General features: G+C 37.3%; 4 protein-coding genes and 1 non-coding gene across 12 annotated transcripts; 1 reads left to right on the forward strand and 4 right to left on the reverse strand.

Moving 5' to 3' along the window:
- Positions 1-10,614: 10,614 nt before the first annotated feature.
- LOC132610127 (F-box/kelch-repeat protein At3g23880-like) lies at positions 10,615-12,567 on the reverse strand. Its single transcript, XM_060324403.1, has one exon. It carries the CDS (start codon positions 12,484-12,486, stop codon positions 11,263-11,265), a length of 1,224 nt encoding a protein of 407 aa, XP_060180386.1. The 5' UTR covers positions 12,487-12,567; the 3' UTR covers positions 10,615-11,262.
- A 6,119-nt stretch (positions 12,568-18,686) lies between these two features.
- Positions 18,687-23,281, reverse strand: LOC132610629 (F-box/kelch-repeat protein At3g23880-like). Of its 4 annotated transcripts, none has more exons than XM_060324948.1 (2): positions 21,886-23,281; positions 18,687-18,916 (listed from the first exon to the last, which is right to left on the reverse strand). In XM_060324948.1, exons 1-2 carry the CDS (start codon positions 22,931-22,933, stop codon positions 18,759-18,761), a joined length of 1,206 nt encoding a protein of 401 aa, XP_060180931.1. In that variant the 5' UTR covers positions 22,934-23,281; the 3' UTR covers positions 18,687-18,758. The 4 variants fall into 4 exon arrangements, with proteins under 4 accessions (XP_060180931.1, XP_060180932.1, XP_060180929.1 ...); XM_060324949.1 differs by having other exon boundaries at positions 21,891-23,279; XM_060324946.1 differs by having other exon boundaries at positions 21,629-23,278.
- Positions 23,282-62,373: 39,092 nt separating this feature from the next.
- LOC132609708 (uncharacterized) lies at positions 62,374-81,875 on the reverse strand. The gene is made up of 5 exons (XM_060323819.1): positions 81,476-81,875; positions 78,608-78,768; positions 78,372-78,402; positions 69,187-69,292; positions 62,374-62,691 (listed from the first exon to the last, which is right to left on the reverse strand). The coding sequence occupies exons 1-5, from the start codon at positions 81,779-81,781 to the stop codon at positions 62,657-62,659; spliced, it is 639 nt and encodes a 212-aa protein (XP_060179802.1). The 5' UTR covers positions 81,782-81,875; the 3' UTR covers positions 62,374-62,656.
- A 2,819-nt stretch (positions 81,876-84,694) lies between these two features.
- Positions 84,695-93,051, forward strand: LOC132610101 (uncharacterized). 5 transcript variants are annotated; one of them, XM_060324361.1, is made up of 8 exons: positions 84,695-85,020; positions 86,813-86,969; positions 88,971-89,056; positions 89,337-89,500; positions 89,870-89,935; positions 91,051-91,160; positions 91,248-91,313; positions 92,212-93,051. In XM_060324361.1, the coding sequence occupies exons 1-8, from the start codon at positions 84,926-84,928 to the stop codon at positions 92,752-92,754; spliced, it is 1,287 nt and encodes a 428-aa protein (XP_060180344.1). In that variant the 5' UTR covers positions 84,695-84,925; the 3' UTR covers positions 92,755-93,051. The 5 variants fall into 5 exon arrangements, with proteins under 5 accessions (XP_060180344.1, XP_060180346.1, XP_060180343.1 ...); XM_060324360.1 differs by having other exon boundaries at positions 84,698-85,020; positions 92,206-93,051; XM_060324362.1 differs by having other exon boundaries at positions 84,701-85,020; positions 89,388-89,500; positions 92,206-93,051.
- Positions 93,052-118,301: 25,250 nt separating this feature from the next.
- On the reverse strand, positions 118,302-118,407 carry LOC132612425 (small nucleolar RNA R71). The gene has a single exon (XR_009571786.1). It is a non-coding gene; the product is annotated as a small nucleolar RNA R71 (small nucleolar RNA).
- Between the last annotated feature and the right edge of the window lie 25,772 nt (positions 118,408-144,179).

The following is a 144,179-nucleotide window of genomic DNA, read 5'->3' on the forward strand; positions in this document are numbered from 1 at the left end:
CATTTACACGGCTAACTTCAAACCCACCATATCTCACAAATTTCACCCATATTAACATACTACAACAAGCATATAACATTCACAACTAATAAAACAAGAGAAATTCTTACCTTTTTTCTTCAATCCCACAAATAGTTAGGGTTTGCGATTCTACCAAACGGATGATTTGATCGCCCCAACAACACTTCCACACTACTTAGGGACCTCAAAATTGTGGGTTTACACCAAAGAAATAATTTTGGGATGGCTTGAATTGGATTTGGTTTTTTTTTTCTTGTTCTTGGCCGTGTGGTTGAAGTTGTTCTTCAACTTCTTGCTCTTTTTTTTTTAAAATGTTGGAATGGTAGAAAAGATGACTACTTGGTCATCTTTTGTGCTTATATGAATATTGTCCAAGTGTCCATGGCCCACACATGGGGTGGACCAATTAAAATTGGCCACCAAATGTGTGGGTCCATTCCAAAGCCACATGGCCAAATGGCCTTTTTTTTAGCAAGATTTTTTATTCCAATTATATGAATTTTGGTCCCGATTTTTCCTAAGTGTTCCATGCCAACAATTTCATATATAACTTATGTCTCAAAATAAAATCACAAGTCAAAAGTCCCGTCTTCAAATCCCGGAATAGTCTTGGCCCTAACTTATCATAGTTAATCCGGGTTGTCCCAATGTATAAAAATATGGGACGTAACAGATTTCCTACATCATACGACCAATATGGGATCAATTCCAAGTTCATAGCTTATGAAAATACTCAATGAGACATTTCGTCGAACAACTTGCGGGCGTAAGTTCGTACGGTCATTTGTAGTTCAATTTCTTCATTCAAGACTACCATTTTTCTTTTCCTTTACTCCTAATCTTCCTTATAAATCCATCCATATCACCATAACTCCAAACAACACAACAAAACCATATAAAACAGCCCAACAAATAAGCTAAGTTCATGAAAGTTTCATAAGAATATAGAAGAGCTTGTCCTATGGGGGTTTTCACCAATTTCTATGATCAATTACTTGTAGAAGTTCAAAGGGATCAAAAGGAAGTTAAAATATACCTTAGTTCATGAAAATCACTTCAAACTCCAAGTTACTTCAAAGCAAGATTTTCCTCGGAAAGGTGAAATAGTGAAGAAATCACAATTTCAAAGTTGTCATGTTGTTCTTCATGTTAAAGTTGATATATTTGCTCTTGGTTTGGATTGAGATTGATGGAGGATTAATTGGAGAGGGTTTGAGGGTTTTCTAGGTCATGTATGGTGAGGAAAATGGAGAAAAAATCGTGAAGAAGGGTCTTTTATATAACTTAAAGTGAGCAGCCACCGACTTAGAGCACTGTTCCCGCGACAGTTTATGTCCCTGGACGGAAATGAGAATATCTCTCTACTCCGATGTTGTATCGATGAACGGTAAAATGATCTGGAAACTGGAAACTAGACTCGTAGACCTTCGATTTGGTAGGTGGATCACCCCGTAACTCCAAGTATATTGAGAGAAAAGCTCCGAGACATCTGACCCAAATTTCAGTGAAATTTACAATCTTAACTTACGACGCCCTTTGTCGACTTTCGTATTACAACTCGTTTGACTTCCAAACTTAACAAGAGACCATTATACAATTCAAATACTTCATATCATTACTTTCTTAGCATTTGGAGCACTCCTAATCTCACCCAAAAGTACAAGTTATCGTATTCCCTACTTGCCGACTTTTGACGAAACTCATGCTTCTTTGATTCATTCACCCTCCAAATCTTCCACCACTTACTAATATTATTTATAGACTCTTGTAACCATTTTTATTAATAAAATCAATCCCTTTTATCCTCAACATAATTTCTTTTGAACTTACGTCGACTAACTCATGATGCGACTTTAACGTGCAAAAAAAAACCGGGGTGTAACACTTTTAGATCTAAACAATTTCTGGATTTTGCAAGAATCAAATCTTGACTTTAGCATGCTGTTTGAATATGTAGAGAAAGAGTGAAGATGACAGCCCATAAAGCAACTCTGCTGCTGTATGTTGTTCTGTTGTACTGCTACAGTGACAGCAGCTTTACAGCTGTAGAGTTGACTGTAGACACTTTAGGAGATCTGGTCTTTCTATCATCGTAACTGGTTCCTCGAGTAGGTTTGTCAAGTTATCAAAACACCAAAACACAATGTAGCATGGCTTATCAGAACTCTTATTTCCTCTTTTGAGATGCTCATCGTAATCGCTTCACATGGAATAGTTTTGTGTCTGTAAATTACTGGGCTTGATCATTCCCTTGTTTTGGCAATTAAAGAAGACTTTTATTAATTACCAAGTGTATCTGTACAAAACAAGGGTAACTAACCAGTGTACCCTTCTCAAAGCAAAAAACAAACAGAAGTAATTAGCCAAAAGCTATACTAGAAACCACAATTACTGCCAGCTTGCTCCCATAATTCCTATGAGAAAGAGCTTACAAATGCAAAATACCTTCCTATTTTGTCGAACTCTAATGCAAATATACTTCGGTTGTGTATCATAGTGTCCATGCTTGTAGCTCTACTCTGGTTCCTCTCAATCCAAATGTTTTGGCAGATGTTCGTAGATGAAATCGGACAAGTAGTTTTTAAGCAGTGCCCCTCTTCCTTGAGGGTGTTTTGGTTCTCCATTTTCATTTTTCAACAATCCCACCCACAACAGAATATGAGCGAGACCTGACCTTCAGAATTTTATTTGTTATGAAAAGGGATCATTTGTTTGGTATGAAACCTTTCTTCTGCATGTTTACTGAAGAAGGGAAAATAATTGAAGGTTTGCACTGGACATTTTTACTGCATGTAAAGCTACATGAGCAGCCCCGTGCACAAAGCATCCCACGTTAGCAGAGTCCAAGGAAGGGCCGCACCCCAAGGGGCGTGATGAAACTTTGGCTCCTCTGTCTTCAACGATCTTCAAAAGACTTCTTGTTTTAGTTTGTATTGCGTCGGATCAGTCTACGAGTCTTTGCTTCAGGGTTCATAGCATAAAATTTGACAGATAAAGTAGTTGCAGGTCCTTCTCGGGACTTCGCATTGTTTAAAGCTAATCCAAAATTTAGGCTTACGTGATACCCCCTTCATTCTGAGCATTTCAAATGATCAATTATTTTCATCTGCATGTAGTAAAGGGTGATGGTTACACAAGGATTCAATGTTGACAAACAATACTAGAACAACTTTTATGGCCCCATATATTTTGTTTTGAAAAATGGCTAAGATTTGGTGGAATTTGAGTTTACAAAATCCAGAGGAGATACTTCCGGCAAATGTGATTGGATCTTACACTTCTTTAAGACAACATTTCCTCCGCATTGTGACTGGATCTTAACTTGCTGCAATTACCACGTTGTTCTCTGAATGTGAAAACATTGATTCCTCGCAAATTGCAATGATTCAATTGTAAAGAGAAAATACCCCCAAAAGGTTTTTGTTTCCCAAAAAATGGGGTTCTAAGCCAAGAAATTTTCCAAGCTCCTCGGGAAAATTTCCATATAGCAAGTTTTCTGAGAAGTCAAGCTATATTAAGGACATCAGTGTAGTTGCACGAGGAAGCTGGCTGGAGATCTCCTGATTCAAATGTGCCAGATGTTGAATCTGTTATGTGAGGAAGAAGAAGAAAGGGAAAAGGTGGGATATTTACAATGTATTCCTAACATCACTTGCTAAAGAACCACTATACTAAGATGGTTCGGGGCTAAATTGTTGTAACTGCTACTAGTTGAGATGAGTTGATTACTGATTTTTGTCTTCTCTGCATTAGAGTCCAGCTACGATGCAAAATCTCAAGTTTCGGGAAGAACCTAATGCTTTTGGTTACTGTCCAACTTAACTAATCATCGTTAAGAAAGATTTCAATCAGTGATGGGAATGCGAGATCAGGAAGTGGACCAGGTAGATTGTTACGGGACATATTCACAAAAGCGAGAATATTATGTTTTTTGTGATTCTTGAAGGATGACATATCTGGTAAAAACCTCGAATCCATTCTCCTAAATCCATGTGCTTCAATATTTTAATTTGCAGACAAGCTTTTCATTACCTCTTGAAGATACCATTAACTGATGAGGGCCTAAAGCATGATCCAACACACATTCATTCTTCACAAGTACTAAAGTAAGACTTCTTTGAAGGCCTTCATTGTCCTCATTGTTCCTTTACTGAGGCGGAATGCAAAATGGACATGGATAAGATGACACGATTTGACGCGGCACTTCATGTAGACATCACCTTGGAACAATGCTTTAGATCCTCATCTAATATGTGTCAATGTCGAGGTTTGACAAATATGCAACAATTTTTCAATCCGCCGTTTACTATTTTTGAATTTTATTTTTCACGTGTGTCATATTCATTAATGGCGATGGTTTTCTAACTGCCATATTATGTTTGCTTTTTCCGTTTTATATTTTTTATTCCTTGTAAATTTTGTAGCTAAAAACGACGGTATGGTTTTGAATAAAAACTTGATTAATAGTCGATTTCTTAAAATGCTATACCAAAATCAAACCTAATAACATTCGATACAGTCCAATTTTCCTCTTTTGGGTTTTTGTTTGTCAAAAAATAATCCGACTCTGTATACTTCGTCCACATTTTTGGCCCTGTTCATTTGTTGCTAGTTGTATGTGTAACGAACCATATTTTACATTGTCAATAGACAAACTCTAAACTATTTAATTGTTGTGCCAACCAGTTGATGTGCCAAAAAAGAATAAGGTGCAATCTGTCAAAGACACGTGGCAAGGATCTATTTATGGCCTTGGATAGCTGTCAGAAGAATTTAAATCACTATTGAGTACATATGGAAGCATATGAATATTCACAATAGCAACTCAAAAAGGACCAGATTCACCAAGGCAAGTAGTAAACAGTAGTGAGGTCCCAAATTTACCACAAGAGAATTTTAGAAAAGAATCAATCAAAGGAAATGAAACTGCCATTAACATGGAGTGATTTGTTCAAGATTAGGAGTGAATCAATACACTTAATTCGAAAAAAAAAAAAAAAATTGCATCTTCAGTGATTGAAAGATTGGAGGCAACACTATAAATAGAATATCAACCATACAGAGTTTTTATCCCTAATTCTTACAAACATTCTGTAAGAAGATTGAAACAAATTACAAAAGAAATGGGAGAAGCAGCAAGCATGAAGTTGGGACTGGGAATTGCAATCATGTTAATGATGGTATTTGCTGCAGAGGGGCTAACTGATGTACAATGATGTCTTCGTACTTGTAAGGGGAAGTGTGGCAACGATCAAGAATGTTACAACAACTGTGTGGATCACTGTATTGTGCCTGTAAATTTGCAGCATCAAGTTCATTATTGTAAGATTGGTTGTGTTTCGGAGAAGTGTTCTAAATACGATGTAAATGACAAGCGAAGGGAGACTTGCTTGGAGGATTGTTCCAACAAGGATTGTTATTTCAAAAATTAGTGATCAGTCTTCCGTTTAACATATGTATGCGCTGCAAAAATACCATTTAGTTCTTCTCAAGAGATTTTCCTTTTAATTACACTATCAATTAATTTTAACGTCATTGATCATCTTTAAAGAATATACGTATCATCTTTAACGAATATACCATTTAGTTCTTCTCAAGAGATTATCCATTTAATTACATAATAATTGAACTGATTCTATAAATATCTTTTACCCTATTAGTGCATGAAAATTAAATTTGTTGGATTATAATGAGTGACCTGATTGTCTTTTTATATTTCCTATTTACAGGAGTTGGTCATGTTATTCAACTTGTGGTTAGGTTTAAAAGTGGAACCGGAACGGATTGCACCTTTGTATAACATGTTTACAGGGTAAGATTCCTTGTTCAACAATATATAATGATGTCGACCTTTGACTTCTCAGCTTGACTTCCTATCTGGAAAAGTTCCACGGTGTTTTGCAAAATTCACTGGCTCAGAGCAACTTTATTTTGGGGAAACAAAACGACCTTTCTGTAAATGTTACACTTACCGTTGGCTCATTGCTAGGAATCAGTGTTTCACATTCATAGAGCAATACATGTCTAATTGCATCTACGAGCACAGTGGTTAAAGTATCCAATTAACATACTAGCTTAACTGATCTTCGTTGGGTGGTACAAGAGAAATAACTTCATCTAATCATCATTTACCTGTTTCTAATGGTAACTGATAACATTCCCCTTACCTGATATGAAGGGCAATAGTCGCTACAAATTGGAAATCGATCAATTACTAGCCCTATTAGACAAGCTGGGACATACATCTAACTTCCAATTGATGGATGGAATAAGATGGAAGCACATGCAGTACTAGGGGAGAACTTACGGTTAAAGAATTCTACCATGTTCTCGTGAGGAACGACAACACTTAGAAAATTGACCCTAGAAAACTCAATGTGAAGTTCTTAAGTATCTAGAGTCGATCCTGAAAAATACAGATTAATAAACCTTCACAAATGAAAGTGCATTCAATTCGCAATGGAGATAAACTGACTGCATCACCAATCTACTTAAAAAACAAAATGTCTCCATATGTCTAAGGGCTGGCTTTCCGCTTTCGAGTTCTACAGGATGCCAACTCTGCTTTTTCTGACCAAATTTGTACGCTTTTACTTCTTTAATGGACCATGCAAAGCCTTGCTAGAATGAATCGAACCCTTCATATACATTAATGATTAATCGATCCATAAAATATACAATCATTTTACTGGTTTAGACAAGTATGACTCTTCTAGCTAGGATGACAACTCCATTGCAAATTAGCATCAACAAAAGTCTCAGGAATTTGATCTCCTATATACTCTACTATTGAAGTCTCAGGAATTTGATCTCCTATATACTCTACTATTGAAGTGGCCAAATGAAAAAGTCGACCCATCGAGTTGGAAATAAATAAAACTTTGGAGGTGATGAAGGTGATAACAACAGCTATTCTTTCTGGACTCAAGTGTTTTCTTGTGCAAACACACCAGCATTTTCGCAAATAAGTAGAGTGTATCCCTACAATCACGCTTAGATCTACAAACTCTGCCCATTATCTTTGACAATGTTGTCTGACTACACCTAATACATTGAAACTTCCGAGGAACTTCCCTGCTGAATTTAAGATTCTAAAAGCCAATTCTGTCGGCGTCACCTATCTTTGTAAAGGAAAAAATTTCCAGACATTAGTGCCATACAAACATCCAAGGGACTTTATTCCCTTTCATGATCCAGTTGTCATGCTACATATTTGTTCTCCTCTTGGCTAAATCTCCAGAATCATTGAGTAAATACTTTGTTAGTTTATCATTAAGCAAAAGACCACATAAGGAGGACCAGTTACAAATTTCCATCCTTCACTCATTGATCCATCCACTTTATTACCAAAAAAAGTTAACTGCTTCAAGGATTGGAACATTGACATATCTGGTCATCAAACCTTCATATCCATGTCTACCCAAATCCATTCCGAATCTTGAGACGTTCAGTTAATTTTTACCATTGAAATGGTAGTTAAGAAAATATAGTCAAATTAACTGACAACTGAGAAATAACAAAGCACATGCAAGAGGTGAGAATTTCCCTTTCTGTAAATGGAGTTCAGTTTTCTTTTGGTAGTTACCTCTTTCTTCACAATATCTTTCAACTTTAATCTTAGGCAGTACATATTCTAGCTGAGGAAAATCGAACCTGATCCTCATGATAGAAGACTAAAAGAAATAAAGCTCTCTACATTTATTTGATGAAAAAACAATTTGCTGCTTGATTCTAAGAAGGCCAAGAGAAGCTATTTCCACATCTCATTTGCCGCTACCATTTAATATTTGCTATAAATTGCTTTTCTAGGATTAAATTTTTGAAGTGTCATTGTAATGCTTTGGCCAGCATTGAATGTTACTTCAGTTATTGTAATTGTTGGTTAATCAATAGAAAGAATACAGATTTTGTCACCGAATCATTCCATCTCCTAAACTGAAAACTTTTGGTTTACTTTCGTTACTAAATTAACTAAAAAAATGAATTGTCCTACTCGTTATCTTAAATTTTGCTCACTAATCAATTTATATGAATGGACTTATCATTTATCAATCAAGAGTATGTATAATCTTCTCTGTCAGAAAAAGCAGTAGGCAAGTTGCAGATTTAGGGCCCATTTGGAGTGGCTTATATTATAAGTTGCTAAAACAACTTATAAGCTCTTTTCAGCTTTTTTGAGTGTTTGACTGGTCAGCTTAAAGCCATTTTGTACGTAAATAAGCCAAAAAAATAATTGGCCCGTTTGGTTTAGTTTATCATAAGCCAAAAAAAAAAAAAAAAAAAAATTGAACTACCCCAACTTATTTTTTAAGCCCATCCAAACAGGCTCTTATACCAGGTATGTTTAGATTTATTTTTTGTTACTTCTTGTATTGATGAAAATTTTGTACTCATGTTCATGCAGTTTTTTTAAGTCGAATACTACTTATAATTCATGATATATACATCTGTATATGCACTTTAAATTATTTTCAATAGATTCTAATTTATATAGTGGTAAAAAATAAAAAGCCAGTACCAAAGAATGCACTACAATGTAATATTCCAAATCAATATATTTTTTGCTGAAGATTCCAAATCAATATATTCTCCGTGCTTACAGCCAGTGTGAAGCTAAGTTCAATGCAAAGGTTTATTTGATTTTCCTTCGAAAGGAAAATTATACTTTGGTAAGTAGAGTAAGAATATTTAATGTAGTGGTAATCCTAGGTGTTGATATTCTTGCATCTTTTGAATAGTCAATTTTGAAAGAACTTATTGTCAACCTCTATCGGATATTCTTGCATCTTTTGAATAGTCCATTTTAAAAGAACTTATTGTCAACCTCTAGCTCGTGGTCTCCATTAGTGATTGCCTTCTCTATCTCCAAAGTATTTCCCAACTCACCCCAAACAGAGAAGTAGCAAGATTGAACATGTGAAAAGTATTGTAGAAGTCATTTATAAGTATTATTCATCACGCCAATCATAAGCTAATAAAAATGAAAATTTAAATAATCAATCAGAAAAGCTACAATTACACTTAAAGAAGTTTGGATGAAAAACAAGAATTTAGAATAAATACTTTGGAAAGACCAGACTCAAGCAACAGCTTCAGAGGGTGCAATCTTATCAACTCATTCATTAATTGATTAAGAACCTGAAACCACAGTATAGATTAAATACATTGACAACACCCCTTTCTGGCATAGAACCGTCCATTCTTCAACTGGGGCAGCCAAGTTGCCAACCTGAGATATAACAAGATAAGAAGAACTGAGAAAACTTTATTTTAAAAAAAAAAAAAAAGAGAGAGAGAGAGAGAGAGAGAGAGAGAAACTAAGATAAAGTTTACAGGTACTCAAGTAAATATTTTAAACCAGGAGTTTAATTTACATATAGCGACTACAATATCAGGTTATCCAAAAGATATCTAACACGTAATCCTAATGTTGAAAGTAAGACGAGTTTTACCTATTATAATAGATAAATGTGACCTTATAGCGTAAATAATACTACATTACCAGTGGATATTAGTTAAACTCTTTAAACCACATATGTGATGCATACGACCTAAATCGCATAGGTCCATATACTCAATCTGAAACCAGCATGGAACAAGGGGTCTTTCTAACCAGGAATTCTAATAAAGGTAAAGTGTTTTACACCTGGAATTTGATCCTACAACCTAAAACAATTTTTGAGCCACCTTTACCACGATACTAGAGGCTTTTCTTGTATTTAGGGGATTCAACAATTTACATATATGCACATAAGAAAATTATCTTAATGCACAGTGTAATTAACTTGTAAAAGGGGATTCGGTTAAACCCTTTACTGACCATGTAGTTACACCCCTGCTAACTGATGACTGATGTAACTAAACAGTATTTACAGCACAAGAAGCACACACAAAACAACTATCTTTCCACTTTGAGCAGTGCTCAAGCAAACATATCCCAAAGCATAATTGTTTGTGGCATCAAATTTGATGGCAAGCCACAATTACCTTCATAACTAAGGTGCAAGCAAATGGTTATCCTAACGCTAACAGAACACTTTCTACATGACCTTCATGTTGTAACAAATACCAAATAAACATATAAACAATATGGCACACAGAAGAAACAATAAAGTGAGATTGCCCTTCAAAATTGACCTTTATATGCACAGCTTTGCTTCCTCTGCTCCAATTCAGTTTCAACCATTTGAATAAGCCTTTGCTCTGTTTCAATTTTGGTAACCTGCAGGACTAGTGCTTATGTGTAATCAAGCAAAGTATGTAACCGTTACTTTTGCATACTGTTTCTCTTTTTGTTTTGATATTTCTATGTAATAACTTATATAATCTATATAATGACTCATTTTGTTAAATTCCAAACTTGACTGTAACTGTAAACAGGCAAATATTGAATAGGTCTTTAATGTTCGTTCAAGCCTTAAAAGGGAATTTGTTTGACAGAAATTTTTCAACCAAGATCAGAAAGTTAACAACAAATGTATTACCATAGAGGCCCTTTTACTTTTCCTTTAGATAAGCTTTTACACTCCGTTTCTCCATTTTGTCAAGATATCATTACAAATGGAGCAAATCAAGACTAACAGATGACAAGTATAAGTAGAAGAGGGCGGTCAATTTCTATTTCAGATAAATCTCAACCTGATATTACATATAACAGACATTCAAGTGAAGGAGAAGCCTGTTCAACCTTTTGTCACAAGTCACAACGAACTAGACTTGAACCTACCAACAAAATGTGATATGCAATTAGTGAACGTAGGTAAGTCTTGCTATATGCACATCGAAATAATATTAGTACATAGAAAATGAGCAGTAAAACAGGGAAACCCATGATTCATCATTGCCATACATGAAGTCAGCGGGGAGTAGATTAATTGTCCCTAACGTCTGCATGTGGACTATAATGATGTCTTGATCATACCTATCAGGGCGTAACAGTGGAATCGGATACACTTTTGATCAAATACATGATCAAGAAGGAAATTAAAACTTCATGACAGATCAAGAAGACATCAGGCCCCAAATGATTATTACATGGAGGCTAACAAGAAGTTGAATTCATTCTTCACTGAGAATGATGAAAATGGATTGCAGAATTTCAAAATTCGCGTGAAGAAAGGGAAATTTTCTTTTGAACTTGGACGAATACTACTTTTGTCAATAGGTAGGTTCTAAAATTTAGTTAGATCATTTTTTGAAAGCTCAAATGCATACATCTTGTATCTGAACCTTTTCCAGTCTTCATTGCTGTTGAATTATTGGTTCCTTATCCAGTAAAGGCCAAACTAGGCTTTCAATATAGATGATTGCCTGCCTAATGAAATCACAGTTGGTAATCTCTGGATTTCTGATCGAGTTATCATTTAGATTGTAAACCACGAAAGATGATCCAAACTCAAACAAAATTTCTCCTTTATTTGACATACAAAAGGTATGAAGAAAGAGATACGCCGTAGGATCATTGGGATAATTGATTGTAAGCATCTTTGTCCAAGATTCTTTAACCCCATACTCCTTCATAACCCACACATCTGCGTGAGTTCTCAGATAATCATAAAACAAAGAAAGATCACCTCCCAAGACTCCCAAGGACAACGTACAATTAAAATCTCCTTCTCCATAGCAAGGTTGCTCCACCTTTCCCCATTTCTTATCAGCCAAATCAATACAAATGATGTCCTTAGGATTATTCACACCAACACGAGTAGTAGTAGTTGTTGTAGTCCAATGAAGCTTTCCATTCACAAGAGTACCCCACCTAGTGGATAGCACCCCACCACTCCAACACTCGTAGGTACTTGTCCAAGAATCACTTTTTAGACTATATATTTTGACCTCAACATGATGTGAACCGTTATATCTCAAATTATTGCAAATAGCCACTACCTTATAATCATCATGAAACTCATCATATCCAAAACCATACATGATATAGAAACCATCTGTAGGGTCAGGCAATTTCTTGAACTTCCTAATAGATGGATTCCACAGAAAGAAGTCATTTACCCCGATGACAAGACAAATCAACCCATTGACAGAACCAACAATCCTAATAGATCTACGGGCTTTTCGGGGATTTTTCATAGGATAACCCAAGTCAAATGCCTCGGTAACAGGGTCATAAAGCAAAGAGTTAAGGGAACAGTCCTTAAGATTGAACTCAGGTGAATTTACTTTCAAAACAACCCTATGGTTGGTGCATTCCTTGTTGTTAACAGATACACTAAGATGGGTCTTGACAAATTGAGGGCTAGAGATTAAAGCAAGCCAAGATTTTGAAACACACCTGAATTTCAAGAGGGGTTTCACTGGTAGCTTTAAGAGTATGTCAGTGATGAGTTCTTGGGGCAGAATAGAAATTGTTAAGCTAGATTCTTGGATTGAAGTTGATGGAAATGGAGAATCGTTTGTGGGTTTGCTTTGTTTTGGGTGTTGATGGGAGGCTTCTTCTCCCTTGGATTCCATTAGGGCTAAGAATATTTTGAGTTTTGCTAATTTTTTTCCTTCGTTTTTCTCTGTGCTCTCAATTTTTTCCCCAAGTAACACACTAATGCTAAATTATCACTTTCTTCCACCAAATTATTTAACTATGTTTTCTAATACAAAAATCATATAACTATCATTTTTTTCTATCAAAGTCATTTAACTATCTTTTCAAACAGAAGTCACATAACTATCATTTTTTTCTATCAAAGTCATTTAACTATGTTTTCTAATACAAAAGTCACGTAACTATCACTTTTTTCCACCAAAGTCATTTAACTATATTTTCTAATACAAAAGTCATAAAACTTTTAGCTTATTAACACAAAAATCATACCTACTGAAAAATTCAACTTCCGATGGGTAATATTTATATTCTTTTTATTTTTAATCTAATAGATACAAACTAAATTGAAAAGAACTGACCGATCAAAAACAAAATCACAAGATTATTACTTCCGATGAAAATAGTAATAACTATTGCTCCATATAATTCAATTTCCTACTATCCAATAACATATAACACTTTTCAATATATATTGAAAAAAAGGGTCAATATGCTCTTATATTGGAAAAAAAAAATCGTTTCAAGTAAATTAATCAAGTTAACTAATATTTACATCAAGCAATATAATATTTATGAAGATAAGTTTTATTCCAAGAACAACTCTCCAGAAATTTTAGTCGTTAGTATATAATTAAATAATTAAAGACGGACATATCTACGGTCATGTCTTCCTTCGATACATTTTTTTTTTTTTTGGTACTACAATCATGAAAATTATACCATCCAATAGTTAGCATCACAAGCCACAACATTTTATTTCGATCATGAACATGAATCATATAAAAAAGATTTTGAATTGCATTACAATTATGAAGAAAAAAAATTATCAAACTGAAAAAAGTTAATCCTAGAATGAACATTTTATTTCCACACATTTTTTTCTTGAGAGTCCCTAGAGAGAAGGATCGTATATTTGGTGAAGGATTGGTTCTGTTTCTTTAATATTTTAATATCTGCATGAGTTTTGGAGAGTTGGTTCTTTTTAATTGAGTTTGTATCTATTAGATTAAAAATAAAAAAATAAAAAAAATATTATCCATCGGCAGTTGAATTTTTCAACATGTGTGACTTTTGTGTTAGTACGCTAAAAGTTTTGTAACTTTTGCGTTAGAAATCATAGTTAAGTGATTTTGGTGAAAAACAAGTGATAGTTATGTGACTTTTGTGTTAGAGAATATAGTTAAGTGACTTTAGTGGGAAAAAAGTGACAGTTAAGTGACCATTCATGAAATTTAACCCCCCCCCCCCCCCCTATGCATATGCTTACGACAAAGAGAAGGTACATAAAGAGACCTTCGAATTTGGTCTCGGCTAGTAAGTACACCCTAACTTTAGGTGTGCATAAGCTCCCGTTTGGCTATAAATTTTGGGAGCATATTTTGAAGATTTGTTTTCAAATTTTTGTTTGGTCGTACAATTTTGACAGATTTTGAAAACAAATCTTCAAATTCTCAAATTCTGGCTCAAACCTGTTTTTGGGCCAAGATCTATGTTTTGGTCTTTTCAAAACTTTTAAAAACTACCCCAAACTTTTATATTTTACAAAAACAATTATGGGTGAAGTACGTATATATACATATTAAGGAGAAATATTTATGAAAAATGTCGATAGTTTTCTATTTACAAAACATAACATTACAAATCCTATACAAAACATATTTTTTTTAAAAAAAAATATTTTTATTTTCTTAAAAAAAATATTTTTTCGCTCAAAAATTTATGTATGAAATGTGTATATCTCACTCAAGACTTAAAAAGTTCGCTCTAAATTTAGTGTATGAAAACAGTATGAAAAATGTATATCTCGTTCAAGGCTTAAAACATCCGCTCAAAATTGTGTGTATGAAAACGGTATGAAATTTGTATCTCGCTCAAGGCTTAGAATTTCGCTTACATTTTCGTGTATAAAGTTCATGATAGATTTCTGTAACATTAATACAACTATAATAACATTGTATACAACTTTGATACAACATTCAAAACTTAAAATAATCGCTCAAATTTTTGGGTATGAAATGTGTATATCTTGCTTAAGGCTTAAAAAGTTCGCTCAAATTTTGTGTATGAAAAACGTATGAAATATTTATATCTTGATCAAGGCTTAAACATTACGCTCAAAATTTTATGTATGAGAATGGTATGGAGTGTGTATATCTCGCTCAAGACTTAGAATTTCATTCACATTTTTCGTATATAAAATTCATATTAGGTTTATAGAAAATTAATACAACTACAACAATAGTGTAACAACTTTCATACAATATTCAAGGCTTAAAGTTTTCGCTCACAATTTTGTGTATGAAAACTATATTAAAAATTCGGAAAAGGGTCAAATATACCCCTGTACTATCGGAAAAGGACCAAATATACCCTTCGTTATACTTTGAGTCCAAATTTACCCCTATCGTTACATTTTGAGCACAAATATACCCCTCTATCGTTAAAGTTGATCAAAGTGGACACGTGGCATTGTCATTTTGGTGAGGTGGCATTCCACCTCACACCCCCAACCCATTTCACTTCCTCCCCTCACATTTTCACTACCACTATCACTACGCCCCTCAAAATATCTTCACCATCTCCGTTGGCGGCTTGGCGCTACCACCCATCTCCACCATACAATGACAACTGCTGCTGCCGCCGCCGTTAATCCATCCACTACTCGTCTGGGATGGATCGGATGGAAATATTAAGTAGTAGATATCGAAAACTATTGTGGTGGGGCATCTGTTTCTTCATGGCGTGAAGGAGAAAAGGGATTAAACCTTCCATGAACTTGCTGGTTGGTGATTAATGTAGCTCTTTTCTTCTGAGTGGTATGGATATTTTGAGTTTTGTCTGTTTAGCTGTTTAAGTTTTGATGTTAGAATTTAGAAATGGCTATGACTGACAATTATTTATATTGGAGAAAGACTTGCGTAATGAAATTTCATAGTAGGAGGATATGGATGCGAACAGTCAACGAAGTTGAATATTGCAAAATTGTCAAAGGGGTGTACCAATTTGATTCAGAATATCCAAAAAGAATGATATTATTAGTTGCACTTTTGAAACTTAAATTTCAAATGTGCGATGATATTTGTGTACTGAAAGTCTGAAACTTATAATCTTAAAATTTCAAGAGTGAATTGTGACCTCAGCCAAACATTGGGGGACAATAAATTAGGCATCATAAGGTTACTTGAGAAAATACAATGGACTCGCCTCTATATGATCTGTCTCTGTTTGTTAGGTGAAATACAACAAAGTTACATAGCATATTGGGGTATATGAAATTTCCATGCGATCCATCCCAGACGAGTACTAATGGGTTAACGGCGGCGGCGGCGGCGGTTGTCATTGTATGGCGGAGATGGGTGGTAGTGCCGGCGGAGATGGTGAAGATAGTTTGACCGACATAGTGACAGTGGCAGTGAAGATGTGAGGGAAGGCAGTGAAATGGGTTGGGGTGTGAGGTGGCATGCCACGTGGCATCCACCTCACCAAAATGTCAATGTCATGTGTTCACTTTGGTCAACTTTAATGGTGGAGGGGTATATTTGTGCCCAAAGTATAACGGCAAGGGTATATTTGGACCCAAAGTATAACGAGGGGTATATTAGACCCTTTTTTGTTAAAAATTTTGCTCACCCATACACATTTCATACAGCTTTCATACACAAAATTTGAGGTAATTTTTTAACCCTTTGAGCAAAAAAAAAAAAAATTAAAATTTCTTTAAAAAAAAAAATATTTTCTAAAAAAAATAAAAAAAGGAAAAATATATGAAAGTCCATCATGTTTCATAAAATATCGTTATGTTTTGTAAATAAGAAAAACTATCTATATATTTTGTAATAAAGAGTCTTAAGTAAGTACCTTATGTCATTTTCCCCCCCAAAAAAAAAAACTTAACTATTTATGATTCAACTAATTCTTTCTACCATGTTCCTCCATTAAAGTCATATCTATCACGTTTTCACAATTAAAGTAGTCTCTTTTATAAAGTGAAGATTGTTCATACAATGTGAGAAGATTATATTAAAGAATAACTAGTTACTACTATTATTTTTTTTTCTTGCATGGATGGATCTTTGTATTGTAATTTGAATTGTCGCAGCTAGTAAGTGTGTTATTAGCAATTATTGTTAAAATATCATGTTTTGCATAATTTGGGATTAACAAGTATTCCCTCCATTCACTTTTTCTTGTCTACTATTCCAAAAATAAATTTTCACATTTACTTGTCTACTTTCGCATATCAAGAGAAAAATAATTTATTTATCCCGTTTTACCCTCAGCATTAATTACTCCTTTCAAATCATTTTTCAAATCCAATAAATACACTAATTAATATGGGTATCATGGTAAAATATGCACTTCATTTATTATTTCTTAAGGGGTGTGCAAAGTCCATATATAGTGGACAAGTAAAAGTGAACGGAGGGAGTATGTATGTTTTGTATGGTTGGTATTCTTGATAATTTTTAGAACTTATGAGTATAAATAATATTTCGATCTTTTTCAAAATAAAAAGTGAAACATGTTTTGAAAAATTATGGCCAAACACATTTTCATAACTTGAAAAACTGTACCCAAATCAAGTTTTTCAATTTTTTTTGGGAATCTATGGCCAAAACTTGAAAAAATTCAATTTGTCTCTACTTTGTTAGTTGAACACTCCAACTTATAAAATTATCATCTAAACACCTCCAAAATTTATGTGTCATGTCAGCATTTGTGTTTACGTGTTCAACTTTATATACGTTGAGGTGCTTACTTGTGCACACCCAAAATTGAAGGCCGTACTTACCAGCTGAAGCCAAATTTTAGAGTATGTTTATGTATTATGCACTAAAGAGAACCATTCACCCCGCTTAACCCACTTATGCAAAAGTAAAAGATTATACTTAAAAGGGACGGAATGTGAGTAAAGGCCTATAAATGTATGGCTAAAAACTTATTCATTCCCCTGTTTACTAAACTAATTAATGCAAAACATGTATCTTTAATATGCTACACTTTTATCACTTAGTTATGATAAAGTGATATGCATTTTCACTATATTTTAAAGATAAAATTAAATTATTTAATTTGATGTTTACGGGGATGGATTCAGAATTTCAAGAAGATGGGTATACCATTGCATATATATCAACGACAAGAGAGGAACGTGTCGAAAAAATGAAATATCATATTGGAAACAAAAAATGAAAGAAAATAATAGAATAGGAAAAGAAATAAATCATCAAAAAAGAATAGAAATGTCATACATATAACAATTAAGTTAACTAAATACCGCCATGAAGCAACAATTTTGCATTATTGAATGCTCAAGTGTGTATACTGCTGGTTTATAAGAATTGTATTTGGAAATTGCAAAACAAAAATGATGTTTAAAGGTTTCAATCCCCACAAATGCATGCAATTAGTCACTTGCTCAGTGCACCATACGCCTTTGTTTAATTGGGTGCACAAGGATGGTACTGGTGTTGATATATTTGTATGTAACACAAAACAAAATTTTGGACTGAGCATGGGTATAAACGTAAATTCGCCACTGTTTAAATAGCGAGTGAGAGTAAATATTATTATAACTAAACATACATTCAGGTTACAATTAAATCTGTAGAAGCAACTTTATAAAAGTAATGTAAATGTTTAATTAGATAGTAAAGATAATAACATAAAGTTTTAGCATTAGTCAAAAGAATGCACTTGCCATACTTTCTTGACGACAAAAGAATTTAAGAAAAAGAAACAAAAAATTGATTTCTAAGTGACCGAATATCAAATTTTATATTTCTCACTATCCAAATCTTCCATAGAACGCACTACGATGTAATCTTATAGAATGCACTTTGAGATTCTTGCAAGAAACCATCTAATTAACTATAGCAGGTAACGTTTCACCTTGTTAGTTTGTTGCTAAACCAAAATACCTATTATAAATTGACATTTATATAAGATCACTAAAACTGCCCAAAGCACCCCACAACTATGCTTTTAAAGGTATAAATTAACTATAGTATTCTGTAGAGTGATCAAGATTTCTTGCGTTTAGTGGTGGTTTTGAAATGCACCAATATGCTTCAATAGTATGATGGTTTGAACCACTATAATTTCACCTAGAGCCTATTTGGAAGGAGATTGTATAAAAGAAACCACATATTACATAATCAAACAAGTTTAACTTTCAATGAGTCATTCAACATAAAAAAAAAAAACCAACAAAAAATCCATAGGCAATCCTAACAACAAACACTAATGAGAATCCATATGACCCAAATTGCACATCAGTCAGAAGATCTCCTTGGCCCAATCTGTGACGTAGCGCCACTGCGTAAATCTGGTGCTTGCAAAAAGCTGAGACAATAAAGAAGAAATATTTGTTAATTGTTCCATGACAAAACAAGTCGCAACAACCACACAGATGTCATATAGATATCTGCCTGCACTCTGCGAAACCACAAGAGCTAAGGAATTTACCAGTCAGTTTTCCAGGAAAAGAGAAGCACGCTCACAAACTTCCCCAGAAAGTGAGAAAAAAAATACGAACATTCTGAATATAGCATATTTCAGTGCAAGAAAGTCTCTACTGGTGCAAGAACAAAATTGATACGTGAAAAGTTCGCAAACACTTTTTAAGGAATTGGAATCAGCATGACAGGATCTTTGCTTAGTAGTTGAGGGATATGCACCAATTGTTACTCTGTAATTTTTCATGTTCCAATGAAGTTTCTACTTTGGTTTCTATTTAAGAAAAAACATTAACTACAATAATACACTCCCTCCGGTCCAAAATAATTGAGGTTTTAGACTTGGGCACATGAATTAAGGAATTCACTTCAAAAATTTAAAAGGTATAGTGACTAAAATACCCTTAATTAAGAGGGGCTTTGAAACTATAACAAGCATTAAATTTGTTCATTGAATTAAAAATGTGTCAAGGGTAAATTTGGAAAAAGAATAAAATACCTTCTTGATAGACTAAAAACCTCAATTATTTTGGACCAGAGGGAGTAGCCTTCACAAATGATTTCCACCCAAAAATCAATTCTTCCTCACTCATGAAACCAACTCACCATGTCGTAATATAGGGACTGTATAATCAATCCCAACAAAGTTAGTAAAGAGTCCTAAATCTTGATCATCCACATCCATTCTCTGCAAAACTGAGTTACTATTTTCACCTCTTTTTTTCATGTGCACCCAGAAAGTCATACTATTTACATAAAAGGATCAAACCACATTTTTTGATATATCACATATAAAGTCAACCTAATAGTCAGATCATTATTTTCCAGGATGTCAAAAAAAAAATATTGCTCAAGAAGAGACAAGGTAAAGTGCCATTTAGTTTGAAGATGAAGTCACCAAGCACCTCAACAAAAATAAAGATTTTTGTTTCATGAAGCAAAATGGAAAAAGGACATTTTGCCTTCTGGGTCGAGCTCGTCGCACGGGGCTTGCCTAGTGCGGATTATCTCTCCTGAGTGATTTGCGGGCTATTACACAATATCGGCGTTTACCCAATGCGCACCCGAAGGGTAGCGGCTGCGGGTTCCCTTGTCATCCAAAAAAGGAAAAAGGACAAACAAGATCAACAAGTAGATATGGCTTAAAGACATTTGTATTATGCATATGTCTTGTTCCAAAATTTTACAAAGAAACAGAATTATAACTCTTACTAGTTATTCATTATACGATTGTCTTCATCTTAGCTTATTCAGCCTTTGTTGTTGTCTCATTCTTGGTACCTTTAGCTAAAAAGGGCCAAACAAGGCTTTCAACATAGATCTTTGCCTCAAAAAAGTTTTCACAGTTGGTAACATTGGCAAACCTGATATCTTTAGGATTGTAAATTATGAAATTTGATCCAATCTGAAACAACATTTCACCTTCCTTTGACATGATAAACATACATGTCCAAAATATTTGGACCCTATACTCATTCATAACCCACACATCTGCGTGAGTTCACTAATGATTACACATCATAGAAAGATCACATCCTAACACTCCGAGGCACGACCTGAAATCAAAATCTCCTTCTTCATAGTAGGGTTTCTCCACCTAACCTTTCCACAATTCCCATAAGTCAGACCAATAGAAATGATGTCCAACTATTATAATTAACACGAAGATCCTGAGAAGCATTAATAGCCCAATGAAGCTTCCCATTCACAAACAAACCGGACTAAATGAATAGAAATGGCAACCTATTCTGAATATTGTCGACATTTCTCCAAGAATCACAAACATACCGGACTTAATGACCTTTCCTATTTGTCATATTAGCTAATCGATTAGATTTCATTTTCTAATTTGTTGTCACTGTAAAAAGATTTTCTAAGATCCTTACGCAACAAACTATGTCAGTTGTCAAAAAGTTCCAAGCGAAGTAGCATAAAGTTGCTAAACAACACCAAAGTTTCCTCTTTCCCTTAACGCAAGTGAAAAAGCCACAGGCAGATACTAGGCCAGACCGTAATCCATGTCCCAGAACACCCAAATTTCCTCTTTTTGCCCTATAAAGTTTTCACCTGAAGAGCCGAGGCAGGTAACGTGGGCTTGTAATCAAATGGGGCATTAAAGTGGTTGGGTGTTGGTATAATCGGGCCTAGTAACTGGCGGAGTCCGCTTGGCCTTTCTACTCTCGGCAGAATTGGGCGCATTGAGGCTTTTCTTTCTCAAAAAAACATTTCACCTGAAGAAGATTAATTAGAACCTAGACCAAACAACCACCTTGAGAAGGACCTCGTCGTTACCGGCGCATTCACCTGGCATGATTTCCATGTTCCTGGTGCTCTTTATTTTTTATGCTGTCAAGACTCTTCACTCTAAAGGGATAACATTCCTAATAAACTGGTAAACTAGCGAAAAAAATATCCATGTATCATTTTAGTTTGAAGCTGAAGACAAAATTATTGTTCCTTGAAATAGTGCATAAAGGGAAAATGGCTAACAAGATCCTAGCAATATAGTTTAAGGATATTCTATACACATTCATTAAGTTGCTCAATATTTGAAATAACAAACAGAATTAACAGCACTTGAGAAGCAAAATACTCTTACAAGTTATTTGTTACTTGATTATCTTGATATGAGCTTTTTCATCCTTTTGCTTTTTGTTGCACCCTCATTACCTTCTCTAGAAAAAGGACAAACTAGGCTTTCAATGTAGATTTCTGCTTTGGGATTGTTATCAAAGTTAATAACCTCTAAAATTCGTGACGAATCATCCTTGGGATTGTATATCATGGAAGTTGAATTAAATGCAACCAAAATTTCACCTTTACTTAACATGAAATAGTGCAGAGAAAACAGATTACCGTACCCCACTTGATCACCAGGATACTTGATGGTACACATCTTTGTCCAAGATTCTTTAACCCCATATTCTTTCATAACCCAAACATCTACATGAGTTCCGCCACAATCACAAAAGATGGAAAGATCACTTCCCAACACTCCCAGCAGCACAGAGATATCTTCGCCTTTTCCATAAAAGGGCTGCTCCACCTTTCCCCATTTCTCATTAGCCAAATCAAAAGAAATGATGTTCCAGCCCTCATACAAAAAATTACCATCGGTATACAAAAAACAAACACCATCAAAAGCAGAACTAGGCCAATGAAGTTTCCCGTTCACAAACTTACCCGAAACATTTATTCGCAGCCCAATCTGACAATCATCAACCCTTCTCCAAGAATCACTCTTTAAACTATATATTCTGAGCTCACCTTGACTAAAACTGCCATACTTTAAAAAAGTAGCCACTACCTTATAATCATTATGGAACTTATCATATCCAAAACCATATATTTGCCATTGGGAAAACGACAATGGAGATATAGGAATAGGCACTTTCTTGTACTTTCTAATTGATGGATTCCATAAAAACAAATCACCGTTCTTATCCGCAAGACAAATCAATCCATGGACAGAACCTAGAATCATTTCAGAATCAGGCAAATTGTTGTACAATCCATCGGATATCATGCGATAATCCAAGTCAAATACCTCAGTAACAAACTCATCAAATAAAGAAGTAAGAGTACATTCTTTAAGATTCAACTCAGGTCCAAAACTCCACATCAGCCTATGATTGGTGCATTCCTTGTTGTTAACAGATACACTAAGATGGGTCTTGACAAATTGAGGGCTAGAGATTAAAGCAAGCCAAGATTTTGAAACACACGTGAATTTCAAGAGGGATTTCACTGGAAGCCTTGAGAGGATTTCAGTGATGAGCTCTTGGGGCAGAATAGGCGTTCTAAAGCTCGAAACTTGCTTTGAAGTGGAAGAAAATGGAGAATGTTTAGTGGGTTTTTTCCGTTTTGCATGTTGATGGAGGGCCTCATTTCCCTCATATTCCATTTGGGGTAAGATTCTATTGAACAAATTTGAGCTCTTCCAGTAGATAGATGTTTTTTGTCAAGTACCAGAACAAGACTGCTGTTTTTTTTTTTTTTTTTTTTTTTTTTCCAAATATATATGTTGTTCTGAAGACTTTCGAAATTCTACTAACCTGGTATGGAGATCTCAAAAGAACTGGCTTGAACTCTTCGCAATGATAAATGTATCACATTTTTCAGAACTCACTTTCATCTTCTACAATTTTCAAAGTATCATTAACTCAAACTTGCTTTTACAATTTTCTAGATACAATTTTGACTTATAAAGCCACTTTACTCTAGAAGCCAATTCATTCCTCCTACTTTGTAACGAGGAGAATTTTTATAAAAAATAAAAATATATACCATTCAAATATTAAATTACCTTTGCAATATCAACATACTGAAAATGTAAATTACTTCTCCGTCTATTTTTATTTGTCTATGTGCTAAAGATAAATTACCATTTTTATTTGTCTAGTTTAGACTATCAAGAGATAATTTATCATTTCATACCTGTTTTACCTCTATTGTTAATTATTGTATTGAGAACTTCAATGAATTGTTTGTGATTGCACAACTTTTAAAGTATGTTTGATTGATTAAATCATTAGATCATTTAATAATAATTAGGGGTAATATAATAAAATTTTCATTCTATTTATGGCTCTTAGGGGTGTGCCAACTCAATACATGACAATGGCAAGTGAAATGGACAGATAGCGTATAAAAGTTTATCTAGGAATTTTCAAATTTAATTGTTATGGTGCATCTCTAAAGTCAATTCATTTTACGATGCGTTCTCATGAGATAATATCGATCACTCAACTACAAGTAGTTCTCTTAGAAAGTTACTTTACTTTATTGTATAATTCAAAAGTTACTCAATTAGAATAGTTCTTATAGAAAGTCACTCAATTTTGTTTTACAACTCAAAAATCACTCAAATATTGATACTTCACTTAAAAAGTCGTCCAACCAATTTAAATGATTTTTTCATTAAATTTTGTTGACATATACTTTTATTTTAAGCTAAATTTTCAAGAAATTAAAGAAAAAAAAAGTACTCATTTTAATTATTTTATGGACCCCCTGCCCTCACCACTTGATCCGACCCGAAAATTATATGGGCTATAAATATACGTGCCAAACATTACACTACGTATAATTTCCGGTTTGTTTTTCCTAGTATCCTTTTTCTTAATGTTCTTGAGGCAAGATTTAGCGGTTGTCTTGGGATAATCTATATCTATATCTATTTATATATAATATAAAGTTAGACATAAACAAAATGATATGATACCTCTCTATGACCACTAATGCTATTTATCTTTTATCTCCTTTTTTGACATTTTTTACATCATTCTTCTCATTGACTATATTTAAAAGCCTATGTAAAGGCAATAAATAATTATTGTAACTAATTGAAAATAATGAAGAATCATAATATGGGCACCGTTACCTGCAAAATGAAGTCTGTGAGGCAATAAAGAATTGCACTAATAAATGATAATGAAGCGTGGCGGAGTTAATTTGAAACTGAAGAAATCGCTATATATATTAAAGCTATAGGAATTAAAAAAAAAGTGATGTGACACTTTTCTTTGGTCAAGAAACACAATTATTTTATTTTTTATTTTTTCTTCCCTATTTTTTCTCATTTATCTTATCTTATTTATTAAGAATAAAAGTCACAATTATTATATTATTTATCATACCAAGCGTTTCATCTTCTTTATTAGAAACCAAAACTCATATGCACGTTTCTTGATTCCATTGGTATTCCCTATTAATGGTCCCTTAAAGCTCACATTAGTTACAAAAACAAAGAGCGAGAAAGTGTTGAGTGACTCAAAATAAATATAAAGGGCAATCTTCTTATGTTCAAATGACTCATGCATTGTTTTCCAACACAATATTTTTAAATGGTTTAAGTCATAGATATAGTCTTAATCTTTAACTTCTTTTCATCTTTTGGTATTTTGTGATAGACTACATATACCACTTGAAGTTGCATCCTCACGCTCTAACTATAAAATAAGTTGACTACCACTGGAAAGTGATTTGCCGATGTCTTTGACTTGGCCATGCTGTTCCTTACTTGATGTTTTGTTGTTTATCCTTACTTGATGTTTTGTTGTTTATGTACAGGATTTTGATTTTGCTGTTGAGAATCCTGCTCCAGCACTTGGAAGAGCTCCCAAAACCTGCACACTTCGAAAAACTTTACGAATGTCTTTTGTTCACTGGAATACTTAAAGGATGTAGTTTAGTTAGTTGACTTGTTGGTATTGTTTATCGATATTTTTGGCGAAAAGCTCAGGGATTTATGAATCTATGAAGAGATACCTACAAAAAGTTGAAATTAGAACTGTAAGTTGAAATAAGCCCAGAAGAATTGAATAGGTTCACCAATAACAAACTCATGCAACCTTTAGAATTACAAGACAGGATGCTATGAGGTCTCTTGTTTTGTTTATGTCTTGCTCGATCCAGTGACTTTAAAGTAAATAAGAACTCTAATAAGCCCAGACTTCGAGAGAACTACAAATCCCAATGTATCTAAGTCAATAAGTCACAGCAAGTTCCCCCCGAACTGGAGAAAAGAAGAACACCAAACACCAAACTCCCTGTGCCTTGATATTTCAAACATAGTCATAGTTGACAAAAGATCCATTTTAAGGGAATTCAGAAACTTGTTTTCAAGCATCCAGAATCTATCCTGAAAATTACATCAATAAACTTTAGAAATGAAAAAGTGCATTCAATTTGAAATAGAGATAAATTTAACTGCATCACCAATCTAATAGAAAATAAATTTCCTTCCTTCCCCTAAGATCCCTTATTGCCAGCTCCCCATTTCTGAGTTTCACAGGCTGATTGTTCCAACTGTAGGCTTTTACTTCTTTTAATTCACTAAACGGAGGCTTGCTTCCATGAGAAGTAGAATGGCTCGAATTCTTGATATGCATTAAATGACCGGTGAAACATGTAATCATTTTGACCGTTGATGATAGGTTGAGTCTCCTAGGATGACAACTCCATAACAAAGCATCCACAAACGCGGGGCAATCCCTAGTTGACTCTATATTTACATCTAAAACGTCCACTTGGCGTGTAGCAACTCTACCGTGCAATTGAAAATATTTCCTACTGATCTCGTTGCATTTGGAAATATTCTCATTGCATTTGGAAATATTAAGAGAAACTTGAGACCAATAGATCGAGTTTGATAGAAAACTCCTCAACTCACAAAACCACCAAGCATCCAAACTGGAGTAGCGGCAATCAAGAATGATATGTGAGTGCTTCAATTGGTTTGATTCTTTTGCAAATGTTAGCCGAGGAATATACTCTCCTTTATACTCGATTGATACCAAATTTGGAGCATCAATCACTCCTATGTTCTCACAATTCTTAATCTTCAAGACCCTTAGGGATTTACTTCTGTGAATGTCAAATCTTTTCAAAATTTTAACTAATATCAAACTCTCAAGGAAGTGAGTGTTAGGATTTAAATCCCAAATCCGACCTTTGTAAGCGGGTTCCCAGGAAAGATTGGAGGGTCACAGCTGGACCACTTAAATACCAACCTCCTTAGACAGAACCTACTTACGTCGTGATGTAAGCGAAGAATAAATAGCACACACAGATTTATAGTGGTTCACCCTCAATGTGAGAGCTACGTCCACGTTGCTGCTGCAGATCTTATTAAAGAAGAAATATTACAAGTGTTTACAACACTCAACCTCACAACCCCAATCCCAATTACACTCAAGAATTTTACCACAGAAAATTCTCTCAAAGACCTTCTCTTACTTAGGCCTTTCACTAAGAGTATTTCTCTTAGATTTTTTTTTTCTCTCTTTGGGATGTGTTTAGCAAATGATCTTGATGATATCTTACAAATGAACCATAAGCTACCTATTTATAAGAATGAATTTCCTATGATGAGGTAAGCGCTTACATCACGACTAAGATGAGGTAAGCGCTTACATCACGACTAAGATGAGGTAAGCGCTTACATCACGACTAAGATGAGGTAAGCGCTTACATCACGACTATGTGAGACCCAACAAATCTCCCACTTGAAGACTAATTTTAATTTGTCTTCACACTTTGATCGATGCAGCAGCTCTTTCCTAGTTTCATACTTCGTGCAGGCCAACTGAAGCTGAGCATAGCTTCAGTTTGTCTATCGTCACTGCCTTTGTCAGCATGTCTGCTGGATTCTGACTCCCTGCGATCTTCTCAAGCACTAGCGCTCTATCTTCCAAAGCTGATCTAATGAAATGGTACCGGAGTTGTATGTGCTTCATTCGAGCATGGTAGACCGGGTTCTTTGCCAAATGAATGGCACTTTGGCTATCACAATATAGCACACTTCCCTCGTGGTCCTGATCCAATTCCCGCAGAAAAGATTGTAGCCACATCATTTCCTTTGTGGCCTCCGTCACAGCAACGTACTCAGCCTCACAACTAGAGAGAGCTACTATCTTTTGCAACTTGGAAACCCAAGAGATTGCAGTACCTCCGAATATGTAAACATACCCGGATGTGCTCTTTCTACTATCAATATCACCACCGTTGTCAGCATCAACATACCCTTGCAATCCTGTTTTTGATTTTCGGAAATACAGAGCTGAACTCGAGCTGCCTTTCAGATATCTGAATATCCACTTCACAGCCTCCCAGTGTTGCTTTCCCGGATTGCTCATAAATCGGCTGACAACTCCCACTGCATGTGCAATGTCTGGCCTTGTACATATCATTGCATACATAAGACTACCGATTGCAGATGCATAAGGTATCTTGTCCATCTACTTCTTCTCATCCTCGGTTGTCGGCGACTGATCCTTTGACAACCGAAAGTGTCCAGCCAAGGGAGTGCTGACTGGCTTGGCATCATGCACGTTAAACCTTTTGATAACTTTCCTCACATATTCTTCTTGTGAGAGTTTGATGCCCTCCTTGCTTCGGTTGATTCTCATCCCAAGGATTTGCTTTGCAGCTCCCAAATCCTTCATTGCAAACTCTTCCGATAACCCTTTTTTCAACCGATCAATCTCCTGTAGGTTTGCTCCTACAATTAGCATGTCGTCGACATAGAGTAGCAGTATCATGTACGAGTCTTCAAATTTTTTGAAGTAACAGCAGTGATCTGCCTCGCACCTTGAAAAATCAGCTTTCTTCATAAAGCTGTCAAACTTTAAATACCACTGTCTTGGAGCCTGTTTTAGTCCGTACAGACTCTTTTGAAGTTTGCACACCAGATTCTCCTTTCCTTTGACTTTGAATCCCTCCGGCTGTCGCATGTAGATTTCCTCGTCTAGATCACCGTGAAGAAATGCAGTTTTCACGTCCATCTGTTGCAGATGTAGATTTTCCTTTGCTACCAGTCCAAGAACAGTTCTGATAGTCACCATCTTGACTACGGGAGAGAAGATCTCCGTATAGTCGATGCCTTCTTTCTGTTGAAATCCCTTTGCAACCAGCCTTGCTTTATAATGCTTGCTTCCATTGGGTTCTTCCTTTATCTGATAAACCCATTTGTTTTGCAATGCCTTCTTATCCTTTGGCAACTCGGATAATTCCCATGTATGATTTGCCGATAATGAATCCATCTCATCCTTCATTGCCAGCTCCCACTTAGTCGATTCATCGACTTGCATTGTTTCTTCATAACATTCCGGCTCCCCTCTATCAGTGAGTAGAATGTAGTTGAGGGATGGAGAGTACCTGTGAAGCGGCTTCCTGATCCTGGATGATCTACGCAGTTCTGTGATTGGCGTCTGTTCATTTGTTTCAGAATCAACACTTTCATCAGCACCTTCTCGGATTGTTTGTTCCTCTGCCTCGGTTGTACCTGGCTGCGGCTCAGGTGTCGGAAAGTCCCTCAAATCTACTATTTCCGATTCCTTGTCCTGACATTCTGAATTCTTTTGCAGCTTGTCTTTATACAGTACCTCTTCGTTAAAGACAACATTCCTGCTTCGGATGATCTTCCGATTTTGTTCATCCCAAAATCGGTACCCAAGCTCGGTGTCACCATAGCCAATAAAGTAACACTTCTTTGATTTTGGATCAAGCTTGCTTCTAGCCGTATCATCATTATGAACATATGATAAGCAACCGAACACTTTCAGAAATGAAAGATTTACCTTCTTGCCACTCCAGACTTCTTCTGGAATTCTGAAATCCAAGGGAACTGACGGTCCTCGGTTAATTAAGAAGGCCGCGGTATTGACTGCATCTGCCCAGAATGTCTTGGGCAGTCCAGAGTGTATTCTCATACTTCGAGCACGCTCGTTCAACGTTCGGTTCATTCTTTCGGCTACTCCATTCTGTTGCGGCGTTCCAGGAATAGTCTTCATCATCTTGATCCCATTATCGGCACAGTACCGTTTGAAATCACCATCAGTGTATTCTCCGCCGTTATCGGACCTCAAACACTTCAACTTGAGGTTTGTTTCATTCTCGACCATGGCTTTCCATCTTTTGAATACACTAAACACATCAGATTTATTTTTCATAAAATAAACCCATACCTTCCTGGTTGAATCATCAATGAAGGTCACGTAGTAGTGTGATCCTCCAAGGGAGGGTACAGTGGTAGGTCCCCACACGTCTGTGTGCACCAATTCCAGCTTTTCGATCTTCAACTCTCTGCCTGCACTTGAGAAGCTTACTTGCTTTTGTTTTCCGAGAATGCAGCTCTCACACGTATGAAGGTCCACCGTCTTCAGCTCCGGAATTAAGCCATTTGTCACCAACAGCTTCATCCCCTTCTGGCTGATATGCCCAAGCCGACAATGCCACAAATCTGTCTTCTTTGTGTTGTCAACCACAGCAACAATATCACGACAGCTATCCGTCATGTAGAGAGTGCCAATCTTCTTTCCTCGGCCAACTACCATAGCACCTTTCGCCACCTTCCAAGACCCATTACCAAAGTTGAGATCATATCCCTCATCATCAAGCTGACCTACTGAAATCAGGTTTCGCATCAGCTTTGGAACATGTCTAACTTTTGTAATCTTCCACGAGGATCCATTTGACATCTTCAAATTAATGTCTCCCGTGCCAACAACGTCTAGCGGCTTTCCATCGGCTAAATAAACTTTGCCGAGATTCCCAGCCACGTAGTTTGTCATTATATCATGATGTGGGGTGGTATGAAAGGACGCTCCTGAGTCAAGCACCCAAGAGTCTATCGGGCTATCAACCGATAGCAACAACGCATCGCCAATGTCTTCCGTAGCAGCGTTGATTCCAGCCCCCTTGTTGTCCTCCTTCTTTGGCGCCCTGCAGTTCTTCTTGAAGTGACCTATTTTTCCACAGTTCCAACACTCATGTGTTCATCCTGGTCTGGATTGACCCCTGCCATTCCTTGACTTCGATCTGCCCCTATTTCGGTTGTAGTTTCTGTCATAATTTCTGCTTTTGTTTTCAACATTAAAAGCAGAACTCGTCGATGCCTCTCCCGAATCTGTCCTGCGCACCTCCTCAGCAAGGATACGATCCCTAACATCGTTGAACTTTAGTTTGTCACTGCCGACAGAATTACTAACCGCTGCTCTCATTGGCTCCCAACTATTTGGTAGGGATGCCAACAAAATTAGAGCTTGTACTTCATCATCCAAATCAATTTTTACCGATGACAATTGATTTACAATGGTATTGAATTCATTTATGTGTGCAGCAACATGAACATTTTCCATCATCTTTAGATGAAATAGTTTCTTCATGAGAAATACCTTATTATTTGCCGAAGGTTTCTCATACATGTCAGACAATACCTTCATCATATCTGCGGTGGTCTTCTCCTTTGCCACGTTGTGAGCAACGTTCTTCGACAGCGTCAGTCGAATGACTCCCAGAACTTGTCTGTCGAGGAGATCCCAATCTGCTTGCTTCATCTCCTCTGGTTTCGGACTCAGAGGTTCATGAAGCTTTCTGCCATATAAATAATCTTCAATTTGCATTCTCCAGAACGCAAAATCTGTACCATCGAATTTATCGATGTCGTGCGTCGTACCATCTTCGCCTCCCATCGTTTCTAAATCACAACACAACCTGTTGCTTTGATACCAGTTGTTAGGATTTAAATCCCAAATCCGACCTTTGTAAGCAGGTTCCCAGGAAAGATTGGAGGGTCACAGCTGGACCACTTAAATACCAACCTCCTTAGACAGAACCTACTTACGTCGTGATGTAAGCGAAGAATAAATAGCACACACAGATTTATAGTGGTTCACCCTCAATGTGAGAGCTACGTCCACGTTGCTGCTGCAGATCTTATTAAAGAAGAAATATTACAAGTGTTTACAACACTCAACCTCACAACCCCAATCCCAATTACACTCAAGAATTTTACCACAGAAAATTCTCTCAAAGACCTTCTCTTACTTAGGCCTTTCACTAAGAGTATTTCTCTTAGATTTTTTTTTTCTCTCTTTGGGATGTGTTTAGCAAATGATCTTGATGATATCTTACAAATGAACCATAAGCTACCTATTTATAAGAATGAATTTCCTATGATGAGGTAAGCGCTTACATCACGACTAAGATGAGGTAAGCGCTTACATCACGACTAAGATGAGGTAAGCGCTTACATCACGACTATGTGAGACCCAACAGTGAGTTCTAGAGATAAGGTGCTCGATAAATCCATCAGATATCTTCCAACATGATATCTTTAAAGACTTCAGATTCTCATATTCAACAATATCCAAATCTTTCAAAGAATAACCAGAATAAGACAAATGTTCAAGATTTGGTGCTTGAATTTTAACAAGTATACGTTGGTACATAATTATCTTAATGGTAAGTGACCTGATCTTTTGAAGATTTCTCAGCTCAAGCTTTTTCAACCGAAGACATTGGTCAATGACTAAATTGACAATCAAGGGACAACTAGTGAGTAGAGTCTGAAGCATGTTTTCATCTAAATGGACACGAGATAGAGAAAGCTTTCTCAACGAATGGCAGTTCACCACATGACTAGTAGGTACTGAAAGATGCATCAGATCACAACCCGTCAGGACCAGCTCTCTTAACGATTTTGCTTCCAGGAATTTAAAAATAGATGAAGATCTAAAACCACTATACATGAGCTCTAGATATTTTACACCATTCTGAAGAGCAATGCCGAGCCACTTATCAATCTGAGGGGAAACTTCACCTTCGCAAAAAAGAGGATGTGAATTTTTTGTAAATCCAAGCTTTTCTATAGGGATTTTCCCGTCCCGGTATCTCTCCATGATCTTATCCACTATTGTGATGGCTTCATCAGAATAACGAAAAATGAATTCCAAGTTTGGATGAGTCAACCAGGCTTGTAGCCATGCTTTGGAGAGAATTCTCATCCGGGATGCTTCTCCATAACTAAGATAACAGAGTATCTTGTGAATGATGCGTTCAGGAAATATGTCAGCTGTGGGCTGATCTCTATTGGCCAAAGTAGAATTCTTCTTTTTGTTGTGCAACCATACCTTAAAAACCCCTTTCTCTACTCCGATTTTGCTGCAGAACTCGCTAATCAACTCTTCATCTTGCTTCTGCAATTTCCACCCAACTCTTTCGGCGAATTCAAACATTCTTTCCCTCTGATGTTGAGTGAATTTAGTCCTGAATCGCTTTCTCCCATTAGCTTTCCTCATGGTCATGGCTTGGTGGTTGCTATTATACAGATTCTTGAATTTATAGTTTACGGTTTTGGTAAAAGATATGTCACGCGCCTTTCCTATAGGAAGGAAAAATATACCAAAACCTACCTATATATTGCAGAAATCCTATTTCGAATGGGTTTACGTAATTTATCTTCCTTTTTTATTAAGGGAAAAAGGTCAAATATACCCTACTTTCTTTTATTAGCTAATTCCCCCCCCCCCCCCTCCCCGGCGCGTTAGTGATTGTGAACAAAAATACCTCTAACGTTACCAAAGTTTACATCTATACCCCTATTTGGATGGAAATTTCCAAATCAAACCCTATTCCCAATTTCACTTAAAACTACCCACTCCCTTTGTTCCCCCCCCCCCCCCCTCCCCGCCGGGCCCACCAATTAAACACAGCCCAACCCCCACTCTCAAATATACCCCTCTACTTCAACATTCTTCTTCTTGAACAAGGAATTTGCAGCTGAAATTCACAAAAAAGTACTCCGAATCCTTCGTTTTGGGTAAATATTATTGCAAAAGATCGAAAACGTCTTGGAGATTTTATATCTGAAATTTGAGATAATTTGGTGAACGATTCGGAGTTTTTTTTTTTTTTTTTTTTTTTGTGAATTTCAGTTGCAAATTCCTTGTTGAAGAAGAAGAAGAAGAATGTTAAAGTAGAGGGGCATATTTGGAGTTGGGGGTGGTGGTTGTGTTTAATTGGTGAGGCGTTTGGTTGTGTGTGTGTGGGGGGGGGGGGGTGAGTAATTTTAAGTGAAATTGAAAATTGGGTTTGATTTGGGAATTTTCATTCAAATAGGGGTATAGGTGTAAACTTTGGTAACAGAGGGTAAAGTTAGCTAATAAAAAAAAGTAGAGGGGTATATTTGACCCTTTTCCCTTTTTTAAATTACTTAGTGAGAGATTTTCCCACCGACATTCAGTGGGATATTAGTATTATAAAATACTCCATCTGTTTCAATTTATGTGAACCTATTTTCTTTTTAGTCCGTGCCAAAATAAATGACCTCTTTCCTAATTTGGAAACAAATTCACTTTATGAAATGATTTACAACCACACAAATATTCAAGACTTATTTTGAACCACAAGTTTCAAAAGTTTTCACTCTTTCTTAAATGTCGTGCCCAGTCAAATGGGTTCACATAAATTGAAACGAAGGGAGTATTATTTTTTCATTGAACCAGCTCACTGGGAAAACGAATTGTCGAAAACAGATTCCAACTGAAACATTGGGAACTTCCTAATTTTCCGTGTGAAAACACTAATATTTATATATATTTTAAATTTTATATTGTGGATATAATTCATTTATTGTAAAAACTAAGACGTTTATTTTTCTTTTATCTTAAGCAGAATTTTTTTTTTTTTTTTTTTGTATTTAAAGAACGATAATGTTTATTTGCTTTGATTTATCTATGTATTATATTGATTGGTCTTTTAATATGTTATTTTAAATTTTAATTAAATAAAAGTAAATATTTAATTAAAGTCTTTCATAATAGATTTTTAAAATAATTTCTCTATAAAATAATCTTAATAATAAACGTTCATTGATACTTGCCCTTTTTTGTAATTTGGCACTCAAAAGCACTTTTTACAAAAGATTAGCCTACCACAATCTGCTTATCAAAAGCATTTTTCAAATGAATAGCCAAACACAAACTGGTTCTCACGAAAATTAGTTTTCTAAAAGAAGCATTCTTAAAAAAACACTTTTCAAAATGAGCATATTTTCGCCGCTTGGCCAAACGGGTTTTAGGTCGTGATACATAAAATAAATCCCACACAATTAGCTCTACGAGGCATGGAATAAATATTTTTGGATTGTTTTACTTTTGAAAGAAATTGTAATCTCAAGATATGTAGAGAAGACTTTGTTGTGACTTTGACAATAAAATTAACAAAATGACTATCTTTTGGTAATTTTCTATCATTTATAGTTACCTTTTAAAAATTATTATTTGTAGCTATGTTTTTCCAAATTAAGGTATTTTTTCGGATGTATTTGATGCTTATAAATACATAGTAACACAGTAAAAAATAAAACATATCCCTTGATTTAAGGTCATAACGGTGGGATCAATTAATTAGCTATTAATTGGTATTTTTTTACCTTACCCTTCCACAAAATCAGATTTTAGATTATCTTTCCATAACCATTTTCTATTCCTCCATCCAATCTTCAACATTAAACATAAAAAATCAAAAATTCAAAATTTGAAAACATTCAACAGCCAATATATTTGAAGTTTTCAATATTGATTTCGTTCTTGATTTACCAATGTATTTGATAACATAACTAATGTATTTGAAGTTTTCAATCAAACTCATGTATTTTATATTAAATCTCATGTATTCGTGTGATTAACAATTTGCATCACCCATGTATTTTAGCGGTAATGTATTTGAAGTTTTCAATATTGATTTCGTTTTGATTTACACGTGTAGTTGATAGCATAATCGATATATTTGAAGTTACCAATCAAACCCCATGTATTTTTATATTAAATCTCATGTATTTGTGTGAGTAACAATTTGCATCACACATGTATTTGATGGATTAATTTGAACAAAATACACAAATATATAAAAAACTTACAATGTATTTTTGTCACTCATGTATTTGAAACTAGATGAACTGATGAAATTAATTTGAACAAAATACACAAAAATATAGAAAAACTTACATAAATACACCACCAATCACAACCAATTGGTAGCTATATCATAGAACATACACAAATACATATATTTTTCATCTTCTCAAAACCCTAAAAAACCCTAGACCACCAAAAAAATCCTAGCCACAGAGCAAATGCAACTCGGTCCAAATTTATGGGCACTGGTCCACAGCCCAATAGTCTTGGCATTTACAGCTACAACTTGCCCACAATGAGAGATAAGCCGTCAACCATAATGAATGATCATTCTAGTTGGAACATCATTCACATAAAAAAAAAATGGAAAGGTTAATTGCCTTCTTATGTTTAATTTGTCCACAAAGCTTGAAATCATGGAAATAAAAAAAAATTGAGAGAGGGGCCGCCGCCACCCGTCGTGGTGGTGGTTGATAGAAGGAGAGAGAATTTTTTAGGGATTTGAGAAATGAAAAATCTGACATGGGTAGTGAGCGAGAATAGAAAATGTCAAAAATTTATGAAAAAGGAGAGAGAATGATAATGTATATTAAGTTATTAATATTGTTACCATTAAAAGGGGGATATGAGATTGGGAGTGCTAAATTTTAGGTGTATTTGTGCACCAGTAACTGAAAATTACTGTGTAGCTATATTAGTTAAATTCAAAAAATATTTAGTTATTATTAGTAATTAAAACAAAAGGTAGTTAATACCACTAATTATGTACTAAAAGTAGTTATAACACGTAATATTTCCTACTAGAAAAGATAGCACGGGCCCAACATCGACAACCCTATGGGATAGGCATATAAATTCACGTCACCTGGTTGCAGAATACAAAAGAAAGGTGTTTTTTATGTTATATGCTTGCTCAAATTTTACAACTAAATTTCAAAGAATTTGTACACGACTCATATCGAAACTCTAATTTTAGTCAAATGTCATCACCAGTTAGAACTAATATAATAACGTATAAAATGCTAAGAGCCTAATGTGCAACAATAGTATAGCAAACCATAGTCTTTGGCATTTCCAAGAACATCCACAACCTCAAAAACGAAGAATAGATAAGTATAAATAGATAACTCCTGCAAGGATATTTCTAAATTCTTGACCATTACAAAAAGGAAAAAAATAAAAGAGTCCACAGAAAGTCACATCCTTTGTTTTTGCATCAGAATCAGTTTGTCTCAATCAATTTTTTGTCCATAAATCAAACTTGAGCTGACTTCTTTATCGATTGCATTGACATGGAAACAATATATATTACAGGTAGGTGGCCAGACCCACTTGTGAAATTACAATTGGTTGTTGTCGTTGTTGTCTGATAGGTAGGTGGATTCACAATCCATCACAAAATGTTACATTAGCAGCATATTATGCGAAAATACACACATACATTGATGACTTAGATACCCTTAAATACTAAATGGTTTACTTGATTCGGTGAAGTATAACTCATGAAACACCAAGAAAACTTAGTGAATGGACAAAGACTCATGTAGTGGAAACTTAGAGCCCTCTCTTATCTTTTTGTTTTACCTCAGAAGCTAATGGATGCATGTTACGCTTGGGTTCCAAGTACGGCATAGTAAATATCCTTTACTTCGTGTAATAAGTTCAACCAGTACCTTATCAAAGGAAAAAAAAGGAGCAAGTTCAATCTAAGGAGCAAGTTCAATCTATATTTAAACTCTCTTTTAAATTTTTTTGACTAAACCTTTGAAATCTGCAAATAATCAGTCTTTAACTTCTCCAACAGAGTTTCAATGGAAAGGGTAACGGAATAATCTCAGTGCACTTGCTTCAACTACATTTTGTCATGTTCTGTTTGGCTTCACTTCTCTAGAATTAAGGGGGTTATTCATCATGTTACTGAAATACGTGTCAGCATAATTGTTGTTACCTCTAGAATCATCATTTGAGATTCAATAACATACTTTTACCTTGACTTGATTGAAGGTTCAAGTTGGGTGCTAAGGGTGCTTTGCTCCTCTGATTCCAATTGAGCTGCCTAAATCGCTTGATATAAGTCTCATTTCAGTTATGCACAATTTCTTTCTCTACAAATAGTTTGGGATACGTAATAGGTATGGCATGATTTAAACTACTATACAGATCATATTCATAATTGAAAAAAGAAAAAGAAAAAAACAAACAAAGTAACAAATAAAGAAACTAAAGCAAAATAGATTAGATACATTAAAAGTCGCACCTGAAACCCCAGCTTTCCTACCTTCCTCGTGGGAACAGAATTTCGGAAGTGGTATCTTTTTATTCCCTAGACTTATGGTCTCCATGCTGCAAGAAATTAAAGCTTAAGACAAAATCCTAAAACTCTCCAATTTTCTAAACAAATATTTGTATATGTAAAGCCAGAAGAACTAAAATAGAGCAGGTCATAAACATTGAAAAATATGTTGTCGAACTTATTTTATGTGACAAAAAAATGTAACTGAGAGTCATTGCTTTAGAGAATGTAAATTCTAGATGCAAAAGTAGCTAGTGTTTAATGTCTTAAAGGGTAATCACATGAAAACTCACGAATTTAAGAAGACGTTTTAGTAAAATTTATCGGAGAACATTGATGTTGATGCAAAAGAAGCCAGAACCTCATGTACAACATAAATAGTTTCATAATGACCTTATTGCTCTTTCCATAAAATGATGCAAACATATTTGTATACGGTAAAAACCGGATATGAGTCAAACCGGTGAGACGAGGGACCGAAGGAAGAAGGTTACCAGAATATAGGTGAAGACTTTCATTCTGAACCGGAAGAACGCTCGAACCGGAGCTGAGCAGGGGCACCGTTTGGTCCGGTTTCTTCACCACCAGGTCGGTCGGGGCCGTTAGTCCGAATATCCGTGGCTATTGGTCCGGTAGAGCCGTTGCGCGTGAGCCACGTGTCGGTAGCGTCCTGCCATGGTCAACCACCAACCATGCGTGTGTCAGACGGCACGGTCAACCTAACCCACTCAGAGTTGTCCTTCCTCTTATTTTTTAAATGATTTGTATTGTATAAGGCCATGGAGGCAACACTATAAATAGGGCTCATCCCTCTCCTTTGTGGGGGTTGGCTTCCACACATCAAGAACACTTTGTAATAGCAAAATATATACAAAATCTCTCTCTCAAATACCTGATTTCGGTCACATTTGTTGTGTTTATTTCTTGCATTTCCTCAATCAAGTAACACTCATACATTAGTAAACATACGAGTATATAACAAACCATAGATTATCATTGCTCTCGTCATATTGTATCTATATTTATATCTTCCTTTCGTCAAGTAGATTGAGATTTGACCACATATCTTATACTCACTCACAAATTTAATTGATTATCCAAATTCGGAATAAACAGTTTGGCGCCCACCGTGGGGCCAGGATAATAGTGGCCTTTTGTCTTGATCCCAACCTTACTCATCTAAATCAAAAACACCTGTCACACCCCATTTTAACCGTGATTAATTAAGGGTGCAACATATTAGTGATTCCTATTTATTTCGTTTTAAGGAGTCGCCACCTAATTAATTTAACGGTGAATTAGGACACCTAGATGTTAACTAAGGTAAAGTTAAAACTAAACCTCAATTAATAGTCTGCTTAACCAGGGTGATTCTAGGTAAGGGCTCTATATTATCCTAAAGGGAAGGGGTTAGGCATCCTTTAGAATCCGTTAACTTACGGTTATCCGGCCAACTTAGGTTAATTAATTAAGAGTAAATATAATGTTTAAATTTTAAAATGGTTCACAAATGTTGCTAAAATTTTAAAAGGAAAATAATATTAGTGAAAATAAGATTTACAGAAAATATAATATAAAGAAAAACTTAAAATGCCATTTTTTTTAAAATAGGACTCATAAATATCGCTAAGACTTTAAATGAAAGTAATAATGATGTCGTTTGAAATAATACTTGTAGAAAATATGATGTAATGCAAAAAAGAAGATTTTAAAGGCTATTTAAAATAAAACTTGGACATGCTAAAGCCTTGAATGAAAATGTAATAATGCTCTTGAAAATAAGACTTGCAAAAATATGACAACTCGCCTATAGCTTTTTAGCAAAATATGAACTTTAGACAAAATTTTGTATTGTATTAATATGATGATGTAAAAATACCTAAAACTTATTTTTCTTTAAAATGTGATGGATAGGGTATGAGTTTTCTTTCTTTTATATTAACTATACATGGCTAAAAGAAGTGTATTATTGGACAAACTTTGAAAAATTATTCATAGAATGTATTTGAACTTATATTTGCATATTAATGACGTTTTGAAATGTTTAGATAGTAAGAATAAAATATGATTCCTTTTAACTTAAAATATATAGTCATGGCATTTTGTGAATTAATTATTCCAAATAAATATTAGACCTTATAAATAGTTTTAACATGAAAAGAAGAGAATAACTTATGGAATTAATTATTAGTCCTCCTAACTACCCATCACTAAAACTAAACCTACTAATTCATCTTCATCTAAATTAAGAAAATAAAAACAAAATAACGAGTTAGTCATGCAATGCAAATTAAATGCACAACAGCAAAATAGAGGAGTAGATGTAATTTAAATGGGCTCAGCCCATTCTAAAACAAAAAAATGCTGCAATTGGGAATGGGCTCAGCAACAGGAAATTAAATGGATTGGTCCATTTTGACTGGCCACTGCAAATCTGCTGCTGCTATTGGGCTTAGCCCAGAAATTCCTTTTATTTTGCTGTGGATGGGTTGACACGGGAGAGAGATTGCGTCGGGATTTTAGCCCAACACCGAGTGCGGAGGAGGAACGAGTTTCTCGGACTCGTATGCGATTGTCATGCATAAAATGAAAAGAAAAGGATTAATGTATAATCAATAATAGGTCTAAACACATATAATATAAAATCAGAATAAACCAACTGGGTTACGTACACATCGTGTATACTTAAGTATACCTAATGTATACGCATATCTATCTCACAAAAACAAAACAATACAGGGTGTATACGTATATATTTATTATATCGCGATATAGGATCTGCCAAACCCAAATGCAGAGTTGCAAACTTAAAATTGCAACAACGATTTTCATCAGCTACATCGAAACATCCATATGCAAATATTTCAGCAAATAGAAGCAGTTGTTCAACTAAACTCATAGAGTGGATCAAATGTAGTATTACTCTTGTTGTAAAAAAAGAACTAATAAGCAGCTGATTCCCTTTTCGAAGTATAGCATTCGTTTTATCATAGTAATAATATTCCCTAGCAAACAGCAAACAACAAACAGATGTAGTTTATAATAGACTAGCTAAACCTTTCAGAGAATGCACAAATTATTATGTTTGAATGGTAATTAAGATGCAGCAAGAATCTTCAGGTTGAGCAGATCACAATGGTTAGATTTGGACATAGCTGAAGAGGCTAATTACATGAAATGTAAGATTTACTATGCCTAGACAATGCTAACTCAGCTACAGGTTCAATGAGAAAGAATAAACAGGCCCACTACTGTTCAGCTCTAATGCATTGTGATGTATGATCAACTGATGACCAAACTGCCATTTTGTGACACACACAAAGAGAAAGCTGAAACTAAACATAGATAAAGATGCACGTTCAGGCTTCGAACTAAGACCAGTTTTTAGAAATGGGGTTGTTTGATTGGACAGCTACCATTCTAAAATGATTCCATGAATCCGCCACAACCAGAAAACCAAATGATTTAGCAGCAAACTCACACACCAGGCAGATTCAACTGATTGGGACTAACATATACTTAATAGAATTTTAAAAATTGATAGATACCTAACCCATGCCAAATAACTGAACTGAACAACCATTTAAAACAGACATAATTTATTTCAAAACTGATATTTTATACACTCTATTGCATAACTGCGATTAGCCTAATATAAGGATTCCTTAACCACATATCTTTAATGCATCAATCCAGTTTCTTTAAAACAATCACAAGGATTCTTTTCATTCTTCACAAAAGACAAATTCTCTTCACAGACAGAAAACTGAAGCGATTGATTTCAAATGCCTATATTTCTTACCTATACTAGCATACATCCCTATTTATCCAATGCACAGTAACAACATCCTCTTCTAATAGTGAAATCAGAATGAAACACAGAGTTATACTTCACAAGTTCGAATCATATATGTATATACCAAGACTGCCAGACATCAATTACATTTTTTCAGGATATTCCAGATTATTAAGGCTTAGGATAGAGCCTAATCACTCAGACTCCCAGGGAAATGATAACGCATTAAACAATAATATATCCAATGCACAGCAACAACATCCTCTTCTAACCAGTACATAAAGGCAAATCAAATAGGCATTGATAATAGTCCTTGTTAGACCCTGATCAGACAAGATGCAGACTAACTAATCATGGAAGAAGGCTGATGCATACAAACACGATTAATAGGCCGCCTAATTTAAACCAACACATGATTAATCTAATGACATACCAGTCGACAAATATAGGCTTAAAGCACCAGGTTAATTCTAAACTTGCATATAAAGTTAACACAATCACAGAACTGAACTAAACAGGATCAAATATATTTAATACGACTAAAATAACTGCTAACGAAATTGAAATACAATTAAGCAAACAAACCCATAAGCAGTTTCACACATTACAACAAATACCAAAAGTAACTTAAGGGAAGGAAATTTACCTTCTTCGGGTGCAGCGAAGTGAGGCTTCGAGTTTCCGATCTATCTCGAAACACCACCAAATCCAAAGTTGGTATCCTCTTGGATCCGAAAAACAGCGAAAAGAGGATAAAAAATATTTAATATTTTCGGAGTCGATATTCAACGATATTATTACTGCTAAAACAACTGATATTTTCGGGGATTTTAGGCCAGTGGGAAAACTTATTTTTCAAAGGATTTCCGATCTGTCAAGATATGGTTTTTAGGGGAGTTTTCCACCTCCGAACCTTGCTCTTTTGGGATTTCCCGTGTTCCGGCACTCGTTTTCTTTGCAAGGCAATTTTTTTTGGGGGGGGGGGGGTTCCTTGAATTCCAAATCCCCCCTAAACTCATTTGGAAACGATTATTTATAAGGCGATTTAGGGTTTGTTGTGAAGAAGAGAGAGAGGAGCGTGAAGAGGAAAGTAGGGAACAGAGGGAAGTGGGAGACAGAGGGAAGTGGGAGCGGCGGCGGCGTGGGAGAGACGAGCGTGGGGGGACAGAGTGAAGTGGGGGTGAGGAGGAGCGGAAGAGAGAGAAAGAGAGAAGGGGAAGGGAGGGCGGCGGACGGAGGAAAAAATGAAAGGAAACCTAATGTTTCCTTCATTTTGAACGAAGAAGGTGGACCGGGTCAATCAGTGGATTGGGTTGGGTAGTGTATTGGGTTGGGCTGGTACGTTTTGAAATATTGGGCTGGCATTTGAAATGTTGGTTAATTATTTGGGCTGGGGTGAATTAAAATGTGGCCATGTAAGTTAAAAATGTGGGCTGATTTATGAATTGGTCCGAAAATAGTATGGGTTGATTGGGATACTGCATTTAAATAACTTGTGTTAAAATATTACTTAATATAAAATAGGCAATTATTAGTGCTCAGATAAAAAATGGCGTTATAATAGCCGTGCAATAATATTTCGAAAATCCACAGTAAATAAATACTATTATTTAATTATGCAAAGATAAATGCGATGCGTGTGCGTAAGCTGGTAAAATATGATGAAATGATAAAGATGTGAATAATAATAATAATAATAATAATAATTATAATAATAATGATGGCTAGTAACTGTAATAAAATAATGAAATGTCAGTATTGATAAGAGGCTAATAATTATAGTAAAAATATAAATATATATTTTTTAATTTTCCAAAAATATTAGAAGCGTAAATAGGTATTTCGGAGGAGAGGCGGGACAAAATTGGGTGTCAACAACACCTTCTGTTCGTATTTGAAAAAACGGACTAAATGGCAGACAATGGGCAATCCGGTCACGTTAACAACAACGAAATCGTGGCCGAGAACGAAGGAAGCGGTCCACGAGGACCACCAAACCCATCTGATCCTAACCCCGTTAATTCGAGGGAGGGCCTCAACCAACGAAACACCGTAGACCAGGAGATTGCCACTTTACCGGCCACTGATCCTATAAATACCCACAATTCTGTTACTCTGTCCCGGGCACAGAATCGGAAAGAACCGGGTACACCCAATGATAATATCGACCTACGCTTAATTTTTGAAATGTTGCAGGAGCAAAGAGCGGCGATTGCCGAGCAGGGAATCGCAATAGCCCGGCTGAAGAACGGAGGGGATACAACGACCCCGGAAAAAACGAGCGGTGTTGCTGAACCCAGAAGGGAGGAGGCACGCATTATTGAGAGCAATGGATCCGGAGCTAGATCCTCAACCGAGGTTCTAAAAATGCTTGAAACTTTGGCAAAACGGGTAGACACGACCGAGAAGAGGGTCGAAACGTACAACTCTCGGGTGGATCAAATCCCCGGCTCCGCCTTTACTGAAAGGGCCAGATTCGAAGAGGCACATCCAAAGACATTTTCCTCCGAGTGCGGCCCCGAAATTAATGCCGAAGAGATTTAAAATGCCGGATATCCAGAAATATGACGGCACAACGGACCCGCACGAGCACGTGACCTCGTACACATGTGCCATAAAGGGTAATGATATGGAGGAGGACAAAATTGAATCGGTACTGCTGAAGAAGTTTGGGGAAACCCTGTCAAAAGGAGCATTGACGTGGTATGACCATCTACCCGAGCATTCGATCACCTCCTTCGAAATGCTCGCCGACGCCTTCATCAAGGTCCACGCCGGTGCCAAACAGGTGCAGGCCCGCAAGGCCGATATTTTCCGTATAACCCAAAGAGACGATGAGTTGCTACGTGAGATCGTCAACCTGTTCCAGAGGGAACGAATGGAACCCCCCCCCGGTTCCAAAAGAATGGGCCGCGCAAGCTTTCACAAAGGGGCTCAATGTTCTAAGTTCAACAACTTCGTTCAAATTAAAAGAAAGCTTGCTGGAATACGAGGCAGTGACGTGGGCCGATGTCCATAATCGGTACGAGTCGAAGATTCGGGTGGAGGATGATCAATTCGAGCTCCCCCCGGGGCCAATAAATGTGAATAGAAGTTTTGAGAAACCAAGGAAGGGTTACGAAACAAAGGCCGAATCATCGAAGGAAAGGTATCGGCCATACTCCCATTCGGAGAGGCAAGGTTTTAGGTCAAAAAAGTCAAGAGTGAGCCCAAGCCGTTTCTCAGGTCGGGGTAGTAAACGGGTCGAACGCCCGTCAAACAGTCGGGGGCTCTCATTCAGGAGTGATGCCGGAAGTTCTGCCGGTAATAAGGGTTTGCTAAAGATATCGGAGTATAATTTCAACGTTAGTACTTCGGGCCTCGTCTCGGCCATCGGTCGCGTCCCGAATGTAAGATGGCCGAAACCTCTAAGGTCGGATCCGGGCCAAGGGGAACCGAGCATGGTGTGTGAATATCACGGAACCCATGGTCACAGAACCGAGGATTGTCGCCAGTTGAGAGAAGAGGTAGCCCGGTTACTGAAGAATGGTCATCTCCGAGATCTGCTGAGCGAGCGAGCCAAAAGTCATTACAAGGAAAGGGAAGCTCATCGAAGGGCCGAGCCGGTCGAACCCCAGCATACAATCAACATGATAGTTGGGGGTATCGATGCCCCTCGGGGGCCGGTAATGAAACGGGCCAAGGTTTCTATTATTCGTGAAAAGCGCATCCGAGATCACTCAGCCGGGGGCTCTATTTCCTTCGACGACGAGGACACAGAGGGCATCATTCAACCGCACAATAATGCATTGGTAATTTCTGTACTTATCTTTAAAACTAAGGTTAAACGTATTTTGATTGACCCAGGTAGCTCGGCCAACATCATCCGATGGAGAGTGGTCGAACAGCTAGGGCTGCTCGATCAGATCGTACCGGTGGCCCGGGTACTCAGCGGGTTCAACATGGCAAGCGAATCCACTAAGGGGGAGATCTCATTTCCTTTAAAAGTCGATGGCACCATTCAACAAACGGTGTTCTACGTGATCGAAGGGGAAATGAAGTATAATGCATTACTGGGCAGACCCTGGATACATAGCATGAGGGCCGTGCCCTCAACACTGCATCAATTGCTGAAATTCCCCACCCCGGAAGGAGTGAAAACCATCCGAGGTGAACCGCCCGCTGCAAGGGAAATGTTCGCAGTAGAGGAAGCAGCGCCTCGGCTCAAAGAATCAGTTCTGTAACACCCCGCATCTTGGAACTGAGTTTAAACTCATATTATTAGAGTTCTAGTGAAAATATTGAAGGTTTGAACGTTTTGCGAAAATGGTTGATAGGCCTAGTTCGGGCAGCAATAACTTCTTGATCGGTTTGGAATTTTGGAAGGTACTATCAATGAAGTTGTAGTACGTAGAAATACCTTTCTAACGATATAAGGACCAAGTCAATCAGAGATCGGAGCAAGGAGATATGATCGTCTCAATATGGCTAATAGTAAGGCACTTGAAATCCTATAGAATCGGCTAAGTTTTTGATACGTCTGCCTTCCAGTCACATTTCATGAAAATCCGTTGGGAATTTGAGAAACCTTCGTTGATGCAATTTGTAGCCCTTGGAAATATCTTTCCAACGGTATCTTACGGGGGTCAAACGGACATCTGTGCAAAGAGTTATGCCCATTTTACTGAAGCCTGTTCGCTGGAAATTCTGCCAGCGTAACGGTGACGTTACGGACCGTAACACGTGTTACGGGCCGTAACAGTGGACCGTAACGTCCCGAAAATTTCCAGAACCTCACTGGAAATTTTCACCAAGGTACGGTACCAAGTTACGATCCGTACCTCGTGTTACGGGACCGAAACAGTGACCGTATCTTGGTCCGTATGTACGTTTCGGGTCACCTGACTTCAGGAGGCCATAACCCTATCATAACTTGGGAAATTGGGAAAACTCAAAGAACGAAAGTTGTAGATAATTGAAATACCTTTCCAACCATAGGTTGTGGGTTCACAGGAGACATCGGGATAGGGAGATATGGACGTTTTAATACAGATAGGTCCCAACCCGTTTTCAAGTTGGGTCAACCCATTTTCCCCTTGGTATATAAGGAAACTATTAACCTTAGCAGCCCATTTTTTTCTCCAAATTCAGATTTTAGAGAGAGGAAGTGAGAGAGAAGGGAAACTAGAGAGAGAAAGTAGAGAATCAACCAAGTTTAAGGCCCCGAATCCCAAAGCTCGTGAAGGATAAATTGTAGTACAAGTTGTTGTCGTCATTTTGAGCTAAAGATCGGACTTGGGGGTGTTGATTTCGTGATTACTACTCTTGAAAGGTAATGTTTCTACTCCCTAATCATTTATGGTTGTGAATTGATGAATTCTTGGAAGAATAATAATTGGGTTTGATGAAGAGAATTATATGAACTATGCTAGAGTTGTTGGATTGTTGACTTGGGATTGTTGTATTCATATGGTTGATGAAGAATGATGTTAATTACATCTAATTGATATTGTAGAATTAGCTAGAAGTAATAGAATGGGGATTGGGTGAAGAAACACCATTAATGAGGGTTATAGAGCTTCATGCCCAGTAAGTGTTTGATAAAATGCTTAGATGAACAAAACATGGTTATTGTTGCTAATATAGAATCCCTATGGCTTGTATTGCTATAGATTGAAGTTGAAGGGATTGAAGGACATTGTGATACGCTCAAAAGCGGGAAGTTAAGGTATGTAGAACTTCCATCCACATGTGGGAACCTCTACGTTCTTCCCCATGATCCGTTTCATAAAATCTATGAAGTTCAAATCCTAGGGCATTAAACCCAACATATTGGTAGCCCGTAATTATGTATGTATGTACATGAATTTCGTATCTATATTCGTTATTGCATTCCTAATCTTCCATTACGGTTATTAGGAAATCCTAGCTTAATCCATGAATCATGAATTCTTCCTCATGTGTTCTCATTATGTTTATATGAAACTTTATGATTTCATCCAGCAAGTTACAAGCATGTTTTCAAGACAAGTATATATATATGATTTCGAACTATTGTTATTACTCATAAACGAAAAACATGTTTTGCAAGACTATGACAAGTTATCTTATGAAACTATACAAGCAAGTTATGATTCATGAAAACCATGTACAAGCAAGTTATGATTCATGAAAACCATGTACAAGAAAGTTATGATTCATGAACACTATGTACAAGCAAGTTATGATTCATGATATACCATGGGCAGCAAGTGCCACTATTTTTCATGTTCATGTTTTGGGAGTTGCATTAATTACCGAGGAGGGCTTCAGATAGCCTGAAACTACGTAGCCACCGTAGGATGAGGATCGCTCCACCCATGTCCCGGACGATCTCTCATAATGATTGGATCCTTTCATATTTTATCAAATCTCATGTTCCCTGGCAAGGACTGAGTGTTCTGCTGGCGGGACGCAAGCACCAGACCATGGATCGGTTATAAGTTATTGCTCTCCCTACTTATCATGTTTTTACTGATGTTATATATATATATATGCATATGTACTCATGCTCATGTTCATCTCCAGGTTTTCAATTTCAGTTCTTATCATGTTATTCCATGTCCCATGTTATTTCTTTCAATTGCTTTACATACCAATACATTCAATGTGCTGACGTCCCCTTTTATTGCCCGGGGGCCTGCATTTCACGATGCAGGTACGAACTTACAGGACGACGCCTCTGCTCATTAGGATTTGTACGTACCAGCTTATTGGTGAGCCCCATCTCATTCGGGGTTTAAACATTGTATTTTCCTTATTTAGTTTTGCATCTAAAGGTATGTTGGGGGCCTTGTCCCAGTAAGTATGTTTTCCAGTCAGACTCATGATAGAGGTTTCATAGACTAGACAAGTCAGTTATGTTATGTCAGACATTCGGAGTCGTATAGCCATTTTGGCTCACTCATGTTTAAACAAGTATTGTATTAAGTATTATGACTTACCATATTTTATAAAGGCTCATCATGCATTCACATTATAATTCCGCTCATGTATGCCTCATGATAGTTCAGCAAGTCATGTGGTTCGCTCGGTCACATGCAGTCAGGCACCGAGTGTCGTGTTACGTCCAGGCCATGGTTCGGGGCGTGACAAAGCTTGGTATCAGAGCCTAGGTTCAAGTGTCTTAGGGAGTCTATGAAACCGTGTCCAGTGGGGTCACTTTTATATGTGTGTGCGCACCACACATATAAACAGTTGACGACCAAGACATTCAGGATTGTCTCATTTCTTTCTACTCTAGATCGTGCCATGAAGCTTCGAGCAATAAGAAACTTCTCTTTCTATCGAATTATGTACGTTTCGAATGCGCAGGAGATGAACAGAAAATTCAAGGTCCAAGTAAGGATGTTTACCCATAGGGGGTACAATTGTGCAGTACTTACTGGTAACGAATGAGACTTCAAGTGCTATTGAAAGTGGAATACAATGTAAGTTGCCCGAGAAGGGGTGTAGTGGAATGAATGGTATATTGAATGATAATGATGTTCTTGAGAAAGGAGAATGGAATACAACAGGAAAAAGGTAAATCATGGATGATCTCAAGGGAGTGGTGGTAGACAGTTTTCTACCGGAGGTCATCAGGACCCACTCCATCCGCAGTTAAAGATTGAAAGGGAAAATAAACAGAAAAGTGTAACAGGTACAGTTTGAGTTGGACATATGAGGTAAGTTCATTGTTTTTATACTGTTTTCGAAATTGGGAGCCTTGTGTGGCTACGATATGATATGATATATGTATATATGTTGGCCTTGTGAGGCATTGTTGGTATTTCCTGCGTGCAGGTTTTGGGATAGTAAGAAATACAGAGGAAACTCTGCCAAATTTTTTCCTAGAAATAGAAGGAGAATAAGATATAAGTTCGTAATATGTCTGGAAAATCCATGTCAACAGTAATGATAAGATTTGACTAAGTTACGAGTACGACTGACCTTGAGAAATATAATTTGATTTCCTATTCAGATGAACACCTTGAGTGGGTGGCAGTTCGGATACATCCGAATGTGTGTTAGAAACCAAGGGCTTAAGTTAAGTTCAGAGTAGAGTGATTAGTGGAAGAAGAAATCAGCTAAGCCGTAAAAGAGCAAACTACGGAAGAATAGCCTTTAAGAGTTGTCAAAAAGGGGTTGTCCTAATATTTACAGTGTGAGCAGAGTTAAGTCGTTAAGATGGAGTATGCCAGTTACGAATACAGTAGCAACCTGTTCATGTAAGTAAATTTAGTTTTTCCCCATGAGACATTGCTCAGATGTGAGTCAAAAAAAAATCGTCAGTGTTGTAGAGTATAAAGAAATTACAGAAGATAAGGAATGTTAATTGCAATCCCATCAGAAGAGAAGAATTTATAAGTATAAGATGTTAGCCTTGGTCTAAGGGGGAGATGCATAAATCGCTAGTAAGTCCAGCGAGATAATTGAAGACCCGAATGGTTAGTATGAGATATGAAGAACCTCAGTTCAGTTAAGTTGGCATAATGAGATAGTCTCCATCAGGAATATGCCTCATCTTAGAGGAAACCCGAAGTGAGTAGACTGATCGTCGAACGAATCGTGTCAAGTTCAATTACTATCGATTAGGCGATCACAGAAAAGCTATGAGATCATGCTCAGTTATGTGTCATAAGGGTAGTGCCATTTCACAAGACTCTAATCTCTAAGGTGCTCGTGGAAGACGTAGCGCACCACCGTACTATGAGTATTTTAGGAAGTATCTCAAAAAAAAAAAATCAAGTATGGGAAGTACAGCTCATGATTTAGGCAAACAAGAGAACTAAGGTGAAAGAATTTCACTACTTCTCCAAGCTAGGAATTCGACTTTCAGACTCCGAAGTGGGTAGAGTTATTGTCCAGAACATGGAATTCCTGCTTGGTTATTTAAGTTAGAGAGAAGCAGTTTGGTGATTCCTACTTGCTGCAGATGAAAGAGGGGATTCACGAATAGAAAGCCTTAGCTTTTGAACAGGAGGGAGATAATGGTACCTTGAGATATCGAGGCAGATTATGCGTTCCAGATGTTGATGGACTCAGAGAGCGAATTATGTCAGAAGCTCACAATTCCAGGTATTCCATTTACCCAGGTTCCACTAAGGTGTATCATGATATCAAGGAGATTTACTGGTGGAACGATATGAAGAAGGATGTGGCAGATTTTGTAGCTAAGTGCCCGAATTGTCAGCAAGTGAAAGCCGAACACCATAGGCCTGGTGGCTTGGCTCAGAATGTTGATATTCCTGTCTGGAAATGGGAAATGATCAATATGGGCGTTGTATCACGTCTACCTCATTCAGCTAGGAGGCATGATTTAATTTGGGTGATTGTGGACAGACTTACGAAGTCAACGCACTTCTTGCCAGTTAAGACCACAGATTGAACAAGAAGATTATGCCAAGTCATATGTTAATGAAATTTACATATTGTATGGGATCCTAGTGTCCATTATTTCAAATTATAGTGCTCAGTTCACAGCGAACTTCTGAAAATACTTTCAGAAAGGATTGGGTACCAAGGTGAATCTTAGCACAACTTTTCATCCTCAGACAAATGGTTAGACAGATACGATATTCAGATCTCATGTTATAATATTCATGTTAGTTCAATACTCAGATATTTATGTCAGCTTAGTACTCAGATATCAGTCCAGTACTCACGTATTCAGTCAGCTCAGTATTCAGCTAATGCAGTATTCAATCAGCCGAGTATTCAGCTAATGCAGTATTCAGTTAGCCCAGTCTTCAGTCAGTTAAATAGACGTTCAGTTTAGTATCTCAACAGTTTAGTAATCTTGTATTCATTCAGTTCAGTAACCATGTGTCCTTGATTTCAATGGTAATTGGGATGACCACCTGTCTCTTATTGAGTTACTTACAAAAAAAAAAAAAATGATACCATGCTAGTATTGGTATGGCACTGTTTGAAACCCTTTGTGAGCGAAGGTGTAGATTACCAATTGGTTGGTTCGAAGTTGGTGAAGCAGAGTTGTTAGGACCAGATTTGGTTTATCAGGATATGGAGAAAGTCAAGTTAATGCAGAAGCGATTGAAAACGGCTCAGAGTCGCCAGAAGTCATATACAGATGTGAGGCGAAGGGACTTAGAATTTTCAGTTGATGATTGGGTGTTCCTTAAAGTCTCACCTATGAAAGGTATCATGAGATTTGTCAAGAAAGGGAAGCTAAGTCCCAGATATATTGGACCTTACAGAATTCTACGAAAGGTTGGTCTAGTAGCTTATGAACTTGAGTTGCCATAAGATTTGGCTGCTGTACACCCAGTGTTTCATGTATCCATGTTGAGGAAGTGTGTAGGAGACCCATCGTTGGTTGTTCCTGCTAATACTATAACAGTTAAGGATAGTTTGACGTATGAGGAGATCCCCATAGCCATTCTTGACCGTCAGATTTGCAAGTTGAGGACTAAGGAAGTAGCCTCAGTGAAAGTCCTGTGGAAGATTCAGAGGGTTGAAAAAAGCTACATGGGAAGCCGAGGAGGATATGAAATCCATGTACCCGCACTTGTTTCAGCCTGCAGAAGATATTTAAGATGAAACACCAAGATTTCGAGGTATGTAAGCTTTCTTTTCATGCTTTTGGTCGTGTGTGGCCAATTTATAATGCTATTGTGATGTAGCCCTGTGAGGCAATGATATTATGGGCTGTTGTGACAGGTTGGTAGTGCCATATTACAGGGGAAACTCTGGCGAATTTTTTTTTTGTAGAATCCTGAATGTTATCATTTGAGGACGAATGTTCCAACAGAGGGGGAGAATGTTACACCCAGGAAATTTCCCCGTTAGTGTACCGCGAATAGACCCACGAAGGGTATGACGTATACGACATGTTGACGAGTAAGAAGTAATAGTTAATGATTCCAAATGAGATTTCAAAGACATTTGAGGTAGGAGACGAAAGTTGTTAAGAAAAGCAAGGTATATGTTGCGTGTCGGGAAAGAATTACGAGTATCGACATAATGATGGCTTAATGACATTTTGGAGAAGAGTTATAATGTCCCTTATGTATTCATACCTTACGTTTCACGGTCAAGTTCATGTATTCGCTATTCATGTCCATGTTTAGGCACTGACGCTTTCATGAAACTATGTCATGTCAGTTTCCATGACCCATGTCATGTTATGTCTCATGTTCCACGCTCATGTCAGCTATCCAGTGCCCATGTTCATGTCTCAGTATTCACGTTTCCATGTAACCATGTCATGTTAGTTCAGTCTCCATGTTTCATGTCAAGTTTCCTTCATGTTCATGTAGTCAAGCCATGTCCAGACATATTCTTAACCATGACCCATCATTTGAGGACGAATGATCCCAAGGGGGAGATATTGTAACACCCAACATCTTGGAACTGAGTTTAAGCTCATATTATTAGAGTTCTAGTGGAAACATTGAAGGTTTGAACGTTTTGCGAAAATGGTTGATAGGCCTAGTTCGGGCAGCAATAACTCCTTGATCGGTTTGGAATTTTGGAAGGTACTATCAATGAAGTTGTAGTATGTAGAAATACCTTTCTAACGATATAAGGACCAAGTCAATCAGAGATCGGAGCAAGGAGATATGATCGTCTCAATATGGCTAATAGTAAGGCACTTGAAATCCTATAGAATCGGCTAAGTTTTTGATACGTCTGCCTTCCAGTCACATTTCATGAAAATCCGTTGGGAATTAGAGCAAACTTCGTTCATGAAATTTGTATCCCTTGGAAATATCTTTCCAACGGTATCTTACGGGGGTAAAACGGACATCTTTGCAAAGAGTTATGCCCATTTTACTGAAGCCTGTTCGCTGGAAATTCTGCCAGCGTAACGGTGACGTTACGGACCGTAACACGTGTTACGGGCCGTAACAGTGGACCGTAACGTCCCGAAAATTTCCAGAACCTCACTGGAAATTTTCACCAAGGTACGGTACCAAGTTACGATCCGTACCTCGTGTTACGGGACCGTAACAGTGACCGTATCTTGGTCCGTATGTACGTTTCGGGTCACCTGACTTCGGGAGGCCATAACCCTATCATAACTTGGGAATTTGGGAAACCTAAAAGAACGAAAGTTGTAGATAATTGAAATAACTTTCCAACCATAGGTTGTGGGTTCACAGGAGACATCGGGATAGGGAGATATGGACGTTTTAATACAGATAGGTCCCAACCCGTTTTCAAGTTGGGTCAACCCATTTTCCCCTTGGTATATAAGGAAACTATTAACCTTAGCAGCCCATTTTTTTCTCCAAATTCAGATTTTAGAGAGAGGAAGTGAGAGAGAAGGGAAACTAGAGAGAGAAAGTAGAGAATCAACCAAGTTTAAGGCCCCGAATCCCAAAGCTCGTGAAGGATAAATTGTAGTACAAGTTGTTGTCGTCATTTTGAGCTAAAGATCGGACTTGGGGGTGTTGATTTCGTGATTACTACTCTTGAAAGGTAATGTTTCTACTCCCTAATCATTTATGGTTGTGAATTGATGAATTCTTGGAAGAATAATAATTGGGTTTGATGAAGAGAATTATATGAACTATGCTAGAGTTGTTGGATTGTTGACTTGGGATTGTTGTATTCATATGGTTGATGAAGAATGATGTTAATTACATCTAATTGATATTGTAGAATTAGCTAGAAGTAATAGAATGGGGATTGGGTGAAGAAAACACCATTAATGAGGGTTATAGAGCTTCATGCCCACTAAGTGTTTGATAAAATGCTTAGATGAACAAAATATGGTTATTGTTGCTAATATAGAATCCCTATGGCTTGTATTGCTATAGATTGAAGTTGAAGGGATTGAAGGACATTGTGATACGCTCAAAAGCGGGAAGTTAAGGTATGTAGAACTTCCATCCACATGTGGGAACCTCTACGTTCTTCCCCATGATCCGTTTCATAAAATCTATGAAGTTCAAATCCTAGGGCATTAAACCCAACATATTGGTAGCCCGTAATTATGTATGTATGTACATGAATTTCGTATCTATATTCGTTATTGCATTCCTAATCTTCCATTACGGTTATTAGGAAATCCTAGCTTAATCCATGAATCATGAATTCTTCCTCATGTGTTCTCATTATGTTTATATGAAACTTTATGATTTCATCCAGCAAGTTACAAGCATGTTTTCAAGACAAGTATATATATATGATTTCGAACTATTGTTATTACTCATAAACGAAAAACATGTTTTGCAAGACTATGACAAGTTATCTTATGAAACTATACAAGCAAGTTATGATTCATGAAAACCATGTACAAGCAAGTTATGATTCATGAAAACCATGTACAAGAAAGTTATGATTCATGAACACTATGTACAAGCAAGTTATGATTCATGATATACCATGGGCAGCAAGTGCCACTATTTTTCATGTTCATGTTTTGGGAGTTGCATTAATTACCGAGGAGGGCTTCAGATAGCCTGAAACTACGTAGCCACCGTAGGATGAGGATCGCTCCACCCATGTCCCGGACGATCTCTCATAATGATTGGATCCTTTCATATTTTATCAAATCTCATGTTCCCTGGCAAGGACTGAGTGTTCTGCTGGCGGGACGCAAGCACCAGACCATGGATCGGTTATAAGTTATTGCTCTCCCTACTTATCATGTTTTTACTGATGTTATATATATATATGCATATGTACTCATGCTCATGTTCATCTCCAGGTTTTCAATTTCAGTTCTTATCATGTTATTCCATGTCCCATGTTATTTCTTTCAATTGCTTTACATACCAGTACATTCAATGTGCTGACGTCCCCTTTTATTGCCCGGGGGCCTGCATTTCACGATGCAGGTACGAACTTACAGGACGACGCCTCTGCTCATTAGGATTTGTACGTACCAGCTTATTGGTGAGCCCCATCTCATTCGGGGTTTAGACATTGTATTTTCCTTATTTTGGTTTTGCATCTAAAGGTATGTTGGGGGCCTTGTCCCAGTAAGTATGTTTTCCAGTCAGGCTCATGATAGAGGTTTCATAGACTAGACAAGTCATATATGTTATGTTAGACATTCGGAGTCGTATAGCCATTTTGGCTCACTCATGTTTAAACAAGTATTGTATTAAGTATTATGACTTACCATATTTTATAAAGGCTCATCATGCATTCACATTATAATTCCGCTCATGTATGCCTCATGATAGTTCAGCAAGCCATGTGGTTCGCTCGGTCACATGCAGTCAGGCACCGAGTGCCGTGTTACGTCCAGGCCATGGTTCGGGGCGTGACAAGTTCAGGAGGAAAAGGATGTAACCGGAGGAGAGGACGCCAAATAGCAATCAAAACACACCGGGTCTGATCCAGGGTATGGAGAGGATGATTTCGAGGTACCCAGATCGTTCGTCATGCCGGATGACTCGGATGCAACCAGGTCAACTGTAGAGGAGCTGGAGCAGATCATCCTGTTCGAGTACCTACTGGACAGAAAGGTATACCTGGGCACGGGGCTTACCCCGGAGCTCAGGAACAAGTTAATTAAATTTCTTCGAGCTAACGTCGATTGCTTCGCATGGTCGCATATAGATATGACAGGTATATCACCGGAAGTAGCAACTCACAAGCTTAGCTTGGACACGAAGTTTACCCCGGTGAAGCAAAAATGAAGGCCCATGGCGGAAGTGAAACACGCCTTCGTAAAAGACGAGGTAACAAAGCTTTTAAAAATAGGTTCTATCCGGGAGGTAAAATACCCAGATTGGCTTGCTAATGTGATAGTGGTGCCCAAAAAAGGTAACAAATTTCGAATGTGTGTCGATTACAAAGATTTAAACAAAACATGCCCAAAGGACTCATTTCCGTTGCCTCACATCGATTGAATGATCGATGCGACTGCCGGACATGAGATGTTAAGTTTTCTCGATGCTTACTCCGGGTATAACCAAATTCGGATGCACCCGGGGGATCAAGAGAAAACGTCCTTCATCACCCGGTATGGGACTTACTGCTATAATGTGATGCCTTTTGGCCTAAAAAATGCTGGTGCAACTTACCAACGCCTAGTTAATGAGATGTTCGAAGAACAAATAGGAAAAACAATAGAAGTTTACATTGACGATATGGTTGTTAAGTCCCTGGAAACAGAGGACCATTTGAAGCATTTGCAGGAAACCTTTGACGTGCTCCGCAAGTATAACATGAAGCTTAACCCGGAAAAATGCGCCTTCGGTGTCCGATCCGGTAAATTTTTGGGTTTCATGGTGTCAAACCGGGGTATTGAAATCAACCCGGATAAAATCAAGGCCATCGAGGATATCGAGGTAGTAAACAACGTCAAAGGGGTACAGAGGCTCACCGGAAGAATAGCGGCGTTGAGTCGCTTTATATCGAGGTCTTCGGACAAGAGTCATCGTTTCTTCTCCTTACTAAGGAAGAAGAACAACTTCGCTTGGACACCGGAGTGCCAAGAAGCTTTACGAGAACTGAAGAGGTACCTGTCTAGCCCCCCGTTGCTGCACACACCGAAGGCGGACGAGCCGTTTTTTCTCTAACTTGCTGTCTCAAAGGTAGCGGTAAGTGGCGTTTTGGTCCGAGAAGAATTAGGTACACAATTCCCTATCTATTACGTGAGTAGAACTTTGGGGGATGCGGAGACCCGTTATCCCCATTTGGAAAAATTGGCATTAGCGTCGGTAAGCGCTTCCATAAAGCTCAAGCCCTATTTTCAATGTCATCCAATATGTGTAGTAACTACTTACCCTCTGAAAAATATCATGCATAAACCGGAATTATCAGGTAGGTTAACCAAATGGGTTGTAGAAATTAGCGGTTATGATATCGAGTATAAACCTCGAACGACCATCAAATCCCAGATCTTGGCCGACTTCGTGGCAGATTTTACCCCGGCTATGGTCCCCGAAGTCGAGAGAGAGAGATTCTGCTGACCTCGGGAAAGGCCTCGGGCATTTGGTCTCTACACACGGACGGGGCCTCGAACCTCAAAGGTTCCGGGCTAGGGATCGTCCTTAGGACCCCGGCTGGGGATGCCATTCGACAGTCCATTAGAACTGCTAAATTGACTAACAATGAAGCCGAGTATGAGGCTATGATTGCAGGTTTGGAGCTGGCTCGAAGTATGGGGGCCGAAACAATTGAGGCAAAGTGCGATTCGCTTTTGGTCGTAAACCAGGTGAACGGCGTCTTCGAGGTCAAGGACGAACGGATGCAGAGGTATCTTGAAAAAACCCAAGTGGTACTTCATCGATTTAAAGAATGGACCATGCAGCACATATCGAGGGATCAGAACAGCGAGGCCGATGCATTAGCAAATTTGGGATCCTCGGTCGAAGGGGAGGAAATCAACCCCGGTGCGACGGTGCATTTGTCAAACACAACCATAGAAAACGGACACGCTGAAATAAACACTATGGGTCTAACTTGGGATTGGCGAAACAAATACCTCGACTACTTGCGTGATGGTAAGCTCCCAAATGACCCAAAGGAATCACGGTCACCAAGGACCAAGGCTGCCCGTTTTTGCTTGGAAGACGGCCAATTATATCGGCGGTCTTTCTTCGACCACTGGCCAAGTGTTTGGGCCCCAGGGAGACGGAGTATGTGATGAGAGAGGTGCACGAAGGGACATGCGGCAATCACTCCGGTGCTGATGCTCTGGTCCGAAAGATTATTAGGGCTGGTTACTATTGGAACCGGATGGACGAAGACTCAAAAACTTTTGTCCGTAAATGCGATGGGTGTCAAAGGCATGCTCCGATGATTCATCAGCTCGGAGAGTTGTTGCATTCGGTGGTGTCACCATGGCCTTTCATGAAGTGGGGAATGAACATCGTCGGTCCATTACCATGGGCACCAGGTAAAGCCCATTTTATTTTGTTTATGACTGATTATTTATCTAAATGGGTTGAAGCGCAGGCCTTTGAAAAAATCAGAGAAAAGGAGGTCATCGACTTCATATGGGATAACATCATCTGTCGCTTTGGCATCCCCGCTGAGATAACCTGTGATAACGGGCCCCAGTTCGTAGGCGGCAAAGTTAACAAATTTCTCGAAGGGTTGAAGATTAAGAAAATTGTATCAACTCCGTATCACCCGTGTGCAAACGGACAAGCGGAATCCACGAACAAGACAATAATCTAAAACCTGAGGAAAAGACTTGAAGCATCAAAGCATCATTGGAGAGAAATATTACCGGAGGTGTTGTGGGCTTACAGAACTACGTCGAAATCAAGCAAAGGGGAGACTCCCTTCTTGCTAGTTTACGGGGCTGAAGCCCTTATCCCCGTAGAAGTTGGCGAACCGACCCCCCAGTTCTGATATGCAACCGAGGAATCAAACGAGGAGGCCATGGCCGTAAAACTTGACCTCACGGACGAGCTTCGCGAAAACACGTTGGTCTGTATTGTCGCTCAAAAACAAAGGATGGAAAGGTACTACAATCGAAGAGCCAATTTTCGTCATTTCCAAGTTGGGGACTTGGTGCTCCGAAAAGTTACCTTGAGCACCAAGAATCCCAACGAAGGAAAACTGGGCTCGAACTGGAAGGACCCTACAAGATAACCGAGGTAACGGGCAAAGGATCATACCAGTTGGAGTCCATGGACGGACAACGGCTGCGCAATAACTGTAATGTGGCTCATCTAAAGAGATACTACTGCTGAGGTAAGAATACCCCACGTTTCCTCTATTTTTTACCTTTCTTTTTTGCAGAAAGCCGAGTACCAGGCAAAGAAAGGAACCCGAATCTGAAAACACGTGTTGCACTCTTTTCCTTAGTACTGTTTTGTCCCAAAATGGATTTTCCGACAAGGTTTTTAATGAGGCAACAAGTACAATGTGTTACTTGACAAAAATAAAGGACGAACGCTCGGACCATCGAGGTCACGCCCTCCGAGTGGGGACTTAATAGCACTCACCCGACCTTGCAGCTCGGATAAGTGCTAGGGGGATACTATGCCCGCATCGAAGATTACCCCGATCAAAGAAGACGGAGAAACTCAACACTTACTACGGCAAAATTATCCCGACCACAGGACATAGCCTTTGATGTAAAGACCAAACGATCATAATAAATCGTGTCCCATTTAGCATTCAATGTAAGGACCAAACGATCATAATGAATCGTGTCCCATTTAGTATTTGCTACGGCAAAGGCAAAAGGAATGAAAATTCTCATGTGAACAAACATTTTGCAAGCACAAAACTATCGAAAGTTCGGACAACAATATCTCAGGTGTCTTTCTGATAAATGGACTTTACCCCGGTGATAACCGCTGTATTTAGACACTGCTTCATTCACACGCCCTATACTGGGCACAATGGTCGAAATTCGTCAAAGGCAATGAGGTCATAGCGAACTGAGCCAAAATCGTTAAAAAATTCGACTAAGGCAACGAGGTCACAGTGATCCGAGCCAAAATTTGATAAACTTTCCCAAACGGGGACTGTTACGTCAAAATTTAGCCAAGGCCGAAGAAATACCGACCCTAAAATATTGCCGAAAAAATACCGGCCCTAAGGAAATGCTTATCGTGTTTCGGTGACATCTGAATTCACAACACATCGGGTAAGTCCTACGAGCACAGTGAATTAACGACTACAAGTCTAATTGTTCTAAAAAAGCGTCGGGTAAATCCTACGGGCACGATGAACTAACGACCACGAGCCAGCTCGCCCTCAAAACGGACCAACACTTCTGGTAAAAATAATATCAAACATTCAAACAAGGAAACCAGAAAGATGCATTCTTCATTTATACAAAGGGATGTTTTTTACATCGAAAAACCAAAGTCCTACAAAGGCAAAAAATAAAATAAAGATAAAAGCCAAGTACAGGCCCTAATCTACTCGGAATGGTTGGAACCGGAGCGCTCAGACTCTGTCCGCTCAGATTCATCGGAGTCGGAACCAAGAGCATCCTTAGCCTCTCCTTCGAAATGCTCGCCTCGGCAATAAGGGCCGGAAGATCGGTAAAGCCATGCTCGGCTTGCTCAAGAGTAATCCTCTGGGACTTCCACTTCTCGTGCTCAGCAACGATAGTAGCCTGAGCCTCGGCGGCCTCGACGCTCTTCAGAGCCTCGTCCAAATCAGCCTCAGCCTGGGCTAACTTCGCTACTAGGGCATGCCGAGCCTCCCCAAGAACATCCTGCATCTGGATGGCCGATTGAAGCTCAGCCTGGAGGTTATCATTTGCATCGGTCGTTTCCTTAAGTTCGTTCTTCAGATCATTGCACATCCAGGCCCTGCTCTCCGCTTTCTCTTCGAACACCCTAGGACGCTCTTGATACCGGGCACTCTCAGATTCGAACAGCCGGTTCCTCTCGGGCAAGCTCGCAGCATTCGACTTCACTAAATCTAGCTCCTCCCGGAGTTGGGAGAAAGTGGTTTCAAGCTCACCAAGCCTCGAGGAAATTTGGGCGTTATCCCGGCTAAGGCCGATCTTCTCAACTTTGAGGCTCCGATTGTATTCGGTCATGGCGACCAGTTCACTCCTCAGCTGACGGTTCTCGGCCTTCGCTGCGTCAAGCTCGGGTTGCAGATTGGAAAGAGCGACTGCTCGGCTCAACTCATCCTCCTTCTCCTGAAGAAGGTGCAGATACTTCTTCGTTTCCCGGCGCTGGCATCCAATTGGCCCTTAAGATCATCCATCTCTTGCTGGGCGCGGACGAAGGCCTCGTTGACAAGCACCACACTCTGTAAAAGAAAGCAAGTTAAAAACTTGAACGGGACAGGGTTAAAATCCTCAGTAATGGTGTGCAGAAATGGCTTAAAATCCTACCCGGTTGCCCGCATGCTTACCCTCGTTGATGAGGCATTGCCAGGTGACCCCAATCATCTTCTGCTTGTCCGAATCCGAGATAAGAGGCCTCCGATAGCTCGCTATGCCCATCGGGCCAGAAAGGAAGCTGCAGTCCTCGGGGACGGTGACCACGACCGATTTTGTTCTCCTCGGTTCCACGCTTGGCGCCGGGAAAATACGCACCAAGCTGTCGCTTGCCCCAGATTCGGAGGATCGGCTGGCCGACCTCGTGGCCCAAGGGATAGGGAGATGCCCGAATCCCGCAGCTTCGCCGGTAGCGGGAGGGGTGTCCGAGAACATATCGTCAAACTCGTCAGGCCTCGGAGCCGGAGTAGAGGAACTTGGAGCAGCCTCAATATCTTCGGCAAAGCTCGGGGGCTCCGTAGTTGCGGCAGCCTCGTGCTCGGGCGTCAGATCAACATCAACGGGGATTTCGGTCTCCGGGATCGGCCCAGTCTGTTGACCGACTTCGGCAGCGGCCGCCTCCTCAGACCTCCTTGTCCTTTGCAGAGGAGCTTCTTCAGAAGAAGTTTCACCTGTAATGTCGACAAAGTCTATCGACCTTAGAGGAGCCGGAGAAAGAATTTCTTCCGTACCTGTTTGTGAGACCGGAACTAGAAGTCCTTTAGCAGCAGAAGGAAGAGGTGAAACGGCGACAGCCTCCTCGGGGATCAGAGCCCCGGGAGAATCGGCATCAACTCTCCGAATAATGATATCGGGCTCTGCTTCATCCCGTGAGGTCCGGGTGACGCTCCTCGCCCTCTTCTTCGACTTTTGCCCTCTCTCGGAGGGCCTCTTTCTTTTAGCAGCGGCAGCAGCAGCAAGGGCACGAGACGCACCCGCTGAATCGAACTCAGGTGCCGACGCTGTGGGTTCGGCGCCTGACTCCGATCTTGGATCCACCGAGCCCTTGGGCAAACCTGAAAGTCGAAGAGACAATGCGTACGGATAGTGAAAAATGCAGTGAACACGGGTAAAAACAAAGTATTACCGTGGTTTTGGGCGACCCATCGGCCGCGTGACAGGTGGGCCCATGTCCGGTTGTCGTGGTCATACTGGCTGAGGAGTGTCGTGACCCATTCATTCATGTTACGGACGACTGGAGGAATGTATCCGTTGGCTAATAAAAATAAGAAAAGCAGTGAGGATGTCACGCCCCGAACCATGGCCTGGACGTAACACGGCACTCGGTGCCTGACTGCATGTGACCGAGCGAACCACATGGCTTGCTGAACTATCATGAGGCATACATGAGCGGAAATATAACGTGAATGCATGATGAGCCTTTATAAAACGTGATGAGTCATAATACTTAATAAAAATACTTGTTTAAACATGAGTGCGGAAATAACATGAATGAGCCAAAAATGGCTAGACGACTCTGAATGTCTGACATAACATAACTGACTTGTCTAGTCTATGAAACCTCTATCATGAGTCTAACTGGAAAACATACTTACTGGGACAAGGCCCCCAGCATACCTTTAGATGCAAAACTAAATAAAGAAATACAATGTCTAAACCCCGAATGAGATGGGGCTCACCAATAAGCTGATACGAATGTTGTCCTACTGAGTAGATGTGTCGTCCTGTATATCAGTACCTGCATCGTGAAATGCAGGCCCCCGGGCAATAAAAGGGGACGTCAGCACATTGAATGTACTGGTATGTAAAGCAACTGAAAGAAATAACATAGGACATGAATAACATGATAAGAACTGAAACTGAAAACCTGGACATGAACATGAGCATGAGTACATAAGCATGAAATTGAAACTGAAACTGAGTACTGGAACTGAACATAAACATGAGTACTGTAAACATGAGATAATCTGTAATAATCTGTAATGATATGTAATAATGACATGAACCACCACGGGGAGAAACGTGGAGTCTGATCTCTGCCCGATCAGCTAAGCCATCTCGTACCTTGTCGGGGCACGAGACATGAACATGACATGAACTGTAATACCGACATGAACCACCACGGGGAGAAACGTGGAGTCTGATCTCTGCCCGATCAGCTAAGCTATCTCGTACCTTACCGGGGCACGAGACATGAATCTGACATAAATGGATCCAAATCACTCAATGGGGAAAATATGAAGGAATCGTCCTATCTGGGCGGAGCGATCCTTATCCTACGTTGGCATACGTAGTTTCAGGCTATCTTGAGCCTTCTCGGTATTAATACAACTCCCGAACATGAGAATAACGTAGTTGGCTAAGAAGCCCATGACTTTCGTGAATTAACTTGTACTTGTCTTGAAATCATGATTTCACGAAATAACTTGTAAACATGGTTTCATGCAATAATCTTGTAAACATGGTTTCATGAAATAACTTATAAAATAGTTTCATAAGATAACTTGTCATAGTCTTGCAAACATGTTCTTGATTCATGAGTAATAAGAATATTTCGAAATCATATATATAATTGACTTGAAAACATGCTTGTAACTTGCTAGATAAAATCATGAAGTTTCATGTAATCATATTGAGAACCCATGAGGAAGAATTCATGATTCATGGATTAAGCTAGGGTTCCTAATAACCGTAATGGAAGATTAGGAATACAACAACGAATATAGATACAAAATTCATGTACATAAATACTTAAATACGGGCTACCAATATGTTGGATTTAGTGCCCTAAGATTTGAACTTCATGTATATCAAGGAAACGAAGCATGGGGAAGAACATAGAGATTCCCTCATGTGGATGGAAGTTCTACATACCTTAGTTGTTCCAAAACTTGAATTAAAGACTTGGATTTTGAAGAAGATTTCCTAAATCTTGATTCTTGAATCTTGAGATGGGTTTTCTTGAAAACCCTAGATTAGGAATGATTATTTCTTGTTTAGATTACAAGGATATATGTTAGAATTGAGTTGGAATAATTGGAATGGACTTACCTTGGTGTTCTTGATGTTGGAGGAGAGTAGGAGGTCGCTCTAGGGTTTGAGGGAATGAAAAATAATGACTTGAACTGATATAAACGAACATATAATGTTTTGGAAAATGCAGTTTACGTCCAGCACTGTGCTGGCCGTATTTCAAGTTTACGGGCCGTAAACTGCAATACGGTCCGTATTCTGCCATATGGACTGCACTGCCTCTCTTCAGTAAAATGGCCATAACTCTTTGCACAGATGTCTGTTTGACCCCCGTAAGATACCGTTGGAAAGGTATTTCAATGCTCTACAACTTTCATCAAGGAAGTTTTCCCAAATTCCAAACACGTTTTGAAATACGGGCCGTAAAGTGAAATACGATCCGTATTTAACCATATGACCTCAAAATGTCAAATTCCAGAATGTTCAGAAATTCTTGGTTTCAGTTTACGGGCACTGTTCATGGTCGTAAATTGAAATACGACCACTGTTCATGGGCGTAAACCACCATATCACAACTTAACGGAAAAATTTCAATTCCCACATTCTTTATCTGATGTTCTAAGTCTAGGGTCGTGGTCAAAACTTTCATTAAAAGTACGGGGTGTTACAGAGGAAATAGGACCAAAGAATGACAAAACATACAAAGGCAATAACTCGAAGTTCAAGCTTACGCTTGTTGTTCCACTCTTCCGGAAAGGGCATGAAATCATTCGGAATGATGTCCGAGGTCCGCACCCGGGCGAACCGCTCCAACCAGCCTCGGTCTGTATCTTCATCCATCTTCGAGAAAAAGGGATTCCGGCTGCGCTTTGCTAGTTTTATTACGCCGCCCCGGAATAGCCTTGGGGAATATAGGCGTATCAAGTGGGCCAACGTGAGCTCTTTCTCGGTGTTATTGGCTAGTAGCCGGAAACACGCCACGACCCTCCAAATAATCGGACCGATTTAGGCCAAGGTCATGTCGTAAGTCCGACACATGTCTAAGATGACCGGGTCGATTGGAGGGTCGAGTTTGAGAGTGAAGGGGTAAGTGTAAACGTACAAAAATCCTTTCCGGTGGTCTGTGACTGATTCGTTTGGCCCAGGGGCGAAGACTTGAACCGAACGCGTATGCCACCCGCAGTCAGCTCGGACCAGGTCGAGCCTATCCTCGGTAATGGAGGAGGGATATCGCCTCACGTCGAACCCCTTGTCGGACACCGACGAAGGTTTTTCAACCTCGAGGTCTTTGTTGAAGTTAGGCTTGGCCGGTATAATATCCGAAGCTATAGGCTCGAAGGAGCTCTTCGCTTTAATCGGAGACGCGGCCTCGGTTCCTGGGGATGAAACCGAGGGAATGTCATGGGAAGTGGTTTCAGACATTGGGAAATATGAAAGGAAGAAGTTGAATGGATTCGAAAGAGGAGATAAAGAAGGCAAAAGAGCGAAGGGAACAGTCAAAAGGTTCAAAAAATGGCAAAAGCTACAGAAGGAAGCAACAACAGGCAAGAATAACAAGTAGAAAAGGTGGCGGTATCGATCCTTTTCACGTAATGCAAGCAGCAAATCAACAAGAATCGAGTTTTTCAGATGATTATGAGCAAAGATATCGAATGTGTAAGAGGCGGAACGTTTGAAGAAGAAAGGATTAATCGAAGAACTAAAATGTTCAAATGATGAAATGGAAGGGCCTTATATAGGCATGGGACTTTGGCGGTTATGACTCCCCGGCCAATCCGGGAGCGCCACGTGCCCCCCATAATTAATGAGAAGCGACTCGAAACGACGTGCATGCGGCGGTTGTCAGAGCGGACCATCCGGGATAGGACACGTGGCCGCTGAAAAGGGAAACGTGACGCAACCGTTCCCGCCAAAATGAGAAGATAACAACGAGCTAACGGAGTCGCCGGTTTCGTGATTCATCCACTTCCCGTTACTCCGATAGATCGGTGATCCGGGAAGTGTGGGGACTATCTGTATACGGTAAAAATCGGATATGAGTCAAACTGGTAAGACGAGGGACCGAAAGAAGAAGGTTACCAGAACATAGGTGAAGACTTTCATTCTGAACCGGAGGAACGCTCGGACCGGAGCTGAGCAGGGGCACCGTTTGGTCCGGTTTCTTCACCACCGGGTCGGTCGGGGCCGTTAGTCCGAATATCCGTAGCTATTGGTCCGGTAGAGCCGTTGCGCGTGAGCCACGCGTCGGTAGCGTCTTGCCATAGTCAACCACCAACCATGCGTGTGTCAGACGGCACGGTCAACCTAACCCACTCAGAGTTGTCCTTCCTCTTATTTTTTAAATGATTTATATTGTATAAGGCCATGGAGGCTACACTATAAATAGGACTCATCCCTCTCCTTTGTGGGGGTTGGCTTCCACACATCAAGAACACTTTGTAATAGCAATATATATACAAAATCTCTCTCTCAAATACCTGATTTCGGTCACATTTGTTGTGTTTATTTCTTGCATTTCCTCAATCGAGTAACACTCATACATTAGTAAACATACGAGTAAATAACAAACCATAGATTATCATTGCTCTCGTCATATTGTATCTATATTTATATCTTCCTTTCGTCAAGTAGATTGTGATTTGACCACATATCTTATACCTACTCACAAATTTAATTGATTATCCAAATTCGGGATAAACAATATTTTTTTTTATAAGGATCAAATAGTAATTTTCTAATCGAAACAAAAGATATGATTTCTTTTGTAATTCGATATAATTTGTAGTAATAGATAGTGAAATCATCAGTGACTTAAAACAGTAAAAACTTATTCATCTTGAAGTCTATCTACTATATATCATGATGGCCAATTCTAAACGTAGGGAGCTCACAAAAATTCACTTACGTACCAAAACATTTCTTAATAATGTTTCAGACATATCATCAAACACCTTAGGTTCATCAATATCATGTCAAGTAGATTAAGATTCCAACAGAAATTCACAACTTCATTGTTCAGTAGAATCAAGGTTTCCTCTAAATAATTCACCTTCAAGTGCACAATTTTTAAGAAATCGACATATGTTCACCTTTTAAAAGGAACGATGATTTACTGATAAAAAAAATCAGTTAAATGGAGAATTCATTTGAGAAACAATTATGTTTCAAGCAAATCGGTTCATAAGAATTAATATTTCCCGAAAAAAATTCAACCCAGATTAATCTTCTGAAACAAATCAGATCAAATTCGTCAATAAAAAGAAAACATCAGATTTAGTAACAAAAGTATTCAGTTCAACATAAAAATAATTTTGAAGAAAGGAAAAAAAAAACAAGCCCAAGACTACTATGGCAATGCGAGTAAAATTGATGGATTGTGAGAGAAAAAATATGCGTGAGCAAAGCAGACAAAATTACTGACATGCATGTAGAAAATCCAACAAAAAACTACCTAAAAGAATTGAAAAACTATCAGATACTCACTAAAGTCCATTGGCAATAGGCTTTTTAGATTAAGCCGGTATGCCATGTAGTCATTGCTATCTTGATTCTACAATTAGTAATATAAATCTGATGGATTAGACAAAGAAAGAACATAACAATAACCACAAAATATGAATAAATACAGCACACTCCTCAGAAATAGCTTCGAACCCAGATGGATGAATTAGAAAGAAAACACAAGTGAAAGTAAAGAAGATGTTAGCCTCGAGATACTAATTACACAATCACTTTCGAAAACTAAAATAAAAAGAAGACACTGCGAATTTACCTTCTTGTGATACAACTTTAAATGACGGCAAAGTCAAGTTTAGCATCAAGGCTAGAGCTGTCAATATGAGCTTGGCCCGCGAAGCCGGCCCAACTCAATCTTTCATTTAAGTAAGGTTGGGTTAGGATTTCTTTGGCCCATATAGAAGTGAGGCTCAAAAGCCCAGCCTCTCTTGGCTCGCCGGCCTCAAGGGTTGGGCTGAGGCCAGCCCTTGAAGCCAGAAAAGAATAATAAATTAATTAATTTTTTTTATAATATAAGTAAATTAAACAAAAAGATAAAAAGTAATGATAAAAAAAGAATGTACTTACTATTAAGTAGTAAATTAGAAACTAGAGTGATACTTTTTAGTCTTAGAATTTATATTATGTTTAATTTCTTTTGAACGTGATCTGAATTAGTGATCAAAAATAATAATTTATATTTGTTCTCTTAAATTTTTTTCTTCTATGATATGAATTTGCGCAAGAATGGTGTGGTAGAAGATTCTATTTCATATTGCAAAAGTTTCATGTTCAAATTGTATCAAAAATTACTTAGAAAATATTATTTTGGAAGACAAAAAAACTTAAAAGGCTGGCCCGTCCTAACCCGCGGCCCGCTTAGGGCTGGGTTGGGCGGCCTTTTTGCAGGCCCTTCAATTAAAAGGGCTAGCCCGTCCTAGTCCATTTAATTCTTTGGCCCTTTAGGGCTGGGTTGGGTTGGGTTGGGCTGAGGCCAGCCCTTGAAGCCAGAAAAGAATAATAAATTAATTAATTTTTTTTAAAATATAAGTAAATTAAACAAAAAGATAAAAAGTAATGATAAAAAAAGAATGTACTTACTATTAAGTAGTAAATTAGAAACTAGAGTGATACTTTTTAGTCTTAGAATTTATATTATGTTTAATTTCTTTTGAACGTGATCTGAATTAGTGATAAAAAATAATAATTTATATTTGTTCTCTTAAATTTTTTTTCTTCTATGATATGAATTTGCGCAAGAATGGTGTGGTAGAAGATTCTATTTCATATTGCAAAAGTTTCATGTTCAAATTGTATCAAAAATTACTTAGAAAATATTATTTTGGAAGACAAAAAAACTTAAAAGGCTGGCCCGTCCTAACCCGCGGCCCGCTTAGGGCTAGGTAGAAAAATATAATAAAATAGTGTTGTCAAATTTTACTAACAGGAACCAATTGAAACCAAATTGAAGGGAAAAGAAATGCTAACATTTCTGCAAGCACGTGGATTCGGAATTGATGCGTACATAGTTACCACAAGAAAACGAAATAGTACAATAAAGCAGGATATAAGTACATCAACAGAATATAGGACCAGACATCAAAAGAGGATAAGTTAGAGATCTCGGATAAGTTACATGTAAGTTCTCTCGGTAACTAATATTTCAATTCTTTTTCCTGCTAATAACTTTCCAACTTCTCCGGCAAAGGTTAGAAGCAAACAAGTAAACAAATATAGTGTATCCAGATAAGAATTCTGGACTAACCTTTTTCTCTCATTCTTCTCTCTCTGTCATACTCAAATTTATCACGGATTAGGCTAACCTTCTCCCAATTATCACCTTGCCTATTTCTCCCTGTACCTCCCTGTTCCTGCAATTGGATGGAAGTCCAGCGGAAGTGCAATCAATAAAGTAGTGAACATGAACAGAGTTAAAAAATGATCTTGGCACATTGCAGCTTGGGCAGCTATGTTAAAGACATATCAAGCAATGACACAAATTACACATGAGCTAATACTTTAAAAAGAAACAAAGAAAAACATGAAAATTGAGACTTGAGAAGAAAAAGTAAAGAGAGAGTGCAGCCAGGAAACTTAAGAAAGATCCTAGCAACTTAGCTATTTTAGTAATATAAACAAAATCACTCCAAAATAAAGAACAAAACGAGCTAGTAGGGCTAAGTCGAACCAAAGAAAGATGATTTTTTAGTATTTACAGCTTGATGTAAAAGAAATGCACCGTCTGAAAACAAATCATTACAAGCCAAAACTTAAATATATAAGAAGCTTAGCCACCCCACATCAACTATAAAACTGACAATATGACGTCAGCTTGAAGAACAAAACTGTCTAAGGATAAATGTTGTTTATGTGGCAATTGAACCTAATACAAAAGGAAGTTTATAAACTTAATCCAGAAATATACTAATGGTGATCATCCACAAAACAACTATTCCCAAAGACTTAAAATTCAAAATACTGACTTTGTTCAGCTCTTATGCAGAATGGGATGAGAAATAAGATTAAAGTACAACGATAACGGGACAAAGAATTGGAAATTTCTGAACCCACGGAATGGGGCCATTTCAACATCAAAAACATTATGCGGGGGATGCAAAGTATTTCAAGGAAGGTGTTTCTCTGAGGTCTTTGTGTGTGTGGTTTATTTATTTAGTGTGGGATGAGAAATCAGATTAAAGTACAATGATAACGGGACAAAGAATTGGTAATTTCTGAACCCAGGGAATGGGGCCATTTCAACATCAAAAACATTACACAGGGGATGCAAAGTATTTCAAGGAAGGTGTATCTCTGAGGTACTTGTGTGTGTGGTTTATTTATTTAGTGTGCATACTCGGTGGATGTTTGAGAAGAAAGATTTCATATCAAATATATAAATGTAATAAAAGATAAGTACAAATGAGCAATCATATGGGTGAGAACAGTTGGTGGAGATACAGACGAGGTTCCAGTAACTACGGGTTGACACCAAGGATCTGCCTCTACCCTGAGCTTGTTTACACTTAACTAGATGACGTAACCGATAATATCTTTTTTTATAAGGTAAGATAAATTCCATTAATAGAGTACTAAGAAGTATCTAGCAAGAGGATCTATGTTGCAATTTGCATGCTGACGAAATTAGCAAACGTGGAACTATGCAGAAGCACTCCAGAGATTAAGGTTTTAGAAAAGCAGAAGTAGTAACGAATATACCCAATTTTAACTTTTGTGCCAAAAAAATGAAGGTAAAGTGAGATTAAATGAGATTGACTGCCCAAATACAGACTATTCAGATATCTAAACTCAGTTTTCGAAGAGATTAGGATAGTAGATGAATATGTAAGACATAGAATTTTTTTATTTTTTTTTTATTTTTTTAGAAGATATTTAAAATATGTAAGACATAGAATTGTGTTACAAGGGAGAGGTGTTAAAAGATATACAATGTCACACATTCGGTGTATAAAAAAATGCAAAGGATTCATAAAGACATAGTGACTCCATTGTTTGTATTGAGGTAGATGGCTAGATATATATATTCTTTAAGAGGTTCTTAAAATATTTAATTTATGCAAGATTCTCCTAGAAATATACAATGCCCCACATTAGGTGTATAAAGAGTTAAAGACATCCAAAGGATTCATAAAGACATAGTGACTCCGTTGTTCGTAGTAAGGTTGAGGGTTAGATATATAAATTCTTTATGAGGTTCTTAAGATATTTAATTTCTGCAAGATTTCTCGTTAGAAATACTCTTCCAGTTCTAATTTATGTGACGTAGTTTGAATCAGTACGGAATTTAAGAAAGAAATAAAGACATTAAAACGTGTGGTCTAATCCATTCCATAGCAATTGTGTGGCAAACTTTTGAAACTTGTGGCTTAAACATGCTATAACATTTGTGTCATTATAAAAGTTTCTCATTAAGGATACTCATCACCAAAAAAAAAAAAAAAAATCTCACTAAGGATAAAATGGGATGTGTAAAGTTAATTATTTCCAAATTTAGAGGTGTATCATTACTTATGGAATGAACTAAAAGGGAAAATGTGTCACATAAACTGGAACGGAAACGGACGGAGTATAATTGTTGGGCCATTTTAGGTTTTGGTTAGTCAGACAAATCCTTTTCAAGAAAAAATCTAAAGAAAGAACAGAGACAGAGCTGAATTGATCGTGGAATTACCTGAATCAGTGGAAGGTGTAAATGGAAGTGATGGTGGCCGGTATAAAAGGAACTGGTGTGTATCGGACCTAATTGTCCCGATGGAAGTCATTGAGGGAGGACAGAGGGCTCATACACAGAAATGAAAGCTAGGGGTTGTAAGTGGTGATTGATTGAAAGTAATAATATGGAAAGGGGTTGTAAGTGGTGACTGATTGAAAGTAAAATTATGGGGTGGTATGGAGGTGATGATTGACTTGGGAAGTGGACTAACCTGGCAATAATTGGTCCAATGTAAAGTGGGGTTCCAACTGGAGCCTACATGGCTGTAGGAGAAACCTAGAGCAGGAGCAGGGCAAAATTTTAACAACTTGCTTTAGACAAGTTTGTTTGTTTTTTTTTTTTTTTTGAGACTTGTAACAGTTAATCTATATATCCACAGGTGTACTACATCAAAATATGTAGTCCCCCTCCAAAAGGTTACATTTACAGCATTGATCTCTACAGTTGTCTATTCTTACAAGAAATCTAACACATCAAAAATATCTTCTGTCTGATCTAGAATTTCCTGTTTACACCAAAAATAAAAAAGAGCTAGGCAGTTCATCTTTAGCTTCTGTAAATTATTCTGCTTGTTCTCAAAACATCTCTGGTTTCTCTTTCCAAACAGTCCACCAGATACATGATGGGACAATCTTCCATCTCTCCTCTTTTCTTGTTACATTCCCATCCCTGTTCCAGCATTTTAACACTCCTTCTATACTCCCAGGCTTCACCCATCTGATCTTCCTCAGGTTGATAAACATCCTCCATAGCTGGTCTGTCCATTTGCAGTGCAAGAAAAGATGACTGATTGTCTCATTATGATCCCCACACAAAAAACATCTCGAACATAAGTGAAAACCTCTTTTGTTCAAGTTTTCATGAGTCAACACTGCCTCTTTTGCCAGCAGCCAGTTAAAACAGTTCACTTTATAAGGTACTTTTGTCTTCCATATCATCTTCCATGGCCATCCTTCTTCTTGAAAACTTGATACATTCAGGTCTTTGTATGCTGAGTTAACAGTAAAAATTCCTTTGCTATCCTTCTTCCATTCCAGAGTATCCCTTTCCCTTGTTAAGTTGATGAATGCTGCCATTGTATTGTGGAATTCTGCTACCATCTCCATTTCCCAATCATTCAAGTGTCTTCTCAGATCCAGATCCCACCCTTGTCCAGTCCACATCTCAGCAACAGTAGCATGTTGCTTTTGGCTAAGAATGAACAAGACAGGAAATTTCACCTTTAGAGCTGTGTCACCCAACCATATATCATTCCAAAAGGATACTTTTAAACCATTACCAACTTTACATCTAATTCTTGCAAGCATTATTTGCCAGTGATTCCTGATTGCCCTCCACACAGTGCATCCATATGGAGTATTAACCATGTTTGTCATCCACTTGTCCTCCAGACCATATTTAGCAGTAATGATTTCCTTCCATAGCATGTTTTCCTCTGTAGCAAATTTCCATAGCCATTTCATCATCAAACTTTGGTTTTGCAATTTCAATCTTTGATACCCAATCCCCCTGTCTTCTTGTTCATAGTCAGTTCCTCCCACTTGACTAAGTGAAATTTCTTCTTATCTTCGTTGCCCTGCCACAGAAAGTTCCTTCTAAGGGTATCAATTCTCTTGATTACATTGACAGGTATTGGGAATATGGACATCATATAAGATGGTAAGGCATCTAGCACACTATTGACCATGGTCAATCTTCCCCCAAGAGAAAGATATTGGCTTTTCCAGTTTGTCAGCTTCTTCTCACATTTTTCTAGAACTCCATTCCATATTCCTTTTGACTTGCTCTTGGCTCCCAAAGGCATGCCTAAATATGTAGTTGGAAGCTCCCCTAATTTACCTCCTAATTTCTCTGCCAAGCTCTCCACCTCTGCAACCTCGTTAATTTGATAAATGAAGCTTTTATCCCAATTAATGTGTAATCCTGAAACTGCTTCAAAGATGATGAAGATAGTTCTTAGGATTAAAATGTTCTCTTCCACTGCTTCACAAAAGACAAGATTATCATCTGTATATTGCAGATGAGTAATCTCCAAGTTTCCTGCACCCACCTGAAATCCCCTTATCCAGCCATTCACCTTAGCTGTCTGAAACATATTGCTCATGCCCTCCATTGCCAGGATAAATAAGAAAGGGGACAAAGGATCACCCTGTCTCAATCCCCTTTGAGAAGGAAAAAAACCACAAGGAGTTCTGTTGACCAAAATTGAGAACTTAACAGAGCTAATGCAATGTTTTATCCATTTGATCCATCTAGTTCCAAACCCCATTCTTTCCAACATATTGATTAGAAAGCTCCAGTTCAGATGATCATATGCTTTTTGAATGTCTAGCTTGCATAGAATACCAGGTTTCTTACTCCTCTGTCTAGACTCCACACACTTATTAGCTATAAGAACTGCATCCATGATCTGTCTTCCTTTAATAAATGTCATTTGTTGCCTGTCCACCAGTTTATGTATTACCTTTTTCAACCTCTCTGCCAGTAGTTTAGCAATGATCTTATAGACTCCCCCAATCAAGCTAATAGGCCTGAAATCATTGAGCTCTATAGCTCCAGCTTTCTTTGGAATCAAAGCCACAAAAGTGGCATTCAAACTTTTTTCAAAGTAAAAGTTCTGTATAGCAGCTACAAGCTCTATCCCTGTGATATCCCAACATTGATTGAAAAAAGCCATAGAGTATCCATCAGGACCTGGAGCTTTGTCCCCTGCACATGCCCTGATGGAGTCCAGTATCTCTTGAGGTTCAAAAGGGGCCATAAGAGTTGCATTATCTTCAGCATCCAATCTAGGAGAATTCCTCATATCAAATTGTGGTCTCCAGTTTTCTGTCTCTGAATACAACTTCTCATAATATGACACAATTTCTTCCTTCACTTCTCCAGGATCCTCCAGAATTTCTCCATTTACTATTAACTTGTCTATAGTGTTTGCCCTTCTGTGTGCATTTGCTGTTCTGTGAAAGAAACTTGTGTTTCTGTCTCCCTCTTTCAACCAAGTTGCCCTTGATCTCTGTCTCCAAGCAATCTCTTCATGCCTAGCAATGTCTTCAAATTCCATGGTTAGGGCCAGTCTAGAAGTTATCTCCTCCTCTTTTAGGATTCTATGATCTTGTATCTCTTCCAGTTCAGCAAGCTGAGCCAATATCACTTGTTTCTGCATTCCCAAATTCCCTAGTGTCGTTTTACTCCACTCTTTCAATTTTCCTTTTAAAGCTTTCAACTTTGCTACCAGTATAAAATCTGGCTTTCCACTGTAATTGAAGGATTCCCACCATGTCTTCACTCTCTCATTAAAACCCTCTGTCTTTAGCCACCAGTTCTCAAATTTAAAATAAGAATTAGTTTTCTCCCATTCTCCACTTTGAAGTAACAAAGGTGAATGGTCAGATCTCACCCTATGTAATATGGATTGCCTGATGTTCCTAAAGCTAGCATCCCATTCTTCTGATATCAGGAATCTATCAATTCTTGCTGCAATATTGTGTCTGTCTCCTTTCTTCCAAGTAAACTTCCCTCCTGTCAGGGACAAGTCCACCATTTCCATGTCTTCAATGAAATCAGAAAAATCAGTCATTGCTTTGTTGATTCTTCTGCAGTTCTTCTTTTCAGATGGATATCTAACTATGTTAAAGTCACCACAAAGGACCCAGGGCCCTGGAATAAGACTCCTTGCTGCACCTATTTCCCCCCAAGTTTCCTCCCTTTCCATTCTATCATTTGGTGCATAAACCTCAGTCATGTTCCAACTGAAATCTTGACTCCTTCCAGTGAAACTACAAGAAACAGAGTACATGCCCTCACTACTGATCACCCCTTCCCAATCCCTTTTGTCCCACATAATTACTATCCCCCCTCTTGTCCCACTAGCTTCTAATTGAACATAATTGACCCACCTGCTCCCCCAAACTTCTCTCACTATATCAGTGATATCCCCTTCCACTTTTGTTTCCTGGAAACACACCACATCTGCTTTCCAGGTAAGTAAAATATTTTTTATCATGCTCCTTTTTCTACTACAGTTCAGAGCCCTAACATTCCAGGACACTATACTCAACTTCATTGATCTTTTATTGCTAGATATCCCCCCCTACTTCTAGTACCATTACTCATGAATTTAGTATCTAATTCTAGCCCCTTCAATTCATCCATCCCCTTCCTTTTGGTGATTGATTGTTCCCCCTTATTCTCCTCCTGCTTGTTGCTATCTATCTTCATGAATAACTCTTTGGCTTTCTCTTCACACCCTTTAAAGCTAGCACCAAACTCTGTGCTAAGTCTGATTATATGCTGTTGAATCCATTCTGGAGTTATTGATGCTGGAATGGTTGCTTCTTCTGGTAATTGAATTTTCAGAGGGGTAACATCTTCATTTATCTCTTCTGTATCTAGTTCTTGCATCTGTATTTGTAGATGTAGGCCCTTGTCATCTTTTTCTGTTACTGCTGGTTCCTCTTCTTCAGATGAATTTCCCATGAACTGTTCAATTTGATTATATTGAGTCTCCTTTTCTCCATCACTGTTCCCCAGTGGTTCAAACATATTCTGGGTTATTAGTCTTGACAAGTTAGCCTGTATTTCTATACTAACCATGTCCTCTAAATGGGCTTCAGAAATTGACTTATGAATTACTACAGCAAAAGGGTCAATAATTCGGCCCAATTGCTCTATTCTATTAACTGGGCCCAAATGCTCTATTCTTTTAATTGAGCCTGCAACTGCCTCCATTGGCCCTTTCCCTCTTGTTTCCAGCCCACTTGTCCAATTCAAATTTTTCCCTTCTCCCGAGGTCCCCACATGGGTTCCCCTTATTTTTGCTGACTTCTGATAAGACCCTAGTCCTTTATTAACCATCGGACAAAAGGTTTCTTCCTCTCTCCTCCTTTCCTTTGCTCTGACTTCCACCGGAACTTCACACCATATCGGAATAGTGTAAGTATATTCTTCATTGGACACTTCCACCTCTCTCGGAATCTGCTTCCCATCTCCTTCCACTTTGATTCGAGCCCAGTGTAGATGGTTCTTGAATGAAGTCTCCTCCTCTGTTTCTAAAAACCCTCCGCATTGATCTCCAATTTGTTTGAAGATTTCTTGTGACCATAGGCATAATGGAAACCCTAGAAGTCTGATCCACACCCAATCCCTTTTAATTTCTGCAGGCCAGCAACCCGTAGTTGGTTTCCACTATTCGAGTGCCAACTGCATCTTCTTCCAGGTCCATTCTCCGGTCATGATGTGCTCTGCTTCTTTCCTTGATGGGAGCTCAAAGAAAAAATAGCCATCATTCATGGCATGGACATTTATACCAAAAGCAGTCTTCCAAGTGTTGCATGCCCATCTTCTTACATCATTTAGAGTGGCTATCTCTTGTGTTGGGCTCTGAAACTTCCCAACTACACATCTGCTTAGCAAGTCTATCTCAGAGATTGAAGTCCCCCCTGAGATTTTTATATTGTCTTTCGTGCTCTGAACTTGTGCCTTTTTCGTGGCCTCCGTCACCCATCTATTGCTGCTGCAGGCTTCTTTGAAGGTTTTATCCAGCTGTTTAGTTGTAGGTTCCTGTGGCTTCTGTGTTTGTTCTGGTTCATATGTAAACTTTGCAATTTTATGAGCTATATTCCCCCATCCTCCATTGAATGTAGTCTCCGGTGTAATAATGACAGATTTGCTCTGGCCTTGTAATGCTATGAAACTGATGTATCTGCCACTCTCATTGTGTTTTAGAGTGCAGAAAAATTCTGAGAAGTGATCCTTCAAATTCCATCTTCTAACCACCTTCCCCTGTAATTCGGATGCTTCAATAAATACTGCTACTATCCACTTTAATGCTAACTTTGACTCAGTCTCATTAAATTCCTGCTGCGTTCGACCCATTCGTACCAAGATTCTGCACCAGATTTGCATTTAGTAATATCATAGGACTTAAAACCGGCATTGTAGAATATACTATTTTCCTCTAGAGAAAAGGATCCGGCCATAGTAGCCTGAAAGGACCCCTGAAATGGAAACTAAAACTGAAATTAGACTACTGACTCAGAGACCTCGAAAGTCGTGCCTGGGAGCATTTTTTCATTGTATGCAGGTGTTTTATCCTGAGAGAAGTTTGTATATTTTTATGTAGGTGACTTTAGCATTGCAATAGTTTTCATGCTTCAGAACACCTAATAAGTATAAAACTTCTAGCCCGCAGCTAGAAGGATGAAGAATCACTGGTGTAAATTTCATATCCTCTACCAGAAGCGAATATAATCATGTCTACTATCATCCTCTCAACAGGAAAGAGAAGTGTGTTTAACTAGCATGCAACAGCATGTTTGCGAAGATGCATCAATTTCAGCCATAGAGAGACAACTTAATAGGAAGAAAGCAGGGACATGAAGATCTAACAGTGATAGGTGACCGAACATGTAAGAACATTCATTTTGGTTAAGAATTCCCAATTTCCATTGATCAGTCAATAATCCAAAAATCTAATACTTATCATGAACTTCGGATAAGGATCGTAAGATCAACTAAATATTTTGGACATCTCTGTTAGTATGGGAGCACTATCAATGGGGCTTAAAACTCGAAGCTTTTAGCAACTCATGACAAACTGGAACTTATCAAAAGGGCACCATAAGTTTATCTTTCCAAAGAGCAGAAATGTACAAATTGGAAAGACATGCTATTAGAAAAGCTGTATATGTTTTAATGCAGTAGAGGATTTTTCTAGTTACCTTCATTTGGTCAGCATAAGGTTTACTTCTCCTGAAAGAAGAAATACAGAGCAATTTAGATATGCATAACGCTTCAATAGGTCACACTTCTTAACAAATTAAATTAGATTATATGACACAATTAAGAAGGGAGAAAGTGCTGAAAAGTGTAGTTCACCGAAACACTTAATCTCCTCCCAAAACTTATAACAATTGAGTGTATGATAAAGGAATGCAAAAACGAGGAATAAACTAACCTGTATGGAGAGAAATCTTCATCATCATTTTCAGCAGAGTCATAGTTTGCATGATCTTGAGCAAGCTTTTTAGAATAACCCTCATCCCAATATAGCCTCTCCCAGTTCTCTCTCATCTCGTTATACAATTCCATATATCTTTTGCACCATGGTTCATGCTCCTTCAATTAATAAAGTTGTACAAAATCAGAATGAACAACAAACGTAATCCCAACATTTGAAGGAAAAATAAAGGACAAGACCCGCGAACGTCAAGGAATTCCTAACGTATTTTCAGGATGAGACGCTAGCTAATATCCAAGTCCAACAATGTTCAAAGAGTGAAAGGAAATGATAGTCACAATCTGATGAAGCAGTACTTCAACATAGTTGGTACCCATAAGGAGATCAGTATGCTATGGTAGGAGTAATACGCTACATTAACAATTCGATTAAGGGTTTGTGGAATGACATAGTAAGACTATTAATTTTAACATCAACCAAGAAAAGGTATTTTAAAAAGAAATCTTTCTTTGAGACATTCCAATAGTGAGGCAGTAATATATATGTTGGCCCTTTCCTAATTGATATATTTGCCTATATTTCCCCAGAAGACATGCAAGAACTTTCAATATGAATATCAGATATTTTCCTAAGAAACACATAACGCAACACCCAAGGGTGTAGCCTAGTGGTCAATGATGGGTTGATAACCATGGGGTCAATGAAGAAGCTTAGTTTTGAGTTCTATTAAGGACCCGAAGAAGACAGGAGAACAGGGCATTCACAAGACTGCTTTGATTCTCATCATGATACATTCTTGTAGTAAGTGGGTGGTTGAGAAACACGTATTATTGGGAGGGAGCAGCAGGCAATGGATACTGTTTGCCTCCGCCCAAACAGATACGCACTAACCCACCTGAAATAGTTGGCTTTTTTTTGCCCCTGTAAACAGTGTGGATAACTTTCTAGATTTTGTTAGCTCCCTTTCTCTAGTTCAGTAGAGATGGGATATCTTTAGATTGTTCTAAAGGTTTTTGCTAAGTCTGCTTCATGTTTATGTTTTTGTTTGAAGCAGCTTTTTGCCCATCTGTAACCTTGCATCTTCTTGATGCTTTACTAATGAAATTTTATTACTTTACCAAAAAAAAAAATAAGGTACAAGCCTTCTTTCCAACCCTTTGTACGAGACTCCTTTATTTGGACAAATGCTCGTAGGCGGAAGAGACCTTCCTTTGCTCCTATCGGCGGGATCAGCCAGTGTACCCGTGTGTAAGGCCCTTTCCTGAAACAGGTTGAATATTTCCTGTCCAATTCATACTATTGTTGGTTTATGTGCTATGTCTAGGGGCCGGTGAATCCTACCCAGTATCGGAATTGGATTGGATATTTCCTCGGTTTCCAAGAAGGGTTTTAATGGAGTCCAAACACTAGGTGATTTCTTCCCATTTTTCCTAGCCTTAGCGGACACAGTTGCCTAGTACTTATTCCTAGTGGGAGCTGACCCATGAAGAAGCCAGGATTTTCACCGAGGGGTGTCAAGATATAAAGAAGTAAACATACTAAAAAGACAAGGGAATCAACAAATAGTATATATACATAACAATATACTACCTCCGTCCCAATTTAAGTGTTTTATTTTCCTTTTCAGTCTGTCCCAAAAAAAGTGTCTCTTTCTATATTTAGTAAGTTTTTCAATTACAACATCCTACAAGGTAAGTTTAAGACTACAAGATTTTACCCGCACGGGTGGCTCAGTTGGTTGAGCATGGGGTTTTCATAATGGAGGTCTCAGGTTCGAAACCCCCTGCCTACAACAACAGGGAATTTGCCTTCTGGGTCGAGCTCGTCGCACGTGGCTTGCCTATTGCGGGTTACCTCTCCTGTGTGGTTTGCGAGCTATTGCACAAGAGCTGGGTTTACCCTGTGCGCACCCGAAGGGTAACAGCTGCGGGTTCCCATGTCATAAAAAAAAAAAAAAAAAAGACTACAAGATTCAAATAATTGTTGCGTCTTTACACATCTTTAATTTAACACCACAAGATTCAAAAGTCTCATTTTATTTCTTAAACTCCGTGCCTAGTCAAACTAAGAAACTTAAATTGGCGGAGGGAGTTAAGGTGATTTTTTCCCATTTGTCTTAGCCTTATGGAACAGAGTTCCTTGGTACCTATTCCTAGTGAGAGGTGATAGGTATCCCATGGAATTAGTCGAGCAAGCTAGCCAGACATCACGGTAATCAACAGAAAAAACACATATTTCAAATTTATCCCTAACAAGAGTAGAGGCAACTAGCAATTAGTGGTCGTTTGGTAGGGCATATTTGCCTATATTTTCCCCAAAAGACCTGCAAGAACTTTCAACTAGAAGAAAACATGAATTAGGTGTTGTTTGGTAGGATGTATTAGAGAAAATAATACATGTATTAGCTTTAGTATTATTAATCCCTTGTTTGGTAATACTTTTCTACCTATGTATAACTAATACATATACCCTATTCAGTACTATTCTTATGCATAGCAAATCATGGTATTAGCAATGCAAGGGTTATTAATACATGGATAAGCATAGTTAAGGGGCAGAACTATCCTTAATTCACTAAACCAAATAGTGGATAAGAAATAATCACAGCATAACTAATCTCAACTTACTGATACACCCTATTCAGTACTATTCTTATACACTCCACCAAACAACCCCTTGAGCATATAATTTCTTGAGAAACAACAACAACATACATAGTGTAATCCCGGGGTCTGGGGAGGGTAAGATGTACGCAGACCTTACTCCTACCTTTGTGACCCTCGGGTCAGAAGAAAATAGACAATTTCCTGAGAAAAACATATATCTCAAATTGATCACTAGCAAGAGTAGAGATTAGGAACTAACAGATTCTTTAAGAACCAGGCGAGTACGACGCATAAACTGGTCACGCATCTGCTTACGACGCTTATTAGGAATATTCTGTCTGGGTATTACAAATCTCTCTCTAAGCGGTACGTTTTCCCCAATTTCGTGCATTTCTCCATCAACTACCCACCACTCCGACTTATCATCGGTTTTCTTCAACATTGATGACGGAGATAACTTGGAACGCCGTCGCCGCGGCGGTGGCGAGCTGGCGGCGGCATGAGCGGAACGAAGTTGGAGGCAAGGTTGGAATCTTTGAACAACTCGTTTAGCGATTGAAAGCATTGATAAGACTATGGAGAGAAAATGGATGATTGTTTGTTGTGCTGCTACTTTTTTACTCAGTTAGCGCAGACTGGACAAAGTTTTAAGTTTTTCCTCTTTCTTCTTTTATTGTTCGGTATGTAGGAAAATGTTTTTTCCGAAAATAAGTGATTTTTTATTTATTTTTTCATGTTCAGTTGAATAGTCTGAACATGAAAAAAAAGTAAATTTTTTTATTTATTTTTCCATATTCGGTTAGTGGTAAGAAAAATATTTTTAAAAAATAATACTCATGCCCCATCAACCCTATCACCCCATACCACACCGACGCCACCCCCGTCACTCACCACCCACCCTCCAACCACTTCATCTTCTCCCTCCCTTACCTCACACCACCACCCACTCCATCCCGCCCCGCCCCACACCACCGCTCTATCCAACCCTCTCAACCACCTGCCCCTCCTAAATTTTCTATTTCATATATTTTATTTAACTTTTATACAACAACAACAACAATAACAACAACCCAATGAAATCCCACATCGCGGGTCTGGGGAGGGTAGAGTGTACGCAGACCTTACTCCTACCAAGGTAGGATGGTTGTTTCCGAAAGACTCTCGGCTCAATAAAAGCATAAAAAAGAAGTCAGATAAGGTTAAGAGAATCAAAGCGATATGAAATGAAATAATGCAAACGACACAGATAACACGGGATAATCAAAGCACAGGAAATAACAGATAATAGCAGAAATCTGAGCAGAAGAAATTATATTGCGATAATGCGACTACTAATAAGAATGGAAAACGAGACTATCTACTAGCCTTCTACCCCAATTTGGGTCCTCCAAACCCTCCTATCTAAGATCATGTCCTCAGTAAGCTGTAGTTGCGCAAAAAAATGGGAATTTTTTCTTATACACCCCACCACCACTCACCCCTAGCCCACACCAAATTTAATCACACAAACTTTTCATTTTTATAATTTTTTATAAGGGTAAAATTAATTATGAAGTAGAAAATTCGATCGAAAGGTTGTAGAAAATCAAAAAAGAAAAAAATTTCAAAAGGAGGGGGATGGGGGTGTAGTGGAAAACCCAGATAAATAAAAAAAAATTTAATTTTTTTGGACGGGGTGTTGGGGCCGGGGTGCTGAGGGTGGGGTGGGAGTCGTAGAAAACCAAAAAAAAATCCAAAATCTTTTTTTTTAATAACTTTTTTTGGAGGGGGTGGCAGGAGTGTTTGGTGGGGGTGTAAAAAATAAAAAAAATAAAAAACTTTTTAAAATTTATTTTTAAGAAAAAATAAAAACATTTTTTTTTAGGGGGAGGGTGCGTGGGGTTGTTGGGGTTTGATGGTTGGAGGGTGGTTAGGTGGTGATAGAGTGATTGCTGAAATGTCAATTGTGCACTTGTTTTCTCTATTTTGATTAGAAAAGTTATTTTCCCATCTTTGCGGAACTTGTTTTCCTAATGAAAATGTTTTTCAAAGATTTTGACCTAAGGAACATGAGATAATTCATACTGAATACATCCTCAGTCTCTATAGTGTCATGAAGAGGAGAGAAAATGAATGATCCCTTTGTTTGATAAATTTGACGAGAACTATGGAATAGAGCAAAAGAAATTATTGGTAACTTTTTTTTAAATGATTTTTTGTTATTTTTAATATAATTTTAAGTATAGAATAACTTTTTGAGGTGTAATATTTGTTAGTATTTTTATAATTTTTGTGTTGCATATTTTAGGATTTGAGACTTTCTTGCTGTTTATAGTTAAGTCCCTTTTTTACCCACTGTTTCCATCAAATTAACAAAAAAAATTCGATAAATATTTCACGTAGATTAAAAACATTAAATTTTGGCAAACGTAAAGGACCAAAACTGTTACGTACACACTTAAGGGACTATTTTGAACTTACTCTCAAAAATAAGGGGCCATTTTGTCATTTTCTCTGATGACAAAGGAAGATCATTTTAGCTATATTATTTTAAATAATAGAAATTTGATATTCTTTTTATAGACTAAAAGAAAAGTGCATGTAAATTGAGACGGATGAAATATTAATATAGAATTTGGTGACAATTTATTTGGTACTTATAATGTTTTCTTAATTACTGTAATAATTTTTCATTTCTTTAGTGTATTATAAATATCAATTTTTTATTTATTAAATTTAAGAATTTTTTACAATTTCTACTGGAAAGTTGGACTGGGCATAAATACCGAAAATCGAAAAATCGAATCGAACCGAACCGAAACTTCAACAAGCCGAACCGAACCGAACTATTTTGGTTCGGTGTTTGGTGTCCACCTTCAAAAAACCGAAATAGCCGAATCGAAGTTTGATAAAACCGAACCGAAAAAACCGAATACACACCGAAATTTAATACATTACCCAAAAAAATTAAAATAGTTCAGGCCCATTAAATTTACAGCAAAAAAAACCCAATTGTAACAAGCCATCTTTTGCATTCGTATCCCTAATTTTCTACTTCAGTTGAGAAAATCAAATATGTTAAGGAAGACAACTAGGATGTGTCTTTAGGATTAATGTATGTCCTTTATGCGTTTTCTTAATTATTCTTACGGCATGTATATAACACCTAATAATCCCATATCATGGTTATAGTTTTCTATTCTTGTATATCCTGTTTGTTTGATTTTGATTTTAATTTATCAATTTTATGTTTTATTGCTTTTGAGAATATGAATTAGTGTCAAGGGAATCGCTTGTAATATCAAATCAAAAAAACCGGATTGAAAAAATCGAAACCGAACCGAACTTTAAAAAATCGAAACCAAAAAAACCGAACCGAACTAGTTTGGTTCGGTGTCCACCTTCAAAAAACCAAACTCGAAATAGCCAAACCAAAGTTTGATAAAACCAAACCGAAAAACCGAACGTCCACCCCTGCCAGAAAGTTTTACATTTTCCCAATAAAGAGAAAGGATTAGGGAAACAAGAATCTCAATCAAATTTCAAGACCGCTGCTACTCTAATCAAACGGCTATTAACCAATCGCGCATTCCAACTAACATTATAATACCAAATATACCCTTGCAGTTTCTCTATTCTCTTCCCGCCTTTCCCTACTCATTGACCCTTCCAGAATCAAAGCCAAAAAAATAAAATAAAAATAAATAAAATACAAGTCGCCGATTAACTGATGTGTGGAAGAGCAAGGTGTACCCTCAGGGCCGATGATATTCCTCGGGCTTGTCACCTCAACGGGCGACCCGTTCGTCACGTTGACATGAACCGGTAACTGCTTTAATTTCTTCTTCACCTACTAATTACTATACTTTTTTTTTTTTTCAAATTTGAGAAAATGACAAAAATGGTCACTTATATTTGAGTCTTGGTTCAAAATAGTCCCTTAAGTATGTATTACCCTTAAAGAAAAGAGTTACTCCCTCCGTCCCAATTTAAGTGCCTGACTTTAATCTTGTGTTTCTAAGGAGCCGTTTGGATATGGTTTGAACATGCAATTTGGACAACGTATCTTCTCTTATAGACATAAAAACCATACAAGTTGTGAAAACTATCAAAATATTCTCAATTCTTATACAATCTTACCAAATGAGTAAGTCATAGTTTATAACAAAATTAATACGCTACTAGAAGACCTTTTTAAAAAATACAACATCAATTGATCAAACTTTAGTTCAATAAAAATAAAAATTTAACATGAATAGTAATGAGGTTGATAGACATAAATAAAGGTTGGTGGAAGTTAATGAAGTTGGTGAATGGTTGGTGGGAGTAATTGTTAAAATATCTACCAACTTATGGGTCTTTTTTACAAAATATAAACTTATGGGTCAGATTTTATATTTAAAATTTTTGAAACCATGAGATGAAATGCATGTCCAAACGCCTACTAAATTAAAAATGTGTATAATGTACTAAGGCCCGTTTGGCCATGAAATTTTTTCACTTTTTTCCGGAACCGTTTTCACTTTATTTGAAAATCAACGTTTGGCCATAGAAATTTCAAAAACAAAGTTGTATTTAGAATTTGAAAAAGACCAAAAAACTTATTTTCACTTTCAATACATTCAAACAACTAAATATTCTTTGCAAAAACTATAACCAAACACAACTCAATCTTCAACTCCAACTCCAAAATACCAAATAAAGTGAAAAATATTTGGTTTTCATGGCCAAAAGCCTTTGAATCTTGTGGTAGAAACATACACTCTTTTTCGGACAGACCAAAAAAGTAAACTAAGACATTTAACTGGGATGGAGGGAGTACTATATATTACACTGGGTAACCAGAGAAGGGAACTTTGAAAATTCAGCCCACAGTATTACTAGACTGTAATAAGGAGTGAGTTGATCTGGGAAGCAAATATTTTTTTTTTTTTTTTTTAAAGCGAAACTCAAGGAGGCAGGGCCCTCAAAATTGGTGATCTAACATAAATCTTAGATATTTATGTGGCTATAGGCATTGAATAGTTTCGGTCCTTTATGTTTGTCAAAACTCAAAAGTTAACACTTTTAGTCTTCGTTAAATATTTACCGAAATCTGTCCGTTAGATTTGAAGGAACTATGAGAAAAAGAGGAAATTAGCGGGAACTCACATTTAAAGGTAGAATTTTGTAGATTTTTTTTTGGTAAAGAGAATTTTGTAGATTTCTATAGTCTGATGCAACTTTTTGAGGTGTAATAGGTGTAATTTCAGCGATTTTTTATATTTTTCGGTGTCTAGTGTAGGTTTTTGTGTTGCACATTTTTGGATTTGATGAGAACTTTTTGTGTCTTTGGTTTTATCATTTTTTCCGTCAAATCTAAGAAGATAAATTGTTAAATATTTTGACGGAGTCTAAAAGTGTTAAACTTTTGGCAAACTTAAAGGACCACAGTTGTTCAGTGCATACTTAAAGGACTATTTTGAACCAAGGACTATTTTTGTCATTTTCTCCTTCAAATTTGGTGCAAACTAAACAGTTTAATATTCAGTAGCTATTGGCTTTTGAGATGTTCCTGAAGCGTTGATGTTTTTAACCAAAAATTTTGAAAATGAAATTGTGTGAACTTGTTTTTTAGGTATCGTCCGGCGTATAATGTGTCACCGGGGTTCAATGTACCAGTGGTAAGGAGAGAAGACGAGCCCAACGGTGACGGCGCTGTTCTTCATTGTATGAAATGGGGTCTTGTTCCCAGTTTCACTAAGAAAACTGAAAAGCCTGACCATTACAGGATGGTAATTCGAACTTAGCTTTTCTAACTTGCCACTGATTATGCTTATCGACACACTTCTTTTATTTTGGAGTATGGATTGAGAGTAATTATGATTTTTTCCGAGTATTTGACTATATAAATTCAGATTTTATTGTATATTAGCTCAGTTCACAGGAAATGGACAGTGCTTTTGATAGAAAGAACTGATTACAGACTTAATGAGTCATATGGTTTGATTGGTACAAAGAGAAGATGATATTATGATTGTAGTATGAGGATAACTATTAATACAATATTTAGATTATGATTTGGTTCATTTTGATAAAATAATCTCATTTTTGGTTCTAAATGGATTAACTTTTGTTCTCATTATTGCGTTTGTAGAATAACTTGTCACATTATATGATGTGGTTTAATGCTTATGTTACTGCATTATCACTGTAAGTTTATTCAGTAAGTATAACATAAAGTTTTACTTACTTGAAATGCTAAAACTAACATATTTCAATATATTTGGAGACATCCTCATCAAATAAAATATATTTGGAGACATGCTAAAAAGAAGGTCTATATTTAAGAAAGTAAATGAAATATAAGTTTATGAAACTATAAGTACTTATGTTTTACTGAATTAAACACTTATTAATGTCCAAGTACCTTCAATTACTTTGGAATTCAAAGTTGCTTCAGCTGCATCACACCGCACCACACAACTTTTTTTCCACTGTCATTTATCTAAACCTGATGAGTTAAGAACAACAAACTTGTTAATTTTCATTAAAAAATTTCAAAATTTGACAGTTACCAATTAAAAAAAAAAAATCAAAAATTTGTTTTACGCTCACTTAGTTTTTCTTAAAAATTGTTTTAAGCTGCTCCGCCCCGTTTATGATTTGTGATGTCTCACCCTGAACCTGCCCTGCCCCATCTCCATCTATTTCAAAGATAAGTCACGTTAATCTTTACAAGGAAAGGTTACTTAATCATTAATTTATGTTCTTGGTGGACGGCCTTATGAACAATGGTGGAGAAGGTAGGAAAGGGACAGACCTTAAGTGGGACTGAGACCCTACACCACTTTGGTGTAGGATGGAGTTGTAATTGTTAAGCTATAACTCTTACCACATAAATTAGTCAGTTCCTAGCTGAATATAAGGAATTTCTAATACCCCAATTAACAATACCACCCTTGATAAAATGTTGAATAATGCTTAGACAACATGAGAACTAAATCCAAGTACCAAACAGCGGATTATTCATTATCATGTCTGATACGATATGGTATCTGCACCAAATGCCCCATTAATCAGTTCTATATTTTAATTTTTTGATTGTTAAAGACTTTCTAGGGCATAAGGATACCACATCCTTGTAGCTTTTAAAACAAAATCTCAAATTTAACCCTTGAACTTATGTTAGCTGCAGGCATTGAACTCTCGTGTTTGCTTCAGAGTTCACACTACCTGTGTCAACTTCTATTGACAATTTATTGATCTTAAATCATCCTGTATTTCCATCATCCTATCACTTCCCGCCATTTCTCCTTTAGATCCTACGGTAGGTTGCTTCGATTCTTAGATAATAAGTAATCATCAACCAACTTGAATTAATAGATATATTCTTTTACATTCTGTAAAACTATGTTTCTACTTTTAGCTTCTAATATGTGTTGGATTTAACTGTTGGCTTTGGAAAAATGTAAATAACCTGGGGATTTCAGTGAACTATAGCACTCAATATTTCTATGGTCCGCTAGATGAAAATCAAATATCTAATAAAAACTAAAGAATAATGATGGAAAAGTTAGTTTTTCATGTACTTCAAGGAACTAAAAAACATGGCCAAAGAAAGGGATCATCTTCTTTCGAATAGGTTTTGATGGTTTATAAACCTCCAAGTCGCTCTAGCATATATGTAGTAGGACGGAGATGCTGTAGATAATTGAATGCAAGTAGCTGGATATGGATTTGAACATCTTGCTGTCTTGGCCGCACAAAACAATATATGACTGTTTTGTTTGCAGTTTAATGCTCGGTCTGAATCAATAAAGGAGAAGGCTTCATTTCGCCGCCTTGTCCCAAAGAATAGGTGCCTGGTTGCAGTTGAGGGGTAGGTTCTTTCTTCAGCTATAACAACTGTATGAGAGTATCCATTTCTATGTACAATCTGCTTTGGTCTGTTACTTTTCACAAAGCTGACATGTCAAACTGAGATTTTTCTTGATAATGGACATGCCATCGATAACTTCCAGTGAATGGAACTTACCTAATTTCGCTTCCTTCCTAAAAAGAAAAGAAAGAATGGAGAAGACTTATTAAGAATCAGAGCACATTTTATAGAAGCCAAAGCTTCTTTCATGTAAATTTCTCATTTGTTGTCTGAATAGCAGAATTGTCTCAATTGCGATATCAATGGTTCTCAGTGATGCAATTTTCTTCAGATTTTATGAGTGGAAAAAGGATGGGTCAAAAAAGCAACCTTATTACATACATTTTAAGGATGGCCGGCCCCTGGTGTTAGCTGCCCTTTTTGACTCTTGGAAGAATCCTGAAGGTGAATTACCATCTTTTTTAGGGTGACTAGTAGTGAGTTACTAGTCACATTTATTAATATTTTCCAATTCATGATCTGTCTATTTTTAATTTTCTTACGGCATCCAAAATTGATTCCGGAACAACTTTGATATCTTGTCAATGACTAGTCTGTAGTCCTTTTCTTTTTTAAATGTGAGCCAGCATACAGTAGACAGTAGGCACTAGGCAGATACTTTTCTCTTATTCTGTACTTTGATTTGAAATACTGCACTTATCAGATATAGGATATTGCTACAACCTGATGCGTTATTTTATACTTTATTAGCAAATTACTTCCATTGGACAACTTGAATACTTCCATTGAGATTTCTTCGTTCTCGTAATACAGGAGAAGTTCTTTATACATTTACTATATTGACAACTTCGGTGTCCTCTTCTTTAGAATGGCTCCATGGTTAGTTTTCTTTTATCGACTGTCGGTAGTTATTCCTTTATTCTTGATGTACATTTTACTCTAATACTTGGCCTCATAGCACTATTGCTACTTCTTCTTGCAATCTATTTTAAACTTATTACAAGAGTTTGTCTTGATATTGTTCTAATTTCAATTATTTCATCTTATAATTCTCTGGTTTGGTTGAGGGCAAGACAAAGTGTATAGCTGTTTGTGTAGACTAATTCTTTCTCCTTACACACTTCCATGACATGTTTCGAAAGAGTAGGTCATCTAGTCAGCTGGTCCGCCGGAATCTAGGGAAAGTTTACCTTTGACATGGTTCAAGTATGTCTTTCTCTAACGTTAATGTGAATAGATGGTGCCTTGAATCTGTGAATTTCCTTCCAGAAGTACTGGTAATTAGCAAGTCATTTCAAGGAAAAAGAAAGTCGACTAGCTTTGCTCTTTTATGTCATGGACATAATCAGCTTTTTCATGTTGCAATTTAGCAGTTAGTGTTTTCCCCTCTGAAATTTTTCGGGCCTGGCATCATTGACTTTGTTGGGTGCTAGACACACCTAAAAGCACTAACTTGATGGGAGTTTAAGGAACTAAATGGGCATGCTGACTCTCATTGTTGGCAGAAGGATTTTACATGTTGGTAACATGTGAATAGACAAGAAAAATCATGTATATGTAGGGATGACATACACTAGACTCCTATGTAAGGAGTTTGTCTCGATCCAATTCAAGACAAGTTCTATCTCTTCTATTCGCTTGTTTCACAAAGTAAAAGGAAATCTGTCTCTCAAAGTCATATCAGGGATATGTAGAAAGATAATTTTTCTCTACCAGAGTGTTTGTCCATTCTAGCTGACTTACATAGTATTTTCGGGTGAGAGATTGAAGAATAACATAAACGGAAAACAAATCTTCAATCTAGTTTCAAAGATGACTTGTTCCAACTTCCTTTGTTCAACTTGTGAAGATACATAATTTTATCACATGCCAAGAGTTTTCTTCTCATTTGTCTTATCCGATTGTCTTTGAAGTTTGAGACCTAGCAGTTTGATTTGGATCCAGATTCTATTTGTTAAATTTCTGCTTTGAATTACACCTAAATTGTCTTTTAGACAGGATGCCTGTCATTCTTGGAAACAAGGATGCTGCTGACATGTGGTTAAATGGTTCTCCATCATCCAATATTGACACGCTATTGAAACCATACGAAGAGTCAGATTTGGTGATAATTCTGAACAATCAATCTTTAGGAAAAAAGAGTGTCGTGGACTTGTCGACTAAGTTGCTTAAAACTTCATTTTCATTGCAGGCTTGGTACCCTGTAACACCTGCAATGGGTAAGCCTTCTTTTGATGGGCCAGAGTGCATCAAAGAGGTACTTGCTTTGTCTTTTTTGTCGTACATTTCATTTTGAGGAGCCAACACTAGATCAGCTAAAGGCTTATGCTAAATGTAACTTGTCAAACCCTATATATACGCAGAGAACATCAAGTAGTACAATCCGAGATCTATGGTAGGTGTACAATCCGAGATCAAGTTTCCTATCTTGCGAATCAAGTTTGGGTGTTAAGTGATAAAGGTAGAAGGGCAGACCCATTATCCACTAAGTGTCCAAGTTGGGAAATAGCAGATTTCTGCTTGCATGAATTTATAATGCTTGTCACAGATCTAACTTCCCAAATATCAACTCACCAGCATCCCAAACTAATATGTGCTTAAGTTTCCCTGTATAATACCCAGTTGCTAAGTCTCTATTAGCTTTTTCTTTTAAGCCGTTTATCTTCTCAATCATAAGGTTTCGTGGCATCACCAGTAAGTTTGCTTTTGATTGTAGTTCCAGGTGGTTTATGTATTACATGATAAATTCTGTCTTTTTTTAGTATGAACTTGTTTGCTGATGATAGTCTAAAAGAGCACTTCCAATGGGCATTAATGACATTTAACTGTTCTAAAGCACAGGTGATAGGTCACAGAATCTATAACGGGCATGTGTCTTTCCAGATCTAAGTCATTTGTTTAAAGCGATAGTAGGTCATAGGATCTATGTCGAGCATGTGTCTTGTCCAGATGGTTAATCACTACATCATTTTGTTCTCTTTCCTTGAGACAATTACTCCCTCCCACCCCTCTTTTAGCCCTACTAGGTGCAAAGCTTGAATATTATCTCGTTAGTTCCACGCTCTTTCCTTTTTATGGTTCATAAACTATAGGAGATATGGAGTTGATGATCAATTAATAAGTGCCTATTCTTCACATTTAAACTGTAGTTGCAGCTCAAGACCAACGAGACCAGATCAATATCGCAATTTTTCTCAAAGAAGGGAGACAGAGACCAACAGGAGCAGAAGTCTCATATCAAAGTTTCAGAGGAAGAGCCTTTGAATACTGCTCAGACGGAGAACTTGAAACAGGAATCTGAATCAGAACATGCGGGCCATCTTTGTTCCACCGACAAACCGGAGGGTTTCACTTCTACTAGGACCACTGACATAAAAGTTGAGCAAGACTATGATGAGTCAGGTAGTAAACAGTCATTGACTGGTCCAACCGGAAATCCACCTGAAAAAGTAGGTAGTCCTGCTAGTGATAATGTGAAAAGCTTGAAAGAGGAGTCTGAGGATATTAAACCAAATGTTCATGTTCCTCCTCAAGAGGGAAGTGGGGATGCTAAAACCAAGAGAGATTATGACGAGCTCTCAGGAAATGCAACGCCGCATGCTAAGGCGGTCAACAAGCACCTAAGCTCATCAAAAAAGAGAGCTAAAGGTGCTGATGACAAACAGCCGACTCTATTTTCTTACTTTGGAAAAGGCTAGTCACATGAAGTACAATGCTTAGACAAGTTCTGTATATAGTGAAGTTGGTATTTCTTTTGCTTAAAACCCAAATGTTGGAAGCTTAGGATTTTGTTTGAGTATCAGCACTCATTCTTGGCTTGTAGGCATGTTTTGCAGTTCTGTATTGATAAAATTTCCCTTTAACTTAGAAAAAAAGTCTGATAATCTGCTTCCGGAAGTTGTGAAGGGACTGAAGTGCTTGTTAAGTATCTTTAGGCTGACGATTTTGTCTCTGTGGGACTTCAATTTTTAAATTTGATTGGTCCCCTCTTTTTATGTGCATCTCTCAGAATACACAGCTTATCTGCCCTAAGGCTTGCTGATCTCCGTAGTAAACATCCTGAATACAGCTGATTTCTCATAAGTTCCATACAACTGTATGTTTTTTCTTCTTTTTACGATGTGCCCAGCAAGTGCAGAAAGAAGACTAATAAATAGGAACAGGATCGGGGAATTCTAACTCTTAACTTGCTCCTGAAACTTCCTTCCTTTTCCTTTGGTAGGGTATACCAATAAGAGCATTTGCCTCCTCTCGACCCTGAGGCCGATGCAAATATGATGCAACAGATCCGGAACCACATTCGTGGTCAGGAAGAGAGGAAAGAGGCCCTCCTTCGACCAAAGGATTACACACACAAGTTTATTGACTGCTCTTAATAGGACTGGTCCCAACGATTGATATGTGGTGGAATTAGCCGAGAAGCACTGATCCTCGATGCAATACGAAAATAAACATAGCAAGCTTTACTGGTTACTAACAGTACCGCACAAACATTAAGTAGTCGATTACCAATATCCAAAAAATGAATAGATCCTTTTAAGAAACCAAAATCGTTGAAAAGTGCTGCCAGCATCCTCACCATGGAGAAAACTTTGGTAAGATTCCAGGACTCACAAATTAGTCATTCAGTATTTTAGAACTTAAAAGGCTTTCTGGAATATTGTTATGTAGATTAAGAAATGTACTGAAGACAGTTAGACAGGCGCTAAAACATTTGGACAGAAGTAACCAAATTATGCACGGTCGAATATAGGAGGATTCCTATGTCTACCAGTAGGGAAGTATACATGTTTGGGGGCAACATTTGAAGTGCTATATCAATCATCATGCACAACTAAAGCATCAAATATGAGGAACTGCATCACCCGAGGCTTTGGATACGTCTTGCACTCTGTTTCCTCTGAAAGAAGAAATGTTGCTAGGCCCAATTTCTTGATTCTTCCTTTTTCCTTGCTAAGCCGTCCACAGGTCATTGCCATAATAGAATCACATATCCCCATTTTGCACCTCAATGAAAAAAAAAATATCAACCAGTTTACAACATCAAGACAAATGAGAATCCTGAAGGTTTTATAGGATAGTAGAAGTTTGTGATCACCGGGAGCTTTGCGAGGATCATCAACAGCTGTTTAAAAAAAATCTTCTCTGTGGAAATGTGAACTATAGTTTTGCATGATTGCTGAATATATAACATAGAGTATACAACAACAACATACCCAGTATAATCCCACAAAGTGGGGTGCGGGGAGGGTGCAGTGTACGCAGACCTTCCCCCTACCTTGCGAGGTAGAGAGACTGTTTTCAATAGACTCTCGGCTCAAGAAAATATCTAACATAGATAAAATCAACCAAAAGTGTCATTCTTGGATTGGACAGCACATAAAAGATAAAACTACAAAACAAGTTACTCTAGCATTTGGCTTGGATTAGTATGATACTTTTTTTTTAAGTCCATGGACATGAGAATACGGTAGAAGCCTGCATATCAACATCAGAATCCAAGTGACTTGATAAAATGAGGCAAAGAGGACTGACTTTCTCCTGACACTTTCTATGTTTCACTCTCTTTTGCAAAATGTTGGTCAACAATCAACATTATGTTTTGGAATCTTAGATGAAAGCTAAAAAGTAACGGTGCCACAAACTATGTTTTATGTATCTAAATGTTAGAAAATTCATCTACAAGAATTGCACAGTTATCAAGTTCGTCTTCATTTAATACACAGATTTAGTTGACTTAGCCCATAGGATTGTTAGTGAGGTTCATGCTAAACTGAGATCTTTGATGCTATCAAAAGTTTCAAAAAATGCTTGGATCATTCATACGATTAGTGAAGTTAAGTTCATCTATTTATATCTACACAAGTAGGGTCTGGGAAGGATGAGATGTACACAGATCTTAACTCTATCCTTGCAGGATAGAGAAGTTGTTTCCGATAGATTCTCAGCTCGACACTTAATATCAACCTATATCCACAAATGCTTCTCAGCTCGAAGTTGAGCCGTTCATACAATACTTGCTGACTTAATCCTTATAAGGTATCCAACGAAGCCAAACATTACAGATATTGGCTCTTTGAAACTTTAGTCTTCATCTACCAAGGAAGCCACCCTAAATTATCAATGCCAGAAGCCACTAAGCACAAGTGCACATAAACAACATTTTAACTGTCTCAAACTCTCTAAATTAAAAATCATAACAACAATGCCATCAAACCCACAACAAATGTAATGACACACAAATGAACCACATAAAAAAAAACCTTCAGTATGCTCCCCTGCTGCTATTTAGAATAGAACCAAGTGTCCTCAAAACTGCAAAAACCAAAAGAGGACTAACATCCAAAGTATCACAAATAGGTGGAATTATATTCCTAAAAAGATTCAAATAAGGATCACAAAGATCCCTAATAGCAGACAATGGTTGCCTATCCCAGGGTATATTAGGAAACCAACTTAACAAAACCCTAACCATCAAAACCCCACTATATATCAAGCCATTTAGCCATCCCGTCAGCTCTGATTTTTGTCATTGCAAACGTTAATAGTGCGTGTGTGTGTGTGTGTGTGTGTGATGTATATAAAAAATATACAGTGTATAAGGATGTATATATAATGTATAATAGTTTATATACACTGTTATACGTCATGCTATATAGATTTGAAAAATGGAGGATGGTAAAACGATTTGCAGTGGCTCGGGGAAGAAAGTTAAAAAAAAAATAACATTGAAAGAAATTTGGCTTGTTGAATTCAATATATACATTTGTTGGCTAGTCTAAGTGTAAATAATTATAAGCTAAGGCTATGCAGAATGTAACTGTTTGTTTGGATTGTACATTTAGAACTCCTTCCATTTTAAAGTAAAATTGAGACTAAGTGTTCATAGACACACTATGATGAGTCCTGGAGTGCCTAGTAGGTATAGGTATCAGTCGTCGTATCTAAATGAGAACTGATTCCAACTTTAAGGGGTTGTATGTAAACCCGTTAACCGGGTTAACCGGAACCGGACCGGTAACCGGTTAGGGAACCGGCCGGTTTCCGGTTAAAAAACTGGAACCGTTTAACCGGTTCCGGTTTACCGGTTTGAAACCTCAAACCGGAACCGGTCCGGTTCAAAGTCCCCAAAACTTTTTTTTTTTTTAATTTTTGTATTATATATATATATAGATTATAGTATTTATTAGTATATTGTAGGTATATTTACATCTGTTATACAAGTTTATAAGTAAAGTTTAAATATTTACTGACTAACAGGCTAACAGCAAGTCAGCAATACAGAATATACGTGTATACATATATATATTAAGTTATATGCTTAAGTTATAGTGTTATACTACATATACCTAAAACATAGTAAGAATATACGTATATATATCAATATACTTAGATTATATAACTTATATATATATATATATATATATATATAGATATAGATATAGATATATGTTTAAGTTATATACTATATATACTTATATATATATTATATATATATGTTTAAGTATACTATATATACTTATAACTTATGTTATTTATAGCTTAATTTTTTTCTAAGTTTATAAATTCGTATATACGTATACATATATATATATATATATATATATATATATATATATATATATATATATATATATATATATATATATATATATATATATATATATATATCAATATATGTATCAATATACTTAGGTTATATAACTTAATATATATAAATATGTTTAAGTTATACTTATAGTATACTATACATTATAAGTATATTCTTAATATATTTTAGTTATTTTTCAAGTATATAACTTTCTAGAATATACTTATATATATATATATATATATATATATATATATATATATATATATATATATATATATATCAATATATGTATCAATATACTTAGGTTATATAACTTAATATATATAAATATGTTTAAGTTATATATAACTTATATATATGTATAACTTACATATATATATATATATATATATATATATATATATATATATATATATATGTTTAAGTTATACTTATAGTATACTATACATTATAAGTATATTCTTAATATATTTTAGTTATTTTTCAAGTATGTAACTTTCTAGTTTTTATTTTTAATATGAACACAAGTAAATAGAAGAAAGCTCAATGAGCCATATATTTTATTCACTCTTGGATAACATTTATTTGCAAGTTGTAGTTTTTTTTAACTTACAAATAATACATGAATTGTACAGAAATAGTAGAATAATAAAATCACCAATTTTGAACCATTTCGTTAATTTCCCCCACATCATATTCGGTCATGGAAATATCTTCAAAGTCTTCCATTTGGTCCGGTCCACTAGCTATCAAATCTTCAATTTCTTCCTCTTCGCCTTCCTCCGCTTCTAAGTTTTGGTTGCGTCGCTCCGATCTTATCCAATCGCGAATGCACACTAGTACTTGCAAGCTAAAGCCGGATAATTAATGTCTATGGTCTCCAATTTGCTGTCTTCCTTGGCTAAATGCGCTCTCTGAAGCCACGGTTGATACTTGAACCGTAAGGATATCTCGAGCCATTCTTGAAAGTACCGGATAGCATGCCTTGTACTTCTTCCACCATGCTAAGACGTCCAAGTTATCCAGTTCCTTGATATCCACATTTGGTTGCATCAAATTAAAGTTATATTCATCAAAGTTTGCAGTACAAGAAGTAGCTGGCTGTGAATGTAAAACTTTTAAACCCGACAAGCCCTTTTTGCTACTCTGAGAAGTAGTAGGGCGTGGAGCAACGGGTGTAGCACGTTCTTCCAAACTATAATAATGAGTAAAAACTTTTCTAAACTCATCATCAATAGCGAGTTCGGCTTCAGCTAAAAATGGTTGAACTCCCTCTTCAATTTCTAAAAATGTATAAATTTGACTAACCAAATTTTTAGTATAAGATACTTTTAAACAAGGATTTAAAAGAGAACCCAATATAAATAAAGTTGGGATGGGAAAAAAATACTTCTTAAATTTGATTATCATTTCAAAAATAGCCACTTGATAACCGGGTTTATATTTATACTCTTGTAAAACTCTAGCTATTTCCGCTAAGTAGGCTAAAATTCTGGTTACTGTGGGATAGAATTGTCTAGAAAAAGCAAGAGTTGCATTATAAAAATTTTCTAAGAGTTCAACACATTTTTTAACATCTTCCCAATGCGAAAAATTTAACCAATCATCACTATCAGTATTATATTTGTTGTGAACTTGTTGTATGGGAATCCTATACTCATATGCTTGTTGTAGCATAATGTAAGTGTAGTTCCACCTAGTCTCAATTTCTACTTGAATTTTCCTAGGTCTAAGGTTATTTTCCACACAAGCATTCTTAAAATCTCTAATTCTTCCCCTATTAGCATTACAAAAAAGAAACGCAACCGCATCTCTAACTTTTTGAACAGAATCTTCAAAATGCACAAGACCATCTTTAACAATTAAGTTTAAAATGTGACAACTACATCTTACATGAAAAATATTTCTTAGCGGAGGGTTTAGTTCTCTTTTTATAAGACCTATCGCCTTTGTATTATTAGAAGCATTATCTAAAGCAATACAAAGTGTTTTTCTATAAATGTTAAAAAATCTCATAATAGTAGACATTGAATCCGCTAAAAATTTTCCATCGTGACGACCTTTTCCTTCATCATATAAAAAAGCTATAATTCTTTTTTGCATAACCCAGTTGTCATCAACCCAATGACATGTAATAGCAAAAAAATCTAACTTGTTAAGACTAAGACCTAAATCAGCGGTAAGACAGACATTACAATTTAAAGAATTAAATACATGGCACAACTAAAATCTATATTTTTTAAACAAATCTATAACATCGACTCTACAAGTACTTCTAGGAATACCCTCCAATAATGGATTATAACAACGTTGAATGTAAGTAACAAACCCCAAACCCGAGGGAAAGGAAAACGGTAAACAATCATAAGCTACCATTTTAGCTATTTCTACACGCTCTTTTTTCTTGTCATACTTAAAATTTCTATCGGTTCGTGGGTCTATCGTCATTTGAATACCCCCCACATTTGAACTCGTTTTCTCTCTCCAAACATCCATATGTTTGGTTCTCATATGACCATTTAGTGTACCCGTTCCACCATCCTTACCAGTTCCTTGCTTAAAACTAAATACTTGTCCACAAATGATACATGTAGCTGATTGGTTTTCCCTATTCTTAGTCATAAATTTCCAAACTTTAGCTGTTGGCTTACGAGTTCTAGGTGGTTTGTCTTGTGTATGTGATTGTGCAGGACATGTATCTCCTATGGGATTTTCGGGGGGTTGTGTTTCATCATCATCATCTTCATTAAAAGTGTCGGTAAAATGTTGTTGCATTGTCTCATGATCTAAAAGTGGATTATTTCCACCAACATCAATACCTAAATTAGGTGTTTCTTCCACAAATGTTTCCTCATTAAGCCCACCCCTAACAATACCACTACTACTACCGGCACCACGTCTTAATCTCTTTGACATTATTAAATAGAATTAATTTAAATCACAATCAAATAAATCACAAGAAAATAAATTACAACAAATTAAATTGCTAGAATTAAATTGCGAAAAATAAATTGCTAGAATTAAATTGCGAAAAATAAAGATAGAGTTGGAACGAAGGTACCAAATTGCCGGATTAATTTCTAACAAAGTGAAGGCGGCTAGAATTGCAAATCCACCAAAGCTACTTCGGATTGTTGCAAAATCACCAACAATATTATAATTGTAAAATTAATAATTAAAACTAGAATAAGACTATAATATTTATTTGAGAGAAATTTAAAGTGGCTAATTATTGCAAAGTAACTATAATTGAGAGATTGAGATTTGAGACTTGAGAGAAAGAGAAGAGTGAATTGGTGTGGATTAAAATGAAAATGAAGAAGGGTTGGGGAATGGGTTAAAGTGTTAAAAAAAAGTTTGGGGGGTTGGGGGGGGGAAATTAATTTATGGCCGTTTGGCAACGGCCATTTTTCCAAATGGACCGTTGCCAACGGTCCAATAACGTCCATAAGTGCTGGGCCGCAACGACTATTTTTATTTTTAATATAACCAGTTTAACCGGTCCGGTTCCGGTTTCAAAAAAATCGAAACTGGACCGGTAATAAATAAACGGTTAATCGGAACCGGTTCTACCGGTTCCGGTTACCGGTTGACAGGTTTAGTTGTATGTGTTTGGCCTTTATCTTTTTACCAGTAGCCAGTAGGTCTCAATGTAATGATAAGGTCATTTAATTAATTGCTTTAAGCCCCCCAAAAGCACTAAACTATTATTATTACTATATATGTATAACATATAATTTACTTTAATTATCATTAATTAATGTTTTAGACTTTACCTTTTCTTTAATTTCATTGAAGCTGTTCGAATGAGTGAGTAAATTAAGATAATAGATAAGTTTAAGGTCTCTTATTGTGGTTTGGTTTTAGACTATCAATTCCCTGGCCTCTTATTATTTTTTTTTTTTCGAGTCACTAATTTAAATTGATATGTATCTCACAAGTCACAAGCACATCAAATTTAGAACAAACGTTTTGATCCATGTAATCCAAAAATCAAAATGCTACTACTAGATTTCATATACGGACACAGCTCCTCTCCAGTTTTGACATCTATAATTTTCCAAGTTATTGCTTCAGGTGTTTCCACCTCACAAATATAAGATCTGACGCCAGCTATTAATTCTACTAAAAACTAAACATTAGCGACAATTAGTTTTTTATTCTCTGTTCTTGCTACCAATATTTGTAGATACTACCCTACAATGGCCAATGGGCCAAAACCATTAGTTCTTCCACCATAATAATATCCAAGCTTAACCCCAGCATATTTAAATCAGCATTTGAGATTCAGATGCGGTAAAGCGTGGAGCTAATGCCATTAATACCGTAGTTCTTATTAGCAAGTTAAAATGATAGCAAGAGCGGTAAGTACTCCTCCATCCTTAATCAGAGGTCTCGAATTTGAGCCCCGAGAGTATGGAGTCATTTTCGGTAAGGAATGTTAATCTGAAATAATCGGGTCCAAAAGCAGGTAAACCAAGAAGAAAAAATCCGAAATAATCAGGTCCAAAAGCACGTATTAATCCGAAATAATTGGTTCCAAAAGCAGGTAAACCAAGAAGAAAAAAGAAAAAAAGAAAAAAAAATGATAGCCATCAGATCTTACTTTTATGATGTGGCAACATCTTAAGCAATAATTGGGGAAAACTGCAGAGATATAAAAACTCATACTACTATTTTTGCCGTTTACGGCCTCAAATTGGTAGGAATATCTTATGCTAAATTAAAGACGATAAAAAGCAATAATGAAGCAGTAGATGCCATATATAAATCAGAAAGCAAAGCCATATATCAAACAACCTTTCCTTTTCCAGCTGAATAGATATACAACATGTTTCCAGCGTATACAGAGGGTGTTTTTTTGTTAGCTTAGTGTGAAATGAACAGTTGCTGATCAATTCCATTTTGCAGTACTTAAAACATAAGAAAAAATATGAACATAAAAACAAGAAGTAATATATAATCAGCACAAGGGAAATAACTGTGGACGTAGTAAAGGCAAAGACCAGCAATGTGCTTCTAACAATCTGCCCTTATTAGAAGCCATCTCAAAAACTAGCTTCTTCAACACCCTAAAAGGGCAGGCCATGAATCCAGCCCACTGAACCACTCGACGTGAGCCAAGGCAGAATACGCGACGCTTGTTACCTAGCCGTATACTGCTTCCTTTACGCCTCCTCAATACACGGCGGCGATGAGGCCTACACCATCCAAGTATACCACTTGAGTTGGATAATTGGAGAGTTGCATCACCACCTTTATTCTTAAGCATGGTTATTGTATTAAAGCTGAGTTTTCTAGCTGCTAGGACTAATGTTTAGGCTACAAATCACTGTTTATGTAGACATTTATATAGGCGTGTGTATGTGCCTAGGTTGATGTAGGCGCGGATCTATGATGTGTTCCTTAGTTTTAATTGAACCGACTCCCTCCGTCTAGTTTGCTTGTCTAATTTTGATTTGATACGGAGTTTAAGAAAGTAAAAAAAAAAAAATTATATCTTGTGATCTTAAACTAAAGATATGTAGAATATATATCAAAATGTGTCATTCAATTTTGTGATCTTAAACATGGCATGTGGAAAGTTCGAATTAAGCAGTTGCCAAAATGAAAAAGAGACATTTTTTCTAAGCGGAAAATTAAAACGGGAAAATATTGTTTTTGGCTCGAACTATATATATGTATATACTTTAAAAAATAAAAAAATGTGCACATGTATAATTATAAAATCACACCCGATAGTTAATTTCTTTCCATCTGTCTAAACGTTGATAAACAGAGTTGTTTGATATTTTTGCTTGTAAGAAGTAGTGGTATCTGGTGAAATAATTGGATGTGTAAAATGATTTTAACATATGCTTCATCAATTCCATTTTATGTGAATGTGTTACTGTTTGGGGAGTCAAATAATTTTTTTACTACAATTTTGTCAAACTTTTCTTAAATATTGACTTGTTAGCTTATGTTCATTTGTAGGGCTTTTCATTTAATTTTCAAATATATATATATATATATATATATATATTATTTTAAAATATTTGAAGAATTTACACCTGAATTCATAATCAAAATTAAGTCTTTTGACCTTTGTATTTCAAACTCTTTCACATAAATTGGGGCAAAGAGAGTACTATTTTGTTACAAGAAGTTAAAAAATTACACTTTTCTGAACTTTACTCTTCACTCTGTGTAATAGGCTTCTTTTATAGAAGGTGAAGTTTGGAGTTAAATAATGATGAGGGTCATTATAACAATCAGTAGGTTTATGTACTGATGATGGTGATGCACCATTAAATATTCTTGAAAAAGAAGGAATTTGGTTTTTTAGACATATGCAAAGCTGGCGTTGTCATCATTAGAGAAGATGGCCTTTTATTAAAAAAAACAAAAGAGATGAGATTTTCCTAGATACGCTAGCAGGATTTCCGGAATAATACGCAGTAGTTCCTTATTTTGTTTCATTTTTCCTTAAGCAAAGTAGTTGTGAAATTCTGAAATTATTTTTGTTTGGTGGGGGCATGGAAGAATTGTTTTTTGGTTTTACCATTCAACAAATAGATCATCGGGAGAAATTGTTTATACGTACTGAGTAGGTGTTTGGTTGGTCATAGATTTCAAATATTTTCATTTAGTATAAAATTTATGAAGTTGGAGTTAAACATATAGTTGAATTTGAATATATTTTTTTGCAGACAATATTTGGAATAATGTTCATGTTTGGATATACTTTTTTTTAAAAAATATGAAATATAATTCATATTCCACAATTTCTAAAAACTACAAAACCATCAAACTTGATTAATTTACCTGAAACAAACAAACAAATCGTAATATCACATAAAGGATAGTCACATAATGTCATAGATTGCATTTACATAGAATTACAAAAATTAAAATAACAGTTGCATTAAGCATTTGAATCCCATATACGAGCTACTGCGTGCTATTACACTTCATCAGTTTTTAATACTACTCCTATTACACAGATCCATTAGATGGAGTTGTCTTTATGAAAAGTACACAAATTTCTAATGGTAAAAGGTGAATTACGTTGAAAAACTGGATTAGAACACTTTTTAAAATTTCGAAATCCAACTTCAAGTTGAATCTGAAAAAAAATGGACAATTTGATAACCAGATACGGATTTCGGGAAAAAGTGAAATTATTTTGGAAAAAATGAATAATTCTATGGATAACGGGTACTGATAATTATTCAGGACTAGTCTTCTTTTACCGTGCGTGTAAAAACATGCAAACCTGTAGTAGAACAGCGTTTGGATATATATATACAAAACTATTTATAATCAGCCTCAGCTGTAAGTGAGAAGGATGATAGAGACATTGCATATGAACTATCCCATGTTCTCGTCTTCTTCCTCCATATATATCTTTGACGACTAAAAGTGGTTAAAAATGTATTTGCTCAAACAGTTTAATTAATGCAAATCCTAGGTTTTAGACTCACCCATTGTACATAGATACATCTCGTCTATACCTGTTCAGTGCTCATTGCCAATATTATAATTATATGTACATGTCCATGCCGGGAAATTTTTAGTTTGCTAGAGTCCTTTACTTTTAAGCGGTCAAAAAACTGACTAGTTGCAACAAATGTTTTTTGTGTCAGAACTAGAGTTTATGTTTCGTTGTAAAGAAATTGAATTTTTTGGCAATGTTATTGTAATGTATTGGACCTACCCTATCTGATAAGGGATCAACAACAACCTCTTGTAGTTAGGACTCCTTTGTAACTACTTTCTAGGAGTTGATTTCACCTAGAACTCCTCCTCTTACTTGTATTATATATATGGCTGTACATTGTATTTGCATAAATGAGAAGCCTCAGTAATTATTCCCTCTAAGCCTCGTCTAATATGGTATCAGAAGCCGGTTTGGACTCTTCTTCGACGTCCTCTGTTTCCGGCGCTTCACCCTCTTCAACAGTTCCTGTCATGTCCTCTTCTCCCTCTTCCAATCCTCTTAATCATGCACACCACTTTATCTCCATTAAACTCACTTCCAATAATTACTTGTTCTGGAAAACGCAATTGTTGCCGTTCTTGCGAGGTCAAAACCTTCATGGCTTCATTGATGGATCCAAGCCATGCCCACCTTCTTCTCTTACAATTGAAGGCTCGACCACTGTTACAAACAATCCAGAATATACCACTTGGATCCAACAAGATCAAATAATCATGAGTCTCCTCATCTCTTCTCTTTCCGAAGAAACCATACCCATCATCATTGGCTTGAATACATCCAAAGATATTTGGGATGCATTAGAAGCAGCCTTGTCTTCTCCTTCTAACACTAGAGTCCTTAACCTCCATATGCAGTTGCAAAACCTCAAACAAGATGACCTCACTATCTCACAATTCCTACAAAAGGCAAAACTTCTGTCCGATGAGTTAGCGGCCGCAGGGAGACAGTTGACTGCTTTTGATTTCAATATTTATGTGTTTAAAGGGTTGCGCTCTGATTTCAAGGATATTGTCACTGCATTATCTGCGCGACCTGATCCAGTTTCATACTCCGAGCTCCATAGCCTACTATTGAACCATGAATTTATCTACGGCTCCTCCATGTCCTCCCTATCACTTGCTTCTACTGATACATCCCATACACCAGCAGCCCATGTTGCTCAACGATCCTTCAATGGTGATAGATAACACCCTGGACACACTAATAATTACTCTCAAAGAGGTCGCGACAGATCGCATAGGGGACGAGGGGGTCGTGGTGGCCGAAATCAATATCAACGAACTAACTATGGCAATAACTATTCTCCTATGGGTCAATCTTGGATTACCAACAATGATGGATGAGTCAGGTGTCAAATCTGTAATTGTACAAATCACCAAGCTGCGATTTGTTTCCAACGCTACAATCACACTATAAATCCTTCGGCTCATCTCACTCATCAGGCACCAATTCCGTTGACACAAAACTGGTTCCCCGATACTGGCGCCACTCATCATGTTGCACCTGATCTATCAAGCTTTACTCATGTTGAGGAATAAAACGGTCCGGATCAACTACATGTTGGTAATGGACAAGGTTTGCTGATCCAAAGTACTGGTAGTGCCTCTTTTTCAAATCTTTCAAATCGTAAATTTTTCTTAAATCAGATTCTTCATGTTCCTTCTATAACTAAGCCTCTTCTCTCAGTTCAAAGGTTTGCTAAAGATAATAACGCTTTCTTTGAATTTCACCCTGCTCATTTTCTTGTTAAGGATCGGGACACCAGGATTCCTCTTCTTTCCGGTCAGAGTGATAGCGGACTTTACACTATGTCTATCAAGCCACCATCCTCAAGTCATCCTAAAGCTCTCACAGCCGCAAAAGTCTCATCCTCTTGTTGGCATCTTCGATTGGGCCATCCGCATCAGAAAGTTCTTAGTCAAGTGTTATCCACGCATAAGCTTTCTAGTTCTAGTTTTAGATTACGTAATTTATGTACGTCTTGCCAACTTGGCAAGTCCCATAAACTGTCTCTTCCGTCTCGTATTAATAAAAGTACTTCATTTTTGCAACTTATTTTTGCGGATGTTTGGGGACCTTCCCCTTTTCTATCATCTCAAGGTCATCGTTTTCTTCTCGTATTTGTTGATGATTTCTCTGGTTATACTTGGTGCTATCCACTTTTTAGAAAATCTGATGTCTTGTCAATTTTCTCTCAATTTCATGTTCTTGTTGAAAGGCAATTTAACACAAAACTTATGGCCATTCAAACCGATTGGGGTGGTGAGTTCCGTCCTTTATCGAATCTTTGTGCAAAGTTAGGCATAATTCATCGTCTTTCATGCCCTCACACTCATGAACAACAAGGCAAGGTTGAACGCAAACATAGACACATTGTTGAAACTGTATTAAGTCTCATGGCACATAGCTCCACTCCCTCAAAGTATTGGCACTTTGCTTTTGATACTGCTGTTTATTTGATTAATCGACTTCCCACGCCCACTAATAATGGGAAATCACCCTTTGAAGTTGTGTTTCACACTCCACCAGATTACTATTTTCTTAAAGTGTTTGGATGTCTTTGTTTCCCGTACCTCCGTCCTTACAATTGTCACAAAATGGATTTTAGGAGTCAACCTTGTGTGTTTTTAGGGTATAGTCCATCACATCATGGTTATCGATGTCTTGACATAGCCACAAGTAGATTATATATTGTACGACATGTTCGTTTCGACGAATCTCACTTTCCCTTTGCCAACAAGTCTATTCTTGGACCACCTCCGCATACCACTATGCATCCCTGGGCTTCAGCTCCGGTCACTTTACCACCTTTACTATGTTTACGGCCTAAGGTTCCTACTCCTCGCCTGTCGTCTGGTAACTCCCTAGTGCCCATCAGCTCACCTTTCTCTCCCTCCACCTCTCCTATTGATAATTTGAGTCCTGCACCTATAGATTCCTCTACAACTCTCACACAACCTTCCCCTACAACTCCGCACCTTATGACCAAAAGTAACCCAAAATTTGCCAAACCACCTCAACGATCTCACACTATGCAGTTACGTCCTGTGTTCAAACGCAAGCCTTCCTCTCGTTTTGCTTGCACAGTTGCCACTACTACATCTTTTCCTCCTTCCACTGAGCCTACCACCTTCACAGAGGCCTCTAGGTTCAAAGAATGGCATGATGCTATGTCATCCGAGATGACAGCCTTGTTCAAAAATCAAACATGGTCGTTGGTTCCCTTTAATTCCTCCATGAACTTATTAGGGTGCAAATGGATTTTTCACATAAAGAGGAACTCTGTTGGTGCCATTGAGCGCTATAAAGCTCGTTTAGTTGCCAAAGGATTTCATCAGGTTGAGGGCCAAGATTATCATGAAACATTCAGTCCGGTTGTTAAACCCACCACCATCCACATCATTCTATCATTGGCAATTACCCATGGCTGGTCGTTGCGCCAATTGGATGTTCAAAATGCCTTCCTGCATGGTGAGCTTCAAGAAGATGTTTACATGGCTCAACCTCCAGGTTTTGTTCATCCTTAATTTACTACTCACGTTTGCAAGCTTCACAAATCTCTTTATGGTCTTAAACAAGCCCCAAGAGCATGGTACAACAAGCTTTATCAATTTCTCATCACCGTTGGTTTTACAACATCTAAAACTGATGTCTCTTTATTTATCTACTCTCATGGGAATGTTATCGCTTATCTATTGGTCTATGTAGATGATATTGTACTCACAGGGAATAGCACTTCATTTCTTGACTCGTTTACTCGAGCACTTGGCAGCGCCTTTTCCATACGAGATCTCGGTCCGCTTCAATATTTTCTTGGTGTTCAGGTGCAACGTAACAGCCATGGTCTCTGGCTCTCTCAATCACAATATATTCTTGGTATTCTCACTAGAGCTGGTATGCTTAATTGCAAACCACTGAGCTCTCCTATGGCAACTACTGTGAAGCTTCATAAGGGTGATAGCCCCGACTTTGACGATCCGAGTCTTTACAGACAAATTGTTGGTGCTCTTCAATATCTCACACTTACGAGACCGGACATCTCCTTTGTAGTGAACAAAGTGTGTCAGTTCATGCATCATCCTTCCATAAATCAGTGGGTTGCGGTGAAACGAATCCTACGGTATCTTCAACACACCAAGTCTATGGCATTTTTTATTTCGAAAGCTTCCACTCTTCAGTTGCAGGCTTTCACTGACTCCGACTGGGCTGGTAGCATTGATGATCGTAAGTCCACGGGAGGCTATGCAATATACTTTGGTCCAAATTTAATCTCGTGGTCCTCAAGGAAACAACGGACAGTGGCACGTTCGTCAACAGAGTCTGAGTACAAAGCATTGGCAGATGCTGCTGCTGAATTAACATGGACTCAATCACTGATGTTTGAGCTTGGTCTTCAACTGCCTCGTGCTCCTATTCTCTGGTGCGATAACATTGGTGCTGCATATCTATCTATTAATCCGATTTTTCACTCTCGCACCAAGCATGTCGAGATCGACTTTCATTTTGTCCGCGACAAAGTTGCTAGACGTGACTTACTGATTCAGTTTCTTTCCTCTAAAGATCAGGTAGCTGATATACTCACGAAACCGCTGTCTACTGCTAGATTCCAGTTTCTACGGGACAAACTCAAAGTGACACACCCACCTTTGGTTTGCAAGGGGGGTATTGGACCTACCCTATCTGATAAGGGATCAACAGCAACCTCTTGTAGTTAGGACTCCTTTGTAACTACTTTCTAGGAGTTGATTTCACCTAGAACTCCTCCTCTTACTTGTATTATATATATGGCTGTACATTGAATTTGCATGAATGAGAAGCCTCAGTAATTATTCCCTCTAAGCCTCATCTAATATAATGTAGTCTAATTTTATCTCGCTAGGTCAAATTCTTGAGACGAAATCAAGTTTCGTTTAGATAATATTTTGAGACGAAATTAGATTATGTCCGGAAAGGTGTCCAAACCAATCTGTTGTAGTCAGCATATCTGTCACACTTGTTTTGTAGGGAATAAAACCACGTTCATTTTCCGTACTTTCTTAAAGAATATTACGACAGAGTAAGTATTACCAGTTACCAGTGTTTATATTGTTCAAGGGGATAAAAATGATATCTTTCTTAACAACTACGAAAGATAAAAGAGATAGGCTACTCTTTTAATATAAACATATACCCCCTCCGTCTTAATTAAAGGGTTTTACTTTTTTTTTTTTTTTGGTTTGTTCCAAAAAGAGTGTATCTTTCTATATTTAATAATTTAACAATTCAAACATTTTATATGATAAGTTTATAACTACAAGATTCAAAAAATATTTTAATACATTATACACGTCTTTAATTTAGGATCACAAGATTCAAAAGTCTTCTTTTATTTTTAAACAGTTAAAATCTGTATATAATCAAACTAAAACATTTTGTAGGGAATAAAACCACGTTCATTTTCCGTACTTTCTTAAAGAATATTACGACAGAGTAAGTATTACCAGTTACCAGTGTTTATATTGTTCAAGGGGATAAAAATGATATCTTTCTTAACAACTACGAAAGATAAAAGAGATAAGCTACTCTTTTAATATAAACATATACCCCCTCCGTCTTAATTAAAGGGTTTTACTTTTTTTTTTTTGGTTTGTTCCAAAAAGAGTGTATCTTTCTATATTTAATAAGTTAACAATTCAAACATTTTATATGATAAGTTTATAACTACAAGATTCAAAAAATATTTTAATACATTATACACGTCTTTAATTTAGGATCACAAGATTCAAAAGTCTTCTTTTATTTTTAAACAGTTAAAATCTGTATATAATCAAACTAAGACACTTGAACTAAGACGGGAAATTACTATGTAAATTTGGTAATCCCTAGAAAATCAGTTTATAGGCAGCAAAAGTACTCCTACATCCTAGCTAAGCTATAGCAATAAATGATTTAGATTTTTAACATAATTAACAAAGCGACGTTCATGATGACTTGCTCTCTTGGCAGATGCTAATTGATTAATTAGCGCTCCTAGAGAATCTAATCATTTGATTAGTCGTGGGATTTTCAATCAAACGTGAGATATTATTTGTGGAACTTTTTTTTTATTATTATTATTGGAAAAAATCATTTTCCTTATGTTTAAGAAATTTAATTTTTTAGAGAAAATATTTTTTAAAAATTTTGATGAACAAAATATGAAGAATTACCTCCGTACCAAACACACCCTATGTTTTTTTTGGTAATCAACTTTTTCATTAACCACTAAAGTGAATAGTTACAAAACCATAACTAGCTACAACACAGGCTAGCTATCTCAGGAGGTACAGCAGAAAACAAAGTGGCAAGAATAACATGAGGCCCTGAAATACATAGCAAACTCAGAAATTTAAACTGGGAGATATTGTTGCAGTAATGATGCGGCAGTAGTTGATCTTCCTTAAAAAGTTCTAGCATTCCTTTTTATCCAAATAGCATGAGAACATTCAGAAAATATGATCTTGAAAGTCTTCGCCTGGAGAGTCTTCCCTTTAGCATTTGCAACAGCCCAGCTCACATATTGTTCCCATGCAACAACATTCAACTTTGGTCTCTGCAGCCAACCCAACATTCCATCCCACAGGTTCCGCACTGCACAAACAAGTGTTCCAGGTTCTCATCTTGACGGTGACATAAGGAGCATTTAGGTTCAGCTGGTAAGCCCCATTTGAGTAATCTATCAACAGTTAACAATCTACCATGGAGGTGTAACCACATGGTAAATTTTGCTTTTGGTCTAGCATTGTTGGTGATGATTAATGTTTTCCATCGAACTCTTAGCAGACTAGGTAGAAGTTGAAGATATATGGTTCTGATCATGCATTGTTTGGTGCTTTGTGGACATTGAACTAATTGGAGAGTTTGGTAAGCTTACAAAATCTGCTTAACCATCCAAGAAGCCTGCTGCGGTATAACAAGATCACATAGTTGACTTCTTTTTATATAGAATGCATGAATAATGCATGAATCCATCTAATCCACAATTTGTCTTGTTTATGTGCTAAATCCCAACAAGACTTTGCCATAGCAGTCCTATTCCATAACTTGAGGTTGATGAGATTGAAACCCCCAACAGATTTAGGTAAACATACTTTATCCCATGCAACCAGAGCCTTCTTAGTAATAGTATTAGTTCCAGACCAAATGTAACTTCTACAATAAACATTTATAACTTTGAGCACATGGGCAGGAATGGGGAATAATTGAGCTCAATAAGCTTGAATCCCAAATATCACAGATTAAACTAGTTGAATTCTACTAGCATAAGAAAGTTTCTTTGCAGTCCAGGAAGAAATTCTACTGGTTATTTTGGTAATAAGAGGCTTCCACTGCAGGATGGATAGTTTTTTGGTGGAAAGTGGTATCCCAAGGTACTTAAAAGGTAATTCCCCATGCCCATAGCCAAGTTGTAGTAGAATGTTGTCTGTGTAAGTTTGTTTTACACCCCCAAAGTAGATAGAACTCTTACCAAGGTTGGGTTGTAAACCTGAGGCTTCAAATAAGATGAAGAAACATTTATGTAAGGCATGAACTGAAACAGGATCACCTTTACTGAAAAGTAGAAGATCATTAGCAAAACTCAAATGAGTAATGCCAAGTTTGGCACATCTAGGGTGATATTCGAACTCTTTAACATGTTTCAACTCATTAAGGCATATGCTTAAGTATTCCATAGAAATGGCAAAAAGAAAAAGGGGAAATTGGTTCCCTTTTCGTGAATCCTTTGGCTACATTAAAAGGTTCAGAAGATGATCCATTGACTGGGACAGTGTAGTTAACAGTTTTAACACAGGCCATTATCCATCTGTGCAATTTTCCAAGAAATCCTAATTTAGTCATAACTTGCTCTAAGAATGGCCATTCTACAAAGTCGTAGGCTTTTAGGAGGTCAATTTTGATCATGGCTCTATGAGAAATGTGTTTTCTATAATATGGTTTGATTAGTTTATGAGCAAGTATGATATTGTCAGCAATTTTACGCCCTGGTATAAAATCTGCTTGGACTTCACATGTAATACTAGGCATCATTACTTGTAATCTAATAGCCAGGACTTTAACAATCATTTTATATAAAATTGTACAACAAATTATTGGTCTATAGTCCTTAACAGTAGCAGGATTTGGGATTTTGGTATAAGTGTTAGGGTGGTGCAATTAGTACCTTTAAGCATTTTACCAGTGTCAAAAAACTCTTTAACAACCTCTATCACTTCACTCTTCACCGCAACCCAAGAAGTTTTAAAGAAATTAGAGTTATAGCCATCAATACCTGGAGCCTTCTCATCTCCAATGGAGACTAGTCCATTATAGATTTCATCATCTGATACTGGAGCACAAAAGTCAAGTTGTTGTTGATGATTAAGAACAGGACCCTTCTGCATTGTGATTTTGTTGACAGCAGGCAGAGTTGTGGTTGTAGTTCCCATTAAGCTTTTGTAAAATAACAATATCTCATTAGTGATAGCTTTGGAATTTGTCAACCTTGATCCAACTAGAGAGGTAAGTTCACTAATTTCTTTCCTATGAGCCTTTTCTTTAACCACAGCAGCAAATACTTAGTGTTTGAATCCCCAAGTTTAATCTAAGTAGCTTTGGATTTCTGCTTGAGGGCATTTTCTTCAATCAAAGACCATTTTTCTAAATTTTGCAAGATGTCCTTCTCTTTGCTTAATAAATAATCAGTATATTAACATGTAAGTGCTTTTTGTGTGTCTTACAAAAACAGTCTGTCTTGTTGAATGTGCATTGTAATTCCTTTGAAGTGATCATTGTTGAGTTTCTTCAGTGCAGGTTTCAGAGCTTTTAGCTTTCTCCAGATGTTTCCCATTTTATTCCCTCTGTAGTGTTAATCCCAAACAGATTTAACCAACCCTAGGAACTGATCATCTGATGTCCATATATTAAAGAACCTAAACGGGATCTGAGTTGGTCGTTGTCCAGATTGGAGTCTCAGTAACATAGAAGTATGATCTGATATGTAAGGCAAATCATATTCTATTGCTACTTGCCCCTATTGTATCATCCAATATCTAATGCCAAACATTCTATCTATCCTTCTATGAATTCGATCAACACCATGTTGTTTATTAGTCATGTGAAATACTCCCCTCTCTAAGGTAGGTTCAGTAAGCAACAAATTATTTATACACTCCGAGAAGTCATGTACTTCAGCTTGTGTGATGGGATTCCCACCTTGTCTATCCATAATATGTAAGACTGCATTAAAGTCACCACAGGTAATCCATGGGCCATTAATGCCAACTGCATATTCAGCTAAACCTCCCAGAGAGCCTTTCTTTGGTCCAATGTATTGTGACCATAAATAAAAGTTAGCATGCAGTCAATATCATTAGTTGTACCTCTAATCTAGCAATAAATGAATTGAGCCCCTTGCTTAAGAGTTGTGATTCTATACTAGGAAGGATCCTATGTCACCTATACTCTACTATTAGCTGCATCATTATAGTTGTGCAGCATTTCCCATCCAGGTGCAACAATATTCAGGATGGTCTGTCCTTGTGATTTTTGACTCTTGTTTCTACAATCCCTGCTAGTGTAAATCTTTTATTCCTCACGTACTGTTTGAGTTCCTTCTGCTTGTACCTCTTATTCATACCTTTTATTGTCACGACCCGACTAGGGGCCATGATGGGTACCCGGAGCTGACTACCGAGCACCTCTCATTAGGCTAATCATCATACTCATCCTGAACATATATATAATCTCCAAAACAACCCATATCTATATGCATAAGCCCTCGCGGCTACAAGAATGCTATACAAAAGTACAATGTGATCATCGTGGAACATCAACAACCCACACATACGTATCTACGAGCCTCTACTAGAGTACTAGACATAAAGACGGGACAGGACCCCGTCGTGCCCAATATATATACACAAAAGAATATGATCATAAGTAGCACCTCCGGAATAGTGGAGTGCTCATGTGAATCTGCTGATAAGCTCCTACGAATTCGCGCCGTCTCCCTGTCTACCTGTGGGCATGAACACAGCGTCCAAAAAAACGGACGTCAGTACGAACATTGGACTGAGTATGTAAGGAATGAATAGTAATAGCATAATAAGGAAACAATGAAACATGAGCTGAAGATATAACCTGCTTAACCTTTAAAGGAAACACATGTCATACATATCACATATACCATCATCGTTAACCCGCGTCCGGGTAACCATCATACGCCGCCCACTAGTGGTGTCATGTCCGGCCCTCTAGGCACGGTGTAATCATAAGTAGCCCGCATTAGCGGTGACATGTCCGGCCATCTAGGCACGGTGGAATCGTATGCAGCCCGCCTCCGCGGTGACATGACCGGCCATCTAGGCACGGTGGGATCGTATCATCACATACATCTCATAAAGCATGCATAAGAACTTAAGACAACTATAACTCTATCGGGGTGACGTAAGGTTGAGAACCCCCGATTACGTTATGGAGTAATCATATTCATCATACCCTACCTTGAAGGAACTAACATCATAAGGTGGGTCTAGCAACAATGAACGACATTAACGAATCGTATAAGAGTCATTAGCTTCATGGAATCATCATATCATAAGCTTTAGGATCTCTAGGCTTAGACTTATCATCATTATCATCATATTCATGACATATCTCTTATCTTATCTCATAAGGAGCTCTTTATCAACATAGACTCATAATTCATGGAATGTAAGAAAGTTATGGAGAGATAAGGGAATTCATGGCATAGGAATCATGCCTTAGAAAAGAAGGGACTAGCCTTACATACCTTGTATTTCTTCAACTCTATCGTCTAATTGCGTGCCTCTTTAACTTGCGATTCTACCTTCAAGGGAATTCGCACTACGATTAGATAATAGAAGACATACTCAAGCTTCAAGCTAGAGCAACCAAGAGCTAACGAAAATTGGGCAATATCCCCCTTGTATCACAACTCCTTCCATTTAATGAACAACTCCCAAACATCGACAATAACACCCACAATATCACAATCAACAATCTTCACCAAACTATACATTATTCAATCCTCCAAATTCCATTCCAAATCATTCATAACCAAATTACCACACTACATCATATTCGTCAACACATAATGCTTCTTCAACATTCTTAATATTATCTATAACAAGATTCTATTCATAATACATCAAAAGTCATGATTCATGCCAACTACTATTCATGAATACCATTATTTTCACATTAGAGCTCTATACTCTAGTTTCTTCCATAATTCAAGTCTTTCAACTCCTCAATACTCTCAGTAATATGAAATAAACATAAAACTCACCTTAAGCACTTGGGAATAAGCCTTGAGTCGCTCTACTCTATTAGAATGAAATCCTTCACTTGCATGCCAAAGAAATTCTTACTCTCCACAAACCCTAATGGGCTTTCTAATACATGGATCTCTTAGTCTTTGCTTTTGATCTTGGTTTCTTGGTATAGATTTGTTGTAGAAAATAGAGAGAGGGTTTTAAAGGGTTCTAGAGAGATAGGATTTTTTTTGGGGAGAAATAATGGAATAAAATGTGGGATCTTATATTTATAACCAGAGCTGGAAAGTTTCAGATCCGAGGGTCGACGAGCAGGGTTGACGGTCCATCGATGTGCTCCGTCGAACTACCGCCTGAAATGTCTAATTGTAGAACCTCGTCGACGGTGCCATTAGACGGCTCGTCAACGTGTCGACAGTCCGTCCCTTGGGCCGTCGATGCTGACTGATTTCAACAGTTTTCTGAACTGCTCCGTTTTGCTCCGATTCGATTTGTTTCACTTCTAATTCCCTCATAATGTTAAGAATGCATACTTATACTCCTGTACGCATACAAGGTAAAATATCTCATGTCCCAGAACTCTGGTGCGGATTACCGAACCGAAGGTATACACCACCAATGAGCCAAAGTCTCCTTGCTATCAAACGGGAGGTGTAACACTTATATTCCAAATTAAGAAATTCGTTGAGAGTTAGTCCCCTCTTTATCAAGAGGAAGTGTAGAGACACTAGTACTGAATGATGACTATTGACCCTTACTTTTCTTTACAGTTGAACCTAAAGATGGAAAGTTCTGAGGTGTAAGCTTAGGTGCAGCAATGTTCACAACTGGTGGATTGACTTGATGATGTGCCATGAATTTCGGCACATTTTATACCTTTGTAACTAGAAGTGTTGCTTGTTTTTTAGTGTTTTTTCGTGTTTTTATATCGTTTCTTATGTTATTTTTGTGTTTTATAGGGTTAGTTGACTAAGGATCGGAAATGATAAAGAATGCTGAAAAGCGGACAACTTGGAGCTAAAAGACGGTCCGTAACTCATGTTACGGGCCGTAACGTGATCCGTACCAGAGAGGATACGTGCCGCTACGAAGTACGGTCTGTAACTCATGTTACGGGCCGTAACGTGTACCGTAAGCTGAGGGAAATTTTCAGAAAGTGGCCTAAGTAGTGTCACAGGTTACGCCCCAAAAGGACGGTCCGTAACATAGATTACGGGGCGTAACGTCGAGGCGTAACACATTGGCCACTGAAGACTGAGGCCATGATCCGCTGGGAGATACGGACCGTAACCTGTGTTACGGTTCGTCGCATAGTGGCTGTGACATCATGCTGACAAAAGGACGAACCGAAGGACGGACCGTAACCTGTGTTACGGTCCGTAACGATGCCGCGTAAGGGCGTTTTTGTCCAGAAACTTGGCGCGATTTTTGGCCGTATAAATACTTAAAGTAGGGTTTTAATTCAATATTCTGATTTTTCTTGGAGAGCTTTAACTTTAAGTCTTGAATATTTGAAGTGGTTGGAGCATTTAAAGAAACAACTTCACTTCCATTCCTTATTGTATTAGCATCGTAAGTATAGTATGTTAACTCTTAAGCTTTCTTTGTTAACCAAAATGATGAGTAGCTAATTTTAATACTAAGGTTGTGGATCCCATGATGGGTATTATGTGAATAGGTTTCTACTATTGATATATGCATAATGGTTGTTAGTATTTATTCTATCTTTGTGCGTTAGCGATAGGTAATGATTGCAAGCATTAGCCTAAGCCATTATACTAACTTTTCTTGGAAAAGAGAGTTAGTATTGGTAAGATTGAATAACAATGACTCGGGGCGTTAACCCTCGTTTAATAGACTAACTTAGGGATAAGAACAAGTCTAAATTGGCATTATTGGTCGCTCTTCAATTTCAACTCTTTTATATTTGGAAAAATTATAAAGAGGAAATACGGCCTAACTGTTGGGAAACATTATGAAGTCCTTAAGAGATCAAATGCATATTCTTTGAACAACCATTAGAAATATATCACATTGAAACCTGAAGCATAATATCTAATCAAAATGGGGAACACAACCTTGGTCTCTCTCTCGCATTAAATACAATTCAAGTCAAAGTATTCAATTACATTATTCAACAATTATTTCAAACTATCAGGAATAGGATTAAAGCCTTTAAAGAATAGTATCGCATAAAATTAGTATCCTTTTCTCTCCATATTCCCTGTGGGATTCGACCCCAACCTCGTTTGGGTTACTATATTTGACAACGTCCGCCTTACGCCATTAATAGGTGTAATTTGAGCGTATCAAATTTTGGCGTCGTTGCCGGGGAATACGGTTTAGAAATTACTGATTGTGCGTACTCTTCTTTAAAACTTTTTCTATTCCATCACACCTTGTTTGCTGTTATGGTGAACCAGGTAAACATGGCTGGAAGACAGAATCGCAATCAGGGAAACCAAGGTGGACTCCAAGTGAACCCACCTGCACCAGAAGAGGACGAAGAGGAGAATATATTTGCGAAATTCATCAATGAAGCTGATTATGCTTCTGCTGTGGTCCCTCCTAGGACTGGAAATGTTACGTTCAAAATTGATAGTTCTATCTATCAGCTGCTGAAACTTGAAGGTTATTTTTGAAATTCTTTGGAGGATTGTCCACTTCGACATTTGAAGAATTTCTTGCACGTGTGTGCTCAACAATCCCAAGGTGTTGTTTCTGCTGATGCACTGCGGTTACGGGTCTTCAAATATTCCTTGGCTAGCCAAGCAAGGGAATGGTATGAAAAGCTTCCCAGCAATTCTATCCATACCTGGAGCGAGCTGGCCAACACATTTCTAAAGAAGTGGTTCCCACCGAGCAAAAAGGCTGAACTTCGAGATAAGATCTTTGAGTTAAAACAGCTCTCGGGGGAACAATTATATTCGGCATGGGAGCGGTTCAAGTATTATCTAGCTCAATCTCCAACTCACGGGTTTCCGGATGCTATTCTCACGAAGAAATTCTACAAGGGGTTAGATACAATATTCAGATTGCTGTCAATACTGCCGCAGGAGGATGCTTCATGGATAAGTCATTCATCGTCATCACCCGTTTGCTTGATAAACTCACCACCCACAATCAAGCTGGGCATTCAACTGATAGTGAGAGTCTCTCTTATGGTAGTCCATCACTAGTTGCCATTGCAAAAGAAAACCATGAGAGAGATCATGCCTTTGCTCAACTGCAAACCACGGTGGATTTACTATCAAAGAAGTTGGCAGAAAAGGATGCACAGGGGGTAAATGTTGTTGAGGAGTTACCACCTCTTCCACAGGGCATGTATCAAGTCCCTGAAGGGATGTACCAAGATGGGCAACAACAGTATGAAGATGCTAATTACGTCAACAACTCGCAAGGGGGTTATCAAAGGCAAAATTATCAAGGTCCCGGTCATCACCCATGGCAAAAGCCTCAACAATAATTTCAAGGGAACAATTATAGCAGAAATGATCAGGAAAATCCAAATCAAGAAAATTACAATCACAATAATTATGGCAACAAGAGCTCGAACCCCTACATTCCACCAAGGGGGAAAGCATCAAATTCCCAACAGTGGAGAGACAATTCTGCTAGCAACTCTACTAGTTATGCGCCTAATGATTCTGCGGAGCTGAAAAGTATGATGCAGAAAATGCTAATGAATCAGGACAGAACTGAGAGCACAATAAAGGGAATGTCTCAGGTTCAACTATCTCATTCAGCTTCCATTCAGAAGCTTGAATCGTAATTCAGAGATCGTTCCAGAGAAGTGCATACTCCTCAACGTGGACAACTACCAAGTGATACAGTTCCAAATCCAAAAGGTAGTGGGGTAAACTCTGTAGAGCATGTAGCTGCTATTAGCACTAGAAGTGGAAAAATACTTTAAGGTGCTGATAAAAAGGTGGTTGACCTCGAGCCAATAGTTGAGGAAGAGGCTCAACCTGATGTATCTGATGATATTGTGGAGGAAGAAACAGAGGAGGAAGCCCCTATTATAGTTGAAGAGGAGCAGAATCTTGATAATTTCAAGGCACATAGAGAAAACAGGAAAAGGGGAAGGCAAAACTTTCTGGCGCTCTACGCCCTTTGAGCCAATTGTTCAAATGTTCACCGCCTTTTCTTCAAAGGCTAGTGAGGAAAACAGAAGATGACAAGTGCTTGTGATTTTATGATCAACTCAAGCAGTTCACGATGAACATCCCTTTCATGGACGCTGTCCAAGAAATGCCCGGATTTGCTAAGTATTTGAAGGATCTCTTAACAAAGAAGAAGAAGCCATTGAAACACAACACTGTGGGTATCACTCATCGCGTTAGTGCTATTCTTTCCAAGACCACAGTGCAAAAAAGGGAAGATCATGGAGCATTCACAATTCCATGCACCATAGGGCAGCAGGATTTTGCCAAGGCTTTGTGTGATAACGGGGCTAGCATAAATCTTATGCCCCTGGAAATTTTCAAGAGATCAGAATTAAGGAAGCCAAGGCCAACTACCATGAGGTTGCAGATGGCTGACAGATCAATAAAAAGGCCAGTGGGTGTAGTTGATGATGTGCTTATTCAAATCGGGGAATTCCTACTGTCGGCAGATTTCGTGATTCTTGATTGTGCTATTGATCAAGAAATTCCTATTATTCTAGGAAGACCTTTCCTTGTGAAGGGGAGGGCTCTTATGGATTTCGAGAAGAATGAAATCAAGTTCCGGGTGAACGATGAGGAGGTGAATTTTCACGCCAGCAAAGGCCTGAAATTACCTAGTCTATATCAAAGTATTTCAGTCATTAATTCTGTTGATGTGGTGGATGAATCAGTAGAATTCAAAATGGAGGAAGAATGCTTGGGTGAAGCATTATCGACCATCTTGGTGAATTTTGATACAGAACAAATGGAGGGATCTATTGAGACAGTGAATTCACTCACCGGTCTGGGGTCTTACTCTTATGAGCCAAAGAAGTTGTCTCTTGATTTAGAGAAACGAACAACTCCTCCAGCAAAACCATCAATTATTGAGCCACCGAAGTTGGAACTCAAGCAACTTCCATCCCATCTTAAATATGTGTTTCTTGGAGCAAATGCCACCCTCCCAGTTTTTGTGTCACCGCTTCTGAACGAGAGCCAAACTCAAAGACTCATCGCAATTTTGAGGAAGCATTTAAGAGCTTTGGGTTGGACTATTGCAGACATCCGGGGGATTCCCTCCGAAATTTGTGAGCACCGAATTCAGTTCGAGGAGGAAAGTTCACCAAGTGTGGAGCATCAGAGAAGATTAAATCCACCGATGCAAGAAGTGGTAAAGAAAGAGATTATTAAGTGGCTAGACGCTGGGGTGGTTTACCCGATTGCCAACAGTCCATGGGTAAGTCCAGTCCAGTGTGTGCCAAAGAAAGGGGGCATCCCTGTTGTCCTTAACTCAAAAAATGAGTTGATTCCGACAAGAACTGTCACCGGTTGGAGAGTGTGTATGGACTACCGGAAGCTGAACACGGCATCTTGCAAAGATCATTTCCCTATGCCTTTTATTGATCAAATGCTTGATCGGCTAGCTGGAAGGTCTTATTATTGTTTCTTGGATGGGTACTCAGGTTGTAACCAAATCAACATTGCATTGGAAGACCAAGAAAAAACTACTTTCACTTGTCCCTATGGGACATTCACTTTCAGCCGAATGCCATTTGGTCTTTGTAATGCCTCAGCTACTTTCCAACGATGCATGATGTCGATTTTCTCTGACATGGTTGAAAACTTTCTTGAAGTCTTCATGGATGACTTCTCTATGGTAGGAGATTCATTCGATGAATGTTTAGACCATCTTGATCGAGTGCTGCAAAGGTGTGAGGAGACAAACCTCGTTCTCAACTGGGAAAAGTGTCATTTTTTGGTAAAGGAGGGAATTGTCCTTGGCCATAAGATTTCCGAAAGAGGGATTGAGGTTGATCAAGCCAAAATCGATGTGATTTCAAAACTCCCTCCACCCATTTCAGTAAAAGGAGTTCGGAGTTTCCTGGGGCACACTGGATTCTATAGAAGATTTATCAAAGACTTCTCCAAAATTGTAAATCCAATGTGCAAACTCTTGGAAAAGGAGTCCAAATTAAATTTTGATGAGAAGTGTATAAAGGCTTTCGACGAGTTGAAGTTAAAATTAACCTCAACCCCTATTGTTGTGTCCCCGGATTGGTCGTTGCCCTTTGAATTAATGTGTGACGCCAGTGGTCTTGCAATTGGCGCTGCGCTTGGTCAACGGCTCAACAAAATATTGCACCAATTTATTATGCCAGCAAAACACTGAATGGAGCTCAACTGAACTATACAGTAACGGAGCAGGAATTACTTGTTATTGTTTATGCCTTTGAAAAGTGCTGGGCTTGTTTGTTGGGTGCCAAGGTAGTGGTTCACACTGACCATGCTGCCTTGCGCTACTTGATGGCTAAAAAAGATGCTAAGCCTCGGTTGATAAGATGGGTGTTGCTGCTACAGGAATTTGACTTTGATGTCAAAGACCGCAAAGGGTCAGAAAATCAAGTAGCTGACCATCTCTCCAGACTGAAAGCACCGGGAAGACCAATTGATGTGCTGGACATTGATGACACTTTTTCGGATGAAAAGGTCTTGGTAATCTCCAATGATGTAGCACCATGGTATGCCGATATTGCCAATTATTTGGTAACTAGCATTGTTCCTGAAGATTTAAAGGCATATCAAAAGAAGAAATTCTTGAGAGATTGCCGACAATATTATTGGGATGAGCCTTATTTATTCAGGACTTGTGCAGACAATATGATTAGAAGATGTGTGGCTGAATCTGAGGTGATGGATATTTTGAAGGCTTGTCATGATTCTCCGGTTGGTGGGCATCACAGTGGAAATAGAACTGCAGCTAAGGTGCTAGAATGTGGCTACTATTGGCCAGCCATCTATCGTGATGCGAATATGTTGGCACGATCTTGTGATAAATGCCAACGCCAGGGCACAATAGGTCGGAAGCATGAAACATCGATGAATTTTGTGCTTGAGGTAGAGCTCTTTGATGTGTGGGGCATTGATTTTATGGGGCCCTTGTGAGCTCATATGGCCTGAAATATATTCTTGTTGCAGTGGATTATGTCTCCAAGTGGGTAGAGGCGGTGGCCTTTCCTAACAATGATGGAAGGAGAGTCAATGCCTTTATGAAAAAGAACATCTTCACTAGATTTGGCACTCCTAGAGCTATTATTAGTGATGGTGGTTCTCATTTCTGCAACATACCATTTGCTGGCCTTCTTGAAAAATATGGTGTGCATCACAGGGTTGCCACTCCATATCATCCTCAGACGAGTGGTCAGGTTGAGGTCTCAAATAGAGAAATAAAAAGCATCTTGGCAAAGACGGTCAATGTGAATCGCACTGATTGGTCCAAAAAGTTGGATGATGCTCTATAGACATATCGCACGACGTTCAAAATGCCTATTGGGACTTCACCGTATAAGTTGGTATTTGGGAAGGCATGTCATTTGCCTATTGAGCTTGAACATAAGGCTCTTTTGGAATTGAAAAAGCTGAATATGGATTAGCATGAAGCAACAAAGCTCAGGTTGTTTCAAATCAACGAGATGGATGAATTTAGGTACAATGCCTATGAAAGTGCAACACTATACAAGGAAAAGATGAAATGCTATCATGACTCGAAGATCCTCAAAAGGGATTTTCAGCCAAAGGACTTGGTCTTGTTGTACAATTCGCGCCTAAAGTTCTTTCCGGGCAAGCTAAAGTCTCGGTGGTCCGGTCCTTTTGAAATCGCAAATGTTTCCCCAAATGGAAGCGTCATTGAGGTGAAGTCCGAGGATGGCACTTGGACTTTTAAAGTGAATGCACAAAGAGTGAAACATTACTATTGGTGTATTGATGATGGTAAGGTCGTTGATAGGTATCGTTTGAAATACGGTTCCTGAACTCGAAATTGAGGTATCACGTCGAGTTGTGACATTAAACCAAGCCTGTGTGGGAGGCAACCTATGTTTACCGCTTTGTAAGTAGTTTAAATTTTGTATTTCCTTTGTTTTCTGTTGTGTTTTTTATGTTGCTAATGTGGTAGGATTCTGAGAACTGCAGAGGCCAAAACAAAATAACTGCTGGGTTTTCACAGACGAGACGCTTCACGTTACGGCCCGTAACTCATGTTACGGTTCGTCTCATGGGGCGCAACAAGAGAAAAGAAAATTCAGAAATCACTGAAGGATGGAGGAAAAGTGTTACGGTCTGAGTTACGGACCGTCGCCTATGTTACGGACCGTAACACATGATCGTAACTTTGACAAAAATCTGGGCACGCACTGGAAATTTTGCACCCGTTACGCCAGGTAATACGGACCGTAACACGAGTTACGGTCCGTCGGCTGTAGTGCCATGTCATTAATGAAAAAGGAAAACGAGGTCGTTGGTTGACCGTAACACGAGTTACATCTCGTATCTCATGTTACGGTCCGTAACATGGAACGTAACAGTCGGGCATGTTTAAATACAATGCCCAATGGTTACCATTTCAAAAAAATTAACCGGTGCTTTCAACGTTTTAACTCATTCTCCCTCATAACTTCCCTCTTTTTTTCTTTATCTCCCCCTCTCTTCACACCCACTCTCCCTCATATTTCTTTCACCATAGTTGTTATTTTCTTGTCAAAATCCCTGCTTTAAATTTCGAGTATCATCCAAGCATCGCCAACGATCAGGTATCACCATGTTTCGACTCTTTTTCTTCTTTTATCTATCGACAAGATTGCAATGACAATGTCATGAGTAGATTCGTATGCCATGCCTTGAAATTAGTCTATTGAATGTGTTGAATGAGTTCGAATCCCCATTGAATATTTGCCCGGGATTTGACAATGGTTGGGGGTTGGGATTGGTATGTTTGCTGTTTGAGAGACTCGTGGGCACAAGCACATTATCTCCCACTGAGTCGGAGGGCATCCCGATTAAAAGTTTCATTCGTGAAATTACTAAATTGTTTTGCCCACCAACTGTTCGATAAAAGGTTCCAAAGAAAACTTTGGTAAAACCGGGTGAAGTCTGAGTAAACCGAGGTTTGTGAGGGGATAAAACGGTGTTTTCCACCATACCCAAGGAGCATAAAGTCAAAAATCGTGGCCTCGTGCTTAAACGAGAAAATTTGGCCACGCTATGCATTCTGTGAACTGATTGCCCGTCGTTCAGTGTTCCGGGCCGTAACGTGTGTTACGGACCGTAACAACCATCGTAACACCGATGATTTCCATGAAAACTTTCTAAAAATTTGGCTGATGTTACGGTGAGGTGTTACGGACCATAACCCAGTTGACGGACCGTAACACCACATCGTAACTTCGAGGATTTTCATGAAAACTTTCTGGAAATTTGAGTGACGTTACGGTGAGGTGTTACGGACCGTAACACGTGTGACGGTGAGGTGTTACGGATCGTAACACGTGTGACGGTTCGTAACATCATACCGTAACACCTATGATTTCCAGCAAACTTTCTGGAAATTTGGGTCCTGTTACGGCTCAATTTTACGGACCGTAACTCGTATGACGGTCCGTCGATCATGTTACGTTTCCTGTGTTATAAATTAACCATTTGAGTTACGGTTGAAGCTACGGCCCGTAACACCATCGACGGTCCGTCGACCGTGTTACGGTGCATGAGCTAAGTGAAGTCCTGACCTTCAACCAATGAGTTGTATAAATTGAACAGCTTCTTATCTAACTTTGCCTTCCACAGGTATGGGTAACCCAAAGCAAGGAAAGAAGGTTGCACCCAAGGTTGCAGGAAAAGGAAAAGGTCGTGGTACAGGCAAAGTGACCTCACGGTTGCGCGATGAAAATCAAAGCAAGGACACAAGAGCTACAAAGAAGCTTGCTGCATCTACCAGGCCAGCCTCACCATCCGAAAGTTTCTCCTGGTCTGATGCGGAGAGTTCGTTTAGTTCGTCGAGCCATAGTGAACCCAGGCGTGCTGTCACACCAACACACCGACCTCAACCACCCATTAGACAGCCTACTGCGGAGGAGCGCGACAAAGAGCGCAAGCAGAAAAGGAGAGAAACTGACATTCGGATGAGGGTTGTGTATGAGCAGGACCTCCGGTTTTCTGTGGAGGGATCTGAAGACTTGTATAACAAAGGGTGTGAGCTGGCAAAGAATGAGGGGCAGGACCCAAAGCGGAGTATTTTCGAGGAGAGGAACATCAGCTTCGACGGTCTCGATAGATATCCAGGCATTCCTGACACTATCCGCTTCCATAAGTTAGAGTTTTTGAAAAACTCTGTGGGGTCCTACATCCCTGCTCTTGTTCGGGAATTCTACGCTTCTTATGGGGCTGCTGTATTCAAAGCATAGAAAAAAGGGCAGCGAGCAACTCAAGTGCCGGCCATGAATGAGGTAGTCGTGCGAAAGAAGAAGATTGATGTTTCCCCGACAACCATAAATAAAATACTATTCGGGGAGGATTATACCGCGCTTACAGCGGCGGAGGAAGGGGAGTTTGTCTACAAATTTTAACAGAAAGATACAATCTCCGTCAGAAAATGGGTGGTCTCAGTGATTGCACGGTCGGCAGATCCCGAATGAGCAATAGTGCCAAAGTTGACAGCCGCTACGCGAATTTGGAAAAACACCCTCACGCCAGAGGCAAAGTTTTGGTGGCAGATTGTTCTGTTCCGCATCCGTCCTACCCAGTCAGATAATTATTTGACTCCGGACAGGGCTGTTCTTGTGGCTACCCTTATGTCGAGGTATAAGATCAACTTTGGAAGACTGGTAGCAGCAAATCTCCGGGAGAGAGCCACCCAACCAACCACTTTCCTCATTCACCTATGTTTGCTTACACTCTTATGCTTGCGCGAGGGACCCGAACCTCTCCCCTTTATCGATCACAGTATGGTCGCCAAGAGTATTTATGACATCACAAAGGGGAGAGATGATATTTTGAGCCAGGGTTCAATGTCATCTGCCTCGTCTTCTGATGTGCCGGAGGGGCCAACGGGATCAGATGTTTTACCCTTGGCTATCATGGGTGCTGCGAAAACTGCTGCAGGTCGGCCCACAGATTCGGAGGCTCCGCCGGATGATTATGCTACACAGCCCATGCCAGCTCCAGCCGCACCTACTTTGGGTGGTCCTACCTCTTCCACTGGAGCGAGCCCAGCACCGGCTCAGCCCATACCGGGAGTCCCAGCCGAGCTTGCGAGAAAAATGATGTTCAACCGGGAGAATTTCGGGGCAGTGGTCCTGCAAGTAGATCGACCCGATAGGCAGGTCAAGCAGCTCATGACTGAGCTGAAATTGTACACAAAAAGAGATATTGATGCAGCGTTGCGGCCAATAAAAGAACAGATGGCTGATGACCACTTACGGATCCACTCTCGGATAGATGGTATTAAGAACAGAATGAAAGAGCTGACTAGGACACACCCTGCTGTGGAGTTGGGCACTATTCGGAGTGAGTTGCAGACTGTCAAGGATGATGTGCAGAAGTTGAAGGCACAGGAGGTAGCTGTTGTGACGGACCAGATTCCGAAAGTACATACAGAGTTGGTACAGAGCCTATACCAGCCGGTTCACAGTCTACTCGGCGATGATGAGATCGAGGACACGGTTGAGGAGGAGCAAGACGAGGAGTTGGAAGAAGATACCCACTCTTTGGCTAAAGGGAAGCGCAGGAAAGCCACGCCAGATGATGAAAACCTTGAGTCCATTCTCCAGAGTCTTGATCCATTTGCTTCTTTGAGCCCACAGGATGAGGAGGAGGAGCGGCGAACTTTGAAGAAGCTCCGACATGAGTCCCGGCTGGGTTCTGACACCACTGGAGATACTTCTAGCTCAGCCCATCCCATTGAGCCGGCTCACCATACTTCTCCCCCACCCACTGAGACTGGGACTTCTAGTGTCGGCCAGCCTGATACCACCATTGCTCCACCTCATGATGCTGCAGCAGATCCAAGCGCCTAGTGCGCTCTAGGGAGGCCCACCGTTCTTTTGATGAATTATATAGATGCCTTGAGGGCAATGCATGTTTCTAAGTTGGGGGTGTGGGTAATTGTTGTTTTTGTTGGTATTGCTTTGGTCTATTGGATATTGGTTGTTATTGTTTTTGTTTTTATGGGTATTTTATCCCAAATTGTGATAGTAAGTATGTGTTTAGGACAATTGTTATTATTGTTGTTTTTGTTGGTATTGTTTTTATTATTAAGTATGTGTTAGGACCCTCTTCGGCTGTTCTTTGCCATGTGTTCTTTTCCCGAAGAATGTTAATTTTATGTTGAACCTGACATGTTTAGGATGTTTAGTTAAGAGTAAAGTAATGATGACTTAGGTGGTGGTGGTCCGTGTTTCTAGCATATATAAAAGTGGTTTTTTACAAGTCAATAATATCCCTCCGAAAAATAATTTGTGATGTACATCAAGAATGAGTTGTTGATATTGACATGTATGGTTCTTTTAATGACATTGCAAATAAAGGGTGTCCATGTATGTGAAATCTCCAAACGGAAGTGCAGACAGAGTATTTAAACAATTCTTATGCCATTGTGTTGTGAGTTCTTAGTTTCTATTTGTGTATGATGCGTGTAATCTAGAACTTGCCCGGTTGGTCGTGCGTGAATTCTAAGGAGAGTTTGATTGTGAAGTGATCTTAGGCTTTCTTTGTATTGACTCCAAATCCTGTTTATCTTAAATGAACCTAGCCCGTACAGAAAATAATCCCTAGTCTCCCATTTTGAGCCTATAGAATTTTTCTTTGATTAGCCGTGAACTAACCTTCCTCCCTTCTGTGAATAAACCCATTTGGCACCAAGTCCCTCCTTGACACTGAAGAATGACAAATGAGGCGAAAAGCCTAAGTTAGGGGTGATAAGTGAAAGATGCGGAAAATGAGGCTAAAAGCCTAAGTTGGGGGTGATAAGTGAAAGATGCGGAAAATAAGGCCAAAGGCCTGTTGGGGGTGATCGTGAGTAATGCGGGGCATGATTCAGTGTGGATATATATATATATATATATATATATATATATATATATATATATATATATATATATATATATATATATATATATATATATATAAGTTCTGAATAAATCCACGCTGAAGCTGTAGGGTCAGAAATAAGAGGAAGAAAGGTGAATGAAGTCAAAAGGAAGTGCCAAGGAGGGTGAGTCACTACTATCCAAATATTCATCCTACCCGTCCCTAAGCCAATGTTACAAGCCTAAAAAGTCCTAATGTGATCACAATCAAACTGTTTAAAGTTGAAGGCATGGAAAATAAAGGCAAGCCTATGGTATGTGCACGCATGGTATGCAAATTTCTTTATGAGTGTGAGTGTCCTTCTGTCTCTTTAGTCTTCTGTCCCATTTATTTTGTAAATGTGTGTTGGGACATTCTTTGGTCTATGTGAGGGCGTAAGGATTGTAGATTGCAAAGTAACTGGCTTTCGGAAAGTTGAAATTCATGGGCATAGAGACTCCCATACTATGATTGTGTCATTAATTGAGGTTGCATAGTGAATTCCAATTTTTCTGAAATGTGCGTCTTGTGTCACAAATAGGAGATGGATAAGAGCCCAAATATTTTTCTTGGATTGAAGAGTCTGTGCTAGAAAAACATGCCAAAACCACCGTAGTCATTCTTATTTTGCTAGATGTCGTGTGTTAGTAGTGGGTCTCATTATAGTTGCATGAGGACAAGCAAAAGCTTAAGTTGGGGGTGTTGATGTGCCATGAATTTCGACACATTTTATACCTTTGTAACTAGAAGTGTTGCTTGTTTTTAAGTGTTTTTATATCGTTTCTTATGTTATTTTTGTGTTTTATAGGGTTAGTTGACTAAGGATCGGAAATGATAAAGAATACTGAAAAACGGACAACTTGGAGATAAAAGACGGTCCATAACTCATGTTACGGGCCGTAACGTGATCCGTACCAGAGAGGATACGTGCCGCTACGAAGGACGGGCCGTAACGTGTACCGTAAGCTGAGGGAAATTTCCAGAAAGTGGCCTAAGTAGTGTCATAGGTTACGCCCCAGAAGGACGGTCCGTAACATAGGTTACAGGGCGTAACGTCGAGGCGTAATGCATTGAACACTGAAGACTAAGGCCATGATCCGCTGGGAGATACGGACCGTAACCTGTGTTACGGTCCGTCGCATAGTAGCCGTGACATCATGCTGACAAAAGGACGAACCGAAGGACGGACCGTAACCTGTGTTACGGTCCGTAACGATGCCGCGTAAGGGTGTTTTTGTCCAGAAACTTGACGCGATTTTTGGCCCTATAAATACTTAAAGTAGGGTTTTAATTCAATATTTTGATTTTTCTTGGAGAGCTTTAACTTTAAGTCTTGAATATTTGAAGTGGTTGGAGCATTTAAAGCAACAACTTCACTTCCATTCCTTATTGTATTAGCATCGTAAGTATAGTATGTTAACTCTTAAGCTTTCTTTGTTAACCAAAATGATGAGTAGCTAATTTTAATACTAAGGTTGTGGATCCCATGATGGGTATTATGTGAATAGGTTTCTACTATTGATATATGCATAATGGTTGTTAGTATTTATTCTATCTTTGTGCGTTAGCGATAGGTAATGATTGCAAGCATTAGCCTAAGCCATTATACTAACTTTTCTTGGAAAAGAGAGTTAGTATTGGTAAGATTGAATAACAATGACTCGGGCGTTAACCCTCGTTTAATAGACTAACTTACAGATAAGAACAAGTCTAAATTGGCATTATTGGTCGCTCTTCGATTTCAACTCTTTTATATTTGAAAAAATTATAAAGAGGAAATACGGCCTAACTGTTGGGAAACATTAGGAAGTCCTTAAGAGATCAAGTGCATATTCTTAGAACAACCATTAGAAATATATCACATTGAAACCTAAAGCATAATATCTAATCAAAATGGAGAACACAACCTTGGTCTCTCTCTCACATTAAATACAATTCAAGTCAAAGTATTCAATTACATTATTCAACAATTATTTCAAACTATCAGGAATAGGATTAAAGCCTTTAAAGAATAGTATCGCATACAATTAGTATCCTTTTCTCTCCATATTCCCTGTGGGATTCGACCCCAACCTCGTTTGGGTTACTATATTTGACAACGTCCGCCTTACGCCATTAATAGGTGTAATTTGAGCGTATCACTTGACTAATAGCTCTGCTATTGAGTTTCACAATACTCTGTTGTTGAGGATACTGAGTTGGTGTAGAGCTACTTGGAACATCCATCATAGGGTCAGGAGGATCAGGAGCAGTCAAAACTGGTTGTATAACCCCTCTAGATTTCCACTCAAATGTGACTTTCCTGTTGTCTCTTCTTCTATTACGTTGGACATGTAGGGGTGCTTGAGGCTTAGGTTGAGGTTGGCATTAGTGGCCTATAGTCTAGCATCTATCACAATATTCAGGTTTCCAATCATACAGTATCTCTTGCTGAAACTTTTTACCTTGGAATCTATAACTGAAAACTCACTAGGTAAGAGTTTGGAAATATAAACTTGAATAAGCATCCTAGCATATGACACTCTCATTTGCTTTGTGGTGCATTCATCCGCAAATAGAGGTTTACCCAGTGCACTAACTATTCTACTCAAAGACTTTACTCCCCAACAAGACATGGGAACCTTAGGGAATTTAACCCACAATGGAATTTCTGTCGGGTATTGTTGTGAAAAATCAAAATCAAGGCTCCATGTGTGTAGGATGATAAGTTTGTTGTTAATTGTGTAAGAACCTGAATGGAAAATGGCATTCCTATCCTCTGTAATATGAAATTTAATAAGGTAATAGCCCTCTTCATGATAGTAAAGGACGGGAGTCACCGCATTTAACCAATTTGACCTAATGTACCTTTTCATCATATTGTAGCCCGGAGTTTCCCCAATGACATAAGCAATTAGGGATTTGCTCCATTTTTCCATCTCCTCATCAACCTCCTGTTGTTCCAACTGTACCACCATCTGACCATCAATGAGTGTAGGGGGAATGTACTCCAGTGCCATGCGATGTGTCGCAAGTCGATTATTCTGAAACAAATTCATCCATGGTACCGGATCTGGGAAGAGTGGTTGGGTTGCATAGCAGGCTCCATAGCCGGTTCTGTTGGATCCACCCTAGCAGCTACAGCCTCTCCATTGGGAATTATGCTATCCACCGGAGTACTATCAGTTTGGGTAGGATCCTTATGGACCGGTGGGGTTAGTACCAATCTCTTCGACACACCCGTGCTCGACAACGCCGCATTTACCTCCGCCCCAGGAGTGCTCAGTTGTTGATTTGGGCTCTAAGAGTTCGGAGTGATTCCAGGTTCCATTGCCACCAGATCTTGTGCCGGAGAAGTCAAAGTACTAGCGGCTCCTTTGTCAACTAAGTCCCCCAAAATTTTGGTTTTTCCCTTCTTCTTGCCTCCGGTATTCGGTGGATCATTCTTAGGTCAGCCTCGCCCTCGTTTTCCAGTTTGTATGCCCCCTCTCGCCATGTTGTACGACCACCGGCGCAGGTTTACTTACCGTGCGCCGAGAGCATGGAGAGAGAAAACCTTTTCGCAGCTGCCTTATGATAGTAACTCTCGTTGTGGTAAAAAGTTGTTATGATTGCATATATACCCTTTTATTCATAGTAATAAAATTAACTGCGTATAAAATATAGGGTTTAATTAGAAAATTTTCTCGTACAATAACAAAAACTACACACTACAATGTCGTAATGATTAAAAAAGAAAAACCTACAATGTCTTAATGATTAAAAAAGAAAAACCACTCCCAGATGGCATCGTTCATAGCTTTGGAGAAAATGAAACTATAATTCAAAAGAATTTAACAATACCAAAATTGGATAGATAACAGACACGTTAGAATTATCATAATCAAATATCACGCGCAAAATAATAGAGCATAACTTGAATGATGATAAATCACAATAAAAGAGAAATATATTAAATGAGACACTAAATTTAAAGTGATTTAATTGATTGACCTATGTCAATGAGCAGAGATGAGCATATCCACTATTTTAATGAGTACAAAAATATTAAAAGAAATAATTTCACAAAATTCATTATTGTCGAAGTGTGTGACCCTCTAAGTTTTTAGATGTGATTGTCACATACTTCAACAAGCTATCAAAGCAGATAAAAGTTTTCGGATCGAATTTCACTATCATTCATTATCAAAAAGATTTTCATCGCACACACAAATATACGTGATCGACAAGTAATATACTAATAAGAAAAATATCTTTTAACCAAAACTTACTTAATTAACCCTTCAATTATATCAAACAGTTACGAAATTTCTACCCAAGAAGTTTCACAAGATTTATTAATTTAAGAACAGAATTTGTAAAAAAAAATAAGAATATAATTTGTAACTACTTATATACATTAAGATTTTAATTTGTAACTACTTATATACATTACAGAGGATATTTTATATCATCGATCTTAATGGCCATTACAAATTATTTAATGAAAAGAATACTAATATTATTCTTATAGTACTCTCTCTGTCCCAATTTGTTTCACACTTTTCGCTTTTTGAGAGTCAAACGAGTTGTTCTTTGATCTTAATTTTTTCATATGTCTTTTAAATATTTTAAATTATTAATTATGGTAACTTATAATACTTTTTAAGTAATTTTCAAATATGTAAATTTTATTTCGGAAAATTTAAAGATTCTATGTTCAACCACAGGGTCAAAATTAAAAAGTTTGACTCTCGAAAAACAAAAAATGGAGTAATTGTTTTTATTAGTTTACCTAGTGAGGACAATGGCAAAAGCTAGACTTTTGAGTGAACATGTCTCCAAGATAAGGATAAATAAATTCTATAATCGCATACGGACTACGACATACTTCAAAAATCTATAATATTGTTTAAAGTCGATTCTGACGAGAAAAAAAAAAGGATTATACAAATAGTGCAAAATAAATTATAAAGCCGATATCATAGAGATTTACATATAATAATATTATAAATAAATTGATTATGTATATATTTGCTACACCATTATCCGTGCATATAATATAAATTTATGAAGAAATACTTAGTCCTAGGTAAGGCTGTCAACCGGTTCCAACCGGAACCGGACCGGGAACCGGTTAGGAAACCGGCCGGTTCCGGTTCCAAAACCGGAACCGCCTAACCGGTTTTAAGATCCAAACCGAAACCGGTCCGGTTTGGATTCGTTAAAATATTTTTTTTTTGTTTTTTGTATTATATATATATATTATAGTATTTATTTGTATATTGTAGGTATATTTACATATGTTATACAATTTTATAATTAAAGTTTAAATATTTACTGACTAACAGCAAGTCAGCAATACAGAATAGTGTTTTTCGTACACATATATATGTATAACTTACATATACTTATATTTATGTACTATATACTCTATATACTTATATATGTGTATAACTTAATATATATATATATATATACTATATGTACTTATATATATGTACTATATACTCTATATACTTATATATATGTATAACTTAATATATATACTAAATATATGTATAACTTAATATATATACTATATATATGTACTATATACTATATATAGGATAGCTTAATATATATATAGGTATAACTTAATATATATACTATATATACATATCTACTATATATACTTAATATATATACTATATATATTTATATAATATATATACTTATATACTATATATACTTATATATGTGTATAACTTAATATATATAGTATATATACTATATATACTTACTTATATACTATATATACTATATATACTTACTATATATACTTACTTATATATAGTATATAAGTAAGTATATATAGTATACTTACTTACTTATATATGTGTATAACTTAATATATATAGTATATATACTATATATACTTGTATATATGTACTATATACTATATATACTTACTTATATACTATATACTATATATACTTACTTATATACTATATATACTATTTTTTCTATATATACTATATATACTTATATACTATATATACTATTTTTTCTATATATACTATATATACTTATATATGTTTAAGTATACTATATAACTTAAGTATATTCTTAGTATATTTTAGGTATATTCCTAACTTAATAAAAGTAAAAATATAAACACAAGTAAATAGAAGAAAGCTCAATGAGCCATATATTTTATTCATTCTTGGATAACATTTATTTGCAAGTTGTATTTTTTTTTAACTTGCAAATAATACATGAGTTATACAAAAATAGTAGAATAATAAAATCACCAATTTTGAACCATTTCGTTAATTTCCCCCACATCATATTCGGTCATGGAAATATCTTCAAAGTCTTCCATTTGGTCCGGTCCACTAGCTATCAAATCTTCAATTTCTTCCTCTTCGCCTTGCTCCGCTTCTGAGTTTTGGTTGCGTCGCTCCGATCTAATCCAATCTCGAATGCACACTAGTACTTGCAAGCTAAAGCCGGATAATGAATGTCTATGGTCTCCAATTTGCTGTCTTCCTTGGCTAAATGCGCTCTCCGAAGCCACGGTTGATACTTGAACCGTAAGGATATCTCGAGCCATTCTTGAAAGTATCGGATAACTTGCCTTGTACTTCTTCCACCATGCTAAGACGTCCACCTCATCCAGTTGGCTGATATCCACATTTGGCTGCATCAAATAAAAGTTAAATTCATCAAAGTTTGCAGTAGAAGAAGATGTAGGCTGTGAATGTAAAACTTTTAAACCCGACAAACCCTTTTTGCTACTATGAGAAGTAGTAGGGCGTGGAGCAACTGGTGTAGCACGTTCTTCCAAACTAGAATAATGAGTAAAAACTCTTCTAAACTCATCATCAATAGCGAGATCGGCTTCAGCTAAAGATGGTTGAACTCCCTCTTCAATTTCTAAAAATGTATAAATTTGACTTACCAAATTTTTAGTATAAGACACTTTTAAACAAGGATTTAAAAGGGAACCCAATATAAATAAAGTTGGGATGGGAAAAAAATACTTCTTAAATTTGATTATCATTTCAAAAATAGCCACTTGATAATCGGGTTTATATTTATACTCTTGTAAAACTCTAGCTATTTCCGCTAAGTAGGCTAAAATTCCGGTTACCGTGGGATAGAATTGTCTAGAAAAAGCAAGAGTTGCATTATAAAAATTTTCTAAGAGTTCAATACATTCTTTAACATCTTCCCAATGCCTATAAGTTAACCAATCCTCACTATCAATATTATATTTGTTGTGAACTTGTTGTATGGGAATCCTATACTCATATGCTTGTTGTAGCATAATGTAAGTGTAGTTCCACCTAGTCTCAATTTCTACTTGAATTTTCCTAGGTCTAAGGTTATTTTCCACACAAGCATTCTTAAAATCTCTAATTCTTCCCCTATTAGCATTACAAAAAAGAAACGCAACAGCATTTCTAACTTTTTGAACAGAATCATCAAAATGCATAAGACCATCTTTAACAATTAAATTTAAAATGTGACAACTATATCTTACATGAAAAATATTTCTTAGAGGAGGGTTTATTTCTCTTTTTAAAAGACCAATTGCCTTTGTATTATTAGAAGCATTATCTAAAGCAATACAAAGTGTTTTTCTATAAATGTTAAAAAATCTCATTATAGTAGACATTGAATCGGCTAAAAATTTTCCATCGTGACGACCTTTTCCTTCGTCGTATAAAAAAGCTATAATTCTTTTTTGCATAACCCAGTTGTCATCAACCCAATGACATGTAATAGCAAAGAAATCTAAATGGTTAATACTAAGACCCAAATCAGCGGTAAGACAAACATTACAATTTAAAGAATTAAATACATGACGCAAATAAAATCTATATTTTTTAAACAAATCTATAACATCGGCTCTACAAGTACTTCTAGGAATACCCTCAAATAACGGGTTATAACAACGTTGAATGTAAGTAACAAACCCTAAACCCGAGGGAAAGGAAAATGGTAAACAATCATAAGCTACCATTTTAGCTATTTCTACGCGTTCTTTTTTCTTGTCATACTTAAAATTTCTACCGGTTCGTGGGTCTATCGTCATTTGAATCCCCCCCCCCCCCCCCCCCCCCCACATTTGAACCCGTTTGCTCTCCCCAAAACATCCATATGTTTGGTTCTCATATGAGCATTTAGTGTACCCGTTCCACCATCCTTACCAGTTCCTTGCTTAAAACTAAATACTTGTCCACATAGGGTACATGTAACTGATTGATTTTCCCTATCCTTAGTCATAAATTTCCAAACTTTAGCTGTTGGCCTACGAGTTCTAGGCGGTTTGTCTTGTGTATGTGATTGTGCAGGACCTGTATCTCCTATGGGATTTTCGGGGGGTTGTGTTTCATCATCATCATCATCATCTAAGTCTTCATTAAAAGTGTCGGTAAAATGTTGTTGCATTGCCTCATGACCTAAAAGTGGATTATTTCCACCAACATCAATACCTAAATTAGGTGTTTCTTCCACAAATGTTTCCTCATTAAGCGCACCCCTAACAGTACGACTACTACTACCGGCACCACGTCTTAATCTCTTTGACATTATTAAATAGAAATAATTTAAATCACAATCAAATAAATCACAAGAAAATAAATTACAACAAATTAAATTGCGTAAATTAAATTTCAAAAAATAAATTGCTAGAATTAAATTGCGTAAATTAAATTTCGAAAAATAAATTGCTAGAATTAAATTGCAAAAATTAAAGACAGAGTTGGAACGAAGGTACCAAATTGCCGGATTAATTTCCAACAAAGCGAAGACGGCTAGAATTGCAAATCCACCAAAGCTACTTCGGATTGTTGCAAAATCACCAACTCCACCAACAATATTATAATTGCAAAATTAATAATTGAAAGTTGAAACTATAATAAGACTTTGTGGCTAATTATTGCAAAGTAACTATAATTGAGAGATTGAGATTTGAGAGAAAGATGAAGAAGAGTGAATTGAAATGAAAATGAAGAAGGGTTTATATAGGGGTGGGGGAGGGGTTAAAGTGTTAAAAAAAAAAAAATTGGGGGCCAAAAATTAAGAAAATGACCGTTTGGCAACGGCCATTTTTGCAAATGGACCGTTGCCAACGGTCCGCGAGGCCCAACGGCTCTTTACTATTTTTTTTTTATTTTTTTTATTTTAACCGGTTTAACCGGTTCCGGTTAAAAAAAATTTAGAACCGGACCGGTTAACTAATATCCGGTTAACCGGTTATACCGGTTCCGGTTCCGGTTCCGGTTTAACCGGTCCGGTTACCGGTTAAAACCGGTTACACGGAACCGGTTGACACGTTTAGTCCTAGGTATGGTGTATACAGTAGCTAGGATGCATCAACTTTCCACCCATTACTGTTTTATCTCTAAAATAACTTTTGTTTTATTTGGATCGTTCTTTCTTGTCTGGTCTTTACATATTCCTACCCCAGAACTCAAATGTTGTCGTTTATAATCTTAATCAGCCAACTGTAACCAACAAATTAGAAACGTCATCGTAACTCAAATAATTGTGGAAACTTAGGACTTGAATTAAAAAAATAAAAATAAACTTTGGCGTATGATCACATATTCATATCAAAATCAAGCAATTAGGTGTTGGGACTCTATCAAATCCATGTAGTACCTTTGTTACGAGATTTCAATCCTAGTATATGCTCGACAAGAGTATCTTTGCTTAGATAAATCCAAAGATTTGATCTGAATTCTTGTGGATTATATTTAACCTAATAATAATAAGAAATCAAAGTTGAAGTAGCAAGATTTTGTCGTTTCACACTTAACTTCATTTGTTTAGATACAATATTTATTATGGAATGATTATTTATTTAATTTTAATAACATATTTATTATCACTGATTCATCTATGTGTCCATTTGTTAACATAGTAGATAGATGATTTAGTGTATAAAATTTTAACTTATTCACATGAGTTAAATCATCAGTTCTTATAAGTCATAAAGTTTAAGTTCACAACTTAAAACGAAAACTAAACATGCCATCGGAATGATTGTAGCACCAGATTAATTTAATTTATCTTGATTAAATGTCGGCCATGATTTTCATTTCTTGTGCAAGTACATTTTGTATGTATTGAACGAACCAAATAGAAATATGTATTTCTCTACTAAAGATATAAACAAATTCTCTAGTCCATTAAATGTACCTATACTCTTAATCATGATATAGCTATTACAGACACGGTATATTATTTGTTATTTTGATTAATCAAGAGGTGAAATTCTTCTGTGGGTGAATGAATAAGCCTGATAAGTTGGAGGAAGGCGATATATATTTGTGAAATAATAATTAATTGATGAAATTTATGTCTCAATTTAGAGATTGATGATAGCCCTTTATGAAAGTTTACTAGTTAATATGTGTAAATTCGATCAACAGAATTTGTATCTAAGGACATGAAATAAGTTCAGCAGAAGTCTAAAGGTATTTTTTTAATTAATAAAATAAAATTTTAATAATTTAATTTAATTGATTGGTATCTATAATTTTAACATCGAGAGTTAAATAAGGTTTTAATGGAAGAATTCAAAATTCTTGAAATTACAAAAACTTTAGCTGAATAATTCGTAATTTATCATGGTTAAAATAATTCAGTCAATAAAAAATTATTTTCATAATAGAAAGCTTCATTAATTAATTTTATATTCGCTATTGTGCCTCAGTTAAATTAGGACTTTCAAGTCCTTTCCTTGATGGAAAAGAGAGCAAAAAAATGTACCTTAAAACGTGTGGCTATACATATGGTGTTTTCTATTCGTGAATGTACTACTACTCCCTCAGTTTAAATTTAGGGAAAATAACACTCTATGGCATTTCGGGTAAAGTATTTACCCGAAATGGCCATAGTTTTTTTTACATTTTGTAGCGTTCATCCCATTTTTTTTAAAAAAATAATTACCCGAGATAGCCAACCCCTTCCCCCCCATATCAAACTCCAAGATGCTATTTTCCCTTTCAAATCTCTTTCTAATGTTGGTTTTTTTTTTAAGGGTAAAGTGTGTATAAAACACATACATTATGTTATACTTTTAACACTGTATAAACACTGTATAACACTGCATAACAATGTAGAAGTGTGTATAAACAACTCTTATAAGTTATTATACATTTTTATACAAGGTTTGTACATTGTCTACAGTAGGTGTATAAAGTTGTGTATTGTTGTATAAAGTTGTACATTGTCGTATAATGTTGTATATACAGGCTGCAACCATAATTTGTTAGGTTATAGGTTTGTAATTTAAAAATATGGCTACACAAATGTAATTTTGCGTGCTAAATTGTACATTACTGAAATTCCCGCTAAAATTTATGTGAATCTATTTCCTTATTAGTACGTAATAAAGAATGACCCCTTTGGTTCATTTATGCAATGATTTATAGGCACACAAAATATATGTGACTCATTTAACATCACAAATTTAAAAGTCTACTCTTCTTTCTTAAACTCCGTGCCCAGTCAAATAGATTCACATAAATTGGAACGGGGGGAGTTTTTTTTTGGAAGAAATACTTGCATACACAAGTAGGTGTGTACATGGACCGGTTTGGTTCGAATTTTTCACATACCAAACCAAATCAATTGCGCCGGGTTTTTAAATTTATAAACCAAACCAATAAAATTCGGGTTTTCTCGGGTTATTTAGCTTTTTCGGGGTTTTTTTTTTCCGAAAAAGTCTTCATACAAAACATATGACTTTTATTTCAAATATATCTTTAGTCCTAGTAAGATACAACTATATAACTAAGGTGTTTATTAAAAAAACTAGTTCATGAAAGCCCATGCTAAGCCCGGGCCCAAGGTCAAGGTAAAGAGTACTCATAAAAGTTAATTAGAAAAAAATTAATTTGTGTTGCGTTCTTTTCTGGAACAACTCCTTTACTATGGTTGCTTTTTTAATTATGTATTGTTAATTATTTAAGTTGGTCACATAATTAGTTGGCGTTTGGACATGCGATTTCATCTCATGAGATGAAATCCCAAATCATCCAAAAAGACATGATTTGAGATTTCAAATCACGGTTTCAAAATTTTTAAATGTAAAACTTGACCCATAAGTTTATATTTTGTAAAAAAGGACCCATAAAATTTTTAAATGTAACAATGTTGGTTCGTCTTCTTGGTCATCTGATCGAGAAATGCATGCTCGAAGTGAAGGGATTGTTCGTACCATGTGGGAGGATTATATTAAAGAGTAGTTACATTACTATTCATGTTAAATTTTACTTTTTATTGAACTAAAGTTTGCTCAATTGATGTTGTATGATTTAGAAAAGCCTTCTAGTAGCGTATTGATTTTGTTATAAACTATGATTTGCTCATTTGGTAAGATTGTATAAAAATTGAAAAAGTCTTGATGGTTTTCACAACTTAAGGGATTTTATGGTATATATTGATTAGCCGCTCGTAATCTCATCGGCTTATGCTAGTAAAATATGATGATTAAAACCTAGGTCTAAATACATCTGTACAAACTATATTTAATCTTTCATTGAGAGACTTACCGAACTTAACTATAAATAAAGATAAAATTAAAAATTAAAAAAAAAACTCTTAACTTATTTTAATAGATGCTAATTCTAATTAAATTTTAAAAAATTAAAAATATCAAATAATAAATATTTTTCTTAATTTAAACTTTCTTTTCCTTTAAAAAAATGCATGCGAGGAAATGGTATTTCTTTTCGTTTTTCTTAGTCTTAGTGGAATATTATTTTGTAAAATTTACATCATAACAACCTTATGCTAGTTATCTCAAATAAGTTAGGATTGACTGAATTTAAATAATTCAATCATGTCTCAATGCGACAACGTAGCTAATAATTTTGTAAAATTGTGTTAAGATAATACATGAATTTATATTTTCAAAATACAAATTAAATATCATTAATGAATAAGAGCATGAGAAATTTAATAGTACTTTTAAAATTTACCAAGTGCAAATACCATCTACAAAGTACTTTTTCAACAGTAAATGAATTCTTTAAAATTATTGTATTTTCTTATCTTTGTCACAATTGTTTTTGTTAGATATGACATCATCATTTTAGAAAAAATTTGAAGCATTTTAAAGGATTTCAATCTTGTTATAATTACCTACTTGAATGTGGTAATCTAAGTAATAAAGAAATAAAGTAGGGATCAAATTATGGGATAGAAAAAGTACATATCCATATGCAAAAAGTTATTTGAGACCATGTATTACCAAAATAGGTTTGGAAGTGTCTTGATTTATTGTATAATTTGGCATATATGCAATAATTATCAAATACGAGGGCCAAATTGAAAGTGCAAACCATTTGGTTAGCAAGTTACCCAACATGAAAGTTGAAAACTAAGTAAGGCCTACAAAACCCATTACATTGTCACTTATTGTATATAGTAATAACACAAAATGTGAGATGGGTGATGACATCGTATTAAAATATTCAACAAAAATAATAATAAAATCAATTAAAATAAGTATTGCTAATTAATAAGCCATAAAGAAAATGAATTTAATCTAAATACTAAGTTATGCTAAAATAAGTACGGCTAATAAGTATCAATTACATGACAGAAAAAAATTAAGTTATGTATTTTTACGCTCTAAACTAATTATGCAAAACTAAAGAATACATATCCAACATTACTGTCATTTCTAGTGTTAGAATTGAATTTCTTTTGTTAGCATTAGTGTTGAGTTGGTTTTGATTTGGACTTTATTTGAGTTACTAACATCTATGGGATATAAAACTTATTGACATTCAAAATTCCAAGCTCAAGCTTAGAATAATATTGTAAAAGACAAAAAACTATGAAAAAATTTAAGAAATATTAACAAATTACATTACAAATAAATATTTTTATGTATGAAATATTTTAAAAATCGAATACACGTAATGTCGGGTCGGTTTCGTTCGGTTTGACTTTTTTTAGCTAAAACCAAACCAAACCAATTATGGTCGGGTTTTTTTTTCAACACAAAATCAAGTCAAATCAAACCACTAGTCGGATTTTTTTCTCGGCTTATCGGTTTGGTGCGGTTTGTCGGTTTGCTTTGTACACCCCTATACACAAGTATTAAAGTCCAAAAATTTCTTGGTTGTGCAACAAAAGAAGGAGAACGTGAATGGCTTATTGTGTGGTTGTTGTCACGCTCCAAAAGATATTTTAAATTTACATTTGATTAAAATTTGTGATTATATTTTCTGAGTACATATAAGTTTGAAATTGAAAGACTTAAGTTATCGACAAATCCTCAAACTTATCCGTGAAATCTATTTAGACCCCTCAATTGACACTCCTACCATCTGAATCTTCCAAAAAAACGTTTATTATGCCATATAGACAAATCGAGCTGACATGTCACTATGCGTGTTGCCCAATTTTTTAAAGAGCGTGACAAGCATATAAAATGCTATTGATGTGGGTCCCAAATGACAAGTGTAAACAAAAAGAAAAAAAAAACAAAGACAAAGCAATTTCTCTCTCTCTCTCTCTCTCCCCCCTTTATCTTCTTCTCCACCACCGTCCATTACTCCATCAACCGCACCATGTCTCCTTCACCTCAAGTGAGGGCATGACCATTGAATGTGGCTTGAAAATCTACGAAAACAAGCTTTGTTTTCTCTTCTTTCAATATACTAGCTTTCACTATAACGTAATATGAAAAGAGATTTCTTTGCTTGAAGAAACATATTGTCGGAATGTCACGACCCAACCAAAGGGCCATGACGGGCACCCGGAGCTAACCTACCGAGCACCTCTTAACATATCCTCATAATCACATCTAGGTGAGCCACATGGATAACCCATAATTACCATGCACCAAATAACACGAATTTCACCGGACGTAGGCGCCTTTATATAAACATCATTAACTATGCCCATATATACACAAGCCGGCAAGGCTATCAAAATGATATACAAAATATGAGCGGACAAAGCTGAGGGATATCTAGCTATACACATCTGTCTACGAGCCTCTACAAAGACTATGCAATATCATAATGACGGGACAGGACTCCGCCATGCCCATATATATACACAAAAGAATCGTACCAACTACTGCAACTCCGAATCAGACGGAGCTCTTCTAGGCAATCTCTGATGAAGCAGCCTAAGGGTCGAGTCTGTCTCCCTGTCTACCTGCGGGCATGAACGTAGCGTCCACAAACAAAAGGACGTTAGTACAGATAATGTACCGAGTATGTAAGGCATAAGTAGTAACATGATGAAAACATGAAGGATAACATAAGATAGAAGGACCATTTGTACCTCTTGAGACGTTCATCATACTTAACCTTTCTCTAAAGAAAACCTTCAATACATATACATATACATATACATATACATATACATATAATGATACCATACCCGACCATGTAGGTTCGATGGCATCCATACCCGGCCATAACAAGGCTCGGTGTTGTCCGTACCCAACTGCAATGGTGTGCGCGCAATAGATATCATACCCGACCATGCAAGCTCGGTGTCACAAAATAGCTATATATATTTACATATATGAATACACAAGTAAAAGCAACATTATCTTCATCATCACTATATCTTTCCTTAGAGGGTTAACTGTCATAAGACGAGATCAACGATGATAAACAACATCAACAAGATCATGAGAACTTTGAGAATCATGAGCTTCTAGCGTTTCTAGGAATAGGACATTTCGGATATCTTAAATGGATTCACAATAAGGAAATCATGC

The sequence above is a fragment of the Lycium barbarum genome, chromosome 9, assembly GCF_019175385.1.
Source record: "Lycium barbarum isolate Lr01 chromosome 9, ASM1917538v2, whole genome shotgun sequence".
NCBI classification, from domain to species: domain Eukaryota; kingdom Viridiplantae; phylum Streptophyta; class Magnoliopsida; order Solanales; family Solanaceae; genus Lycium; species Lycium barbarum.

Coding starts and splice junctions, on each gene's coding strand:
- LOC132609708 (XM_060323819.1), bottom strand. CDS start 81,781: ATGCTTTCAATCGCTAAACGAGTTGTTCAAAGATTCCAACCTTGCCTC. Junction 78,769..81,475: donor GCCTGGTTCTTAAAGAATCT/GTTAGTTCCTAA, acceptor TATTAATTGAAG/GAGCATGAACCATGGTGCAA. Junction 69,293..78,371: donor CTTATGCTGACCAAATGAAG/GTAACTAGAAAA, acceptor ATCCAATTGCAG/GAACAGGGAGGTACAGGGAG.
- LOC132610629 (XM_060324946.1), bottom strand. CDS start 22,933: ATGGAATATGAGGGAAATGAGGCCCTCCATCAACATGCAAAACGGAAA.
- LOC132610127 (XM_060324403.1), bottom strand. CDS start 12,486: ATGGAATCCAAGGGAGAAGAAGCCTCCCATCAACACCCAAAACAAAGC.
- LOC132610101 (XM_060324360.1), top strand. CDS start 84,926: ATGTGTGGAAGAGCAAGGTGTACCCTCAGGGCCGATGATATTCCTCGG. Junction 89,057..89,336: donor TGCCTGGTTGCAGTTGAGGG/GTAGGTTCTTTC, acceptor TCTGAATAGCAG/AATTGTCTCAATTGCGATAT. Junction 91,161..91,247: donor CATACGAAGAGTCAGATTTG/GTGATAATTCTG, acceptor TTTTCATTGCAG/GCTTGGTACCCTGTAACACC.